The sequence below is a fragment of the Neomonachus schauinslandi genome, chromosome 2, assembly GCF_002201575.2.
Source record: "Neomonachus schauinslandi chromosome 2, ASM220157v2, whole genome shotgun sequence".
Classification (NCBI taxonomy): domain Eukaryota; kingdom Metazoa; phylum Chordata; class Mammalia; order Carnivora; family Phocidae; genus Neomonachus; species Neomonachus schauinslandi.
The window spans coordinates 164,285,194-164,428,414 of record NC_058404.1 but is presented as its reverse complement, the minus strand read 5'-3'; the positions used below and the strand labels follow the sequence as shown (position 1 = coordinate 164,428,414).

General features: G+C 39.9%; 2 protein-coding genes and 1 non-coding gene across 3 annotated transcripts in view; 2 read left to right on the top strand and 1 right to left on the bottom strand.

Moving 5' to 3' along the window:
- Positions 1-22,118: 22,118 nt before the first annotated feature.
- On the top strand, positions 22,119-96,166 carry ATP10D (ATPase phospholipid transporting 10D (putative)). The gene is made up of 22 exons (XM_021701654.1): positions 22,119-22,435; positions 24,723-24,917; positions 34,511-34,715; positions 36,986-37,071; positions 43,924-44,030; positions 44,292-44,423; positions 44,829-44,956; positions 45,077-45,329; positions 55,197-55,435; positions 62,562-62,750; positions 64,977-65,586; positions 66,211-66,317; positions 68,546-68,672; positions 70,288-70,472; positions 75,562-75,862; positions 77,460-77,536; positions 78,466-78,591; positions 81,369-81,569; positions 85,998-86,078; positions 87,695-87,799; positions 91,722-91,909; positions 94,387-96,166. The coding sequence occupies exons 1-22, from the start codon at positions 22,146-22,148 to the stop codon at positions 94,649-94,651; spliced, it is 4,197 nt and encodes a 1,398-aa protein (XP_021557329.1). The 5' UTR covers positions 22,119-22,145; the 3' UTR covers positions 94,652-96,166.
- Positions 56,644-56,720, top strand: TRNAK-CUU. The gene has a single exon. It is a non-coding gene; the product is annotated as a tRNA-Lys (tRNA).
- Positions 96,167-98,911: 2,745 nt separating the features above from the next.
- The window catches only part of CORIN (corin, serine peptidase), a 229,131-nt gene continuing 184,821 nt past the window's right edge, over positions 98,912-143,221 (bottom strand). Inside the window, exons 14-22 of the mRNA XM_021701616.1 lie at positions 140,695-140,808; positions 138,364-138,474; positions 137,343-137,472; positions 117,935-118,051; positions 115,523-115,572; positions 115,195-115,369; positions 101,608-101,879; positions 100,452-100,585; positions 98,912-99,094 (exon numbers count right to left, since the gene is read on the bottom strand). Coding sequence (XP_021557291.1) covers positions 98,912-99,094; positions 100,452-100,585; positions 101,608-101,879; positions 115,195-115,369; positions 115,523-115,572; positions 117,935-118,051; positions 137,343-137,472; positions 138,364-138,474; positions 140,695-140,808 — 1,286 coding nt within the window. The remainder of the gene's footprint in view (positions 99,095-100,451; positions 100,586-101,607; positions 101,880-115,194; positions 115,370-115,522; positions 115,573-117,934; positions 118,052-137,342; positions 137,473-138,363; positions 138,475-140,694; positions 140,809-143,221) is intronic.

The following is a 143,221-nucleotide window of genomic DNA, read 5'->3' as shown; positions in this document are numbered from 1 at the left end:
TGGCAGGGGAATATGCAGAGGGAGAGGGAGAATCTCCAACAGCCTCCTGCTGAGTGTGGAGCCAGAAGTGGGGGGGGGGGAGCTGGATTTCAGAACCCTGAGATCATGACCTGAGCCCAAACCAAGAGTCTGACACTTAACCTACTGAGCCACCCAGGTACTCCAGGAAAATGGAATTTTAATAATTCTTACTCAGAATCCCATATTGTCTTCCTTCTCTCTCAAATTGTAACATTTCATTTAAGCTAACCTAATGCAAAAGAGCGGGTATTGTGGTCCCCAGTGCCCAATTTGTCACACTTTTGCTTGCTTGATTTGGGTCATGGTTCAGATGGATCGGATGGTGGTAGGAACGTGTGGATAGAGTATGTGGTGTTAAGGATGTAGTATTGGTACTGGGCAGAGGACAGAAGGAATAGTGGGGAATCGGAGAGTCGTCCCTGCCAGGTTGTTACCGTGTTGCCCTTGCCAGCCACTGGTGCTGCTCTTGTCACAGGAGTGCACTCAGGTACCTTTGGAAATCTCTAATGATACCACTCCTTGTTCGGTTACCGGTCAACCGTGTTCTGAAGCACATTGCTCCTTTTTTCCAGTCTAGTCTCCCTACCTTTTCTCCCCCATTCCGATGTGTCTTTCAACTTCTTGCAAAGAAATCCTTTAAATGTCCATATCACACCCTCTCAAATATCTTCAGTGATTTCCCATTTCCTTCAAACTAAGTATAAGTTCTTCATCTTAGTAAGAACTTACATGGTCCTAACATAGATTTCCATCTTAATTTCCCCTCACTCCTTATTTTGTACTTGAAGCTCCAGCCATATTGAAGTACTCAGCAGTACTTAAATGAACACAGGGCTTTTCAGCCACCCAGACTTCATTCATAATATTTCCTTTTCTAAAATCTACAAATCTCTCCTCTCAGATTGTAGACATTTCCCAAAGCTCATTTAACATGCTCTCTCTCCCCAGAAGCCTCCCCTCCACTCCCTTTCTGTCTTCCAGCCTCAGGTCATGTCTTCTCATAGGACTTTCTGCTTTCTGAATTTTTATACTGTATGATTACACCAGTGTCATCTTTTTTTGTTGAATTGAGTATGTTGACCTGTTCTGGGCACTTTTATTCTTTTCCAACGTACCTAGCACGGTGCCTAAGAGAAGGTAAAATAAATGAACACTAGAAGGTAAGCTCCTAGGAGACAGAGATTTTTGTCTGTTTTATTCTCTGACTTATTTTTGTTATCTGTAACATTGCCTGGCATATAGTAGAAGCTCAACAAACAATAGTTGAAAGATGAAGTTATTCAGCATATTAGGCACAGTGCATTATTTAATAAACCTCCTTACAAAACTTTGTGAGGTGGGCGCCTGGGTGGCTCAGTTGGTTAAGCGACTGCCTTCGGCTCAGGTCATGATCCTGGAGTCCCGGGATCGAGTCCCGCATCGGGCTCCCTGCTCGGCAGGGAGTCTGCTTCTCCCTCTGACTCTCCTCCCTCTCATGCTCTCTGTCTCTCATTCTCTCTCTCTCAAGTAAATAAATAAAATCTTTAAAAAAAAAAAAAAAAAAAAAACTTTGTGAGGTGGATGATGTTATTTCCATTTTACAGATGTGGAAACTGAGGCTCAGAGGGGCTAAGATCTTATGGTATGTGGCAGACTGTCAATCTGACCACTGATAAAGAAGTTATGTCTACATTATTCTGTCGTCTAGTAAGTGTGCAATAGCATTATGCCTAAAAAACAATGTAAATACCTTAACCAAAACAATGTACATACATTAATGCCTGTCTGTCTTAATTTAAAAATGCTTTATGGCTAAAAAATGCTAACTATTATCTGAGTTTTCAGTGAGTTTTAATCTTTTTGCTGGTGGAGGGTCTTGCCTCAGTGCTGATGGCTGCATCACTTGAACTTTTATCAGTATCACTTGAACTTTTAGAGCTTGTATTTTTTCTACTAGCTGCAGATGTATTTGTTGCTTTTTTTGAAAACAGCTAATTATATCATCACTTCTTATCTGAGATGAATGTGTTTTAAAGGGTGGGTAGCACTGTGTTGATTATTGGAATTGGCCATTTATTATGAATCCATTTTATAATTCCAGTGAGCACCATTAACTTCTTAATACCATTTACAGTTTTCATTTGTCCCTTACTGGTGTTTATATACTATCCCGTGTAAGACCTACAGGCCTCAGGAACAGTTTAAATATATATGTTGAGACAATTTGAATTCGGTCATACCTCATTTTATTGCACTTTGCAGGTAATTGAATTTTTTACAAATTGAAGGTTTGCGGCAACCGTGTCGAACAAATCTATCAGTGCCATTTTTTTAACAGCAGTTGCTCACTTTGTGTCTGTGTGTCACATTGTAGTGATTCTTGCAATATTTCAAGCTTTTTCATTCTTATTACATAATTTCATTCTTATTATATTTGTTATGGTGATTAGTGATCAGTAGTTCCTGGAGATGGAATCTACTCCTGGTAAAGCTATTGTGAAGATTGCTGAAATGACAACAAAGGATTTAGAATATTACCTAAACTTAGTTGTTAGAGCAGTGGCGGGGTTTGAGAGGATTGACTCCAATTTAAAAGAAGTTCTGTAGGTAAAATGTTGTCAAACAGCATCACATGCTACAGAGAAATCGTTTGTGAAAGGAAGAGTCAGTTGATGCAGCAAATGTTGTCTTATTTTAAGAAATGGCCACAGTCACCTTTAACCTTCAGCAACCACCACCCCGATCAGTCAGCAGCCATCAGCACTGAGGCAAGACCCTCCACCAGCAAAAAGATTACAACTCACTGAAAACTCAGATAATAGTTAGAATTTTTTAGCCATAAAGCATTTTTGAATTAAGACAGATAGGCATTAAGGTATGTACATTGTTTTGGTTAAGGTATTTACATTGTTTTTTAGGCATAATGCTATTGCACACTTACTAGACAACAGAATAATGTAGACATAACTTTTATATGCACTAGGAAACTAAAAAATTCATTTGACCTTATTGTAGTCTAGAACCAAATATCTCCAAGGTATGCCTGTAGTTGTCATATGTAATCTATGCTTTCATTACATTAAGTCATGTGCTAAAGTAATTTTTAGCCATTGTAACATAATACTTCTCTATGAAATATAACATTTTAAGTCATCCAACACTTCCCGAAGTGAATCTTCAAATAGTTTTTAGAAATTAATTAAATCCCTCATCTATTCTACTGAAATTCTTTAGTTCAACTAAAGAAATGCCCGTCTTCATCTTGTATCCAGTGATGCCATATACATTTAAAGGAAAATATGACTTAAAGTTTTACTCTGATGTGTTTATTTGATTCATATTTAGAACTCAGGTTAATAATCTGCAAAAAACCTTTGGAAAATATTTGATATAGTCTACTGATTTAACCCCTAGTATTACAAGAATATACCATCTTTCAGCAGTTACATTCTTTCCATTTTAGCTACAAATAACTCCCATTTTTCCCCTCTAATCCCTCATTCTTTTAAGCATGTTATTTTCTTTTGGCTCTAAAAAGAATTTCTGTGGTTACACATCCAGAAAATACTCTATTTCTTGTGTATGAAAGAGTAGTTTCACTAATTATTTGAGCAACAGTAATATATACACTATTGGGATAGAAGTGATTAGTTGCATGAAAATATTTAATGACAATGAATACATGGAGAAAGTATATTTAGAAATTAAAAATAAGTTTTTCCAGAGCAGATTTGAGTTGCCTGCATCGGTGGTTTTCAAAGTCTGGTCCCCATCAGCATCCGTTGAACTTGTTAGAAATACAAATTCTCAGGCCTCCCTGCAGATTTATTGAATTTGAAACTGGTGTGTGTTTGTGTGTGTGTGTGTGTGTGTGTGTGTGTGAGTGTGTGAATTTGAAACTGGTGTGTGTGTGTAGGGCTCAGAGGCTGTGTTTTCACAAACTCCAGGTGATTCCGATCTGTGATAGTTTGAGAACATAAGCTTACGGTAAGATCCTTGATGAGCAGGTCATATTCACTGGGTTTTGGTGGGCGGGTGCCTGGTCTAGTTGAAAAGGCCTCTAAGGAAGACAATTCCATTGGCTCCTGTATGCCATTTCAGATACCTGTGTGTTATTACTGAGCTGGCTTCAAAAGACATAATTAAACTAAACATTTTTGTGTTTCGTAAGGGAAAAAGGAGGACATTTTTTTTCATCCTCAGGGATTTTGTGCCTGGGGAATCAAGTTTTCTTATCAGAGGTCCTTGAGTGCCTTTGTGGAGGTGGCGACTAATATAGATTCCTACTCTGATCATTCAAGTTGTAATTAATTAATTCCATATAAAGTTAGAGTCCCAGGGGTGCCTGGGTGGCTCAGTCGTTAAGCATCTGCCTTCGGCTCAGGTCATGGTCCCAGGGTCCTGGGATCGAGCCCCGCATCGGGCTCCCTGCTCCGCGGGAGGCCTGCTTCTCCCTCTCCCACTCCCCCTGCTTGTGTTCCCTCTCTCACTGTCTCTCTCTCTGTTGAAAAAGAAATAAAATCTTTAAAAAAAAGAAAAAAAAGGGGCGCCTGGGTGGCTCAGTCATTAAGCGTCTGCCTTCGGCTCAGGTCATGATCCCAGGGTCCTGGGATCGAGCCCCGCATCGGGCTCCCTGCTCTGCGGGGAGCCTGCTTCTCCCTCTCCCGCTCCCCCTGCTTGTGTTCCCTCTCTCGCTGTGTCTCTCTCTGTCAAATAAATAAATAAAATCTTAAAAAAAAAAAAATAAAGTTAGAGTCCCAGCATAAAAGTATTTTCACAGTGCGTCTGTATACAACACAGGCTGTGTTCTTTCAGTATGCTTGGGATTTAATCAAGTCCGCTTAAGTCTCTCATTTATTTATTTATTTAAAGATTTTATTTATTTATTTGACAGAGAGATAGACAGAAGAGCACAAGCAGAGGGAGTGGCAGAGGGAGAGGGAGAAGCAGGCTCCCCGCTGAGCAGGGAGCCTGATGTGGGACTCGATCCCAGGACCCTGAGATCATGACCTGAGCCGAAGGCAGACGCTTAACCATCTGAGCCACCCAGGCGCCCCAAGTCTCTCATTTATTGCTGAAATGTTTTGTCAGTTCTCTTTATCCTGTTAGGCCCACATGGTGCTGAACAGTTCATTTCAGAATATTGGAGATAGGTCATGTTATGAAGATACTGGAAATCAGCAGAAAGAACCTTGAAATAGGTCCTTTAGTAAGAATTGAAAACCTGACCTTCAAGTGTTTTTTCCCCACACTGACTTTAATTTTCTAATATATAGAGCAATGAAGGTAATATTTGGAAAGTATAATGACTTGTTTTTAAGATTGAGATTCCTTTTATATCTAGAAATGTATATGCCCTACATAAGTATAATGTGTTTTACTGCAACATTATCTAAACCTTTTGCAGAAAATTTTTATTTTTTTTTACATAATCTCTACACCCAACATGGGGCTTGAACTCATAACCCCGAAATCAAGAGTCAATCAAGAGTCACATGCTCTACCAACTGAGCCAGCCAGGTGCCACCCCCCCCAAATTATATTTTTGCAGAAAATTATTTAAATTCTATTTCACAGCTAATTTTCATAAAGAAGACAATCTCCCGTAGCTACCTGGGCATTTAAGTAAGCTATCTTAAAATTTAACCACCTACATCTATGAGATTTTTAGTAATAATCTTTTGTCCAAAGGAGACCTGAATGCTTGAGGTGGCTTCGCAACATTTTTAATTACATTCAAGCTTTCTTGGCAGGGACACACATATTTGCCTTTATGATGAAGCTTATATATATACTAACTCATGTTTCTGTTTTCTCTGACATGATATCAAGTATTATTAGTATGATACACATGCTGCTTGTGGACTTGGATGTGAATATCTTTTTCAGCATTGAAACAGCATGCTTGTCTTGCATTTTATAAGGTTATTCTTAAAACAAAAACTTAAAGGATTACATCTTTTCCCTGAATCTTAAATGTAGAAGCAATGCACTAACTTCCATGTATGCTTTTCTCTACCATAAGCATTTGGCTTTGTGATTAAACTTGGGCATGTTTGGTGGGATTAGTTTTAGAATAGATTTTCACTGAAATGAAGATCTGTTTTCTAATGATAAAGTAAATTGTATTTTCATAGTAAAAAATATGAACAGGTACAAAAGATATTTAAAAGTTATCTATTAATTACTACCGTAAAATAACCAGTGTTAATGGTTTAAAACTGTTTTATTCCAGATTCATATATATAAATAGTTTATATATTCCATTTGAGTTCATACTGGTATACAGATCTAGATCATGGATTAAAACCTTGTAAACCCCATTTTTAAAAAAGATTTTACTTATTTGAGAGGGAGAGTGAGTGAGAGTACACGAGTGGGGGATTGGGGCAGAGGGAGAGGGAGAAGCAGACTCCCCTGCTGAGCAGGGAGCCCGGTGAGGGACTCCATCCCAGGACCCTGGGATCGTGACCTGAGCCGAAGGCAGACGCTTAACCGACTGAGCCACCCAGGTGCCCCCAAACATTTTTTTTTAATAAAAATTCATTCGAATATTTTTTTAAACAGCTGTATTATATTTCCACTTAGATACACCATAATTTAACAATTTCTCTTTTTCTGGACACATGGATTAGTGCCGTTTCCAGTGCTGAATTGATCATCTTTCTACTCAGTGCCAAGGTGGATGAATATTTTAAGGCGTATTACCTTTTGGCTCCAGAGAAGTGAAGAAGCAGGCTAGATTACGCCAGGACTGTATGAAAGCTTGCTTTCATTGAGCATTATGAATAAAGAAACTCTTTGCTATCTTTAGGACAAAAAATATTAAAAAACAGTAATTTAATTGCTTTTTTTAGGTTACTGGTGAAGTTGGAAATATTCTTTCGTATGGATTTGTAGTTTGTCAGTGTCCGTGTGTTTGTTCATGCTCTTCTCCCAGCTATGTTCTTCTTGTAAATATTTAAACCAGAAATAGTTTCTAATATTGCTTTTATAAGATATCAATGTAAAAAGTAGGCCATTGTGAGTGATAATAGGACTTGTTAGGATGAAAATGACACAGTAGGGTAGTTCCTCCAAATTATCTGTGAAAATTTTAAGGTAGATACAAATGTGAATAAATCTTAGTGATTTTAAATACAGTTTAAGCACGCCATCATACAAAATTTTAGCGAGCATATTCAAATGTCAAAATGAATTTATGACACATTTATAGATAATGTGCAGTTTAGGAATTAATAAAAGCCTACCTATATATGAATGAGTAATAAAATGGAGTGGAGAGAACTGCTGGGTTATTTTATGTGACTGCCACTAACTTGATGTATAATAGTGGGTGAGTCAATGTCTCTGAATCTCAGTTTTCTTGTGTATAAAGTATAGTTGGATATTTAAGGTTTTTTTCCAGCTTTAAAATGATGAATTTTCTATTGAAGTTGCTAAGCCTTATCCTCTTTAAATATTTTTCCTTTACTTTAAATAGTTCTCAGAAAACTTCCTCCTTAAGAGTGCTATAACAATGAAATTCAAATACTTCAGCTGTTTTTAAAAATAGGGTCTATTTGTTTATTTCCCTTTTTTAAATGTTCAATTTTTTAAAGATTTTTATTTATTTATTTGAGAGAGGAAGAGAATGCAGTGGAGAGGGGAGGGGCAGAGGGAGAGAGAATCCCAAGCAGACCACGCTGAGCGCGGAGCCCAACGTGGGACTTGATCCCACCACTCTGAGACTGTGACCTGAGCTGAAACCAAGAGTCAGACACTTAACCGACTGCGCCACCCAGGCACCCCTTTATTTCCCTTTTTATGTCTTCTTGTTGCATCGTCTTGTTAGTGGCCATTTTAGGGTTCCATGTTATAAATCTTTTTTTTTTTTTTTTTTTTAAGAGGGAGTGTGCAAGAGTGTGGGAGAGAGAATCTTAAGCAGGCTCCATGCTCAGCACAGAACCCAATGCAGGGCTCAGTCTCACAACCGTGAGATCATGACCTGAGCCGAAATCAAGAGTTGGACCCTTAACCAACTGAGCCACCCAGGTGCCCCTACATCGTATAAATCTTAATATGAAACTCTAATAACTTTAGCATGTACAATAAAAGATATAGTGAGATATAGTGAGATCATGAAATAACTAAGCTTTTACAATTTGTGGAGCTGGTGCATACAAGATTGTTACAGGTATCCTGTTTTTTTTGCTGTGTATCAGAGGGGTGTTACTTCATATGAATGAAGGCATATTACCTTTTGGCTCCAGAGAAGTGAAGAAGCAGGCTAGATTACACCAGCACTGTATGAAAGCTTGCTTTCATTGAGCATTATGAATAAAGAAACTCTTTGCTATATTTAGTACAAAAAAAAATTAAAAAACAGTAATTTAATTGCTTTTTTTAGGTTACTGGTGAAGTTGGAAATATTCTTTCGTATGGATTCCACAAATACGTATTGAAAGTCTGCTCTGTGCTTGATAACTTTTGAGGCCTAGGTTGTATCAGTAAACAAAAAAGATAGAAAGTCCTCCTCTAATGAAGAGGAGAGCCAACAAGGGCTAAAATACAAACATAATTTTATGATGTTAGAAAGTGAGCAAAAGTTCTTTGGAAAATAAAACTGGGAAGGAGAGCAGGGATTGCTGGGGGGAAGCTGGAGGGAGTAGCCTGAAGGGGGGAGGGGTAGTAGATCAGAGAGGACTTTGGGAGGCAGACGCAGGTGACACTGACAGCTGTTCCCATAGTTAAGATGAGAACCTCTAGAGAGTTTTAAACTGTGAAAAATTCAGGATGTAACTTGGGTTTTAACTGGACTAGGTGGTAGTGGTAGAGGTGATTCCAAGTGGTGAGATTCTGGATATATTTTAAAGGAAGAGCCAAGAGAATTTGCTGACTGACTATATGTTTGTTTTGAGGGAGAGAGCAAGCATGAGCAGGGGGTGGGGGAGCAGAGGGAGAGGAGAGAACCTTAAGCAGACTCCAAGCTGAGCACAGAGCCTGACTCGGGGCTCGATCTCATGACCCGAGATCATGACTTGAGCCGAAATCAAGAGTCAGACGCTTGACTGGCTGAGCCACCCAGGCGCCCACATATGGGTTTTGAGGAAAGGACAGGACCCCGGGATGAATCAGAGGCTTTGTGACTGAGGATCGGGAAGGGTAGAGCGACCATCACCTGATAGGGCTGATCTGTGGCGGAAGCAGGTTTTGGGGGAAGAGCACAGTTCTGTCCATGTTACCATCTAGCGATGGGCTGCCTCATTGGCAGTCAGATACACGAGTCTGGAGTTTTGGGAGGAGGTCTGAGCTGGAGGACAGTTACGTGGGGGAACCTGTAGAAGTTCTGGTTTGATGGCTTTGGTTTTCTCAGTACAGTAGAAACAGGGTCATCAGCAGGAAGAAAGTCAGGAGGGGGAGACAGGGCAAGTGAGAGGAGAAGGTGTGAAATACTTGTCTGTGAAAGTGGAAAGATGATGAGAGTGGAAATGCTGTTTGCAGCCAGCATGTGTGGCCAGTTCCTGATTCATGCTTAGTGATTGAAAGTGACATTGATCAGGGACATTATGTTTCTCCCCAGGTACTTTCCACCTGTAGGTACTACAACAGACTATAATACGGATTTAGATATAACTGATTTGAATACAACTAGGGTAAGAGTTTTGCCAAGAAAGGAGAGCAGAGCTAAGGGGTAGAGAGAATATATACGGAAGTGATAACAGGGTTGACCATAAAATTGAAACTGAATAAAGGGAACTAAGGCCATGCATGAAGGGGGGCAGTGAAGGATCATGGTTTAGTTGCTTACAGGTCCCTGTGGGGTCAGATGGTACTGAAGGTCAGGTTCAAAATGAATCATTTAAAAGCAACTTTTATTTGTGTGTACTGAACCATGTGTCAAATACATGTAAAGAGCTTTCTATTGAATGCATCAAATGAGTATTTTTAAATTAAATACAAATATTTGATTAGTTAACTTTATTTTTTTTAAAGATTTTATTTATTTATTTGAGAGAGTGAGAGCACTAGAGAGAGAGAGAGCAATCACTAGCGTGGGGCAGAGGGAGAAGGAGAAGCAGGCCCCCTGCTGAGCAGAGCCCGACATGGGGCTCAATCCCAGGAGCCTGGGATCATGACCTGGGCCAAAGGCAGACGCCCAACCGACTGAGCCACCCAGGCGCCCCTGATTTGTAACTTTAATTCTTCAAATGAAGTATGTCTTTAGTTCTTTTTGCCTTAAATAACAATTTCACATTTTTTATACTAGTCCTCTTTCTTGTAATCCTTGTGTTCTTTGGTAGGCTGCCAGAGGCTATGTGGCTTCTGCAAGCTTACTGCTCAAGTGTTTGCGTCCTTTGCTAGAGCTCTAATAGCCACAGGGACTCTCATTCCATCGGAGATACTTGGATTAGGCTGGCGTAACCAGCCACTCACCAAGCTGTGTCCCTTGGGTGAGTTTCTCAATCACTCTGAGCCTCAGTGTTTTCAACCCTAAATGGGGATAATAATATGTACTTTGTTGTAAAGATTAAAGTTATCACATATTTATCCCCAACACAGAACTCGGCTTGTCTTTATAAATGGTTGATATTGTTACGATCTTAGGTTTATTGGATGAATATTTTATTAGTGTTGAATAATCAAATCTCAAAAACATGCTATTCTGTCACTTCAATGACATATTTTAGGAGTACTATTGGAATCACCAGTGTCAAAACACAGTATTAAAGATTGTTATCATTAACAGTTTCATATGTGTGTGGTTTTTCAGCTTTAAGAATAGACAGAGACATACTGGGAACTCACCATGAGTTATGGGTGAGCTTTTTTTTAGTACTCAGTAACAGAAATATGCATACAACTACAGGCACCATTTTCCCTGCCTTTTTGCTAGCTTAAACCAGTTGGAAGCCTAAGCATCAGCAAAAGGTAACTCACTGGGATGTGTGGTCCTTTTCAAGGGAAAGCTGAGATACATTGAAGAAGACAGATGGTAAAGCTTTCAGTGTCTGAATGTGTGTATGTATATGTTTTATTCTCACATGAGAGGATTGAAGATGTCTTTATATTTAATGTGTTTGGAAACATTAAGGATGGGTAACTCTTCCCAGTATAAAACCATGCATCTAGGAACCACACTCCTATTTTATACATCTCTCTTCTTTCAAAATAAACATGTTGCATTTGAAAATTCAGATTTGACTCTTCAACTGCAATGCTACCAAACACATCACTCGCTGCTGTGGAGGCTTCCTCCCCTGGGTCTTGGCGAGAGGCTGCTTCTGTGATGTAGAACAGTACCTTTTGTTTCTGTCTCCCCAGCATCAGCCACAGTGTCTGGTTTTCAGGTCATGTTGAATGACCTGGGACTGAGTGAACTTGGTTTAAGCAGTCTTTTCTAAAGATGCATAAGGGTTATGTGCTTGAGTCGAGTTGACCTTTCCCCATTTAGGGCCCTAAGAATGACAAAACTATCACAACGAGTTCTTCGTTAGTGGTAAAAATGAAAGATACTATGAATTGGTTTTTTATATACCTATATAGCACCTCCTCCCATGATAATGATCAGCAATTATGAAAAGTAATTACTTCAGTTCAGTGTTTTGGCTTTTGCATGCATCTAAAATAAAGACTATGTACTTCTACTGGGGATTTAGTTCAAGAAGTTCAATTAATAGAAACTATTAAAGAGCACACAGAACTCCGAGATGACTTTATTTGGCAAATCCGATTCCTCCCACCCACTGGAGAGCACTGAGGATTATGAGACTTTGTTATTCAAAATCTAGTTTTCCCACTAAATAAATTGACCCTTGTCATCACCAAACCCTGTTAAATACATCTATAACTGTTCGTATTTTTCCCGAAGATTATGTGGGGTGATGAAAAGTCTTTCTCCTTTTAGTTCACAAGAGAGTAGTTACTAAAGGAACTATGCCGGTGTGTCCCTTTGGCACCTGATGCAACCAAGAAACCAGCAGAGATATCAAATGATGCATCGTTTTGCCATCGTTATTACCAGTCAGATAAGGAATTGGTCTCCTTGAGGGCAATAAGCCTCTTATAGAGAGTTGGACAAGTAAGTCAGAGATGACCCAGAGTGGAATAAACCCAGATTTTATCAGGGCTCACTCTTGCCTCAGGGAGAGCTACCTGAGACATGTAGGTCAAGGAGATTTTCTTGTCTTGAGTCTACTGTGAAACAGTGCCTATTTTATTCTCGGAAACCTATAGCTATAAAATGACTCTCTCTTTTTTTTTTACTGACCCTGCTAGATAACTTGTCTTTCTTCCAAGGTCTCAAGCATATAACAACTTTGATATTTTGTTAGGGTTTTCTTATCTTGGTTGAGAAGAAGATTGGAAGTCTGTCAAGGCCAAGACCTATTGTTCTCCCTTGCAGAGCTTTTGGAAATGTTGGCTGAAGCTGACCATCATGGTATTAAATCCGTAGACAGAATCCGCCCTGCAGGCCTCGTCCCCAGCCTCTGGGGAATTTTTGTGTAAATTAGACCTTCACAATTTTAGTTAATTCTAGCCTTGGATGAGAGCATCTGCTTGCATGGGCTGTCAAGTCATTGGTAACGGCCTTGGTATATACACTCGGAGGAGATGGGCTTGCCAGTGACAGGAGGGGTACCTAATAAACTGTTCACTCTTAATTTCAGCTGTACATTTTGAAATAAAGTGATTTAGTATAGAGTAGTGGTTCTCAAAGTATGGTTCAGGAACAGCAGCTGCAGCACTACCTGGAACTGTGTTAGACATGCAAATTCTTTTTTTTTTTTTTTTTAAGATTTTATTTATTTGAGAGAGAGCGGGCATGAGCAGTGGGGGAGAGGGAGAAGCAGGATCCCCGCCAAGCAGGGAGAGGACCCCCGGATCATGACCTGAGCCGAAGGCAGGCGCCCAACCGACTGAGCCACCCAGGGGCCCCTAGACTTGCAAATTCTTGAGCCCCCACCCCAGACCTGCGGAATCAGAAAGTCAGGGGTATGGCTCAGGATAGTCTAATGCATGCTGGAGTTTGACAGCTACAAACAGCATCTTGAAATGACTGTACATAAGAATGTTTTTCTCTTTCAGACAAGTGAGCTCATGTGTATATTTCAAGTTATTTGTTGGTTGGTGATGACCTCAGACATTTTTAATACTAACTGGGCCCCAGGGAATTCATTACCCCATATTTACCTTTGGTTATCTGCCTTGCTACAAACTTTTCATTAAGTATTCATTAAGGGAAACAGGGTTTTTGAGAACTGTTTGCTTACAAGTACATTTGTGTTCAAGAAGGAGCATAGTGTGATACGTTATTTTAGGCACACTGTTATTGAAGGATTTTGATTCTTAATATCTTCTAGAAAAAAAATGTACACTAATTAGAAATAATGTAGTTTTAAATGATCTATTTGATTTTAAATTTCCTATAGAAGTAGTATTGTACAGTTAGAAAAGCATGACTTTGGAGTAAAACATTGCATGCCTTGAGTTATAAAACCTTTGACCTTTTGTTTCTTACTCTAAAAAATGGAATCATAAATGACATGGGGAGCATACTTCATTAACAGTAATCATTATAGAAGTGTTATTTATTTATTTATTTATTTATTTATTTATTTATTTATTGAGAGCGTGCGGGAGGTGGAGCAGAGGGAGAGGAAGAGAGCGAGAATATTTAGCAGACTCCATGACCAGTGCAGAGCCTGATGCAGGGCTCAATCTTAGGACCCTGACATCATGACCTGAGCCCAAATCAAGAGTTGGATGCTTAACCGACTGAGCCACCCAGGCGCACCAGTACATATTTCATAAGCAGTACTTTGTTTATATTTCTTTATTTCTGGCCTTAATTGATTTTGTGACTCACATTGATCTCTTGTAGATTTTAGAACTTCATGGGGTTTTTTTTAGCTTGAATGGAATATTGGATCATGTAGCATCATGCAGACTTAATGCTTAGAGCAACATTAGGCTGTTTCGTAGCTATTAATTACAGATTCTTCCTTCAAAAACTTTATTTTTTGAAAATTATCAATATATCTTCATTGTGACAAAGACAAAGAAAGGTTCATTTTTTACTCCCTTTGTATTCTTACCATAACCAATATTCATAGCCTTGTGTAAATTATACTTTTATCCACGTTCTTGCAAATGGATGTGAACATACATCCAGGCAGTTTGTGTTATTGTGTGAAGCAAATCCAGGCCAGGCCAGTTGTGGATTCAACAGTGCAGTAAGAAGTAGAGCCTAAGCCTCTGGAGCTGTGGTCCACTAAGATAGCCCTTGGTTAGTGACCTGTGTACCCTGTGTGCTCATGTGGCCCCTCTTCCAGCCTAAGAATTTGAAAAGGCAGGGGGCTTATGTTCCAGAATCTTGCAAACTGGCAGGTTCCACGTTCCTCACAGCTGACAACACCACTAACTGGTGCTGTCTTCCTGAGGGACTGGGGAGGTGATAAACACACACACCCGCTCATGTGTGTCCTAGATCTTGTGTATACCTTTGCATATTTTGGTAGGTAGTTAAAGTGAAACTTCAGCTGTGCCCAAGTTGTCATTCTCACCATTCTTTGAACCCAGATCAGTCATTTTGGTCTGTACTCATTCATTTTCATAAATGTTTGATCATTCATATTTACATTTCTCTGTCATTTCCTCTTTTTTTCCCCCTAAATATACATAATAGTCATTGGTCCAGGTTAATGGATGAATACATATCATTTTTAATAGTTGTATAATATTCTGTAATGCGGATATGTCACAGTGCAGTCTGCTGTTCCACAGTTGAAGAACTTTCATGATATTGCCAAGATTGTTACTACAGAAACCAAACCAAAAAAATAAATAAATAAACCCGGAACTACAGTATACATTCTTGTACATATACCCATACCTATAGGTAAGATTCCCCGAAATGGAATTGCTGTGTCCATAGTTATATGTATTTTCAGTTTTCATAGATACTGTCAAAATGTTTTTTGGTGGTGGTGGAGGAGATTGGAGCAATTCACTTCCCACTGCCAGAGGGTTGCTTTCCCCCTATCCTCACTAGCACCGACTATGACAAAACTTGACTAAGTGAGAGAGAAGTTACAGTTTTGCCCAGCTAACAATAATAAAAAATATTCTCAATTTTCTTCTAGTAAATTTACTGTAACTTTTCCATTTAAGTTTTCAATCTACCTGGAGATTTATTTTTTGAATTAAACATTTATTAAAATATTTTCAAATAAAAATCTTTATTTTTTTCAATGTGGTGTAAAGTAGTAATGTAGCTTTCTGGTTTTCAAGATGGATAACCATTTATTCCAGAGGTGTTAAGTCACCATTTTCCCACTGATTTGAAATTCCACGTTTGCCAATTAAGTTTCTATTTATACAGGGATCTACCTTTAGGCCCTCTGCATTAGTTTTGTCTTGCCATTGTAACAGCCACAATTTAGTGGCTTAGAACAACCCCCAGTTATGAGTATAGTTCTCTTGATCAGAAGTCCAGGTACAGTGTGACTTGGTTCTTTGCTCAGGTCCTCAAAGGCTGAAGTGAGGATGTTATCCAAACTGAGTTCTTATCTGAAAACTCTGGGGAAGAGAATCCACTTCCCACCTTCCTCAGGTGGTTGGCAGAACTCCGTTCCTTGCAGTGGTAGGACCTACATCTCCATTTCCTTGCTGGCTGTCACTAGAAGGCTGCTCTCAATCCCTAGAGACAACCAGCAGCCTTTCTTTTGCATTGTTTTTAATTTGCTGGATCTTACTATGTTTTGCCATCAATATTTGTAAGTGACATGGGTTTATAATTTGTGGCAATTATAAAAAATTTTACACATTTTTAATGCATATAGATATTTATATGATGGTGATAAAAGATTACTTGCAATGAAACTTTTTTTTTTTTTTTTACTGTGTAATTGCCTTGCTGTGAAGGAGTATTGCAAGTTGGGTGTATACAGCATTTGGCTTATGTTAATCTCATACCCTGTCCTTCTCTCCCAATGTTACCATGTATTAAGAATCTTGACCTTTAGGCTCTGTTGCCATACTGATTAATTTTTAAAATTCTAGGTAAAATGCTAATGTTAGTTAAAGCAAAGTGTCCAGAGTCAGGTGTTTTTTGACACTGCGTATCTGAGTAATGTTGGGCTTTAAGTTTCCATGCTCAGCCCAGGAACATGCAGGCCTTTTCATATAGTTACTCTTTAATGGTATTTTTCCATCACTAACCAGCAGCAAATTTGTTGTAATCCAAATTTTCACAAGTAGTAGTTTACTCTTAAACTAAAAATGAAGTTAGGAATGGAGACTTCAATGAAACCTAGGTATAAACTGTAGGTTTTTTCCTTTTTTAATGAAATACTAAACCTCCCTACCTTTAAGGACAGTAGCTCATTCAGGAGTAAAGTATCTAGATCTGAAAATTCTTTTTGGTTTTAAGTGATGATAATTGAACTCTAAGCATTTGGTTCTTTGTGTGTGTGTGGGTTTTTTGTGTTTTTTTTTAAATGCTGTTAATTCTGAAGGCAGTGTTCCAATCAGTGGCAGAGTATTAGGTCAAATGAAGTGTGGGACCATTTTGTATGTTAGCAGAACCCCATGATAAATCAGCTCTTTATGGAGTGGGCTAAATCTTAGAATTGTGAATGATGATCTTGAAAAATCCTGCAATGCTTCATACTAAGTTGTTCATCAGAGTTTTGTCTACTAGGTTGCTCTGTTTACCCCTGGGAACAATTGACTAGAAGGTATTGCTATCCTCAGGTGGTTGGTTGCCTGGCAGACTCTCCAGTTAAACGGAAAGCAGAGTTGCTAAAGCTGAGTGTGAGTTATATACAGTTTAAGAAATTAAATATAGATAAGTACTTGGATATAGTTGTGAGGGTCAATACTGTGCATACAAATTCTCAATATTTATGAGTAAATACTCTAATTAAGAGAACATTTTCCAGATAATCACCATATTTGTTAACTTTATTTAGCGCGGGAGTATGGTTCACACACTATTCTAAGGGCTTTACATATATTAACTCGCTCAATCCTCACAACCCTTTGATCAAGGTTAGCTGGCAAATGGAGGTGCCAGGAATTGATGTCGGAGTCAGGCTTCAGAGTCTACGCTCTTAATCACTACTGTATTGCTTACTGGTCTTATAAATCCAATAGGAAAGAAAACAGTGGTTTTCTGTAGGAGTCTTTCAGGCTTGGAGAAGCAGATTCCTTCTATTAATAAATGTGGAAGGAATGGAGTCACAAGCTGACTATTTCTGTTTTCTCAAACTTAGATCTTGTTATTCCTTCTTCTAATGGAAGGAAAGCCAGGCTGAATCATGAAAGAGGAAATGGGGTGTTTTGTGTCCTTTCCCCATGCTACCTCTTTTCTATAAAAGTCAGTGATCAACAGTCATTTGTTGACGACCTAACTTTGGCCAAGCATTAGACTCTGGTGGGGAGTTTGGAAAGCAATGAGATGTGTTCCTTGACTTTGAAGAACAAAGCCACCCGCTGAACACTGAAACAAGTGCAGTGACCGAGCCAAGCTCAGGATCATAATGGGAGCGGAGCAGGGAATGCTTTACTGTATCTCCTGTGTGGATCCTCCTCAATTCCCCCCCCCACCCTATGGCCAAGCTACAACAGTCCAAAGGATGAATAGGGGCTGGTGTGGTGAGTAGGTGATAGGATTGATCAGCCTTCCAGAGAGCAGCATTTGCAGAGATGCAGGGTATAAGCTGTGCTTTGCAACCTTCTTGATAAGTCACCTGGGTACTAATTAAATTCCACATTCATGGGCCCCATTCTAGATCCTCTTAATCAGGATCTCCAGGGGAGGGGCCTAGGGAACTGTTATTGAGGGAAGCTTAGAAAATACCAGACAAGTGGAATACAGTTTGTTCATGAACATAGTTGGGGTGAATTTCAGAGAGAATGGTTGAGGATGAGGTCAGCTGGTGTGAAGGTCATTTTATGTCATGTCTGTCTTTTGTGATTGGTCTTCTATTTGTATCCTACTTAATGCTGGTTACTTTCCATGTATCAACAGATATATTCAACTGCGCATTTACTTAGAGTTGGACAACTTTATTTAATTTGAGAAGCAATATATTGAAAGTTTGGACCTCAGCCCAATTTACAGGGTTACCAACCTTGACTTCTGTATGACCTGAGAAATTGCCAAAGAGGAGAGTGGGGGATAGAATGAACACTGTCTTCGGTGTGCCCCATGACTCTTCATGGTGTCTCATTTTTTTCATTAGCAAGCTGAGGTGCAGAGGTTAATTACATAGGTCACATACCTAATAAGTGATACAACTAATATTCGAGCCAGAGTCTATAGAGCAGGAAGAATTTGATTTCTCAAAAAGTGGTGAACGGAGTGCTCATTTACTCAGTTAAAATAGGTGAACTGGAAAATGAAGGGTTAGGTCAGGGGCTATAGTAAAAAGGCTTCTCACATTTGTTACCGTGTGAAAATAAATGCCCAATATTCTGTGGTTGTTTTTTTTTTCTTTTTAAGAGAAACTAAATATCAAAATTTTATGTGAATTTATCTCTTAAAAATCAGTCCTATATTAAAAAAAAAAATTACTACAATGTGTTTGCCAACATCATGATACAAGATACGTCACTGAGTAGAATTTTGCTTAAGGGCCACTGGCTTGTGACCTCTAGGTTAAATACTCTGTAAAGTCTGAGCTTTATTTTTTTTTTTAAGATTTTATTTTTTTTATTTTTTTTATTTGACAGAGAGAGAGAGAGCTAGAGAGGGAACACAAGCAGGGGGAGTGGGAGAGGGAGAAGCAGGCTTCCCGCCGAGCAGGGAGCTCAATGCGGGGCTCGATCCCAGGACCCTGGAATCATGACCTGAGCCGAAGGCAGGCGCTTAATGACTGAGCCACCCAGGCGCCCCTAAAGTCTGAGCTTTAAAATATAATGCTTCATGCTGATTCTTAATGAGGTATGACTGTGATCTGCTTTCCTTTCATATCTTAAATTTTGATGAATATTTATCAGAGAAGGCTCTCTACATATTAATACATTTTTAGCTTTGCTGGGAGTAGATGGAGAAGGATTAAAAGGCTCCTTGCTCCTGGCTGTGGTGGGAAAAGTGTTGCCCTGCCTGAACATTCTAGTTCAGCTGCTGTTTTCCCTGGCCTTTCTACCAGAACAGGAGCTGAAAGTGGATCTGTTCATTTCCTTGTAGGGCTTTCAACACATGTGCAACCACACGCAGTGTCTTTCCAAAGTGTGTATAGCAATGTATTAGTAGACCTTGAAACTAATTCGGTGCATTCAGACACATTTTGAAAATGCTTAACTAGAATGACTAAGTAGATCCTTGGTCATTCCTGCTCAATATAAAATGGTTTAAATTCTAACCTGGAAATCTGAAAGGATTTTTGCCAATTACCTCCACATTTGGTCTTTTTTCTTCAATCCCATGAAAATACTAACAACCTCTCTGTCTTGTGTAGATCAGTCCTTTGGTCCAGTCATCACTTTTCAGGAGAGAATGGCAGTGCTGAGGGGAAGGCATTGGAAGATATGAGCTGCCTGGCCTTGGAGAGAAGGACAGAGAGTCGATGGCTGAAGAGGGCAATAAGCCAGCCCCAATTCTATCCTCACTAAAATTTCTTGGGAATAAGAAAGGGGGGGAAGAGGGAAGACAATATGTGAGTAAGTAGAGCACCTAACAAAAGTTTCAGGACATTGAAGAGGCACAGAGGATGGTGGATGTGGGGATACTTTGGCAAATGAAATGTTCTTCAGTCATAGATTTGTCTCTTTGGAACTGAGTGAGTGGGGAGAGAGAAGGTTCTGGAATAGATCCTTGGAATGAAAAGCTGTTTGTTTTTGTGAACCACCACTAGGGAGGGTGGGGTTATTTGTTAGATACACCATAAATTACCAAAAGTTAATACCTCCCACATGTCATATTTGTTTAATTATTTCTGTTTGCATTCTCAAGAAATTATACTTTGAAATTTAAAAATTTAAGTAGAATCTATATTATTGTTGAGATTGTGGACACCAGAGGGATACACACTCCTATGTCTTACTGAGAATTTAATTGGAAATGAAAACTTAAAGTTTCTAGAAATACTATAAAATTTCAACCCTCTGAAGAACATGAGGTTTGTCTTAGGTCCCCTGATGTGCATGGGGTGAAATGCATGATTTGTTCAGTATTTTTACATTATCTACTGATTCAGTTATAAAGCACTTTCTTACATCCTTATTCTGGGGGAGATTCTGGATATGTTATGAACTACTTTAATAACTCAAACTGTCATTACTAGTTATAGGTTAAGAAGCTATTTTTATACACTGAAGTGAAAACCAGACTTTTCATATTACTTCTTATGTGGGCTTTTAAAAAATTATGTTGAAAAGATAGAATTATTTTGGCCAGTGTTTACTGATTTAGCTCTTTATGAACACATATTTTAGAGTGCAAACTCCAAAGGACAGAGACCTGATATGGATAGAAGTTTGTTTTGTTTTGTTTTGTTTTCTCATTTCCATTATTAATGTAAAACTGATAAGACTGGGTTGCCTGGGTGGCCCAGATGGTTAAGCATCTGCCTTTGGTTCAGGTCATGATCTCCGGGTCCTGGCATCGAGCCCCACAGTGGGCTCCTTGCTCAGTGGGGAGTCTGCTTCTCCCTCTCCCTCTCTCTCCCCACCACTCATGCTCTCTCTCTCTCTGTCAAATGAATAAATAAAATCTTAAAAAAAAACTGATAAGACTGACTTTATGAATATTTTCTCTCAATGGTAATAGAGGTTATCTATGTTGTGGGTTCAATATCCAGACACAGATACACATACTTGGAGGCTATTGTATTCTTCCCATTAAAAGGACTTTCTGCTCTTACTTGTTTTTATTATTTTGCTTTAGATCATATACTTTTTAAAGATATGATGGATTTTTAGATTATTACTTGTAATTCAACTTATTTTCTAAAATACAGTGATAAAGTGATGCTGCGTAACTGTAATCAGTTGGATTGCTTAAGGACCAATGTATAGTAAATAAGTGTGCTAGAAGAATGGATTATTAAAAATATTGACTCACTAGAATTACTAGAATGTAATTGGGCCAGATCTTCAGGTAGGTAATGATCTATGATTTCAGATCCATGAAAGCTGGATACAATTTTAATGTTCTTAGGGGTAAACTATTAATTTCTGATTAATACAACATTTTAGAGAAAATAATCAGTAGACATGTTGTAAACTTTGAATGAAGTTTAGGAAGGAAGCCAGCTTAAATAATTTGCCCAAACTACGTCAGTGTCTCAAACAGTGTTTTTTGTTTTTTAAAGATTTTGTTTGTCAGAGAGAGAGAGCACAAGCAGGGGGAGCTGCAGATAGAGGGAGAAGCAGGCTCCCTGCTGAGCAAGGAGCCCAATGCAGGACTCGATCCCAGGACCCTGGAATCATGACCTGAGCTGAAGGCAGACGCTTAACCTACTGAGCCACCCAGGTGTCCCCTCAAACAACGTTTTATCCCTGGGATTGCATTTATGTATTTACATGCCTATCACCCCACCTAGATCCTGAGTGCTTGGGTTCCATCACTTGATGGGTGAAGGGTTGTACATACAGGGATGGAAAGAATTTGTGGGCATTTTTGTAATCTTCACAGAATGGATTTTATTGACTGCTTATTCTGCATCAGGCTTTATGCTGGATAATTTACATGTTACTCATTAAATCCTTACATAAATTGCCTCACGTGTGTGGCGCTCCCATTTCAAAGATGAGAAAACTAATTATCAGATAAATTAAGAGACTTGTGCACATTAAATCCAGATTATTTGCTTCAGATTATAGGGTGGCCTTTAGGTGCTGTCTCCTGTTGCTTAAATGGTCAGATGGTTGGCTCTTGAGGCAGAAGGTGTATGCTTTATTTAATAAAAAATTTGGCTAAAACGGAGTTCCAAAGACTAGTTTTACTTTCTCCCATTTACTAGTTCCAAAGAGTAGTTTTACTTTATACCCATTGAACCATTGGTCATATATTTATTTGATGTGGAAAAAAATTCTAATTTTACTACCCTTACTATCCTTTAAGACTTTCCAGAGGCTTATAAGGAGTGTTTTAGTGGGTTTTTGTTTGTTTTGCCAGATCACCTGCATATCCTGGATCTCACCACATTTTGGACATGACTGAGTGTCTACAATGGGCCAGGTATCACTGGCAACAGCTGATGGGCAGTAGAAACAGGGACGAGGATGAGAGGTCATACAGCTATTCCTCTCTGCTTGTCTGCGGGGGCAAGTCCTCTCAGCCTCCCAGACTGGCAGGAAAGCACCGGGTGGTTGTTCCCCACCTCTGGCCCTTCAAGGATGAGTATGAAAAGTACTCTGGCACCTACGTGAATAACCGAATACGGACAACAAAGTACACACTTCTAAATTTTGTGCCAAGAAATTTATTTGAACAATTTCACAGGTAAAAGTCTTAACATGTTCTTTGTTATTCTAGTTAACATAAGATTTTTCTTTCTATGACATTATATGTTACCTAAGCTAAGACTTGGGACATTTTCTTTGACGATTCTAGTAGAGTTTGTTGTGAAATGATGAGCCCTTATGTTCACATAGCACTTTACAAGTGGTAAGATGCTTTCTCTTGACCAGAGAAGATATTTTCATATTATAGATTAGGAAACAAAGTTTGTTACACTGGTTTACCCAATGTCGTGCCAGTGATTAGGAGCTGACCCTATAGCCTTGAGTCTTTTCACTCTTGCTTCCATGTTCTTTCCATTAGACCATGCTGAGTTTTAATTTGAGCTTTTTCTTACTTGATGATATGGGGAAATAGAGCTCTTCACTAGGTGAAGCAACGACATATAGTTCAGTTTAATTGTATTTATTGAAGCTCTCCTATGAGTTTAGGCATTGAAGGAAATACATATCTAAATGGTACTCCTTTCCTAATGGAGTTTGCTTTTAGCAAGGGAAACAAGATGTGTATACAATGAAAAGACAGCGGATGTGATGAGTGTTATAAAGTGCTAACAAGTAGGATAGAAGCCTCAGAAGAGAAATAATGGAGCAAGAGAAGAGGAAAGGGCATTTGAACTTAATTATGGAGAGCTGGTGAGATTTTCAAGGCAGAGGTGTCGGCAAAGCACCTTTCAGATGGGGGAAGGAGTATGATATGTAAAAGCAGAAAGGCAGTAGCATACATTGCTTGAGGTCTGGAAAGTAGAGCCCTCTGCCTGGCACAATTAGAAACAAAGCAAAGGCAGAGAGAACATTTAGGGAGATGCTATATATACCCTGGCGAGTGGTAAGACCTGAGCTTAGAAAAATGTGGGAATGGAAAGAAGGATTATTACAGATACTATGGATTAGATGCAGGGAATTAAGTAAAAAGATGGTATGAACATATTGAGCTGAGAATGACCAGGAGGATTAGCAGAAAAAGTAAAGACAGGAATAAAAAAAAACTTGGCTAGATGATTTGGTTTTTATAAATGTTGAGTTTGAGATGCTAATGTGAATATACAGATTCTCAACATTCATTATTCATTCTGCATATATTCATTCTCATTATTCACTGTATATAGGTTCCATATACATTTATTGAATGATGGGTACGTTTAAAATATAGGTGTGAATTTGCTGAATTAATGGCTTTACATGCTATGGGTGATTCTGTCTTTTATGAATTAGAATCTGAAACTTGAACAGAGTTCAGGGTCAGTGCTGTTGGTTTGGATACAGTCCACATGGAAATAATTGAGGCCAAAAAAGTAGCAAAAAAGGTTAAGTAAGAATTTTCAAAATACAAGGAGTTGGGAGGTGCAGAAGGAGAAATGGGGGTAAATTAATTTTGAGAAGTTTAATGGTTAATGAGGAAAATATGTGATAAAAACTTGAGGGGCTATGCAGGATTGAGATTCTATTTCTTTTAAGGAAATGGGCTACTTGAATTTACCTTAGGGGCCAGTGGAGGAGTATTTGAATATATAAAATAAAGAAGTGGAAGAAGTTCCTGAAGAAATGAATCTCTTAAAAGCTGAAATAGAAGGGTTGGTTTCAAGGGGGAAATAAACCTCCCAGGCATCTCTATTTATCTTGAGCCTTGTTTGAATCTAATGTTTGGACATGCAAATTAACTTCTGAAGGCTAGAGAGTTGGGGTTTTGAAAAATTTATTTCTACAATGTGTTAACATTGAATTTCCTCTAAATTTTTTGAGCTTTTATTTTTTATTTATTAAAGATTTTTTTTAAATTTATTTATTTGATAGAGAGACACAGCAAGAGAGGGAACACAAGCAGGGTGAGTGGGAGAGGGAGAAGCAGGCTTCCCACGGAGCAGGGAGCCCAACGCGGGGCTCGATCCCAGGACTCTGGGATCATGACCTGAGCTGAAGGCAAATGCTTAATGATTGAGCCACCCAGGCGCCCCTCTTTTGAGCTTTTAAAAAGAAAGTAGTGTTTTCTGTGATGCTTCTTATGTTTTCACAACTCAAGACTGTCATACACATATTGACTATCATATATTTAATAAAGAATACCTCATTTATTACAGTAAAGCCATGAGCTGGATATCTACAGGAGTGACAGGTTGTTCAGATACGTCAGGTTTGGCTAGTTCTCTGTTCTGTAGCATCGAAAATCGACTAAGGGAAACATAGGAAAATGTCTTGAGATATTTTTGTTCCTTTTGCTTTAGGCTTTTATGTGATTTGTTAACCCTTCCTTGTGTGTGTTTGGATTGCAGGGCTGCCAATTTATATTTCCTGTTTCTAGCTGTCTTGAACTGGGTGCCTTTGGTAGAAGCCTTCCAAAAGGAAATTACAATGCTACCTCTCGTGGTGGTCCTGACAATTATTGCAATAAAAGATGGTTTGGAAGATTACCGCAAATATAAAATTGACAAACAGATCAACAATTTAGTAACTAAAGTTTACAGTAGGTAAGTGTAACAGGAGCTGGGCTAGGGAATATACATGTGTCATTTAGAAACATGCAGAATGTTACTTTCTTCCCCCTTAGATGTGATCAGGACCCTTTTTGGTGATGCTGGTGGTGGTGATGTTTTCAACTAATATTTATTAAGGACCTGTAGTGAATTTAATTCAGGTGTCCTAGCAGAACCAAAATGTATAGATGGTCCTGATTTACGATGGTCTGATTTAGGATTCTTTGACTTTACAGTGTTTCAAAGGCAGTAATCATTCAGTGGAAACCTTACTTCAGAATTTGAATTTTGACCTTTTCCTGGGCTAGCGTATGGTAAGATATTCTCATGATGCTGGGCCGCAGAAGGGAACCTCATTCCGAGTCAGCCCGGTGATCACGAGGGTAAACAATGAATCATTTTGTACCCATAGAACCAGTCTGTTGTTTTCACTTTCAGTACAGTCAGTAATTTACATGAGATTTTCAACACTTTATTATAAAAATAGGTTTTGTGTTAGATGATTTTACCCAAGTGTAGGCTTATGTAAGCATTCTGAGCACGTTTAAGTTAGGGTAGGCTAAGCTATGATGTTCCGTAGGTTAGGTGTATTACATGCATTTCCACCTATAATATTTTCAACTTGCAATAAGATTATTGGAATTTAACCCTTTCATAAGTCAAGAAAGATCTAAATAAGCCATCGTCAATCCAGGAGTTGATAAAGCAAAAGCTTCTATAACTTATGTATAAGTGGAATGGAAAGAATTAAACTTCATAAGAAGGAAAGCTAGCAGATAGTTTTTAATCCTGGATGTTACAATTTGGGATTAAGAAGAGGATGGGATATGAAAAATATGAATGGATATGAAAAACAAGGTGGGATATGAAGAAAAAGATAAGAGCTACCAGTGGAGGAAGGGGATACTGAAAAATGGGGAAGAATGTTCTTTTTTTGTACACAAAGCTAGAAACTTTATAAAACTCACCCCATTGCAGCAACAGAAAGCATTCATAATAGGAGGTCTTTTCTGAAGCATATTTGCTGTCACGGAGACCTGTATCTTCAGTATTTATAAACAGAAAGACTGTGTAGCTAAGAATAGTCTGTAAAGGTGAGTTTGGAACTGTGCTGTATATTGTAAATCTACATTTACAAATTATACCTGTGATCCTAGTATCCAGAGACAACTAATTATAACACTGCCGTATCTTCCTTTAAGTCCTGTGTGCATTGTGTGTATGTTTTACAAAATAAAGATTATACTCCATATATTTTTATTCTAATTGTTTGGCCTAATATTGCACTGCAAACACTTCCCATGTCTTTATGAAAATGAAATTTTCACTTTTCATACTTTTATGAAAATGAAAATTACAAAGTTTGGAATATTAATTGTCTGGTGTTCCCTTTCATGAGAAATGTATCTACTTTTTAAAAAGTCATCATTAGAACAGATGTGTGAAATTCTGAATCTAATATGTTAACTGCTTTACAAACAAGTTTATGATGTCACCTCTCCCCCACCCCCCCATATTGAGATTAGGAAGGCTTGTGGAGTGTTCTGGGGATGCTGAGGATATTGACTTGGCCTGAGGGGGAAACCAGCTCTAGGAGCAGTAATGAGAAATGAAAAGAGAGGGAGTTTGAGGCCTCCTGTGGAGGGACTTCCAACACCAGGCTACTCCTTGAATGGTGTATTAATCAGGGTTGTCCAGAAAAATAGAACCAATAGGAATGAGATTTATTATCAGGAATTGGCTCACATGATAATGGAGGCTATGAAGCCCCAGTACCGGCAAGCAGGAGTCTCGGGAAGGCCAGCAGTGTGGTTTGAAGGCCCGAGAGCCACAGAGCTGATGGTGTAGATTCCCATCCAAGTCTGAAGGCCTGAGAACCACGGATGCTGAGGTCAGGAGATCAGTGTCCCAGCTCAAGCCTCAGGAAGGCAGAGAGTAAATTCAACTTTACTCTGCCTTTTTCTTCTCAAGGGATTGGATGATACCCACCCACACTGGGGAGGACCGTCTCTTCAGTTCAACTTGAAGGCTAATTTCTCCCAGAAACACTTTCACAGACACACACGGAAGTAACGTTTAACCAGCGTCTGGGCATCCCTCGTGAAGCTGACACTTGAAATTAACCATCAGAGATATTTTCCTTCAGTGGTAGAGAATCTGCAGTGTCTCTCCAATCGGACAGGGGCCCCCAAATGTGGGGCGATGATCATTTGGAAGCATACATGGTGTGGGGGCCGTGAAAGAATTCACCTGAGGCAGAACATAGGCGATCGCAGCTTATTGAACACACCACAAGGGAGCCGCAGGCAGGACAGCAGAGGAGACTGTCTGCCATGAGGCAGCGGGTGGGGGCTGTTTTTAAAGGGGGAAGGTGAGGAGGTCTGACGACATAGGGAATGTCTCCCCTTTTTGGTAATCGTACCTGGTTGTAAGTAGCCCATTGCTCAGTTAAGGCTTATGGATATTTTGAGGTGGGTCGCCTGATGGGCCGTCTGTGTTCAGCCAGGGGGGTCACTGTGGGCCCTTTTGCCTGGGTCAAGTTTCCATCACTCAAGCCTGTTATCTAAAAGCAGCCTCTACAGAATCCATCTTTTTTTTTTTTAAGTTTTTATTTAAATTCCAGTTAGTTAACATACAGTGTAATATTAATTTCAGTTGTACAGTATAGTGATTGAACACTTCCATACATCACCCAGTGCTCATCACAAGTGCACTTCTTGATTCCTAACACTGATTTCACCCATCCCCCACCCTTCTCTCTGGTAACCAGCATGTTCTCTAGAGTTAAGAGTCTGTTTCTTGGTTTGCATGTGTGTCTGTCTCTCTTTCTCCCACACCCCCACCCTTTGCTCGTTTCCATCTTTTGAGCAGAGAAGGAATGTGGCGAAAGCTGTGCTTGAGGAATATTGGTCCACTCGAGTCCTGGGAATAGGCTCAACAAAGAGGGTAAATCAGCCTCTGCTAATCAGTCCAGGGCATTACTGGGAGTAGATGGCAAGGTACGGGAAGGGGTTCATAGAAGAGATACTGTGAAGAAGAACCCAATTAAATTTGGTGAGCTTTTGTGATTTTTGAGCTTTGGAGGAAAAAAGTACCACCAATAGAAAGAGGGAGCATTAAATTCACCTCAGGTAGGATGAACTGGAAATGATAGCAAGCAGGCATGCAGTGGAAATGCCCCACGGGCAAATAGGAACATGCTACAGGAGTTCTGGTCAGACGGAAAGGCTATGGTAAGAAATTTTGAAGTCATCAGTCTGTTTAGAGGTGATTTTGAAGTGAGGAGTTTGACTTAAATCCCCAAGGGAGAAAATGTGAAGAGCTAGAAGACTGAGCTTTGAGCCCAGAAGTAGGCAAGCACTTCCTTCAGCCTCTGAGCTGACTTGACAGGTTCCCTTAGACAGATGCTGCCACTCTTTCTTCTGACATCTCAGAGTATTTGATACATTTCTTGGATTGACTTTAGTGTTCTCGTTTAAATTCTAAGTTCCTAAGATTGTAATTCTAAATTGGTCAGACTAGAGATTCTATTCTATTCTAGTTACCAAGTCTGAACAAAAGACATTTAGGTTCAAAAGGCTAGTTTTCTAATAAAAAGTATATTTTGAACAAATTTAAGGCTCTTTTGACTGACCAAGAGTTCAACTAGATGATGTAATTTTTGTTTGTTTACTTTAGGGAGAAAAATAACTCAAAGGCTTATCCTGATAGTAGAATTGTCTTCCATTTTATGTGAGCCACAGAGGAAATGGTTAGGGCAAGCTGCTCACATAAAGTGATACTTAAGCTGAAACCTGAAGGATTCTGAATTCTGTTCATTATTAGAATTCTTCAGTGACTTTCTCAACATCCATTTTAAAGATCCGGAAACAAAACTAACTTTTTTCCCCCTCCTTTGTAGGACGATATGACTTGTACTTAGATAAGGAAAAATTTGGTCTATTTTTTTTCTTATACCCATATCTGATCTAAAGCTAACCAGAAAAACTCATGTATTATGTAGAAAACTAAAAATAATAGGAAAAGCTCATGGTTTTCATTTTAAAGTCATGAGTGTTCTACTAAAATACTGCTATGAATCATTTGATGACATTTATGTCTTATCATATGCCAGGGATAGAGAGATGTTACTGATACAGTCTTACCCTCAAAAAATAGTTGTAGGAAATAGTATTTTAGAATGATTATATGATGAACAAAGTCCAGATTTTGAACAATTTAAAAATTACTCAGCAATACCAAATTTAGCAAATGGGAAGAATGCTTCTTATATGTATTTTTAAATATAGGTTCTTGTCTATAAATGATTGTTGACTTTTAGTGCTACTTTAAAGTTGATAATGTGTGTTTGTTTGCTTTTCTAAGTTCTAAATAAGTTCTAATCCTGATTTTCTCAGTTATTAGCTATATTTAGCTTTGGGCAAATTGCATAAGCTAGCTAAACCCCAGTTCTCTTCATTATGAATATAATAGTAATAAAACAGTAATCAATAGAACCTAGCCCTTTCTAAGTGCTAAGTAAAGGTTAGCCACTGTGATGATTTTTGTAGGTTAGTAGTAACTATTAGCTGGAGTTTGCCACATTATCAAGTTATTTAATCAACATTTGAGAACTCTTTAGGACACTGCATGATTTTATAAATATTAAAATTGCATAGTGGGAGACCTGGTATAATTTTTTTCTCAGGTGTCCTTTTGGACATAGTCCAGATCTATTTTAGATGATTTGCATATAAACTTAAAGATAAGATGCAATTTTCTATTCAATTGTTTAAGGTCTATCCAAGATACCACTTTATGATTTCATTTCATAATAGAATCTGGTAACTTTGTCCTTTTATCTGTTATTTTATGTAATTTGCTTTTGTTTGGTATTACAGAAGAAATAATACCTTTCTCCCCCCAAATTGTTCTTGGAACAAATTATAAGGATATAAAGAAATAAAGGTAGGGGGCGCCTGGGTGGCTCAGTCATTAAGCAACTGCCTTCGGCTCAGATCATGGTCCCAGGGGTCCTGGGATCGAGTCCCACATCGGGCTCCCTGCTCCGCGGAAAGCCTGCTTCTCCCTCTCCCACTCCCCTCTGCTTGTGTTTCCTCTCTCACTGTGTCTCTCTCTGTCAAATAAATAAATAAAATCTTAAAAAAAAATAATAAAGGTAGGTTATAAGACCATGCCTTGTCGATTTAAATAGGCTAACTTAAATTCCTATGAAATGCAAAGACATCACTTTAGAAAACAAATTATTCCTCAACAAAATTAAGGTGAAAGTATGAAGCCATTAGATTGTGCAAGCTTTTGGAAGAAGCGTATTAACATTTCTGTGCAGATAATTTGATTCTTATTTGTAATATGTGGTCTTTCACATGGTGCTTATCTTTGGGCAAGTATCTTGGGAAATAAACACTAATACAGAAATTAAACATTTAAACTTTATTATACCTCAATTAAGTTGGAATGAGCTATTATGGAAAACCTAACTTTCTCAGTATTGCCTTTCAAATAACAGCCATTTATAAGGTTTTAAGTTTTGTTTCAAGGATAACAGAAGTGTGTTGAAAACAAAACTATTAATCACTTAACAAATTTGAGTGCCTTACTGTGTTGTAGGCACTGAGAGATTGAGATTTAAAGGAAAAATAGATTAAAAAAAAAATAGATACAATGCCTTCCCTCCAGGACCCTACATTATTTTCTGATCTTTAAAAATCACTGTACTGATTTTAGGAGTTTCAAAATACTGGCTAATGTTAACATTTTAGGACTATCTCATAAATTCATGAATCTCGTAAATTCATAGAATTTCATGCTTCTTAAAATAAGACTAAATATCAGTGGCCTGGGTAATCAAAAGGTAATCAACCTTTTGTGTGATGTTTTCAAAAGTGATGGTTCTTCAAATTCACTTTCTAATATACAACTAAAACATTTTTTATTTGGTGGTCATCAGGAAGTGACTATTCTAGCTGGAGTTAAAGTCTGCTTCTTGAGAGATGGGCTCTGGAGCTACCAGCCTTGTTTTAAATCCCAGGACCACTTAGGAGCTGTGTGACTTTGAGCAAGTTACTTAATTTGCCAAAACCAGTTTTTCTTATTTATAAAGGCAGGGGGGCAGGGATCATAGTTCATTTATAGGACCAACCACATAAAATTGATACAAAAATTAAATCAGCTGGTGAATATAGAGCATCTGATAAATCTTTGCTGTTGTATGCAATGATTATTCATTATTTGCTTATTATGAGTTTTTTTAGGATTTTATGGGAAAATGCTAAAAAAGTCAAAGAGAAAAATTTGTTCGTAACTCTCATCTTTCTCTCTTTAAATTTGTTGAAGCAAGAAGTAGAAGTTTACATTCTCCACCCTTCCTTCTTACCTCTCCCCTTCCTCCCACTCCAGTGGAATCACAGTTAATAGTCCAGTGTGTCCCAAGGCTTATGTAGCAAAGATGTGTGATCTTGAACTTTTAAAGAAACGAAATGGGTCTAGAAGTTTGCCTGAAGGAGGAATTGTGAGAGCAATGTTCTGTCCAATGAGAGTAGTTCAGAAGCACATATAACCAAGTAGATGCACGAAATTCTAGCTGAACATTCAGCTGTGGGAGAAGAAGGTCCTTTCACTAGCTTTAATTCTTTGTTGGGTAAGGAAATATAGTCTCATTTTGAGTCTACCACAATGAAAAATCTTCAGAGCTAGTTAAATGTGGCAGAGTGAGCATTGTCACTGGCTTGCAGTTGCTTTTACACACGAGCTCTCTCTTGCCCTATGTCTTTGCACCCTGACTGATACACTGTCCCACCTTTCTTCACCTGAGTCACTCTTGGTCATCCATCAAGATTCACCTCCTCCAGGGCTAACCCCAACTATTGGCTCCCATAGTAACCTGGGCATGCATACCTCTCTCTTATGAAAGTACTGTTTGTGTCCCTTTTTCTGATTTCAACCATAACTTGTATAGGGTGGTGACCATTTATTAACCATTTGTGTATTTTTAGCACCTAACGTGTAACTGGCATAAATTAAGGCCCGTAGATGTTTATTGACCTGAACTAGCTAGCTGTTGGGCAAATTAGGTATTTTTTTGAAATCCTGGTGTATACTCCAAATAGGGAAAAATGAAGTTAATTATGAAATTGGCTTCATTTAAATTTTGTTCCAATGTAGAATAAATAAACTTGTCCTTTAGAGGAATCCTACTTCTTATGTTTGAAAGAAGAATAAAATTCCTAACCCTAAGAGTCAAGTCTGTCTTCTCTTCCTATCTTTACAAATTCTTAGCAAATTTTCCTTGTAGCTTTCCTAACAGAAAAAGTAGAGGCCATGAAACATGAATTGTGTACCCCCCATTCCTTCGTGCATCATTCACATTTTCAGCAACTTTCTTCTGACCTTAGATGAAGAGGCAACTCCCTTTACTGTGATAGGAATCCTTTCCTCTATGTTGTTAATCCCATTCCTTGTTTCTTTATAGCTTCCACCAGCATCCCCCACACAGTGCTCTGTCTTCTACCTTGCCTGTTCCATGGACTCCTTTCCTACATCTCATGTTCATGTCCAATTACTCTCATCCTTTGTCCTTTGACTTACCTTTCATTGCAGTGGCTGCTTTTACCCCTTATTTCCTTTCATAGCTAAACATCATGAAATATTCTACTTCTTAAACCTCCAGTCCCTCTCTGGTTCATGGAGGTCTCACTTCCTTATTCATACTCCCAGCAACAATTTCATTCTATCAGCATTTTCCATAGTCAACAGACATCCTAATCACTGAATACCATAGGCTTGGCCCCTTTGCTGCTTCACTAGGATTGCTCCCTTTTTGAAGTTTCCTTCTCTCTGGATTTCTCTGATATTACTTTCTCTGGGGTCTCCTTCCACTTCTTTATTACCTTGAAGTCTCCTTCCCTAAGGAATCTCATGTCCTTACCTGGTGTCACCTGCCCTCTATGTTCCTAGGACTTCCACATTTTTATCTGTACCCATGAGCATAGGATCAGAACCCTCAAATTGCTGCACATCCTCGGTTTCACATCCCACTTCAGATAAAAACTTTCCAATCTGAGTTTATTATCTGCCCTCTCATGCAACCAGTTGATCAAAAAATTTGAGATGTGGTGAAAGGCACCATTCATCATCCCATCATACAAGTTAGAGACTGTAGAGTCATGCTTGGTAACTCCTTTACATGTAGTTCAGTCATAAAATATGGTGTAGTAAGTCCTAAACATGTAGTTAAGTCAAAAAACCCAAATATGTCTTGAATTAATCTTCTATTTATCCCTGTTGCTGCTGCCTTCTGACCATCTTCATTCTTCTCCTGAATTATTTCAATAACTTTACATTGGTTTTTTTGGCCATTCCTACACCAAACTAGCTTGACATCCAAAGTCCATCCGTTACTCTGTCGCAGGGGTTAGTAAACGGAAGTAGTATCCCATCCTCCTTCTTCTGGTGAACCTTGTGACTCCCCATTTTCTATGGAATGAAATCACTACTCCTAGACTTTTAGGACTGAACCTTTGAAATATGACCCATACCTATGTTTTCGGATGTTCTCTCTTACTTTCCTCCACGAAGAGTGAATGGGTGTGCACAAACACTAGGAAAAAGAATGGTAAGGACAAAATCATTGATTTGCCTTTCTCTGTGAACTAACCAACTCTTTAGGTAATCAAGGATTTCCTTTAGTTGGATTCAACCTGGTGCTTTAGATATTTTGGGAAAATAAGCCCTGAAAATGTATTTCTTAGATAGCCCTTTAAGCTAAATATTTCTTGAAATAACGGATATAATTCTGTAGAGCAGAAAGTATACAAGTTTTGCCCTCAGGACTGTCTTACCAGTATTTCTATTAAGTGATAATTAGAGGTGTTAATGAGTAGTATAATAATTTTTGAAATGTTGAGTATTATATTCATTTTATTTCATTTTTTTAAAAAAATTTTAAGATTTCATTTATTCATTTAAGAGAGAGAGACAGAGACAGAGAGAGCACACAAGCAGGGGGAGAGGCAGAGGGAGAGGGAGAAGGAGACTCCCTGCTGAGCCAACCAGGAGCCCGATGCGGGGCTCGATTCGAGGACCGGGAGATCATGACCTGAGCCAAAGGCAGACACCCAACCATATGAGCCACCCAGGCGCCCCTCATTTTATTTTTATTTTACTTCTTTGGTGTTTTCTTTAATTCATCCTATCAGACAGGAAGCGCTGTGAGAGTAGATGTGTCTTGTGCATTTCTGGATCCTTGATACCTGACAACAGAGCAGTACCCAGGGATTGTGTTGTACGTGAATAAACCCAGCAAATGTTCATTTTATTCCAGTTACACCTCAAACAGCATAATAGTTCAAAACCTCAAAGGACAAAGGAGCTGAGAAATATGTTTTATTAGCTCAATAACTCAATTTTCAGGTCAAACAAATTCTGGAATTTAGGTTTTCTCTGGCTTCCCTTTTAACATTTAATGGATTAAAATTCACCCTAAGGCTTTAAACATGCTTTAAATTATACACAAAACTGAAAAAATAAGATTATATATGTTTCTGTCTTCATACTCTCTTTATACTTTTGTTTCCCCCCAATGTTAGGAAAGAGAAAAGATATGTCGACCAGTGCTGGAAAGATGTTGCTGTTGGGGACTTTATTCGCCTTTCCTGTAATGAGGTTATTCCTGCAGACATGGTCTTACTCTTTTCTACTGATCCAGATGGAATCTGTCACATTGAGACTTCTGGTCTTGATGGAGAGAGCAATTTAAAACAGAGGCAGGTGGTTCGAGGATATGCAGAGCAGGTAAATAATGTGTTCTCAGTTGGTGACTTATTAACATTTTCTTTTCAGAAGATTTTCACAGGTACATATAAAGAGATTTTTAAATTCATTTTTACTATTACAAAATAGAATCCCAGAGGACTTAATCCATTTCCAGCTCTCTGTGGAAGTGTTTTATAGATAATAGGATATAATGACTTTGAAGTTCACACATTTTAGTCTGGCAATCCTATATTTTTTGGAACTGAATTAAAGGAAATGGAATTATTTTGCAATTTGGAGAGTTATTTTGCAATGGAAATAATCACCTTCTCTTCCTAGAATCTGTAATTGCATCTATACCCAGACCTTTTGAGATTCGTGTAGCTTCTCTTGGCCACAGAGCTTCTAGACCTTTCTAGACCCTGCTGTGGTGAGGGAAACAAGAACTTTTTTTTTTTTTTTTTTTTAAAGATTTTATTTGACACAGAGAGAGAAAGACAACACAAGCAGGGGGAGTGGGAGAGGGAGAAGCAGGCTTCTGGCGGAGCAGGGAGCCCGATGCGGGGCTCGATCCCAGGACCCTGGGACCATGACCTGAGCCGAAGGCAGACGCTTAACGACTGAGCCACCCAGGCGCCCGGGAAACAAGAACTTTAAAGTTATATTAACATGAGTTTGAATGAATTCCTGCTTTGATATTTAATTACTGTGTGACCTTGGGCAAGTCACTTATTTTATGTATCAGTTCATCTTAAAGTAGAAACAATGATGCCTGCCTCATAGCTTTGCTGTGAGATGCAAATGAAGTAATATATGTAAAAATGTCATGGATAGTGCTTACATATCAGTTTCCTTTCCCTTTCTCTGGAAACACTTGAGATGAAGTATTTTAAAATTGAATGGTCTTTTTAAACTTGCCATTTGCAACGCTGTGAATGGAGGGTATTACGCTAAGCAAAATAAGTCAGTCAGAGAAAGAAAAGTATCATGTGATCTCACTGATATGAGGAATTTGAGAAACAAGAAATAGGATCATAGGGGAAGGGAGGGAAAAATGAAACAAGAGAAACCGGAGAAGGAGACAAACCATAAGAGACTCTTGATCTCAGGAAACAAACTGAGGGTTGCTGGAGTGGAGGGGGGTGGGAGGGATGGGGTGGCTGGGTGATGGACACTGGGGAGGGTATGTACTATGGTGAGCACTGCATATTATGTAAGACTGATGAATCACAGACCTGTACCCCTAAAACAAACAATACATTATATGTTAATAAAAAATTTAAAAAAGCATGCAAGTATCAAAACTAAAATAAATAATGGTCTTTTAAAAACTGAACTGTTAAGTCAGGTTTCCTTCATCTTATACTTGTAAACTAAATGCCCTAATCTTCAATAAATTTCATCATCTGATGTAACAATCGGCCATCTTTCTTTCTCTGGATTTAATTTGGATCCTGTGATTGATATGCCTCTCAGCTTGTCATTGTCACTTTTGTGAGCATTTATATAACTAAGACATTGGTAAAAATCTTATACAATTTGAGATTCTATTAAATACTACTAAGTACCTACTTTAAGGGTGATGGCAGTTGATTAGTCATCACACTTTGGGTTCAGTTAAGGGTCAGTGCTCTGGAATCCCATGACCTAGTTTGCAGTCCTATTTCTAAAGACTGCCTTATGTGGAAACCTATAGCAAATTATTGATCTTCTTTGTGCTTCTCTGTCTTTATCTGTTAATTAGACCTCATTATAACACCTACCTCATGGGGTTTTAAAGAAGAAATTAATATATTTAAAGTACATAGTCGAGATTCTGGTACATCAGAAGAACTCAAAAAATTGATTAACAAATCAAATCATATGATTATATAACTCAGATTTTCCATACATTTGCCATGATATGTTATTGCATTACAAGATATATCAATAGTATTTCTTTTATTAGGCAAACATTCATATAAAAACAAGGAAATGAGATAAAGTTCACATGGCTTATTCTTAGTGAATCTGTGCCTACGTTCTATAAAAACCCTTTGCTTATTTGCTCATTGGTTTCATCAAGCATTCTAAAATTATCATTTAATCCATTAGAGAATTTTGTAAGATGCTGCTGTCCAGCTTATTTTTAAATTTTAAATAAAATGTGTTGGAATTAAATGTATATGTGCTCAGAATGTTCACATAGATGCTTAATGCAAATTAAGTGATATACGTAAAAATGTCATCTTTTTGACATTGAATTCTTCTTATGTTGTGATTTAAAATGTATATATATTTATTTATTTATTTAATTTATTTATTTTTAGGACTCTGAAGTTGACCCAGAGAAATTCTCCAGTAAGATAGAATGTGAAAGTCCAAACAATGACCTCAACAGATTCCGAGGCTATCTGTGAGTGATACATGACTTACCTTCGTTGGTGTGAGTGGAATTGTTTATTGCAGTTATATTTAACTCAATAAAATATATGTGTCCATATATCCAAGTTAAATCACCAAAGGCCATGTGTTTAGCCGTCTATTAATTTAGCTTTATTTTAATCATTTAAATATTTACTTATGTATGATTTAAAAACAACAACAAAAGCTTGTTCTCAAAATAATTATAAAGTCTCTGTCAGTAGCGTAAGAATGTTTTCCACGAGCTCCATAGTAAGCCCAAGACATGATGTTTGGAAGGAGGTGTCTGGAAAGAACTGGCAACCGAGGTGACAGGATAGGATAGTGTCTTCCTGCAGAATTAGAGTATCAGGTGGATATTTCTGGTTGGCAAAAGTTAGCCAAGGGTTTGGTACATGTGTAAGAAAAAGTATGGGAAGTCACAACAGTGTTCATTTTGGAGACTTCTCGTGGTATATATGTCCCTTTTGTAAGGGTAGCTAGAATTTGAGGTCTTACCTAATTTCAGGTCTGGCGTTGGCCACTTTAGTGCTTTATGCCTTGAACCAAGTTATTTATTCTTTTTCATCTTCAGTTTCCTGATTTTTAAGAGGAGATAATTAGACCTACTTCATAGTGGTGATCTGAAGAGAAAATGGTAGAGAAAATTTCCAACTCCAGAGTTATCCTGATACCAAAGCATACAAAGACATATAAGGAAAGATCAGTATTCTGCATGAACACAGATGTAAAAATTCTACACAAAATTATAGCAAGTCAAATCCAACAATGTGTAAAAAGGATAATACATCATGACCCAGTGAGACCTATCTCAAAAATTCAGGGTTGGTTTAATATTAGAAAAAAATCACATGATGTAATTCACCATATTAACAAGCCGTAATTAACAAATTGTAAAAGAAAAACCAAGTGATCATCTCATAGATGCAAAGCATTTGACAAAATCTAACTCCTGTTCTTGCAAACTGGAAATAGAAAGGAACTCTCTCAACCTGATAAAAGGTATCTATGAAGAACCTGCATTTAGAATCATTCTTAATAATGCAAGACTAAATGCTTTTAAATGTTTTTTCCCCTAAGATCAGGAACAAGACATGGTTATTCACTTTTACCACTTTTATTCAAGATTGTGCTGCAGGTTCTAGCTAGTGCAGTCAGGCAAGAAAAGGAAATAAAAGCTATCAATAAGAAAGAAGTAAAACTGTCTTTTATTTGTAGATGGTTTGATGTTCTTTGTGGAAAATCTGATAAAATTTATAAGAATTTAATAGGTGAGTTTGACAGTGTTGTAGGAAGCGTCAATATACAGAAATCAATTGTATTTCTATATATTAGCAATAAGCAACCAGATACTGAAATTTTTCCAAATACAACTTATAATAGTATCAGAAAAAATTAAATACCTGAGGATAATTCTGACAAAAGATGTGAAACACTTGCACACTCAAAACCATGGAGGGGCGCCTGGGTGGCTCAGTCGTTAAGCGTCTGCCTTCGGCTCAGGTCATGATCCCAAGGTCCTGGGATCGAGCCCCGCATCGGGCTCCCTGCTCGGCCAGGAGCCTGCTTCTCCGTCTCCCACTCCCCCTGCTTGTGTTCCCTCTCTAGCTGTCTCTCTCTCTTTCTCTCTGTCAAATAAATAAATAAAATCTTTAAAAAAAAAAAAAAAACCATGGAACACTGCTGGGAGAAATTTAAGACCTAAATAGTTGGAGAGAGATATGTTGTTCATGGGTTGAAAGACACAATATTCTTAGGATGTCAGTTTGTCTCCAAATTGATCTGTGGATTCAGTGTAATCCCAATCAAAATTCCAGCATGGTTTGGGTTTTTGTTTTTGTTTTTTTTGGTCTTTTTCTAAAAGAAATCGACAAGTTTATTCTAAAAATTTATATGGGGTTGCAAAGGACCCATATTAACTTAAAACAACTTTGAAAAAGAACAGAGTGGGAGGGCTAACACCACCTGATTTCAAGACTTCTTGTAAAGGTACAATAATCGAGTTAGTGTCGTTTTGGCATAAAGACAGACCAGTAGGTCAGAAGAGATTGAAAGATTATAGAGTCCAGAAATTGATCCACACATTCACAGTCAGCTGGTTTTTGTTATCCATAAATGTGCCTTTGACAAAGGTACACAAGCAATTTAGTAAAGAAAGATTACGGTTTTCAACAAATGATGCTATAACAATTGGATGTCCAAATTCTAAAAAATAAACGTCAAGCCATACCTCTCACTGTGTAAAAAACTTAACCAAAAATGGAGCCTATGATTAAATGTAAACATAAGATTAGAAACTCCTTACACATAGAGGAAACATAAGGGAAATCTTTGATACCTTAGGTTAGGCAAAGATTTCTTGGATACAGCACCCAAAGCACAATCCATAAAAGGCCAAAAATAGAAAAAAGAACTTCATCAAAATTAAAACCATTTTCTCTTCAACAACACAGTTAAGTGAATGAGAAGATAAGTCACAGACTGGAGGAAAATATTCGCAATGCATGTATCGGACGTAGGACTTGTGTTCAGAATACATAAAGACATCTCAAAACTGAGCAATAAGAAAACAAACAGTATGGTTTTTTAAATGGTAAAAAAGTTTGAACAGACACTTCACCAAAAAAAAGACACTTCATATGTAGATGACAAATAGCTATGGGAAAAGATACACATTAAAACCACAGAGCTACGACTGCTAAAAAAGACCCATGAATAGAAGTGCTGGTGAGAATGTAGAGGAACCCAAGCACTCAGATACCACCTGTGGGGATATATAAAGTACAGTCGCTTTAAACAATTTGGAAGTTTCTTGTAAAGTTAAACATATGTCGGGGCGCCTGGGTGGCTCAGTTGGTTAAGCGACTGCCTTCGGCTCAGGTCATGATCCTGGAGTCCCGGGATCGAGTCCCGCATCGGGCTCCCTGCTCAGCGGGGAGTCTGCTTCTCCCTCTGACCCTCCCCCCTCTCATGTACTCGCTCTCTCTCATTCTCTCTCTCTCAAATAAATAAAATCTTAAAAAAAAAAAAAGTTAAACATATGTCCACTGTATGATCTGGCTATCCCACTCCTAGGTAGTTACCTAAGAGAAAATAAAACATTTCTTCATACAAAAACCTGCACACAAATATTCATAGCAGCTTTATTTGTGAGACTCCAGAACTGGAAACAACCCAAATGTCCATCAGCAGGTGAATGGATAACCAAATTGGATATCCATACTATGTAATACTACTCAGCAAAAAGGAATTCACTGGTGATACATGCAAGAACATGGATGCATCTCAGAATATCACGCTGAGTGAAAGAAGCCAGGTGGAAAAGAATATATACTATATGATTTGATTTATATAATTTCTTGAAAACAAAAGCTAATTTATAGTGATGGAAAGCAGATTAATGAGTGCCTTAACCAAATTTCTGAAACCGGAGTCCTGGTCTACCTTGTCATCCTCTGTCTTCATCCACACTGGACATGATTTTTTTCTTAACGGACACACTGGAGACATCTTTTGCTGCTGTGGGTACTCAGTCTTGCCCTAGAGCCCTTACCTAGCTCTAGGGCCCCACTAACCTCCTGATTCTCCTAATTATCACTTGCCTCCAGATTCCGTGATGCCATGTTTGCCTGCTCTTTGTTTTTTTCCATTCGAGATGGGCTCCCCTGATGTCTGTCTGCTTCGAGTGTGGTGCCTTACTTTCTGATTAGCCTGGTCTGACCACTGGAATTGCCTTCCTCTTGGAATCCACATCCAAAAGATGCTCTCAGCTTCCTCTCACTCCCTGAGATTCTGTCTTCCTCAGTGATTGGACTTCTCTGGGTCTGCTCTGTTAATGCCTCTGTTGAGAACTGGCTTCAGCAACTTGCAGGGAAGCATTGAATGAGTCAGCTCAGGTAGATACAGTGATTTTTTTTTTTTTTTTTTTAGATACAGTGATTTTATGTGGAGTTATTTTTATCCACGAAACTAGCTCCTTATCCCTTTCCTGCTTTGTGGTCTGTTTTCTAAAATCAACAAAAATTGAGGGACGCCTGGGTGGCTCAGTCAGTTAAGCTTCTGCCTTCAGCTCAGGTCATCATCCCAGGGTCCTGGGATCGAGTCCCGCATCGGGCTCCTTGCTCAGCAGGGAGCCTGCTTCTCCCTCTGCCTGCCACTCCCACTGCTTGTGCTCCCTTTCTGTCTCTCTCTCTTACAAATAAAATCTTAAAAAAAAAAATCAAAAATTGAGATGGTCAAGCTCACTTTCTACATGGTGATTTCTCTGGTCTTACTCTCAGGTAGAACTGACGTTCTCCCTATTTGTGCCCACAGTGCATGCTGAATATCAGATTTCTATCATAATATCTATAATAATTTTATTACACTTACATATTTCTCTATCAATTACCTCCCCTTAGACCACAGGAGCCACGACTGTGTGTGTTTTTCCATTCCCAGCATCTGAGCAGGACTGCTGGGCAGTGGCAGATGTTACCTAGCTTCTTCAATGGATAAGAGCTCTATGTGGACAGTCAGTGCTTCATATAGAGTCCAAAGGTCCCATGTCATAAGTGCCAAATATATACCTGTCAAGTGCAGGACCTGTTTAATGTTTGGGCAGACGCAGTAAGGATAGGAGTTAGGCTTTGATCTAATGATAGTAACCTAGAGTGATGTAATCGTGAAAAATAAGGATCCCAGGGGGAAAAAAAATCTATAATCTTACTGAGGAACTTTGGAAATGCTTGTGTATATTAAATCTGTTCCTATAAAGGTTCTAGGGATAATGAATGCTATACTGATGAGCATTGTGTGGTGTTTGCCTGGGAATACTACATGGAAATGTGAATGTTGGGACTTAAATTCTTCATCTATAAAACCAGGAAGTAGAATTAAATTAAACCCAAGGACACTGCTGACCCTGACTATGACTCCATGGTTGTCTCTTTGTACATAAAACCACGTATATGAAGGAATGTAAACATACATCTATTAGTATAAGGTGTTTACAAATATAGAAATGAAGGAGCAATTCGATTTTTTTTGTCCTTTAAGGTATGAAACCTTCTTTGAAGAGTTATTTTTCCAGATAGCAAGGATGCCAGATATAGGGACAATTTTCCTATATGTAAGAAAAAAGAAACAACTTACTGACCGAAGTATATTGCTTAGAAAACAGTCTAATTTTAATGCTGAAATGAAGTGGGCATTTTCAAAATAGATGAAATACATTACTTTTTGCTTATTTAAAAAAATTTCCAGTTATTTTTCTCTGTATTTTCGCCACTATCATAACTTAAGTAATTACTTTGATAATTTTTAAATTGTTTATTGCAGAACATTTCAAGCATGCAAAAGCAGAAAGAAAAATATAATGAGCACTCATGGGCTAATTTTGCCAACTTTGTTTTTTTTTTAAAGATTTTATTTATTTATTTGAGAGAGAGAGAATGAGAGAGAGCACATGAGAGGGGGGAGGGTCAGAGGGAGAAGCAGACTCCCCACCGAGCAGGGAGCCCGATGCGGGACTCGATCCAGGGACTCCAGGATCATGACCTGAGCCGAAGGCAGTCGCCTAACCAACTGAGCCACCCAGGCGCCCTTGCCCACTTTGTTTTAATTATTTTCCTATTTCTTCCCCATTAGCATTTCAGTGTAAACTACTTCACTGTGAACACATAGCAGCAAAGGACCAGAGCCGTAACATTATCACACCTAACTAAATTAAGAACAATTTCTTGATATCATTTAATACCTAGTTTTTGTTCAGATTTGTCCAGTTATCTCAAAAAATTTTTTGTAGTCAGTACAGCCTAACCAGGATCAGAATAAGGTCTGCCCATTTCATTTAGTTGACATGTCTCTAAATTTTCCCTCCCAAGAAATTAGGTCATTTAGCTGGTAGAATTTACCCCTTTCTAGACTGAGCTGATTGCCTTCTTCCTGAGTTGAGACCTCCCTGCTTCTCCCTGTGCCCCCCTGCCATCCATTTGTTGAATAAGCCAGGTCATTTCGGCTGCGGTTTGTACTGCACTTAGATTTGGCCCACTGCATCCTTGGGGTCGTGGTGAACACTGTTTTTTTTTTCCTGGCCCTCTGACTTCCTGTAAACTGTCCAGGGGCACCTTCGAATCTGATGAAAGAAATAGTTTCTCTTTCTACCAAGATAGACGTAGATATCCACACATACGTACACGCAGGAAATATTGCATACAGTTTCAGAGGCTTCACAGATCTCTTGATGCCGCAGACCCCAGGTTGATTTGCGGTTACAGAGGCTTGATTAGGATCCTGTGGAGACATGTGCTTCTATTCCATACCATCTGGAGGCCCATGATGTCCCTTGTCCCATCAGTAGTTCTGTTAAGATTGGTGTTCTCAGCCTTATCCTTTCGTTATAAAATTCCTCATCAGTGTGTCACCTAATGATTTTAGCAGCCACAGGTTACCATTGCCTAGAACAATCCTTGATTCCATTTGGGTTGGAAGGAGTAACTTCCTAATTCTATCAAGAACTTTTCCCTTGTCTGTTACTAAGTTACCCTGAAATACAGTTTGTACGAGAGTAACATTTCCTTATTTGGAATATTTTTGAGTTTTTGTGGTGCTAGAAGTTGACAAACAGTGAATAGTAGAAAACAATGGTAGTTGAAACTTGTTGCATCTTTCTCTGCGCCAAAGCAAAATAACAAAAGCAAATGGCCCAGAGATTTGAAACCTTTCTTCTGAACCACTCGAATTAATACTCCCAGCCAAGAAAACTCAAAATCCGTGATTTTTATTTTTACATCCTCATTTTTGCTATTTATTTTCCCCCCACTTTTGCTAAGTAAAAATGAATCTCTGTGCTGTTTTCTTATAGAGAACATCCCAACAAAGAACACGTGGGTCTCAGTAAAGAAAATTTATTACTTAGAGGATGCACCATTAGAAACACAGAGGCTGTTGTGGGCATTGTGGTTTATGCAGGTCAGTGACACTTCTCATTTTCACTGTTGTCTCCTCTGTGTTTTTCTTCAAGTTAACATTTTCCATTTATACAAAATGCAGTTTACAAAAGCAGAAAGGAAATTTTGTCTTGATAAACTTAATCCTTGGTCTCTGTTTTTCTAAATGGATCACAAAAGCAAACTAAATTAGCAAAATATATTATGCAACTTCTCTTTGTATCTGTCACAGAGTTGCTCTCTGGCTTTAATTTGCACATTTTCTGACATGTTACCTGTGTAGGCCATGAAACCAAAGCAATGCTGAACAACAGTGGTCCAAGGTATAAGCGCAGCAAATTAGAAAGAAGAGCAAATACAGATGTCCTCTGGTGTGTCCTACTTTTGGTTGTGATGTGTTTAACTGGTGCATTGGGTAGGTAAAATATGATTTTTTTATACTGACATCTTTTCAGCAAGATCTCTATTTAAAAGTATTTAATTTTTGAAATATTTACGAATATTTGACTTCTGCAAAGGAGATTATTTGCCAATAATTTTTTCCATCAGATCTTTATCTTTCTCATTCTGTGATCTGAAAGGCATTAATGTTGATTATATCCAGCTACATGTGGCCACAGTAGGAAAGGGACCTGGGAAGAGATTTAAAGAGAGACTGAGACAGGAGAATGTGGAGCCTTTTTGCATTTCAGTTTGTTTTCAAAAATAAACAATTGGTGTTCAACCAAAATAAATACTTTTATTCCTCTTTAGGAATGAAGTTCTATATTTACATAATACATATGTAGCATCCTTTTCATGTCTGTGTGTTTTTTGAAAGGTCATGGAATCTGGTTGAGTAGATATGAAAACATAATGTTTTTTAATATCCCTGAGCCTGATGGACATGTCATATCACCAGTGTTGGCAGGATTCTATATGTTTTGGACCATGATCATTTTGTTACAGGTAATTTCTGTTGAGCTCATCATAGAATTTTAAGATCTTTGTTACTTACCCAAGTATATTTGGTTTCTCAAACTTTCTTTTCGCTCTCTAACATTTTTTAAATTACTTGGTTCCTCTTAGGTCTTGATTCCCATTTCTCTCTACGTTTCCATTGAAATTGTGAAGCTCGGACAGATATATTTTATACAAAGTGATGTGGATTTCTACAATGAGAAGATGGATTCCACTGTTCAGTGCCGAGCCCTGAACATCACCGAAGATCTTGGACAGATTCAGTACCTCTTTTCTGATAAGACAGGAACTCTCACTGAGAATAAGATGGTTTTCCGAAGATGTAGTGTGGCAGGGTTTGATTACTGCCATGAAGAAAATGGTGAGTGTTGGGTTTCTATGAAAACCAACCCTAAGATTGGTCTTTTTTGGCACCCAGTTAAAGGTCTGATAATTCTAGCATACAGGTGCTATATTTAAGCATTAGGTACTTAACTCATCAAAAGAGGCATTAAGCGTCATTGTTGTTCTTCCAAAAGTTAGTAGGTCAAGGTCAGGGAGTCTACTGCCATAGTTTCTTTAAAAGGAAAGTAAATTACTACTAGTAGTAGAAGGTTGGAGATGAGGTACAGTGAGAATACAGTATTATAGATAGTTGTGAGAATCTAATGAAACTATGACCATCTCCCTAAGAAATATTTTGAATCTAATGAATCTAATGAAACTATGGACCATCTCCCTAAGAAATATTTTGAAAATAATTCCAAAGGGAGGGGCTACAGCCCCCCCTTAACCCATCACATCATCGTTTAGCCCATAGATACCATCAATTCTTGGTTAAGAACACCTAGAAATATGATGAGCTAAACATCTGAGGCTAAGGAAGTAAATATACAAATTGCAAGTTTTCTTTAAAGAATTGAACTACATTAATTTTGTTATTTACAAAAGTAATGTATACTCCTATGAAAATGTTTCTGAGAAGTATCCATAACTAATTAAAAACCTTACTCTCTAGAGGTTAACCACCATTAACAATTTGATGAATATATAACTCTCCATATTCTTTTATATGTGAACATATATATTTGCACATTTTCCCTTTTATAAGTTAGAACATGTTATAATTTTTTTTTTTTTTGCAGTTTTCTTCTTTTATTCAACAATATCTCATGGACTTTTTTTCTGAGTCAGCTCATAACATTAAGTGCATAGTATTGCATTGTATGTGGTCAAGCTTACTTTGCTATTGTAACAATACTTGCAATGAACTTACTCAGTTATCACTTACTCATTCAACATAAATTTTGTGAGCCCCTAATATGTGGCAAAAGTCCCTTGATCTCATGTAGCTTTTAGAGTCTGAGGCAAGGAGACAGAAAGATTATGATATGTAAAAGAAAATTCATCATGTAATATGCATTTTTGTACATACGTGTTTGTACATATTTTTATAAGATACATTTCTAGAAGTGGTATTATTGGCTCCAGAGGTATGCACATATAAAATTTTTATAGATCCTACAAAATTTATATCTAAAATATTGTGCTAATTTACATTCCCACCACCCAGAAAAACAATACCCATTTTTCACACCAGCCATAATGGGATGAAGTTATTCTTTTTAATCTCTGTGATATTTGTAGACTCAGCACTTCATTGTCTTAATTTGTCTCTGATGAGCAGTGAGATGCTTAACTTTTTATATGTTTATTGGCTTTTTGAATTTCCTTGGTAAAGTGATCATTTCCTTTTCCTATTTTACAAATGAGCTTCTCTTCGTCATCTGTAGGAAGATTTTATCTATTAAGGCAGGACTGGCGTTCAGCTCGCTGTTCAGTCTAGGTTGTCTGTGGCCACTGTCCATTTTCATTTGTGCACTTGTATTGAACTAAATGTTAAATAATTTGACGCTGTGATACTATCCTTCTGTATGTGACGAGTATTTTCCTGGTTCATCATTTATCACTGTATTAGTTTTCTATTGTCACATAACAAATTACGACAGATTTAGTGGCTTTAAACAACACAGATATACCATATCATAGCTTTTGTGGGGCTAGAGCCTGGGTGTGGGATGGCGACATCCTCCCTTAGGGTCTGTCACCAAGCTGAAATGTAGGTGTCAGATGGGACTGTGGTCTTATCCGAGGCTCAGGGTCCTCTTCATAGTTCCCTTGTCTTTGGCAGAATTCAGAGGCTTAAGGTTGTAGGACTGAAGTCCCTGCTGTCTTGCTAGCTGTCAGTCTGGGACCGTTCTGAGCTTCTCGAGGTGGCCCACCGTTTCTTACCACATGGCCTCTCCATAGCCTCACAGTTTGCTTCTTCAAGGCCAGCAGTTTGAATTTCTCTGACCTCAAGGAAAGTACTGTGACCCTTCTTTTTACCTGATGAGGTCAGATCTACCTAGGATAGTCTTCTTTTAGATTAATTCAGATTGAGCTGGTTAGCTGCTTGATTACATCTGCAAAATCCTTCCACATTTCCATATAACATAATTTAATCACAGAAGTGAAACCCCATTGTACCCAGAAGGTGTATACATCAGGGGGACCGGAAATTTGGGGGCCATCTTAGAATTCTGTCTAGCACGGTCTCTTAGGGTGTTTCTACTTGTCAGAATTTTTATATGTTTATTAAATCTTGTCAGTTGTTATGAATATTAATAAGATTGTGAATATTATAATTTCTGTCAGAAGTGTTAAACCCAGGCCAGAATTTTAAAAAATATAACTGTATTTTCTCCTAGGCACACATACATACATACATACATATGTATATATTTTTAAAGATTTTATTCATTGGGGGGGAGCACTTGCACATGAGTGGGGGGAGGGGCAGAGGGAGAGGAAGAATTTTTTTTTTAAGATTTTATTTATTTATTTGTCAGAGAGAGCACAAACGGGGAGCGGCAGGCAGAGCAGGCAGAGGGAGAAGCAGGCTCCCTGCTGAGCAAGGAGCCCACTGTGGGACTCGATCCCAGGACCCTGGGATCATGACCTGAGCCGAAGGCAGATGTTTAAGCGACTAAGCCACCCAGGTGCCCCTCCTAGGCACATATATTTTTTAAACCAGGTTTTGTTGTTACCTGTGAACGTTAGGGATAAAATGTTGAATATTTATCACATAATCACTATATAAATATAAAAAATAGCTAGTCATATTGGATATGATACTCTGCATTATTTTGTCTTCTTTTTTTTTTTTTTTAAAGGTTTTATTTATTTATTTGACAGAGAGAGACACAGTGAGAGCAGGAACACGAGCAGGGGGAGCGGGAGAGGGAGAAGCAGGCTCCCCGCAGAGCAGGGAGCCCGATGCGGGGCTCGATCCCAGGACCCTGGGATCATGACCTGAGCTGACGGCAGACGCTTAACGACTGAGCCACCAGGTGCCCCTATTTTGTCTTCTTTATTGTATTTTTGTTACAAAGCAATATTCTAGAAAATTTCAGATAAGCTAAAAGAGGAAAATTTAAAAGCCATCAATAACACCCACCAAACAGAATGGACCACTGTTAACATTTTTGTACATTTCTTTTGAGCCTTTTTTTGGACACATTAATATATATATATATTATTTATTTATTTATTTATTTATTTTTAAAGATTTTATTTATTTGAGAGAATGAGAGGGAGAGAGAGAGAGAGAGAGCATGAGAGGTGGGAGGGTGAGAGGGCAGAGCAGGGAGCCCAATGCGGGCCTCGGTCCTGGGACTCCGGGATCACGACCTGAGCTGAAGGCAGTCACTTAACCAACTGAGCCACCCAGGCGCCCTGTTTTGTTTTGTTTTTTTAAATGGCATTATGGTGTGCTTTTGTTTTTACAACCATTTTTCTTAAGATTTCATCATGATCACCTTTCTGGTCTCTCCTTATTCTTCTAGAGGCTAGGCTAGATTGCACTATAATAATTGCCAAAATTTATGTAAATAATCCACCTCACTGTAGCTGAACTTTCACACCCATTTGTGAGATTAGTGTCTTCCAAGATATTTGACTATGGATCCCTATTTTCAAGAAGTATCTTATAGTAGTAATGTTTCACAAAATGTACGATGGAAAGCACTACATTGTTTTTTGTATTTGTAGCATTTAAGAAGGCTAGTAACAGCCCTTTCCCACCCCAGTCCCTGAGCCTGCACACTGGGCTCAGCAAGTGCTTCTGCGCTGTAGCCCCTTAGGCAGAGAAGGTACCAAGTGACTGAAAATCTTGTGCTAACCTGACTGAACTGCTTGTGGACCGTGGGTGTTGCACTATTTCTAGAAGGTGCCAACTTGGCCTTTGAGCAGATCTCTGCCATAGATACATCCGGAGCTCCTGGTCTCTTTTCTGTTATGGTTTAAAAACAAGGACATGTACATACACACTCTGATCGATGAAGGAGGGAATAGTAGGGGCTTCTTATCTCCAGAATTTAACCCTGAGACATATTACGTTCACTGAAATGAAAACTAGGTAACCCTTCAGGATTTGGGGGCAAAAGCTTTGCCTAGGAGGTCTTTCCATAAAGAACATTGCTGCTAGGAAATAGCCCCATGCACGAGTGCATTTGAATTAAACACATTTGACAACACCATTTGATGTTTTTAAAACCTTGCAACATAGGGGCATTTGGCTGGCTCAGCTGTAAGAGTGTGTGGCTCTTGATTTCAAGGTCGTGAATTTGAGCCCCACGTTTGGTGTAGAGATTATTTAAATAAATAAACTTAAAAAAAAAATAAAACCTTGCAACTTAGAAATTTGGTCCATGGACTCAGCAGCATCAGCAGCACCCGGGTGTGTATTAAAAATGCAGAATCTCCAGCCCCTCTTTAAAGCTTCAATTAGAATCTTCATTTAACAATATTCCCAGGTGATTTGTGTGCATATTAAAATTTTAGAAGACATTTCTTTAAAAGATTACTGAAAGAGGATGTCTTTTTTAATAATCTTATTAGTGTAGAATATTATTAGATTTACAGAAAAGTTACAGTGATGCTCTTGAGGGTTCCATTTTGCCCCTCTATCCAGTTTCCTTTGTCGTTAACATCTTACACTAGTCGTATAATACATTTGTCATAAGTAATGAACTAATAGTGATATGTCATTATTAACTGAAATCCATACTTTATTCAGATTTCTTCAGTTTTTACCTTTTTCTATCTGAGGATCCCATCCAGGAGACCATGTGACAGTCATCATTTAGACGCCTTTAGATCTGACAGCTTCTCAGGCTTTCTGTTTTTTGGTTGACCCTAGTTCTGAAGGGCACTATTTAGGGATTTGTAGAATGTTTCTCAATTTGAGTTTGTCTAGAGAGTGCCTTTATGATGCACAGTTTGTGAATGTGATACAGTGGTTAGCATGTTGTAGTTTCCAAGAACAAGGATTTTGGAATCAGGCCTCCTGAGTCTGATTCCCATCTTTACTGCCTCCAAGCTATGTGACTCTGGGCTAGTTATCTAATTTCTCTGGGCCTCAATAAAAGCGCTCAGTAATAGTATCTACTGTTATTCATGAAAATTCATGAAGAGCCACTTGGAGTATGGCACAGAATAAGTTCTTTATAAGTAAGAGCTGCTATTGTTGTTGTAATTACAGTTCTCAAAATAAGAAATAGATTTATCTTGTGGGGAGCTCATGATCCAGTGTGGAAGACAGACATGGAAATGTAAAAATATCTTAGTGTCGTAAGATTAAAGTCTGGTGTTCTTGTTGCATGTTGTTTTGATTTTCAGGCAGTCAGTTTGGGAGGTGAATTTAGCATTGATCAAGGTTTGGGGCCTAGAAGGATATTGGGCAAGAAATTTTTGGAATGCTGGAAATGCACAGGGAATTAGTTTAGAAGAAAAGATTTGTGTATCAAGGATATGTGGATGATACAGTTGGACGAAGCTTAGCTGGGCATGCTGTTTATAAGCAGGTGAAAGTTGGGATGCTGGAAATGTTTGGGGGATTAGTTCATAGCAAAATGTTTGGCGGATATGGGGATGGTACAGCTGGGAGAAATCCATGAGTATGCTGTGCTGTCCATCTTTGGTTTTGGCCCTTTGGGGAGCACATTGAAAAGTATGATAAACTTTTTGTTCCATAGACTCTTGCTCACTTTTTCCAGATATCAAATAAATATAAGTAATGGGCCATGAACAGTTATTAGATATTCGAAGGGGGAGTTGGAAGAGAAGATTAGGGATTATCTAAGAGGGAGAAATAAAGTTTTTTGACCTAGTATCTAACCCAATACCTACCTTGAGACAAAGGAAAGACTACATACTTTGTATTTTCTCCTTTGAGTTGGAACGCAAGAATTCCTGTCCCACTCTGAGGCATTCATGGAACTAATTAGAACCAGCGTTAAGAGACATATGAAAAGTCTTCACGAGCATTTGGGTAGATTTTGTTTATCAGTATGGTAATATGCTTTTCCTTCCGTACCCAGTTTTTGACAAATTTTCAGAGTCTACAAGTATACTCCAGTAGCTTTGTTTTCGGAATCAAATTGTAACTTTACTGGTCTATTTCCTTCTCATAGTTTTTTACAAAATGATTAAAGATTACCCCATGTGTTCTTGATTCCACTCTTCCAGTGCTATTTATTGAACAAGTTTGTCCTGTCCTAAGGACAGGACATTATAGTAATTACACAGTTGCCTGATGACTGATTTCCCTAATGATGGCTAGGAGAAATTCCTGAACTATAGCCTTTATGTTTCTGTAGGTTTTGTAATACTGTAATTGTTTATTTTAAAAATGGTATCACATCACCAGTAAATTTCCTTAGCTGTTCAAGGACTTACCAGCCTCAGCACTATTGACATTTTGGGGCGGATTATTCTTTGTCGTGGGGGCTGTCGTGTGCATTCTAAGATGTTTAGACGCCTCCTTGGGCTGTGCCCACTGAATGCGAGTAGCGCTCCTCCCCCAGTTGTGACAACTAAAGTGTGTACAGGCATTGTCAAATGTTTGCTGGGGCACAAATTCACCCCTTCTTGAGAATCTCTGAACTAACCTATCATATACAGATGACTGCTGAGGAGATAGAAGTAGTGGGTACATGTACTGGCTTTGGAGTCAGGAAGACCTAAATTCATTTCCCAGCTCTAACCCCAGCTAGCTATTTAACCATGTCAAAATACCATGTCTGTGGTCAAAGATCTGTCTGGATCTTAGCCTCTCAGCTACAAAGTGGAGCAGTGATAGTTCCTATCTGGTAGCATTATGTTTAAGATGAAAAGGGGAGATGTAGATGTTTATAAAAGGACCTAGACAGATGCTTGATGAAAAGGAGGTCCTCAGTAAATGTTAAGTCCCTACCCCGCAACTTTCCCTTGATGCTAGTGATATTTCATTCATGTGTCTCTTCATTCATTCATTATTCATTTAATAAATATTTAAACTGAAAGCATGGACTCACTGAAATTGAGCAGGTGATACTGATGTAAACTGATGAGGAATAATACAGATTAATGTATGTGGCTATATTTAGAAACAATGTAGCATGAGGGCTCCGAGCACTGGCTGTAGAGCTTATAGAACTGGATATAAGACTGATGAATACTACTTTTGTGAGATGGGGAAAATTAGCTTGATTTCTTTATTACTAAAATGGAAGTATTAATAGTATCTGCCTCAGAGGGGTTGTTCTGGTTATTAAAAGAGACACATGCCTGGTACATAGTAACACTCAGTACATAGAAGCTTCAAAGGCCCAGCGAGTGGGGGTCAGTATAGTTCCAGAGGTCACCATTGAGGAGCTGGCCTTTAAAGATGTTGAGGATTTACCTAAGTAGAGAAGAGAATGGATATTCTGAGCAAGAGCACAGGTGAGAATGGAGAACTTGAGTACGTTTGGTACTCCATAAGCGGATGGGTTTTTGAAGCTGAGAGGCCATACAGGGAGGGAAGTGCTCTGTATTATTTAGGCAGAGAATATAAAGAAACTTGCAGAACCGGAAAGAATCTTGAAGTCTTAAATCTAAATTGTTCACTCCACCAATAAGAAAACAGAGGCCCAAGAAAGAGTAAGTGATTTTCTAGAAGGCACTGAGTCTTTGAAAGAGGTGGTTCTAGAGCTCAGAATCACCACATTGCCTCTTAGCCTCTCCTTGTCCTTAAAAAGTACAGGTAAAGACTATTAAACAGGATATGCAAATATTCTTTATTTTATAAATTAACTTGCCAAAAGCCATACTCTATATTTAGAAGCTGGAGTTGGCCCAAATACTGACAGCTAGCAATTCAACAAGTAAATATTTACTGATTGTCTACTCTGTATTCCAGACACTGGATATCACGATAAACAAGACAGACAAGGACCCTGCTCTCAAAGAGCTTCTATTGGAGAAAACAGTTGCAAATAAATTAATTCTTAAATCAAGAAAAAAAATAATGAAAAGCGCTTTTCAGAGAATTAAAATGGGTTGATATGATATAGAATGATCGGAAGGCACTTCGGATTGGGTAGGGGGGCAAGGCCTCTCTAACGTTTAGAGCTTAGATCTGAATAACATAATCTTGAAGTTCAGGTGCAAAAACCTACCAGTTAGAGGCAGCAGCTAGTAGAGAGGCCCTCAGAGTGAAATGAGCTTGGCAATTTTCAAAGTAAGGAAAGAAGGCCAGTGAGGCTGGACTTTGGAGCAAGTGTGGAAGAAGAAGGGGCAAGAATGTTAGAGAAGTCAGCAGAGGTCAGATCATTTTGAGTTATGTAAGCCAACATAAAGAAAGTTTTGTGCAGGAGTAATCTGCTCTGCTTTATGTTTTAGGAAGATCCCTCTAGCTACTGGTTGAGGAATGGAGTGCAGAGGGGCAAGGAGACCAGTTAAGAGGCTATTTGCACTGGTCCAGTTGAGAGATGAGGGTGGCTTGGACTAAGGTAATGAAGATGGAGAGAGTTTGAGATATTTGAGATATATTTTGGATAAATAATAGATAGCTTTTGGTGATGCTTTGAATACGAGGGCTGGGGAAGACCAGAATAATCAAGGAGACTCCTAGAGTTTTAGCATAAGTAGCTAGATAAATAGTTAGGTACCATCTACAAAGATGGGGAAGGCCAGAGGAAGAATAAGTTGGAGGGAGAAGTGAGGAAGAGTTCTATTTTGGCCATATCAAATTTAAGGTATCTATTATCTATTTAGTCAACAAATATTTATTATTAGCCACTGCTTTGGCCTCTGGGAATATCATATTAACAAAATAGACAAAACTCTGCCTTTTTGGAGTTTATATTCCACTGGATGTTTCAAAAAATAAATACAAGATCTATAGTGTGTAGATGGTGGTAAATGCTGAAGTAGGATTTGTAATAGTGTGGTTAAATCTGGCAAGTTTTTGCTATCAAGGGTTGTGATAAGAGACTTGAGAAAGGTAAGGGAGTGAGCTCTGCAGATACCTGCTTGAAGAGCCCACTAGACATCCAACTGGAAGTATCAAGCGGAGAGTTAGATGTATATAGGAGTCTGGATTCCAATTAGAAATTGGAGTTGAGGTTACAGGTTTGGAAGTCAAGCACGTATGAAATGATATTTCAAATATAGGACCAGGTGTCATCACCAAGGAAGAATATATAGGTGGAGAAGGGAGAGAATTCCTGTAGCAACCCCGTATTTGAGGGCTGAAGAGAAGACAGCAGGAGAAACTAAGAAGGAACAGCCATTAAAGTAGGAGGAAAAACAGGTATGCGTGGTGTCGGAGAAACCAAAAGAGCCATTCAAGAAGAGAATGGTCACCTCTGTTGGATGTTGCTAAGAGTGCAGATAAGATATGGACAGATGCACTAATTGGGTTTGGTAATGTGGAGCTCATGGGTGACCTTGCCAGGAGTAATGTCGGTGGGCAGACAGGGACAGAAAGCCATGAGATTGGTTGAGGAGAGATCGGTGTCGGCATAAAGAGGAGAATTGTAAGGGTGAAGTCCTTGAGAAAGCCAGAGGGGTGGGAGGCAGATCACAAATGGAGAGAGCTTGGCATTTGAAACTTTATCAGTAGTAGTAGTAGTAGTAGTAGTAGTAGTAAAAACAGAGTTTGGATACAGATGTGGATAGGTTGGTAGATTTGATGGTGGGATAAGAAGGGAGTTGCTTTCTAATTGCTTCTACTTTTCTCAGTGAGGTAAGTTCATTAAGGGAATCTGGGGAGGGGAGTTTGGAGGGCAGATTTGAAAAGGGAGGAGATGATGTGTAATAGCTGTTGAAGTAAATGCCTGACATATTTAACCTGCAAATGGTTCTTCTCAGGTAATGACCCAGTGTGATTTTTCTCTCTCAGCCAAGAGGTTAGAGTCCTACCAGGAAGCTGTCTCTGAAGATGAAGATTCCACAGACACTCCCAGCGACTCCCTCAGCAATACGGCAAAACCGAGGGCCCCCAGCTGCAGGACGGTTCATAATGGGCCCTTGGGAAGTAAATCCTCGAATCATCTTGCTGGGAACTGTTTAGCTCTGGGAAGTGGAGAAGGAGCCAGTGAAGTGCCCCGCTCCAGACAGGCTGCTTTCAGTAGCCCCATTGTAAGTGTGAATGCGTGACTTGAATTTTGCATATCCGTCATGAATAATGAAAGAACATCCTCGTAATTATGACAAAGCCGAACACAGCTGTCTTTTCTACCTGAGAAGAGACTACGTAATTGCAGTTTAGTGTAATTGCCACACATCATTAGAAATATAAGCAAACAATATCACGACTTCCTAATTTGTGGGATGATTCAGTGTTGAGAGATAGTATATCATTTCTGAAAAAGCATGGTATTTCTGATCAGGGCCAATCATGGCTGAGCCTGAAGAAGGCTGCCGGGGTTTAAGGACCAAGGCTCACTCTCAGAGCCAGCAAAGCTTAACGGGGTTATCTCTGACAGGGAAGGATGTCTGAATCACAGGCAAATTCAAGTACCCTCCAAGGCCTTTTTATCTTCCTGCGTTCCTCCCCCACATCCCACCACACCTGTGTCTTCTTCTTCCCCTTTCCCAGTCCTCAGAATGACGTTTTCTGGTATTTCCATTTTAAAGCTCAGCTGGATGTTGCTTGATTCCCAGAGGGAAGTTTTGGAAACTGTTTAGTCACGCCCACTGACGAACCCATTTTGCTGCAGGAAACTATAGAGGGCCATGCGGAAGATAGGAAAGAGGAACGATACTTCCATGGAAGAGTTAGAGGTCACAAGTTCTGTCGTACTTAAAATTGCTTCTGTAAAAATCCAGCTGCCTTTTCTGCCTTCCACAATTCATTAATACTTGCGTTTTACCAAGATGAGGATTCCCCAGTCATGAGACCAGTAACTGGTTGATGTCTAAAATAGGTGGCCTAACAAGAACGAATCCACTGTGGGGAATCTTTTGTGTTTCTGCATTGAATTTATTGTATGGTTTTCATAGTAGAGATGTGATCTGAGTAGACCGCAGTGGTCTCACTTGTCCCGGAAAGGCCTTAAGGGGACTCTCCTGGTTCTTTTCAAAGTTGCCAATGACAATTGCAGCAACGAGGGCGATCATTTCAGTGCAACTCATTTAGTTAATTTCTGTGGCATTAAAGATACAAAACCTGTCATATTGTGTCTTTGCCATAGGTCAGACTGTTCCAAACATCTAGACTTGCTTTGGCAGCACATATATCAAACATCTAGACTTAATTTTTCTCCAACTTCTGAAAGACAAATAGGGAAAGAATGCATACAGCCTCTTCTGTGCACTCTCTTTAAGGCTCTATCAGAAAAAGGGGCGCCTGGCTGGCTCAGTTGGTAGAGCGCGTGACTCTTGATCTCGTTGGGGGTTGTGGGTTCGAGCCCCATGTTGGGCGTAGAGATTACTTGAAAATAAAATCTTTTAAAAAAGGCTATATCAGAAATAGATATCTATTTTTTTCTCTTTTTACCTATTCCTCTACTGATCTTTTACATTTTTCACCCACGGGAAGTTGCCACCTGTTGACTCATGCTTACTTGGAAGTAGTAGGGCATTGGCAACCCAGTGGGGCTATGCCACACCCACCCTTCAGTTTCCTGATTTAGTCTCATTGTCTTCTTAGAAAAAATGATATTTCTGATCCTTTATCTGTACCATTTCCCACCTAAAATTTATTCTCCCTACTGGCAACCTACCTCTGTCTACCAAACCTGATGAAATACTTATTTCTTATAAAACTACTTTAAATATTCTTCCTCCTTTTTTTTTTTATCATACATGTTTTTTTTTTTTTTGAGACAGAGAGAAAGAGCCTGCATGCAAGCGGTGGGAGGGGTCGGGGGGTGGAGAGCAAGAGGGAAAGAATCCTAAGCAGACTCTGCAGAGCCTGACTCGGGGCTTGATGTCACAACCCTGAGATCACGACCTGAGCTGAAACCAAGAGTCAGTTGCTTAACTGACCGAGCCACCCAGGCGCCCCTAGATATTCTTCCTTCTGAAGACTTCTCAGACTCTTCTCAGTTTCTGAGCTCTGTCTACACATTCCCTCCCTTCCTTGGCTCCCATTACACAGGCCTTATTTCTCTCTCTGACATACACCGTTAACTCCTTGAGAGCAAGAACTTATATTTTGACTACTCAACATCTAGCTCAGTGACTTGTGTGTCCATTCTCGAGAAGTAGGTTTTTGTTTTTGTTTTTAAGATTTTATTTATTCATTAGAGAGAGAGAGAGCACAAGCAGGGGGAGAGGCAGAGGGAGAGGGAGCAGCAGACTCCCCACTGAGCAGGGAGCCCGATGAGGGGCCCGATCCCAGGGTCCTGGGACCTGAGCTGAAAGCAGATGCTTCACTGAGCCACGCAGGTGCCCCTCGAGAAGTAGTTTTGAGGGTTGTTCAGTGAAGCTGCTTACCAGGCTCAGTCTCCCCACTCAGTCCATTTTGTTTTTACTTGCCCTATACTTCAAGGCCATGTGTCAGTCTGATTGCATAGACGCACTGGGGTGGTTGTTTGGTTTTGGGTTTTCAGAACCACACCATTATATATAGGATAAAGAGGTAGGTGTTCCTTGAAATATGAGATCATCTCACTCTTGCTCTAGACAAGTTGAATTTACCCTTTTTGGAGACTTATGATTATTTTGAGAAAGCTTTAGATTCTTTGTCCTAAAAAATTAGCATCTGTAAAAATTTTGCGTACAATTGCAGAAGCCTGTCCGTGGAGCCCAGGTTAAGAATACCAGCTTAAGAGTACACTGAGAGCCGTGATGTCTAGAAATGGAAGATTGCAAGATGGCACCTTGGATGGGGAGGCAAGTTGAGAGCCAGGGAGTAAGGATCCTTGGCAGGCTGCTGGCAAAAATATGCCAACCTTTGGTAATTAAATGTCATTGAGGCCCCTGAGTCCTGGGTTCATTTTACCCATTTGAAATAGAAACCTTTTCTTTGTAAGCCAGTGTTTTTGTGCTTCTCTCATCCTCTCTCTGCTTTCATTCAATGAGAGTACTGTTCATTCTACCTGGGTGGCTATTCTCTGAGATCTCTATATGGTTCTCCTTTCTGTCATTGAGGTCTTAGCTTAGATGTCACCTCCTCAGTAAACCTTCCTTACCACCTAATCCCAAGTTCTTTCCACCCTCATCCCCACCCTGTCTCTCTCTGTCTCAGTCTAGAAGCATCTTATTTGTTCACAGGTTAGTGTTTGTATCTGATGTCTCCTCTCATTAGAATGTGAGCTCCCTGCAAGCCAGGATCCTATCTGTCCTATGCACCCCTCTTTCCTTGAGGAGTGCCTGACACTACCGATCGACAAAAAATATTGGTGGCATGAATGAATGAATGGCTTAGTGAAAAACGGCAAAATACTAGACACTGGGATATAAAATGAATATGACATGTCCCTGTCCTTCAGTTTTGTTCTAGGTAGAGGAGACAGACATATAAATACATACATATAATCCTATGTTATAGATGCAGTAATAGTGGGTTAATCCAGAGTAGAGTAAGGGCACAAAGAAGGGAGTGATCAACTCTCAAGGGGTGAGGAGAAAAGAGGTAAAACTTGAGTTAGGATTAAACTAATGAGTAGGGGTTTGCAGAGCAGAAAAAGAAGGAAGAGCATGTGGGGCAGACAATGTATGGCACAGGCAAGGGCTCAGAAACAAGGGGCTGTGGGTGAACGTGCTGTGGGGGAGGAAGGTCCGTGTGTGGTCGTGGGTGCTCGTCTTTTTCCTTCAGGTCTGTGGTGGTCAGGAATCTGAGGGAGCCAGAAGAACGCTTGTGTGCGTCCATACTTCAGCCGAAGTTGTCGAGGTGGGCCAGTGAGCCCCTAAAACTGGACTAGGATGGCAGTGGGAAATTAAATAAGAGCCGTGGCTACTGGTGGAACTGGGGGAGGAATGGGGAGCCGTTTTAAGACCACCCTAAAGCTTCAACCAGCACTATTAGAGGGCAAAGAGGGGTCTTGGCCAGCGTTTGCTTGTTGAATTTGGATACAAATAGAGGGAGAAAAAAGAGAAAGCAACCTGAACATGAAACCTGCAACCTGGTAGGAAGGCATAATATGAATCCTGAAAATCTAAAATTTTAAAATAGATGTTACATAGGATTCAGACAAAGATGCTGGAGTCCCACCATGAAACCAGATAAGGCTTTGTTTAATTGTAGGAAGCTATCCACATTGTGCTTTATATTCTTTAATTAGGAGGATGACTTTTCTCTTCATTAAAAAAAAAAAGTCTCTTTGAGGCCAAGTGGGAGGGGTTTATGTATGTTTTCTGAAGAGTGACATCTTTTTATTCTGTTTCTCCAGCGCCTACTTGTACAATATAAAATCAGCAAGTGTTTGGTAGTTGTGTACAATAAACTTTTATTCTTCTCCATGTGCTAGGTATTGTGTTAGGGATCCAAAGATCAATATAAGATGGTCCTTCCTTTAAAGGAACTTACAACTCTATGAAGGACACGCTCGTGGAATCATTTAGAGCCGGGTGGTACGGGCCTGGCTCCGGGTGAGAGGAGTTCCAAGAAGGCAGAAGCTGTCTGTCACAGAAAAAAGAGCAAAAACCAATTTTGTAAGACAGGGTCTCAGTGAGGAAGATTTGGGTCTTAGGAAAGGTCCCTGTAGATGCAGTCATAGAGATCAGAATTGCATGTGATAACTCTGTACCTTCTCTTCAGCTCAGCAACTAAATATCTTAGTTACTAGGGATTAACTTATTTGGAGAGACCAACTTCAGGGAAAGAATGCTCCACGCAGGCAGCTGCAGTGTGATAGGGATCTTTCCTCAAATCTCAGGGGCTCTTCTTTCATATATTGTGTTACAGTTGTCTTGTGTGGTCCTGAGTTTCTGGATTTTTCTCCCAATTAAGAGGACTTTCTGTAGACACAGTTTTGCTGACCAGAGCCCCAGCTTTGGTGGGCTCTAGTATCGCTTCTCTTCTCATGCTCATGGCCCAGGTTCTCGGTTCATGCAGTCAGCACATGCCCTGACTGGCATGTGAGACTGACTTTATGTCAATAGTGTTTACCACAAAGGTGGAAGGTAGAAGCCTTTCATTGGTCTTAGATTGATTTGGGGATGCAGTAGAATCCTTACGTCCTGAAGCCAGTTACTAGTGCAGAGATCGTTGATACAGTGAAATCACTAAACGCTTATAAGGTCTCTAACGCAATCCCAAATGTGTTCCAGAGAACAGACATGTCTAAAAAATTTAATTTGGGAAGCCTGCACATACCTTTTCTTGAAGAGTCCCAATACCCATCAAAGTCTCTGAGAAGAGCTGCAATAAAGAAACCTGTTTAATTTAAACATTTCTTAGAGTTCCATTCTGAAATAAGTTGGGTTTTTGTTTTGTTTTATTTGGCTTACTGTATATTAGCGTTCTGACACAGATGTCTCTGGAAACATTTTCCAACCCATGGAATCTCACAAGCCCTAGATGACACTATAATCAGAGACCTTGATAAATACCATGTAACGAGTTTCCCAAGCATCCCTTGGCTGACTAAGCACTGAGTAAGAAAGAAGTCTCTCAGACTTGACCACGCTCTTCTGTTCCCTCTGGCAAGGAGGTCATTGAGGAAAAGATTGTTCTCTGAAGAACTGAGGGCGCAGGCACCGGCTCAGAGTTACTGTGTACGTGAGATTCATGAGGAAATGTGGCTGACTCATTAGAGAACAGCCATCAGGTTATTGGTGCCTATGAACTCCACCAAACTGCAATAAAATTCAAATTTTGCTAAGTCAAATATCACAGGACAATAGGTATTGATGTATTTAGATAGAAATTTAAGAATGCTTTGTGACAAGGGACACCTGGGTGGCTCAGTCGGTTAAGCATCTGCCTTCGACTCAGGTCATGATCTCAGGGTCCCGGGATCGAGCCCCGTATCGGGCTTCCTGCTCAGCATGGAGCCTGCTTCTCCCTCTCCCTCCACCCTCCCCCCACTCATGCGCACTCTCTGTCTTTCTCTCTCTCTCAAATAAATAAAATCTTAAAAAAAAAAGAATGTGACAGCAGATAGTTTGTACCCATTGTGAGTCTGGTAACCTGCCTGGAGGTTCCTGTTGTGGGTATCTCATTCTCATCACTTTATACACCCGCCTTGTGATATAGGTGTTATTTTTATTATTGCTCCGAAGAGCAATAATGGGTCTAGGACCTGAACCCAAGCCCACGTGATTTTCAGCCCATGCTCTTATTAAGCCTATGGCTAGTTCTCACCAAACTCCTACGCATAAAATACAAGCCATGGTCTTTTGAGTCTAGTATCACATGTCTCACATCTCCATATTTTACTCCTGCCTCTAAATTACCTCTCCTGGCTTTCCTGCAGTCAGTATGCTTTGCCAGCCAACTACATCCACATCTCCTCTAGAATACAGTGACACTTTTGTGAAAATCTGATTTGCCGCAGATAGTCCCTCTTTTGATTCATCTGAAAAATTTCTAAAGCATTGTCTACATGTTACTGGATTATAAACAGATTTCTACTACAACATTCTTTTGTTAAAACCAGTACTCCTCAGTAGGCGTGAGAAGCACTGTGTTAAACAAAATGGATTTTTTTTTTCAATAGCAGAACTTCGGAGAGCTAATTTGTACTCAGGATCTTTAAGAGGAGGGCACAGGATACAGTTGCCAAATATATTTGATGATCAGAAATCTCTTGGAGGAACCCTCATTAATGTCTTGTAGTATATTATTAGGTAATGATCTTTAAATGTGTTCACCTGCTCATACTAATGTTTATTTCAGAGAGGTTCTTTTGTTTGTTTCTGCTTTTGTTTTTATAATAGTAGTGATTCGAACCATAAGATATTTTGTTAAAATAACATGGTATGAATAATGTCCTGACTTAGAGAGTTGGTACTCCTCAGTTGTTGGATGAATCATCACTTGCTGTTAGATGCTCTGGCAACTGTGTATTTCAAAATAAGAAAACCCATCAACTAGATTTTGGTGGAAGGCATTGTTCCTGTCTCTCGCTGAGTTTAATAATCAAGATACTTTCCATCAGTATTATGCATTCTGGATTTTTCCCTTATTTTTTTTGGTCTGTTTTCCTATTCTCACTTCCCTTGGCACCATATATATTAAGTCTTTTTTAGAAGAATAACGTTTACTATCTCCTGGTTCATAGATTCTGCTTATAAAAGCTACTTCTCATGTCAATTTAAAGCTCTCATTGTAAGATACTTATTGTAATAACACTTTGTCTTATTGGGTTTTCAGGAAACAGATGTGGTGCCAGACACCAGGCTTTTGGACAAGTTTAGTCAGATTACACCTCAGCTTTTTACCGCACTAGATGAGACTACCCCAGATCCACCACTGGAGACCTTGTACATCATAGACTTCTTTATTGCATTGGCAATTTGCAACACAGTAGTGGTTTCTGCTCCTAACCAACCACGACAAAAGGTAAGGTCTCTAATGCAAACAAGGATTATTTTCCAGAAAAGAACTTTGGGTTTAAATGCACGTATACTGGCCTTGTTATGTAGATAATACTACTAAATGATAATAACAGTAGCAGCTAATATATATCACTTAATCTGTGCTCTGCACATACGATATTCTAAGTGATTTACTGATATTAACATGTTATCTTCCCAGCAACCCCATAAGTTAGGTAATATTACTCCACTATTCCCCATTTTATAATTGAGGTTAAGTAACTTTCCTGGGGTCACAGGGCCAATTTGTGGGGTAAGTGAGATTTGAACCCATGAAGTATGGCTCAGTGCTGTTCTACTGTTTTGCCTCTAGGAGGATAGCTGATGAGAACAGCTCTAGTAGAATGTGGCTGTGTTCATTTTGCCTAGTTTTCCTTCCCAAATTGAAGCTTCTGAGACTTCCCGCCTCATATGCATTATGTCAAGCAAAATGTAAAGTATTGGGTTCATTATCATGTCTAATGACAATGTACCATTTTCATGTACCAGTTGGGGTAGTTCTAACTCAATTTAAAATCCAATACATTTATAAGGTACCAGGATGCTGCAGTTCCCACAAAAGCTAGATTTAAAAAGTCTATTTGTAGTTTAGAATTTATGGAAAAATTCATTTTCAATTAAAAAGAAAAACTTGTTTTAGAGACCGGTGATTGACCACATGCTGTGCTGGCCTCCTTGTGTATAATAACTTTCTCCCCTTTTGCACATATCCACTTAAAATTCAATTTGTGGCACAACCCAATTAAATTTTAATTTTCCATCAGATCATTTTCTTTTGGCAACTTCAGAGGTGGTCAACTTTAACATAAAAATAACTTATTTCCAATTAAGCTTTTATTTGATCAGAAAACTGTGTTTTTATAAGACTTTCAGCTAGAGAGTTGCTCTTTGGAATGTGATCATGTAATTAGAGAATAAATCACTGGATGTTCTTTTTTCTCCTCATGTAACAATTTTTCTCATAATCTGTTTCCAAAGTAGGCACTTCTTAGTGTTTTTTGTTTGAAAAATATTGTTGCCTTATCCCCAAAGACTATAATACCCTGTGGTCTGAAAGAAGGTCTCTGCTGGTATAAGAACCTAAAAGTTTGATGATATTTTGAGGTAATGACAGAGACTGAATAATAAGGAGTTAATCAGAACCTACAGAGTATGAAACCTCATCTGTGATTGTTTCTCTTCATTTCTGAGTTCTGATACGTGTGAAAATTGACCAACATGTGTTTCTCCAACTGTCAGAAGATTAATCATTTTTAGGAAAAAACTTTTTAATATCTTGGGTATTTCTGAATGAGAAAATTTTAGGATCTAATTAATTGGCCTTCATAATATTAAATTCTACATTTAATCACTGTTAAAATTAAGAGCTAGCAAAAAAATCAGGCTAAAAATTACAAAAAATTCTGCAATAGAAATTCTCATTCATTGTGATTTTCTGCTGATAAGCTGATAATTTCTGCTGATAACTCTTCTGTAAGTGACTTTGTTTACCGGCCTTTTTAAAACAACAGAAAAGTCGTCGTCACAACCTTTTATAGAATCTTGAAAATAAAAGAGGAGAAAAGCCCATTTTAATCTTTTGACTTACTTTCTTTCCAGGGTTTTAAAATGTGTATTATTACTCATTTGTTTCTTATATTGCCTCACACAATTTTTAAAATTTTTAAATTGTTTACACAATTTTTATATTTTTATAGCTTTTCCAATTTCACCCCATAGATTTTGTACATTTTATTTTTAAAATATTGTATAACATTTCAAGAAGATATTTCTGTTTTGCTATTTTTGAATACTTATTTTGCTTACAATTTTTAAATTGCTATTGCTAGGATGTACATACTAAAGATTATGGATTATCTATATTTTAAGTTATTCATTAGGAAACACTGCTGTAATATGCCCACTAATAGCAATATTAGCATTTTATATCTTTTGCTGTCATTTGTCAGATCTCTTTCTGAATGGCTGTAGAAATTTACAGTGCCATCAACATTAGCGCATATTTTTCGTTATGGTCATTTTTATTTTTGCTAATATTTTCGGGGGGGCAGTTTTAAGTATGAAGCGGGCTCCTAGCTATTTAAGGAGTGGTAACTCTTTTCTTATCTAAGTTTTTCCTGGTTTGACTTCAACATTGTTGTCAACCGCTTTTGGCTGCATTATTGAGACCCTCCCAAATCATCTCTCCTAGATTGGACTCTCATCACTGAGTGGAATGCCTATAAAGTCCTTGGAAGAGATTAAAAACCTCTTCCAGAGATGGTCTGTCCGAAGATCAAGTTCGCCATCTCTCGCCAGTGGGAAAGAGCCCTCTCCTGGGGTCCCAAATGCCTTTGTGAGCAGACTCTCCCTCTTCAGTCGAATGAAACTGGCTTCGCCTGTGGAGGAAGAGGCCCCCCACACAAGCGAGAGCCCCCAGGGCTCTAGTAACTCTTCTTGCCCTACAGAAACTGAGCAACAGAACAGGGATCCGGGCCTCCCAGAGGGCGAGGTAGCACCCTCCCCCGGGCAGCCGTCGGCCTCCACCCTGTGTTATGAGGCCGAGAGCCCCGATGAAGCGGCCTTGGTGTATGCCGCCAGGGCCTACCAATGCACTTTACGGTCCCGGACACCAGAGCAGGTCGTGGTGGACTTCGGTGCTCTGGGGCCATTAACGTTTCAGCTCCTGCACATCCTGCCCTTCGACTCAGTAAGAAAAAGAATGTCTGTTGTCGTTCGGCACCCCCTTTCCAACCAAGTCGTGGTGTATACGAAGGGTGCTGATTCGGCCATCATGGAGTTGCTCTCAGTGGCTTCCCCAGGTGAGTTCATACTGGGGGGGGAGGGGGGGAGTATATTCAGGGCTCAGAAATTCAAAGGCCACTCTCGATGGGCTTTATAAAGAGAAACACGTGGATGTTTGGGGATCAGCTGCACTTGGTAAAGTGGGGGAAGCTGCCTAGGATTTGGTGAGAAAGCATGTAAGTTTTGGCGCTACACAGACCTGGGTGCAGATCTGGCCTCTGCCATTAGTGATGTCTTGGTAAAGTTACCTACGCATTCTGTGTTCAACAAATGGGGAGTGTCGCACCCTTTTTCTAGGTTCCTCGGAGGTTTAATGGCGTACTGTATGCAGTATACATAGAGCCTTTGCCCAAATGGCGAGTGTTCAGTGAGTGGCAGCTAGCATATTACAGTTCTTGTTACTGTTGTTACTGACGGTGTGGGGATGGTGTTCATAATTAAGTTCTTGGTACTTTTCCTCTCCCCAGGAAGAAAGAAACAAGGGAAAGATTTATTCACAGGGTCCCTTTTATAAATGTACATTTGGGATTCAGAACTACAAGGTCTTTTGTTTGTTGTGGGATAAACTGTATCATTGTTTGCAAAAACATGTCTGTAATTGGGCAGACTGGTGGGAATACTTGTTTTGTTAATTATTTCAGATGGAGCAAGTCTGGAGAAACAGCAGATGATAATAAGGGAGAAAACCCAGAAACACTTGGATGACTATGCCAGACGGGGCCTGCGCACTTTATGTATAGCGAAGAAGGTGAGGCTGCTTAGTTAGGCCCATCGTCTTCATTCTTTCGCTTGTGTAGCCCTCACTTCTTCGGGTCAAGCATGTATCAAACCCTAATCTGCACAGTTGGGAAAGCTCTTGGGTCGTGGGCTCTCTACTCACAGCGTCTGTCTTCCATATATATTGATTGGTTGGAGTTTGTTCTCAGTGTTTTGCCAGAAGAATATCTAAAAGTTCTGTTCTCCGAGTTCTCACCTGTTTCAGTGTATTGTGAGTGCTTTTGTATGTTAACTGCAGTTTGGCTGGAAATAAAAATCCCTGGACCTACTTTCTTTTCCCTCAGTACTTCGTAAATATCATTCCTGCATTAAATGTTCTTTGGAAAGAATGAGGCCAGAGACTGACCTTAATTTTCCCCTAAAGTTCTAAGTATTTTTTCCTTACATGCCTATAAGTCTTTTCTATAAATCCAATTTTACTAAATGTTATGTCAGTATTTATTATTCCCTTGTTGATAATAATCCTGAGATGTAGTGTATTCTTTCTAAAAAATTTAAGTAATAAGAAAGAAGACAGAGCTCTAAGAAATTGAGGGGTGATATTACCAGAACCTCCCCTGGGGACATGGGAGAAACAGACATGGAGCACTTTAAAGTGAATTGGTCAAGTTTTTATGCCAGTAGGATGTGGTTTGGGTATTGACCAAGTCAAGCTTCTCAGCCCCAATGAGGCTATGCAAGCCTTCCTTCATTGATAAGCCAAGACTTCGCCAGCGCTATCCCTGTAATCATGGCTCAACCACATAGCCAACTGAATACCTGGATAGTGCTTTTTCCTTCAGTGAAAGCTCAACTGCCTGTTTTATTTCAGAGTAGATGAGGGGACAGCAGAAAGGGTGGGGGTCTGCTTAGAGTCTAGTATATAGTATAGAGAGTCTAGTAGGGGTTGAGACAAGAGAAGGATGTCTTATGGAGAGAGAAGAGAGTTAGTTGTAAAGGTATAACAGAGACTTTGATGAACACTGAAGAACATGAAACAAAGAACAACCAGCCCATGTAGGGGAAATATTAGAAAAGAACCAAGAAATTCATCTTGCCACCTCTTTCCCTCTTCTCCATATAAACACTCCCCCACCCCACTTTCTCTCCCTCTCTCCCTCTAAACCCTGCAGTTAATTTTTGCTGTGTTAGAAGCCAGAGTATCGATTTCCCTCTGTCATTCTGGGCTCTAGTGAGTATAAAAGACAGGGAAATACATGTAGATCAAAGTATCAATGCATGAGTTGCCATCCATTATGATTTCCAAAATACAAGCCTCCTGGAAGCCTGAATTAGAGACTGTAGCTAGGACCTAAGGCAAACATAGGGATCTCTCATTTCTTACCCAAATTCTAGTTCTTACGAGCTGCCTTGGGGAAACTGGGATCCGTTGCAGACTCTTAGTCAACACTTAGTCAACCAGCTGCGTAGAGAATCAAAATCTGCCTCACACACAGTAGAACGAAGAACGGAATTTCAAGATCAAAGCAAAAGGAGAGAGTTCTACCTTTTCAAGTGAAATGATCCTGCCCCTGATAAAAATGCAGCCCAGTAGATGTCAAATTCTTCCTAAGTCCAGTAACCTTGTGGGTAAGAGTAAGTAAATAGAGAAATTGCTTCACTCCCTCTATTTCATATTGCTTTATGAGAATTGAAACGTAGATTTCTCCCTCTACGGCAACCTAAAGAAAAGGGAAAACGTACCATTGGTTCCTTCTCCAGGAATTCCATTTAATTTCTTTTGGAAGGGTACGTCCTTGCTTCGTTGTATGGCTCCCTCTCTCTTCTCACCTTTACCAATAACTCACCCATAAACTAATCATCAGACGTTATCGGTGGTGCTGCTGGCTACCTAATACCTCAAACTGAGCAATCCTGACACTACTTTCTCAACTGCATCATTAGGATCTTTCTAGATTTAACTACCAAGTGGAGACCTCTTCCAACTGCATACTTCCTGGCTTAATTGAAAAGATTAACCCACTTTCATCATATATGATGCCTAGGATTTCCAAGAGATACTGAGCTAGCGGGTCAATCCATCATCAGTGTTACAGTAGTCTGATCTCAGAAAGCTTGTGACCAGGTGGCATGAGGAATGAACCCGGCATTACCTGGCTTGATATTTTGCTAGTGGTCAGTCAATCCTTGCAGGATCCCACAAGATGATATGGCCTTTCTCATAGCTCTTTTCTCCCCTTTCCCCCCAACCCCCCGTAGGTCATGAGTGACACTGAATATGCAGAGTGGCTGAGGAACCATTTTTTAGCTGAAACCAGCATTGACCACAGGGAAGAATTACTCCTTGAATCTGCCATGAGGTTGGAGAACAAGCTCACTTTACTTGGTAGGTAGACTATGTTGTATCGTCTGAATAGAGAAATTTGGAAAACACTGGATATCTCTAAGTAGGTTATTCACCAGTGGTTCCCACCCCCCAACTTTGATCTAATAGAGCAAATAGTTCTCTCCACCCTGTCCAGTCTGATCTGTACCCAGTTTCCAATTCTTTTCCTTCTGCTTTCCACTGTAGTGAACTCGACTTCATTTATGGTGGGATCAGGATGGTTATCCTTAAGAAGATCATTTAAAACCTGATCACTTAACATAGAATACCAAGTCAAATAAATATCCTGGTTCAAGAGGCTATCCAGTTGAAGTTGATTGCGAGGCATTGGATAAGGTACTTAGTATGTGTGGTCTTTTGAATCTGCACAACAAATCTCTATCTTAGGGGAAATTTAGAGCACAGAGCAGTTCATTGACTCGTTCACAGTCAGATGCTAATAGCTGACAGAGCTAGAAGGAGACTCAGCTCTACCTAGTTCCAGGGCCCACATTCTTTATTCTGTACCTACAGCCAGACCAATGAAATTTGTTTCTCTCTCTTCTCTTACTTCCTGATTGCAGCTAAAGTTTGCACAACGGACACCTCTTGTCTCAAACTGAGCTGTATCCTGAAATCATATGGAACACTTTAAAAAATACTGGTGACTGCATCCTTTCTCAGGGATTCTGATTCAGTCGGTCTGACATGTGGCTGGGGTGTTTGAATATTTAAAAGCCCCCCCAAGGAATTCTAAGAGGCAGCCAGGGTTGAGAACCACTGTCTCAGAATCTGGAGATCTGGACTAACATACCAAAAGAGCAGTCTCTGAGCTCCATTCCTCTGGTTCACAGAAAAAAAATGATCTCACTTAGTGTGAAGCCAGAAGAGTAATGATACCTGATCTATGTCATTTCTCTGTGACAGTGTCTGTAGTATGGGTCCACATTTCCTCATCTGAAATTCCGAACTCAAAAATGCTCTGTGGGTTTAGTGCCGGAACTCATTTGGCTACAAAATCAGGCCTGATTTGTTAAGATTTTATGAGTCTTTATTATCCTGATTAGTATGAACATTTGTAAGTTTTGCTACAGAAGTATTAATATGCTTCATTAGCAGGTATTTCAAAACATAGATGCACTATGTTACCTTTCTAAAATCTGAAAAACTTTTGAATTCCAAAACTTATCTGGCCCCGGTTGGTTTAGAAGACGGACTTACGGACTTGTAATATCTGTTTTCAATGCTCTTTCATAATATAAGCAACATATTGGCAAGGACACTCTTTAAAAGCCTTCCCTTAGCCTTGGGAGCATCACAGAATTATAAAATTATAGAGCAAGGTTACATAAGTGCCTGAAACTACAAGCTCCCCTCAATTTACAGAGAAGAAAGCTAGCTGAAAGGAGAACAAGTAAGTTTAATAAGCTCAGTGATTCCTAAGGCTTCCTTCCCAAAATACGACATTGTATATGATTTTGGTCTGGGTCTTCACACTTCCTTTGAATGCCTGGAAAATACTGGAGCAATGTGTAGCTCAGGATGGGGTTGCCTAACAGAGTTCAACTGCAGCCTAGATGAGCTTCTGCTGTCTTTGATTTCTTGCAAGCCCTGTTGCACTCTGGCTGTCTTGTAGGTGCTACAGGCATTGAAGACCGTCTGCAGGAGGGAGTCCCTGAGTCCATCGAAGCCCTTCAGAAAGCCGGCATCAAGATCTGGATGCTGACAGGGGACAAGCAGGAGACAGCTATCAATGTAGCTTATGCGTGCAAACTACTGGAGCCGGGTGACAAGCTCTTTATCCTCAATACCCAGAGTAAAGTAGGTATAATGAGATCGAATCCGTCTTTTTGCTTTTTCATAGCCAGGGGAGCATTTGTGATTTGATGAAGGTAAGGAGAAAAAAAACCCAATAACCATTAGCTCCTTGATAATTATGTCTTCTATCCAGCAGCCTACCTTGTGCCTTGGAAGGTACCGTAGTTCTTCTAAAGGCTTCACGGTTAAACATTAATTCAAAGGAATTACTGCTAAAGAAAGTTGCCTTTTTATTTTTTTATTTGCTTTTTTTCTTCCCCGCCCCCTCCACATTGGATTTCAAGGTATTTAAGATTTAGCCCATAATGACAAAATGTATCAAGTTCTGGGACAGGAATATACCTCTCTTTCAAATTGAGGGGAAGTGATGATTTCTATCAGAATCAGGTGAACACATTAATATTTTTATGGTTAATTACAAAAATAGACTCTCAGGATAATTATGCCCTCTAGTGGCAATTCTTAGATATAGTGCTGTTGAGAATATCAAGTTTGAAGAACTGTTTTATGGGAAGGGAAAATTTTTTTTTTTTCCCTTCAGAAGGAATTTAAGAGGTTTGGATCCAGCTTATTTTTTTATAATTATCCCTGCCCCACCCCCGTTAATCTCTAGCACAGGTTCTAATCAGTTAAACAGGCATTTTTTTTTTTTAATTTTCCAATATCGTAATATTCTCTGAGATTTGTGCATGTTATTTAATTAGCTTGGAAAACCTTCCTCTCTCCTTTCTCAATAGTCAGACTTAATCAATGACATCCATTCGCTGACAGCAACCTGCCTCTCAGAAATCCTCTGGAGCTTCTCATCTGGATCGCATCTTGGGGCTCTGTCACAGGCTGCCATGTTTGGTTAGCCATGTTTTTAAGGTCAGGCCTCAGCCAATACCTAAGCAGATCGTACATTTTCAGGAAAGAGAATTTTCCTTATTCAACACAGAATGGGTTATCCTTGGCAGTTGGCTGTCGCCCAGAGACCCATAACCACAACCACCAGGCAGCCCCTACAGTACCAGCAGGGCCTGAGCATAAGAAAATTGTCCATTAGTCATTTTGGTCACTAAAACGGCTGTGCACTAAGGTTGGTAAGCCCCTGGCTCGTGTGCTTGGCCTGCCCGTGACCAGGTATGTGACCGTGGGGAGTTTTCTTCTGGGCCTTTTACTTCACCTGTGATGTAAGAGTAATACCTATTTCATAGGGTCATTGTGGGCATGAAATGAGAAAATATAGATTATAAATTAAACATGCAGTGCCTGGCAGACAGAAGGGACTCAATGAACATTAAAAAAGAAAAGTCAATTCTTGATGTTTGATTTTGACATTTTTGTGAGTAGTAAAATCATTAGGATTGTAGAACTTACTTGTAAACCTGTGATTTATAGTTAGAGGCATTTAAAACTTAACAATTCAGGAAATCTTTATGGAGTATCCACTATGGACTGTTCTAAGTGCAAAAAGTAAATTTTTTTTTTTACTATCAAAAGCTATTCCACCTTGTGTGAATTTTCCAGATAACTAAACAGAACACAGTGAACATAATTTAGTGTTATGGTGACTCAAGTCCAAGCATATAAAATGCCAGGCACATAGTAGGGGCTCAGTCACTGTATTCTTTTCTTTTTTTTCCTCCACTCCTTCCTCTCCATCAGGAGATGCTAAGAGTTAACAAAAAGAAAGATCATGGAACCTGCTTTGTCAGTTAGTGAAGAAATTGCTTCTGTGACATTCTAAGTGGGCCACCTGGAAACCAGTAGAATATTTGGTCATTTTTATAATGTAGTACTGCAGCTTTATGAATTTCCATCAGCTCCTGTTCCTAAATTTGCAAGTTGGATTACAGTAAATGTAGCCACTTATAAACTTTACATGGTTTCCATTCTCATAATAGTCTTGGGGTTTTTTTCAGGGCAGGGGGTTAATACAAACCTATCTTGGATTAATTTTTTTTTAAGATTTTACTTATTTGAGATAGAGAAAGAGAGAGCATGGGTGGGGGGAAGGGGCAGAGGGAGAGGCAGAAGCAGGCTCCCCGCTGAGCAGGGAGCCCTATATGGGGCTCGATCCCAGGACCCTGAGATCATGACCTGAGCCGAAGGCAGGTGCTTAACCGACAGAGCCACCCAGGCGCCCCCATATCTTGGATTATTTACTGCCTTGTGATACATAAAGCCCTTTCGGGATCCATCATTTAATTTTTTAAGTTTTATTTTTATGATTTCATTTAAAAATTTCTCCTGAGATAGTAACTCTTTATTTTCATGTTAATTAGAATCTATAACAGACTTTCTCATACAAGATCTTACTTGACAGTTATAAAGGGTAGACAGATCAGATAAAATTATCCTCATTTTTATAGCCTGAAACTCCAAAAGGTTGTGATTTGTCTAAGTATCTCCAGCTGATTACGTGTCAGGTGTACATTTTGTATTGTATTATATATTATGTAATCTGTATTTACCTATCTATAGTTATGTTCAGTATTCATGGGGTTAAATTCTATAAAGTTGTCCTAAACGCTGAATTAGTGAACATGGAACCATTACCCCGGGGGGGATATATAGGTTCCCATAGGCCTTTGGTCACAACATTTTGTTTGTCAACCAGTCAATATATAACTTTATTCCACGTGTGTTTCTGTTTAACAACAAGTTACTCTGTGTGTATAGTTGATTCAGTAACATCGAATTCATGGCCAGCAGCACCATAACTCATGCCTGCATGAAGCTTATCTAACACACATACTTTCTCTGCAAGGCACATCACAACCTTCTTGTACATAGGACCACTAGACAGCACTTCGGCACTGGGCATAGAGGCCATTTAAACCGCAAAATCAACAAAAAGCAGAAACATACAGAAAATGTGTCACCAAACAGTGAAAAGGACACTTATTTACGGTATGGGAGCTGACATATGAAGACAGAGCATCTCCTCATTCAGTGGCAGCTGGAATCCTATCACATGACTCAAATTTTTCTCTCTGTGCATGTCCACAAATGACCACAAAAGCACTACAAATACTGATGATAGCATTCCAGATAAATTTTAGCAAGTAGGTGAATTCACATATATGGAATCTGCAAATAAGGAAATTGAGTATGTGTGTGTATATTTATACATATTTCTATAATGAAAATGTAATTTATAAAACTAAATATATACTCGAAAGGATAAAAACATCTATAATCATTCTAGAATCATAAAACTACAGATAATTTAGGTTTATATTTTGGAGGGCATCCACTCAAGACTATTCTGTGCATTATGAGCCTGCAAAGTCTGTATTTATAGTATTGTATTTTTTCACTTAATGTATACCTTCAATATCATCATGTTGATATGCTGATTTTCAATGACTTCAGGGTGTGTTACCTTCTAAATGTATCATTTTAATGTAACCAAACTCTAGAAGGTTTTTAAAAATAATTTTTGCTGTTACATGTTGAGCCTATGAAGGGCATATTTGATTCGTCTTCACACATTTTTTCCTAGGAGGTTTTTGAGGTGTATAGGATCAGATTTGTTCCTAAGGTACAGGTTGCTGGGTAGCTCCGTTTTAAAAGTTGGACCTCTTGGGTGCCTGGCTGGCTCAGTTGGGTAAGCATCTGCCTTCAGCTCAGGTCAGGATCCCAGGGTCCTGGGATCAAGCCCCATATCAGGCTCCCTGCTCAGTGGGAGCCTGCTTCTCCCTCTCCCCCTCCCCCTGCTTGTGCTCTCTCTCTCTCTCTCTCTCTCTCTCTCGCTATCAGATAAATAAAATCTTTAAAAAAAAAAGTTGGAACTCTTTTTTTTTTTTTAAAGATTTTTTATTTATTTATTTGACAGAGAGAGAGAGAGAGCGAGAGCAGGAACACAAGCAGGGGGAGTGGGAGAGGGAGAAGCAGACTCCCCACCGAGCAGGGAGCCCGATGCAAGGCTTGATCCCAGGACCCTGGGATCATGACCTGAGCCAAAGGCAGACGCTTAATGACTGAGCCACCCAGGTGCCCCTAAAGTTGGAACTCTTGTGTGTAGCTTCTGTAGTTATTAAGTCTTTGTAGTGTCAAGCTATGTATCCATATCTCCTTCTTCCCTATCCATTTGATTTTGTTGTGGGCTGAGAAATGCTTAATTAAACAGCATTTGAAATAAGAGTGAATGACCTCTGAGTGAGGGGTTCTCTTACAAATAAACTTTCAATTTTGTTTGTTTTTTTTCTTTCAGTCTTAATGTCTAAACTTAAATGCAAGACTCCTGGATTTTGTTAGGTTCTGTCCTTGGTGGTCACTTGACACAGTAATTTCTGGATAATTTTATTGTTAGTCTTCTTGAGTAGAATCTGTCCAGTGAGTATTCATTGTCTGATGTGGCTCTCTTTTAGGCATTGTGAAGGCTTCAAAAGTAAATTAAAAATGATCTCTGTAGTATTTCCTGACTATGTGGGGGTGAGGAGAGTAGAGGGAAGCACACAAACCGAACATGACAAGCACCACTGAGAACATCTCAACCAGAATGTAAGCTCCATGAGAGCAGGGATTTTTTTTTTTGTGCTCGTTGACCAATCCCCAGCACCTGGAATGTTTTCTAGTATAAGGTGGTTTCTCAATAAATATTCAGTGAATGAATGAATGAATGAATGTTGTCCAAAAGAAGATAAAGATACTAACTATTGCTTTAAATTCTGTGCCATGCCTACACGAGGAGCTTTGCACATGTTCTCTCCCTCATTCTTCACAATGACATTACCATGTGTAGACATTTGCATTTTTCACGTGAGAAAGTTGAGGCTCAGAGAGGTGATGTAATTTGCCTCAAGTCAAGCATAGTGAGTGGTAGAAAAAGACCAAAGGACTCTTGAGAGTCCCTGTGTGAGAAGGGAAATTGTACAAATAAATTCTACGTTATTTTTTTTGTTGTAGAACCGGGAGTGAGATGTGTTCTGTCCTATTCACTGGTCCCCACATATACACGGAAATCTCTGCAGAAGAGCTGGGAGGTCTTCAGAAGTAGCTAATTACTCACTAGCCTTGACACAGCGGTGGCTAAAGATAAATTTAGCTGGATATGGCCGCCAGGGGAGCCCTGAGCCTAACTGTCTTGGCCTCTTGTTTCAAGGATGCCTGTGAGACGCTGATGAGCACCATTTTGAAAGAACTTCAGGAGAAGAATCCCGCCTCTCCAGAGCGAGCGTCCCTAAGGGAGGGCTTACAGCACACACAGGACTGCGGGCTTCGGGCTGGCCTCATCATCACTGGGAAGGCCCTGCAGTGCACCCTACAGGAGGGGCTGCAGAGGCAGTTCCTGGAGCTGACTGCCTGCTGTCAGGCCGTGGTCTGCTGCCGAGCCACCCCCCTGCAGAAGAGCGAAGTGGTGAAGCTGGTTCGCAGCCATCAGCGGGTGATGACGCTGGCCATCGGTGAGTGGGGAGGGGATCCAGCCGAGGGCTGCTCACTCTCCTGCCCCACCGGGGGATTGATTCTTCTGTCTATCCTTCCTTCCGTATGTCCTACGTCCGTTTACCCTTCTGTCTGTCCTTTTCCACCCCCACATTCCTTCCCCCTTTTCTCCCTTCGTACTCTCTGCCCCCTACTCCCTCCCCCTTTCTCTTCCTCACCTCTTTGACCACCCACTATGAACCATGGGGTAGGGGTGTGACATGGAAAGCAATACGGTAGGGCCTTGGGTTGCATGTCAGAACCCCAGATCAACTAAGTTAAGGAGGGTAAATGTACTGAATCATAGAACTGAAAAGTCTAAGAGTGCCACCTTCAGAAAAGTTAAATTCAGGGGCATGAACAAATCATTTATGCATTCATTCAACAGGTATTTATTGAGTGCCTTCCGTTTACCGGACATTTTGCTAGGCAGTGGAGATAAAAGAGTGTATACAGTGGACAAAATACTTTTTCCTTGAGTTTACATTCAATAGGAGGCATATAATAAAAAATGAAACAAAACAAAAAGGCATAAATATATATCAGGCAGTGACAAGTGCTATTAAAAAAAATAAAAGCAGAGCCAGGGGATGTAGAGCGCTGGGGGGACAGGAGGAGGGCTGCTAACTTCATTGTTTTTCCAAGACCATATCACTGAGAAGGCTGCATGTGGGCAGAGACTTGAAGAGAATGATAAGGGAGCCATGGGAAATCTGAGGGGAGGACATTCCTGGTGAGGACAGGGAAAGTGAAGGCCATGGGCCAAGTTCGGTGTGTTCAAAGCCAAAGCAGATTGAGCAAAGGGAAGACTTTTCTGTAGATTAGTGATGGGCAGGTGGCAGGTGGCCAGATCATGTAGGGGTCCTGGAGGCCATTATAAATTTTTGGCCTTTTTGGGGGGGGGGGGAAGGGAGAGGGAGAGAGAGAATCTCTCTCTTCCTTGAGTTCCCAAGGAAAATCAGGATACTGAAAACAGGTGAATGGTTGGTGGGCAGTTGGGAACAACAAATGTTCATCACCAACAGGAATGTAATACTTCCCCTTAAGAAGCTTCCAGTATGTTGGGGAGACCAAGAACTATATAGCAACCATAATATCATATGATATGTATGATATAGCACTGGAGTCCAAGGAAGAGGCATCTAATCTAAAGGGAATATGAAGGTTTCCCAGAGGAAGTGACATCTGAGCTGAGGTCAAGAGCAATGGAAATCCAGCCCCGAGAGGTGGGGGTGATGAGGCCAGTGTTACAAGGATACAGAAACCACATGTGCGGTGGCTGGAAGGAGTAGAGATATCTGGAAAATTGAAAGTAAAGTTAGTGGCACGGAAAAGGGGGAGATCAGTCCAGATAGGTGCTTAGCGTGAAAGATTTTAAGGCATTATTGAGTTTAGAATTCTTCCTGATGGCAGCGGGATGCGACATGTAATGTCTGTTTCACTAGCTTCCAGGTAACTTGCAGACTTGGGATAAACTTTGAAGGATTTGTTTGCTTGAGTGGTCACTGTTGCTTTGCAGAGTTTGCATCTTTTCTTTACCCTTCATATGCTTCTTGCCTTTTCTTCGGTCTCCTGAAGGTGATGGTGCCAATGATGTTAGCATGATTCAAGTGGCAGACATTGGGATTGGGATCTCAGGTCAAGAAGGCATGCAGGTGAGTGGATTTCGTGCGCCCAAGTACCATGAACTTCACCTGCCCATCCAAGGGCAACATTCCCACGGTGAAATCTCTGTGTAAAGTGAGGCCGGCCGTGGCTAGATCAGGAGTGGGAGACAGGAATTGTGTCTATTGATTATTTACTGTGTGAGTACTGGGGTGTTTTCCTGGGTAATTCTAACTGCGTGCTCGTTCAGTTTAAAATCTGTAGCTCCTCTAGATCCTAATAATATATATATTTAGCCCTGCCGTAACTGTGTGACTTTGGACACCGATGAAAGCTACTAAAGTAGGATTTGAATAAAAGACCTACAGATCTCAAGAGGGAGGGAGGAAGATGGTACTTGAGAATGAGGGAGAGGGGAGGGTCCTATCTGTATGTGTGTGTGTGCACATGTGTGCATATCGGATAGTGTGTTTGGGCACAAAAGTCAGATAAAAGCTTGTCCAAAGACTGCTTTTCATGTATGGAGCAAACGCCGTCAGAGGAAGATCGGACATGGGGCTTGGGGTTTTCAGAGAATTGTAAATTATGACATTCTCTGCAAACCTTGAGAAATTCATGAAGTCATGACTACGGTCCTTTCAATATTCTTCTCATTGAGGAGAAGCGGATGCCAATGGCAGCGCATGGCGTTCTTGCTAAGGGAGCTGCTTTCCAGGAAAGTACATTTGCCAAAATTCCGTCCCGAGTGGGATCCAAAGAGAAGTCTTGTTTCGTGGGACCCTACTGGAAAGCTGACTGTGGCTCTGTGTTCATGAGTTTCTGTTTGTTTGGGTTTGTTTTATTTTGTGTGGGTCTGCACGGACGGTTTAAACAACAGATTGGACCGGTCGCAGCCTGCCGATGGTCAGGCTGCCCGGCTGCGTCTGCGTTAACATGTCCCATGGCTCACGGTGGCGTCCTGTCCCCGTTACCTTTGCAGGCGGTGATGGCCAGCGACTTTGCCATTGCTCAGTTTAAGCATCTCGGCAGGCTCCTGCTTGTCCACGGGCACTGGTGTTACACACGACTCTCCAACATGATTCTCTATTTTTTCTACAAGAACGTGGTACGTAGCTCTGGAGAATTTGTCCCTTCCCCCCTCCTCCCTTTCTTCTCCTGCTTGCGGAAGGGATGGCGAGGAAATGCCCTGAGTGAGGCTGCCTGGCTTACTGATGTTTGGGAAGCTGCCAGGAGCACTCCTGCCACCGTCCTGGAAATAATCTGGGGACGCGCTACGGTTCAGCCACTGACAGCAAATCGCTGGGCTTGTCCCTCTGCTGGCATTTCCTATTCCCTATGCTTTTCCATTCAATTAAGTCCTGTCTGGTTCATTTAAGACCCAGTTTTTGACCTTCCGTGGAAAGGTGGTGGCAAGCAGAATTAGGAAATGTTTAATGCTGTCAGTAGAGAATGAGAAGGTTTGCTTCCATTTTCCAGGAGATAGCAAAAACTATCTGCTGTCCTCAGACTGATGTTCCATGTTGTATATTGAAGACACAGATGCCGCTGAAAACCCAGGATCACGCCTTGGCGTGTAGCTGGCTAACACAAGTGAAGAATTTTCTAGCAAGCCTGTAAAATGGATTTGCGCTTGGTGGCCAGGGAACTTAATTTTGACTATGTCATTCCTGAAGGGGCAGAATTTGATGAGAAGCCCTAGTTTCTAATCTTTGGCATGCCGTTTAAATTTCAGTCTCCTCTTTTATAAGATCATGTGGACCTTAGATTGCTTCACTTAAGTTCCTTCTACCTGGAGTGATTATGTAAAAATGTCATGATTTTTTAGACCAAATTTATTTTTAGCCTTCAAAGTCCATAGGTAGCGTGTTAATAGTAAACATCAATTTATATCACTCTCTTGAAATACCACCTTTGGGGAAAAAAATAACTTCAATAGGTCCTTTTACATATATTCCAGATGTGTAATTTAGATGTGTGTGTGTGTGTGTGTGTGTGTGTGTGTGTGTCAGCAGAACCTTTTTTTTTTGTCCTATCACACAATGAGCTTTTTTAAAATTCCAGGACTTAGTAGTGGTCACTGACTTTTAGGGAGGAGCCTCTTTCCCAAGTGATTTTTTTTTTAATACTTTTTCATTTTTCTTTTTATTTATTTATTTATTTATTTATTTATTTATTTATTTATGTATTTGAGAGAGAGGCAGCGAGAGAGGGAACACAAGCAGAGGGAGTGGGAGAGGGAGAAGCAGGCTTCCCGCGGAGCAGAGAGCCCGATGCGGGGCTCGATCCCAGGACCCTGGGACCATGACCCTAGCCAAAGGCAGTCGCTTAACCAACTGAGCCACCCAGGCGCCCCTGTACTTTTGTATTTTTCTACCTGCCCCTCTTGTGGTGCAGCCCACCCCCTCCCCTTTCCTTTTAAGCCCAGATTAAACCCAGAGGGTAAGGAACATTAATATTAGGAAGAGAGGTGTCATATGCTCTTGGAGAGTGGGGCAGTGTGTATGAGTAGGCACTCCATCACCAGGGAATAAGGACCCTCTGGTCTTCTGCTGTGTAACCCTCAGTGGCCATTCACACTGATACTCCCCTGACTTACTTCTGCCTCTTACTAACCTAGCAAGACAGTGAATGTTTTGTAAACTATGGAGAAGAACGCCAGTATCAGAAGCCATCAGGTAACTTACCTTTCTGAGACTGGTTCTTGGATCTTAGAAAACTTTTGAGATACTGATGAAGACTATGAATTCATTCCCCAAAACACATGTACCCCAAATTGATACATTTCCAGGGGCAGGGCACAGTGTGTGTCCATCGACCCTAGATTTAAGAAACTCTGTCCTAAGGATTGTGGCTCCTATCCTAAAGTATTCTAGTGCATCTAGAATGCCAACAATAACATCTTCGTATTTGTAAGGCACTTTACAGGTCATGAGCACCTTCTAAGTGGATCCTGATACTAAGCTCTGGGGTGGTATAATTCTCATTTTCCAGATGAGGAAATCAAAATTCGGAAAGGTTAGGAAAATGGCCTAAAGTGGAAAAAAGCAGCAGGAAGTGTCTTCAGGCCCTGAGTATGACTGCTAAATTCAAGGGCGGTGCAAGTGAACTCTGGATCTCTAATCTCACAAATCTAAGGCCAGCGTCCTTTCCTGGGGCCTGCCTTGCTTGAGGGCACAGAGCTTTAGCTCTCATGGGCCAGTTCATCTGCGACTAAATACTGGAGGAAACACTGTAGGATGCACATTTCCAGCCTCCAGGGTGACCACCTGTGCGGGTTTGCCTGGGACTGTCCCGGTGCTAGCAGGGAGAGTCCTTGTCCTGGGAATGTCCTCCGTCCCGGACTCACTGGGATGGTTGGCTACCCGGCTGGCACCACTAAAAAGTAATTTTGAACCTAGAAAGCAGGAAGATGAGTATCTGTTGTGTGCTTGCTACATACCAGGCCCGGGGCTAGGATCTCTCCATGTAGAAGCGGTGTCTCAGTCTGAATACTGGCTCTGTTACTTACTAGCCAGATGACTTTGGGCAAGTTCCTTAGCCTCTCTGTGCCTCAGCTTCCTCATCTGTAAAATGGGGCCACAGTAACTCCCAAGTTGTTAGGAGGGTTGAACAAATTATTTGTAAAGCTCTTAGAACAGGGCCAGAGCTACACAGTGAGGGGCGTGCGTGTGTGTGTGCACGTATGTGTGTATACGTATGTAGGGTTTTCCTTTAATAAAACACGAATCCCAAAAACACGGCAAGGCAAGTTGTCGTCTTCCATTTGGTGAGGGGGAGAGAGGCTGGGATCACGCAGCTGACAGTGGCAGCGTGTGGCTTGTGCGCTCATGCACACGTGGCTGTTTGTTTCTAAGATGCAAATGTTCCCTCTTGTGTCCCTAGGCCTATGTGAACCTCCTTTTCTGGTACCAGTTCTTTTGTGGATTTTCAGGAACCTCCATGACTGACTACTGGGTGTTGATCTTGTTCAACCTCCTTTTCACTTCCGCTCCTCCTGTCATTTATGGTGTCTTGGAGAAAGATGTGTCTGCAGAGACCCTCATGCAGCTGCCGGAACTTTACAAGGGTGGTCAGAAATCAGAGGTAGGTGCCGAGGCAGAAATGCTTGGACTGAGACGCATCCGCCGTGCAAGCCAGGGCACGTTCCAGTGAGCCCAGCTCCAATAATGTGCTCCGTTCAGGACTGCTTCAAACTCTTGGCATTGTGTGGCTGTTCCAGAACATCTCTGCTAACACGGCAGATACGAAGTTACTTGCTTCTGAGGTGAACAGAGGTACAACTGCGGAAGGTCTTAGGTACTTATCTGAAGAAATCTGGCATTTCCACAGCTCATGATGTCTAGGATTTGCTAGACCTCACTGTGCCATCTCTTGTGTGAACTACTAAACCTCCCGTCTCATTTATCTCCACAGAACTTTTTGAGGGAGAACCTGGTATTGTACCCATTCTAAGATGAAGAATCTGAATTTCAAAGGGGCTCAGTAATTTTTCCAAAAATCTCACAAAATTTTCCAAAAATCTCAAAAATGGGTTATGTTTAGCAGAGGCAGGATATGAATCCTTCTTAGTCTGGTTCTAAAGCCAAAATAAATTTTTCAGGCTCTATTCTGCAGCCTAGTGGCGTGATCTGAATGGCTTCCTGTCCCTAAAGCCAAGCCCTGGCCTCTACTTAATTGATCTTCATGCTACCTGTCTCCCTCTGATGGATCACTGATATCTGTCCCCCCTTCCTAATGTTCTCTCACTGTCCTCATTTTCTCCTACCTAGAGGATTGTGGTTGCTAATTACTTGGGCTAGCTGTCTCACAACTCTTTTCTTTCTTATTTATCTTCTACAAAATTAATAATAATAAAGCACTTATGAACGTTTATGTAACGCCTCCAAACGCCAGGCACTATTCGAAGTGCTTGATATACATAAATCTAATCCTCAAAACGACCCTGCACGTCAGTGCTCTCGTTTCCCACTGTGTAGACGAGGACAGTCAGTCACAGGAAGGTACTTTCAGTAACGAGCCCATGTCACAGAGTTCAGGTGAACTCTGAAGGGCGGTGCAGGTGAACTCTGGATCTCTAGCCCATGCTGTCCACCGTTACGCGGGGCTGCAGAAAGAACACTGGTGCTGTCTTCAGTCCCTGGGTCTCCTCCCGCCTCCGCTGTGCTGTTCCATGGCCAGAAATCCAAAGTGCGCTCACAAGTGCATGGTCAGGATCACAGAGACTGAGGAAGGCCAGGAACCTATAGATGCCTGTAAGTGGGCAAAGCTGAGGTATCCCCAAATTGTAGTCAGATATTCTAGTCTTGAGAGGAAGACTCTGTTAGTCAGGACCCTTTCAGCTGCAAGTGACAGAAACCAGCTCCAACTGGCTTAGTAAAAAAGATCATGTTCTTGTTGACCAGGCCTGGGACATTTATTGTTCCTGAGGACAGAGCTGAATCACATGGACAGGATTGGGAAGAAGGGTTTCCTAGAGAAGTACTGGGCAGGCAAAAATCAGACCTACCATGAGAAATCTGTGTGTTGTGCTTCACTCATAGTTCTAAAGACACTGACCCAGATCAGTTAGAAATAATGGGTTATGTTTAGCCTGAGTTTAAATTCTGGTTCTGTGGTGTGTGACCTTGGTAAATGATTTAACTTGCCTGTTCTTCTGTTTCTTTATGGAGATGATGTGAGGATCAAGTAAGATAAAAGTTCCAGCTATATTAAGCTCTCAGTATTGTTATTTTTACCCCCTCCCCAGAATTAACCAGAAATTTGAGGAAATCCCAAATTTAAAGTGTGTTTATCTTCATCAGTCTAACTTTATTCTGACTTGAACTTCTTTCCAGGCTGGGGAGTAACTTAATGTCTGCAGGCTACCTGCTGCAGCCAACACAGGGAAGTCACACGTTCAACTTTCAGGGAAGAAGAAATTCTCGTAATCCTTTAATATCATCTAGTCCATTTAGATCAAGGAACTAAATGGGGTTTTCCTAGAGGAATCCAGTCTGACTTAAAGTTCAAGGCCAGGTTGCAGGGATGGGTGATTGATATTAATGAAGGTTGTCTTGTAACCCCTGGCCTAAATTCAATTCCAAGTCCATTGGAGAAAGAGAAGTGAGGGGGATCTTCAGAGTTTTTAGAGCTGGGGTTTTAAAAACCCATTTGTACAGACTGATTGGTTCTTACCCTTGGAAGAGTTGAGGTCACTGTTTCCTGTTGTTGAACCCTGTTATCCATCCTTTGCACACGTTGTTCTGTTGAGCCGGCCAGTTTCATAATACATGGTAATAGCAGGCGGATTCCCAGCATGTGGCTCTTAGGAGAAGGTCATGGATTTCACTGAGTTTACCTTCCAGAAGAGTTGTCCTTTCTTTGACCTTGGCCTTCAAACGAATTCTGTTTTATGCTTGGGCCATTTCCTGTCTTCGGCGTCATGAAATATACTCTCTAGGGTTACGGAATGTCTCCCCAGAGGAGATGATCTGAAAGGCTGCAACAGAGGCCTCCCTCCCGAGAAGCAGTCATCTGTTACCCGTCTCTCCTCACCCACACAGCCACCTTTCCTGGCTTTGACGTCGTGTCCACATTTTCCCTTTCAGATTCCAGGAGATCCCATGAGTTCATCTCGCCAGCCTCTCATTTATCTTTTCCTGTCCTTTGCTTCCAGAGTCCCCCGACTCACAGGACTGTGGAGTAATTATGCTTTTACCTTTTTTGCTCTAGGGTTTTTTGAGCAGCTTCCATTCTTCCAGTAGCTTGAAGTTACATTTTAGCTTATCCCCAAATTGTTCGCTCTTGTCTAGTAGCATTTTGGTTGCCCCTTTGATTCTACCACGTTCTCTTCTGTCATTTGACTGTGCTTCTGCTTAGATTTTTATGAACCTTTGGATGAAGAAAGATAGGTAGAACATCCCATCATTTTTAAGGAGGAAACAGTAAAAAAAGATACAGGGAAAAGGAACAGTAACAGTAACAATATTAGAAACAACAAATCCTCATTGCTTTGATTTTCCAGAGGATGAAGAGGTTTTTTTTTTTAAAGAATAGATTTTAAAATTCTAAGTATAGTGTATTGAAGAATAGAAGAACGGATGTGGAGAATTTGTGTATTTACAAAACTTTGTTATTTAGAAGACAGTTGCTTATTTCCAAGGAAATGCCATCCTTTTCACATTTGGAAGGAAATAAGACTGAGAACATGTTAAGAAAAGAGAAGACTAGCTCAGGGATATAATACATGTGTTGCCATTTTTGTCCATGGCATATATCACTAATAAACCAAAACACTCGGTTGTTCCTCCGGGGTCTGGACGCAGCCTCAGAATCCTTCTGCACACACATCAACATTCAACCAGAGATGGCTCTTGTTTGAAAACCTGTTTTCCATCACTTGATTAGTGTCTCTACTTGAACTTTCTCTTTTTTTCTGTACGCTTTTGGTTAGAAGCAGTTCAGCATGTGAAAAGTTATATAGGAATAGTTTATTAATCCAACAAATACTTACTGAGTACTTGTTATGTACCAGGTACTGTTTTAATCACTTGCATAAAAAAATCAAAGCCCCACTGTATGAAGTTTGCATTCTGTTGAGAGAACCAGAAAATCATTAGGTAAACAAATTAAACTATTTCCGATGGTGATGAGAGATTTCTAAGGATGCCATGGTAGTAAGTGATGGGGTGGGCATAACTTTTAGACTGGTCTGGGAGTGCCTCAGTGAGGAGATGATATTGAGCTAGGATGTGAATAATGAAGAGCGGGTCATGTGGGAGGTCACGTGGGAGGTCCAGAGAATCCTGGCAGAGAAAAGAGCACAGGAGAAGCCCCAGGGAAAGAATGGGTCTGGCAAGTTTGAAGAATAGAAGGTGCCCGTGGTAGGATCATAGTGGATGAGGATAAGAATGGGAGGGTGGGACCCTGGAGAGCAGGGGCTCCAGTGGGCACACCCTCCAGGACATTACAGGCCGTGGGAAGGAACTTAAGTTGTATTGGAAATGCAGCGGAGCGGCATTGGAGGGGGTCAGTTTGATTAATTAGGGAGGTGGCATGACCTGATTTATAGCTTTTAAGAACCTTCTGACCGCTGTGGAAGATTGGATTAGGGATAGGAGAAGAAGCAAAGAAGCCAGTTAGGTGGTTATTCAGTCATTCATAAAGAGAGTTGGTGGTGAAGGAGAATGGAAACAGAAGTAGATGGATTTGGAGAAGTTTTTGAAATGGCACTTTCTGATCAATAGGAAATGGAAAATCAGTACTACTATCCCTATTTCAAGTAGATTCCAGGTTGATCCAATGATAGAAGCGACATGAGTTGAAGAGAGTTCCTCCGTGGACTTTTTCACCTATTATTCAACTTCACACCATATTCTTCTACCACTATTTACAAATCCCACCTATTTTGTGAGTAAGAAAATAAAGGAATATAATCTTCTCGGAGAAGCAAAAACAATTATTGGCTTGTGTTGTTCCTTGACATTGCTTTGACTCTTATTAATCCCTCCACAATATCTATTTCATTTTCAGGCATACCTACCCCTTACCTTCTGGATCACCTTGTTGGATGCCTTTTATCAAAGCCTGGTCTGCTTCTTTGTGCCTTACTATGTGAGTCCTTATTCACTCAAAGTGTGTGTTATTAATGAATCAGTGATGCTTCTTTGTTGCTCTTTTCAGCATATGGAATGGATATATTAGGGTATCTTGCTCATATAATCAAGTTGATCATTAACTGACTAAATTGTAAAGTCCTACCCCAAATATGTTAGACAATGGATTAAATTTGGAGAGAAGTACATAGCTGACTCCTCATGAGTCTCCTTTTTAGCCCTGTGCTGCTTGATAGATTTTGTAAATGACCTGGATAAAATTGAGAGTCCAGGCATATAATGAGATGAGTCAAAATCAGAGAGGCAAAGTCAGAATATGGAATCAATTATTAGTGAGTGCTGGGTTAAATCTACTAGGATGATATTCATAGTATTAAATTTAAGTTCTTATAAATAGTCTCTCCAAAATAAAAAACCTGTTTTATAGGTGAAGAATAGAAGAAATGTGACTAAACAAAACATGTATAAAAATGAATTTTAAAATTCAGGCCAATCCCAAGCACAAAGCATGATATAACTGCCCACCCATATATACCCCTACCCAGAAGAAAACACTGGTTTGATCATGGATTGGTGTTAACAAAAGCACAGTATTGAAAAAAAAATTGATAAACTCTAAGTTAACAACCTCAGTTCTTTAGTTCTTTATTTAAACAAAATGACTTGAATTTGCCAGCTAGAGTATTCTGGGTATACTGCATTTCAAGAGGGATACAGATAAGGCAATCTGAAGGTAAGCAGAAGAGAGCAAGTAGAATTGTGAAAGGTCAGAAAATTGTGTCCTTGGAAGAAAACTTTAAGGGTTTGAGGACATATACATAGGAGAGGAGGGGATATTTACTTAGCAGAGATCATACACTCAGGATAGCCTTTTTTTTTGAGAGAGTGAATGAGCACATGCACAAGCATAGGGAGAGGGAGAGAGAATCCCAAGCAGACTGTGCTGAGTGCAGAGCTCAGCGCAGGACTCGATCTTAGGACCCCGAGATCACGACTTGAGCCTAAAGAAGTGAGTCAGATGCTCAACCAACTGAGCATCCCGGCGCCCCTCGGGTAGCCTGAATAGCTACCTCAAAGTTTTGCAGCTCTATTAAATGGGACATATTTGGTATTTTTCTGTACCTCAAAGAGCCAGAAGTGTAAGTAAAAGGTTCCAGGAAGGGGCTCCTGGGTGGCTCAGTTAAGCAACTGCCTTCGGCTCAGGTCATGATCCCAGGGTCGTGGGATCGAGCCCTGCATCGGGCTCCCTGCTCAGCAGGAAGCCTGCTTCTCCCTCTCCCACTCCCCCTGCTTGTGTTCCCTCTCTCACTGTCTCTCTGTGTTAAATAAATAAGTAAGTAAGTAAGTAAGTAAAGTAAGTACGTAAGTAAGGTTCCAGGAAGATGAATTATGGCTCAGGATAAAGAGGCATTCCAACTGAAAAGTTCAAAGATTAGATGGCCCAAGAGTCAGTCTCTCTTTCGGAAATGTTCAAGTTTATCCTACATGACCCTTTATGAGCAACACTGAAGAAGGGACTCCATCCTCAGTTGAGCTATAAAATAAAGGGATGGTACTCAAACCACCAAGTGTGACAACTCTCCAAGATCACCACCTGTTGTCCTCTCTTTGTAGACCTACCAGGGCTCAGACATTGACATCTTTGCATTTGGAAACCCCCTGAACACAGCTGCTCTGTTCATCATTATCCTCCACCTGGTGATTGAAAGCAAGAGTTTGGTGAGTGGTTTTCCTGCCTTGGAAGTAGCCTGAAACTGCTTGGGGGAAATGTCTTCTATTAGCAGTGATTGTGCTAAAGCTTTAATGCCTAGAAAACACATGGTAACGAGAAGAGTAAGGATGCCAAATAAGAAAGGTGATTTCATGGATGCTCTTGTTGATTGTTGAGTGCCGTTGTGTTGAGGTTGATGTATAGCCAGGGAAAGTAGAAAATACCTACCTGGTCCCCTTGGTGGTATCCATGGCGAGTCAAGCTGAAGAAACAATTACATTTCAATGACCAACATTCTTCAAGATCATGCTCATGCCTTTCAGCTCAACTAAAGAGAGGTGTCGTGCCATGATCCTGGTATACTGACTATAGTAAGTGATGATTTTATCACAGTAAAATGTCTCATGTTACAAAAATTATATTTTCTTCCCTCCAGAATTTTTACCATTCATTTAAATCTAGGTCTTTTTTTATCTTAGTTGCTGACTTAATGATAGTTAATTCTCGTCATCAAAATGATTGTACGGTAGCTCTCTGCCGCAAAGCTAATGTGTAGGATTCAGATAGTGAGAGCTTTGTTGTAAACCTTCCTTTGCCGATGAAGAACATTCCACCCATCTCTGGAGAATAAACCACTTCCGTGATTATTTATGCCCGTCACTCTTTTCCGATGGCATTGTCTTTGCTATAGCCTAAGCCACTTCCAGGACTAATGCTACGTCTCCTTAGACCTCCCACCCGCCTCTCCTCTTGACTCCTCCAGCCATCCTCTACAAAACAATCAGAATCATCCTTTTGAAACACAAATCATGTCTTGTTGCTGTCCTTTGGGTAAAACCCTTCAGTCATTTCCCGCTGCACTTGGAGTAAAATTGAAAAGCCCTGAGATGGCCTAAAGGACGTCATGCAGTGATTCCTCTACTTTTCTCTCTGATCACATTTCCACTTACTCAGGGGCTGGAGCCACATTGTCCTTCTTTTAGCAGTTCAGATACTGTGAGCTCGTTACCACATCAGGTCCTTAGCATTTGCCATCTCTTCTGAGGGGAGTATTCTTACTCTTCCCTTGGTTCCTTGCACTTTCCCTAGCTTGCATATTATTTTCAGTCTTAGCAAAAATGCTGCTTCCTCCAAGAGCCCTTCCCTAATCATCCGTTTTTTCATACCATCCTCTTGTTTTTCCTCATTGCTCCAATAATAATTTCTTATTATTCATCGTTATGTGACTATGTGATTCATGTTTATCTTCTGCATTAGACTATAATCTCTGTGACAGGCAGGGATCCTGTTTATTTTCTTGACTACCATATACCAGAATCTAGGACTGGACTGACACACAGTAGGTACTCAAAAATGTTTGGCTGGATAAACAAATGATTAAATGACTAACCAGTGTTTGGGGTATGTTTACCATCCTGAGTGCATTTTAAACAGAAATAGCTGCATGAGGTTATAGTTTAAATGTTACGTGCAGGGGCGCCTGGGTGGCTCAGTCGTTAAGCGTCTGCCTTCGGCTCAGGTCCTGATCCCAGGGTCCTGGGATCAAGCCCCGCATCGGGCTCCCTGCTTGGCGGGACGCCTGCTGCTCCCTCTCCCACTCCCCCTGCTTGTGTTGTGTCTCTCTCTGTCAAATAAATAAATAATCTTTAAAAAAAATTAAAAATAAATAAATGTTATGTGCAGTTATAAAATTATTTATAATTTTTTCTAAATGATTTATAATCATTTCTAAAGAATATTGTTGGCATCACTTGCTTATAACCTGCTATAATCAAACTGTACAAACCTAAATAGGTGTAGTAAAAGGTTAAAATCTGAAAATACCAGGAGAGTAAAGGGAACTCTAGAACTAAAATATTTGGCATTGTTTTAATAGCTATTTGATTTCATTTTTAAACAATTTTGTAGGCACTTTTGGTTCCTCCCTAAGGAATTGTCATCAGTTCTGACATTTAGTAGCATTCCAAAGGGTCTTGGGTTCACTGGTTATGAGCAACAGCAACCTGAGCAAATAGAAAAGTTATTAAAGATGTGTTGAAGAACCACCGTCAAACCAAACCAAACGGTCCTGAGGAACCAGAGTGGCTCCGGACTTCCGGGGAACACACTAATGGGCAGGCTTGCCCTGCTGTGCTCTGACTTGGTTGCAGCCCTTTTCTTTCTGCTCCTGCCTCATTGTGCCCCAGGTTTCATCCCAGGGGACAGAATTCTGTCTCCTTAGCTTCAGTGCTAGGCTTTGGCTAGGGGAGGGACACTGCGCCGGGTATCCGCACTGACCGCACCAGGAAGCGGGAGCGCGAAAGCCAGGTGCCCAGGAAAACAGTGTCTGTTATATAAAGGACACATCATTAAACTGCTTTTCTCATGCCCGGGGAGGCTGGAGCTCACAGCCTCCGAAGGTCCCTTGTCAGTAGGAGTCAGCCATTCTGAGGATGTGAGGCAGCTTCCCTTCACGCTCCGGCTCCTCATGTCATCAGTACCTCCCATCTCCCTGTCTGCTTTCCCCCTTTGCCTCTTGACTGTAACTGTATCACTTTATGGAAATGCATCAGCTCCATCAAGTTCCTGTCTCACTTGCCAAAAGCACATCTTAAGGGGAAAAAAAAAATCAAGCAGTAGGATTCAATGAGAAGAAAAGACATTTGAGAAAGAAAGAAAAAATTAAAAATCCTTGTTTTACAGGCGTGATGATCATCAGGAGTTAGCCCACATTTTCTGAGCAGTTTGTACATTTTACCAAAAAAAAAACGAGCAGTCTTTGTGACGCTTGTGAAGAGACCTACTGAGGGGAAATACTTTGCAAGGGGAAGAGGAAGAGGGAGAAAATTGGATCTCGTTTGAAAATTCTAGCCTTAGAAAATAATAAAGGCAGTGCTACCCCCCAAAAGAATAACATACTCCACTCGGGTATCCACTACGATTTTAGGTGCTACTCTCCCCTGCGCAAAGAGCACTGAACACCACATCATGTGAAGGTGATGCTCCTTCATGGCTCGGATTATGTGAGTTTCCCTCTGTAACAAAGATCAGACTCAGCACTCTCATGACAGGTAATGGTGATACGACATTTAAGGCAGTGATCTGCTTTTCCTTCTAAATGAAGTTACTTAAATAGTAAGCCAGTTTCAGAAAAATACCAAGAAAAATTTCGAGCTATACATAGATACAACGGTGGCTAGGTGAAGGGGTGAGACACGAAGATTTGTTTCTTGCTTGTGCAAAGTTAGCTAAGGTGCCAGATAGCTCTAGAGGAGTTGTCCTCTGAGGGGGCAGCTCAGTGCCCTAGGCAGTGTCTTGTAGCTTTACCATCTGGAATTATCCTCAAGGAGGAACTCCTTGGTCATCATGGAAAGAAAGGAGGCAGCATGGAAAATTGCACACCAGCTCTTCTGTGCTTCTAACCTGAACATTTTTTCATGTCCCTTCCATTCACATTTCATTGGTCAAAGCAGGATGCATGGCCGTGCTTAATTTCAAGGGCGCGAGGAAATGCAGTCCTTCCAGATGCTTACAATGGAATGAAATTAGAATATCGGTGAGCAACAGTAATGTCTACCAGCCATGAGAATGGGTAACGTTTGAGGATTGCAGTATTACCTTAATGAAGAAGCAGGCCGATTAGTGACTGTATTAAAAAAAAAAAAAAAAGAATCCAAACACTTCATGGTGCATTGAACAATATAAAATAGAAAAGTCATCAAAATTAACCTTTTGGCATTTGACTCCGTTTTACAAAATTGAAACAGTGGTATGAGCTCTCCATGAAGTGTGCTCTTATCTCTTCAGCATTTTGTGTTTTGTATTCACTAAGGTTTGTGACACCATTCGTTCATTGCTTAGACACGTTGTCTCTTCAACAGAGCAGAGTTCATAGGGATGCAAAACCCTGTGGGTAAGTGTTCATTTCCCCCCGCCTTCCTTGTCTTGCAGACCTGGATCCACATGCTGGTCATTGCGGGTAGCATCTTGTCTTATTTTTTCTTTGCCTTGGTTTTTGGAGCCATGTGTGTCACTTGCAATCCGCCGTCCAACCCCTACTGGATTATGCAGGAGCACATATTGGACCCCGTGTTCTACCTGGTTTGCGTCCTCACGACGTGCATCGCTCTTCTGCCCAGGTATGGGGTTTTATCCGCAAGAGAGGAAGTGAGATCAGAGGCTTAGAAGGCTTCAGGCAACTGCTCAGAATGATGGCGGACCATCCCCTTTACCAGTGGAGAAGTCAGTCTGTGTCCTAGTGAAAACATAGGTTTTAACTCTTTGACCAGAGAGCAAAAATGGTTTAAGCAACCTGGAAGAGAGCTTTCTCTCTCGTGGAAAATTCTCATCGGGTTGCCATTCCCCAAAGATAGGGCAGCTTCACCCACAGGGTTATCTGAGGATCCTTTCCTCTGGCTTTTTGTTCCACCAACTCCCAAGGGTGCTGCCCTCAGCTGCATGATTGGAGATGACTCACCGCCAGCACCCCCACATGCCTGTCTGTGGGAGGGAGGAGGAGAGAAAACGGAGCGCGAGCGGCTTTCCTGTCGCGGGTTTTTTCGCTTTGTCTTTGTAATGGCGTGACCCAGAAGTTGCACATCATTGCTCATATCCCTTTAACTAGGTCCTCAGTATGTCGAGTCAGAGTGGCGAAAATCTGAGGGTTTCTAAAAGGAAAAATGGGTGAATGTGGACTGAGAGACAAGTAGTGGTCTCTGTACAGCCCGTCAGCACTGAAAACGTCCCTCCTGTATCTGAGTTCAGTTGTCTTTCCCATTTTAGTTTAACTTGAATTTCTAATATTGTACAGGATGGGGATGGCTAAGAAGTATGTGTGCATTTTTAACCTATAGCTCTCTCTCTCTCTTTATATTTTTTATAAAGTGTGTCTGTTTAGCTGGAAACACTGTGCCACATAGTTGTTCTACCTTTTTAAAACAGGACATGAGAGTCAAAATGGTGATTTTAGGTTATTCTCTAACAGAGTTGACGAAGTGGCTCACAGGCCAAATGTGGCCCGCTGCCTGTTTTTAAAAGCACGTGAAGTTTTATTGGAATACAGACACACTCATTCCTGTATTCTCTCTGGCTGAGTTTGCACCACAGCAGTAGAGCTGAATAGTCCCAACAGAGACAATCTGGCTCGCAAAGCCTGAAATACTACTATCTGGCCCCCCAGGAAGAAAGTTTGCCACCCCCAGTGTTCTAACAAGTGCTGAAAAATGTGAAGGTGGCTTTGAAACTGGGTAGTGGGCAGGGACTGGAAGACTGTAAAGTACATGATAGAAAAATACTAGACGGGGGCACCTGTTGGTTAAGCGACTGCCTTCGGCTCAGGTCATGATCCTGGAGTCCCTGGATCGAGTCCCACATCGGGCTCCCTGCTCGGCAGGGAGTCTGCTTCTCCCTCTGACCCTCCTCCCTCTCATGCTCTCTGTCTCTCATTCTCTCTGTCTCAAATAAATAAATAAAATCTTTAAAAAAAAAAAAAAAAAGAAAAATACTAGACGTCTCCAAGAGAACGTAGATGATCGTGGACATTGCCGTTCCTGCTGGTGGGGATTCAGAGGGAAGTGAGAAGCAGCACAGGTGGAGAAAATCATATCATCTGAGAAAATGCACATGCGGCCTTGAACAGAATGCTGCTGGAAATGTGGATGTTACAGGCACGGCTGGTGAGGGGTCCGAAAGAAAGGAGGAACGTGTCGCTAGAAATTTGAGGAAGGGGGATCTTGGCACTACAGCGGCAGAAAACTTAGCCAAAGTGGGTTTTCCCGTTATGTGGAAAGCAGAATTTGTGAACTATGACCTTGGCTATTCAGTGTTGAAGGTCTGGCCCGGTCTCTTCTTGCTGCTTAGAGTAAAATGTGAGAGAAAAGAGATTGAGGGAAGGCCTATTAAACCCAGAGAAATTAGATTTGGGGAATTCTCTGCCTATCCAGATTTCCAAAGTTGTGAAAATGAAGAGATTGGCTTTTGGGACCACGCTCTAGAGAGAAGGCCAGCAGTGTGGCTGGACAACCAAAGGCTGAGGAGATCAGGTCTGTGACATGGGTCCATTCAGCCCCCTCAGCGGCCACCGGGAAGGAAGGTGGCATGATGTCGGAAGGCTCTGTGGAGGACCCTCGTCTGAGGGCGTGAAGCCCCACGACACGCGTGGGAGACCCACGAGGTTGATGAGAATGCCGTGCCCGCGTCCGTGCTGCCCGCTGGGGCCGGAAGGGACGGTGTGCAGTAATGTGTCACACTGGTCCTCGAAAACTAACAGCTGGCGTTGTTTGAACACGCACTGTGTGCTGCTGTCTGCTTTGCGTGTATTATCTCATTTCATCTAAGAAACATTAAGCCTCTGACGTAGCACTATGGGGACCTCTACTTTAAAGGTTTTATTCTGTATTTATTTGACAGGCACTCCCTGTTTCCTCAGCACTTTGCAAACACTAACTTATTTAGTAGTGCTGTTGTCTCCATCTTACAGCGTGCTTCTCTTTCCCCTTTACCCCAAGGAGGCCAAGGGGCCCCCAGACCCTTTTACTTTTTCCAGTTGGTGAGTATTTTTGGTGTCCCGAGCCGCGTTTGCGGTGACTCTAATTCTGTGCTGCCTTTCGGAACCTAGGTTTACATACCGGGCTCTTCAGGGATCCCTGTTCCCGTCTCCAGTTCAGAGGGCTCAGCACCTGGACAGACTGACTGCGGAGGAGAGGACAGACGCTCTCAAGAAGTGGCGAGGGGCCGGAACGGCGGGCCCGGCGCCGTGGAGGTATGCTGAGCGCCCGGCTGCCGAGTCCGAGAGAAGAGGCCCGTCCGGCCCGCCTACCGCCTTGACAGTGGCGTCAGCACCGTCTCGTGCTGTCGAGCAGGGGAGCTCGTCTGGTCCGTGAAACCACTTTGGACTCAGACTTCTCGGAAACCAAGGCCTCAGGGACGGCGAGGCCCTCCGAGGGTTAAAAAAAAGAAAGAAAGAAAAGAAAAAGAAGCAGGGTATCCTCCTTGGAGCGGCAAGTCTCCCTTCAAATCTGGAAGAGGGACTTTGAAGAGGCCCCTCTAGCAAGCAGGAATGAGGTGGATTTTTCCCGAAGGGACACGAAGATTCTTCTGTGCCCGGAAAAGCTGATGTGATGACCTTTCTTGTGTGTTTGTAGATACATTTGGAGGAGAGGTTGCAGTTTGACCTGAACTGAGTTTCAGGAGGTGAAATATTTCATCCCGAATCAAATGCTTTTATGAAACTTTTTGGATTTTGTAAAAGCATTTTAATTGTCCTAGACGTACAGACATTCCTAAGGGATTCATTTGAGATGTATTTATTTTACTGGGAGATCTCAGATTCCAGGGAAATGCTTTCAGCGAGCAGACTCCAATCTGAATTTTCTTTAATGAAAAAAAAAGTAGTTTTTAGATCAGTTAGAACGCAGGATAGATTGCCACATGAAAAAAAAAATGTTATAAATGGTTAATTTCCAAAGAAAAAATTCCAAAGAACCTTTTAAATGACAGTGTACCTAAAATAGGGTAATAACTGTACTGTTGAAAATGTGGTTAGTGATTATTAATAGCTTTTCATTTCCTCCAGGAAGATGCCTTTGGTCGTCTGACTGCCGATGTAAGGCATCCGTCTCTGCTCATTTCAATGTTCTCTTGAGGCGGAGCCTTCAGGGGGAAGGGGCAGACCGGTGCCAGGGTTCGGTAGGAATATGTTCCTCTCTCTGCTTTTGGGCCAGAGAAGACCTTTTATGAGGTCTGCCTCTGTGCAGATGTCAGCTGGGAAACATAGGCCGTAGGTAGGACAGACCCAGTCGGCTCAGTCTGTAGCCTGCTTGGCAATCTCCTGTGTTCTAAAACTTGCAATAGCCTGATCAAGATGAAACAATCAATTTGAAAACAATCTGCAAGGTCTCTGGTGTTGTAGCCTTTAAAAATGAGATATTATGCATTGAGACTAATACAGGTGGTTCTCAGCAGGATTCCGTGAGGTTCTTAGAAAAATTTGTTTTTAAATACATTTTAGGAATGTCGATAGCAAGTTAGTTGCTTGTTGCAAATCATGTGTGTTGGCTTTAGTTGGAACAAAGAGACTAGTTTACCAACTAAGCCCAGATGTTACAAGATCATCTATTTTTGTTGAGTTCTTTTAAAATTCAGTATCTATTCATCTGAAAATTGCCAGCCACTAACCACCCAGAATCTCCTTCCTGAAATCTCCATGCTGATGTTCTATGTGTGTATCAAGATCTTATGACTATTAATCTGTTATCCTCAGGGCTTCATCTTCTCCTGCTGCCTCTTTGTCCTGGTCTGACATTTTTTTTGTAACTGTCTGATATTACTGCAAATAGTCTTTTATAGAGACTGATTTCTAGAACTTTCAAAATCCCACATGGCTATTGGAGGTTGTTTTCTGCTTTCTTTAATGATTTTTAAAAATAAACTGTTTAATAAATCATGTGTACAAAAACCTGTCATCACTCCTGTACGTGTCACTGAACCCAACAGTAATTGGTACCAGAGTTTAGAAGGAAAATCCCAGAGCCTACCTTTTCCCAGAATATTGTAATGGCCTTTTTGTATATGGAAAAATCAGTAATGTCCTATCATCTGTCATCCTCATAGCAGCTGGTATTCATTGCCTGAATATAAATAAAGGGTTAGAATCTAAAGGTAAGAAGAATAAGCCAAGAGGACTGAGGAAAAAAGTCAGTCTCCCAGATGTCAAGCATCCGTGCATAAAAGCAGAAGAAAGTCTTGAGTGTTCATGTTACGAGTCCACAAACTCTTATCCACAACTCCAAAATCCCGAGAACTCTGAAACTGAAAAATTTTTCATAAATTAGGCACAAATTCAATGTCCGGAACAGATGTAAGGCAATTTCTTTAATTATTCAGGTATTTTGCTATAAAAATGTATTTTATTACTGGGTGCTAAATTGTATTTTTTAAATTCTGAAAAATTCTGGATTCTGAAACATAACTGGCCCTTGGGCAAAAGAGATTTGGGATCTGTATCAAGCCTTTAAAGGGTCTCATTTACAAGTAAATAACTTTACGCAGAGTTAACCCAAACTGATAGGATCTATTGCATGTTGGTATTCAGTGTATTTTACCAAATTTCGGGGGACCAAGCATTGTATCATTGCTCCTGGTAGCCAGGAAAAATTAATAGTTTATATTTTGTGGTATAATTTTACCCCAAAAGATTTGTGAAAGAATTATTATATCAGGCTCCCAAAATATACTCTAGACATGAAAGATTCCTTGCACTCTTACCAGTTTAAAGTTTTCTTTGGACTCCTAAGGGACTTGAAACTATTAGGAACCTCTCATTTTAGAGAGCCATCCATCACCTAAAATAAAAGAGCACGTTCCTGTGACAGACACATGACAGGTAAATTCGGATTGGTCGGTGGCTGGGGGCCAACTGTAAAGTGGGAGGCATGGTTTTCTGGGACTTGCTATTTCCATGTTCCATGTCCATTTAAAAAAAAAAAAAAAAGGTTGTACCATTTTATTTGTATTAAGGGTTATTTAGAATAAGTACAGTAGGTACACTTGCCTGAACATAAGTTGAGCAAGGCTAACAGTTATTACATGAAGTATGTACCTACCACTATAACAGTCCTCACCATAATTCCATTGTTGGATTTCACATTCTCAGTAGGTTTACACAAACTCGGGAACAGGAGATGAATAACATGGAATGTGTCAAGGCAACGTTTTGATTCTGAAATATGCAGAAATATTTTCTGTGCGCACACAGAAAAAAGTACAAAAACCCAGGTATAAAATTGCAGGTAAGTCTCTGCAGGGGCGGGGGATGCCGAGGCAGTCTGGGGTGCTGGTGAAGGTTAGTGGGGAATCTTCCTTGTTCCGAAGGCATTTGGATGTTGCAAAATGGATGCCTAACTAAATTACTTTTAGTGTGAAAATTTGCATTTTGAAGATTTTTAGTGGGGAAAAAAATACTTTTAACCGCTAGTTACTTCAGAAATTGATGTGCATAAAGTGGCCTAGTGCTTAAAAGCATTTTTAAAATTTTTGTTTTAATTATCAAGGGGAGGCAATGGCAACATCAGATACTAAACACGTTTCAAGGAAAATTACAAAATGTTTTACTCCACGCAAACTTGAACTATGCTTTGAGAGGCATTTCTGTGATTTTATCATTATGGGCGAACACAGGAAAGTTGGAAAATACTGAATTGGAGGTCGGGTGCAATTTAATTTTTGTTTTCAAAAATTGAATCTCTCCAGGCTAAAGCAAGTCTCCTTTGACAGTTTAATCTCCATTCATTGTCACATAGGCACAACAAAATGTTTCCCACGAATATTACTCTAGCTGTTGAGGTCTCAGTCAGCCAGCTGATACACACTGAACAAATCCCAGCTAGAGGGAAGGTTCTATGGAGACTTTTCTATAAGGTTACATCCTTGATTTAAGTTCAGAACGTGCAGTCTTACACTGTTAAATGCTATTGTTGATGTCTAAAGAGCTTTGTGTTCAATATGTCTTGCCATTTCAGCTACCTAAATGGATGCCACTTGTCTCTTACCTCTGACTATCTTTCATAGGTTTTCAGAATTATGCAGACTTGAGTAACAGTAAATAATTTAAGCAGGTAAACTGTCTTGGCTCTTAATAAATCAAAAGCAAGTCTCCAGTATTAATATTGAAATTTGCCATTCTGCTATTGTGCTTGAGAAACAAAAGCTGGCAAAGAGCCTGGATCTCAATAATAAAAATAGTAACTACGTTTATTGATGCTCCTCTAAACACTTTCCCACAAATGGCCTCTCTGTGACTGGGATAAAGAGAATTCTCTAGAACCTGTTACCCTAGCACCTGCCTTATTCCAGAGCTGATACTTTTGTGCTATGGTCAAGATTAGGCCTGGCAAAAGAACAAAATCTGCTTTGTTTTTTGTTGTTGTTGTTTTTAAAGACTGTCATTAAACTTGAAGTAAGAGAAAACTAAAATTGAAAAAACTGAATAAAATGAGACCAAAACAAACATGAAAATTTGAGGTGCACCGCTGAGCATCCCTGTCCATGAAAAGTGCTTCTGGACGGCTCTCTGCGGGGAGCTCTCCACAGTTGACAGGGCCATTTTCTTTGTAGCTGGCAAAAGTCTCTCATCATCTTTGGAATTAGTTTAGGAGAAAGGTATGGATGTATATTTGTCTTTCAATCCATTCGACGAAGTATGACACATTGCTATAAACTCCGGGCCCCAGGACTTTGGAAAAACAGACAGAGCCCCACGACGTTAAACCAAATAATGTCCACTGTCCTCCAGGCCGCTCGCAAACAAGTGGCCCACCGCTGTCACCCTGTAATGAACAGGAGTGGACATTAGTCACTGGTGGCATCTGTGTTATCCTGGGGGTACAGTGAAGCCAAACCCAGCTTAGCCAACTTCTTGGAAAGTTTAAACAAGGCTTTCATTGCCAACCAGAGGGAGCACGCTTTCCACCACACCGATGGAACTTCCAAATGCACATTTTAGACCCTGATATTTAAAAGAACGGGGGTACCTTGGGAAAGGACTACGTTCCTATTTCCCTGAAATCAGACTTCTCAGCCATTTCCTGTGCTTATCAAAATAGGTCATAATTTTTTAATTTAGTGTATCAGAACGAATTCTCTCGTAACTGTTCTCATTCTTAAACTTTGAGCCATTTTATAAATGTTGAAAGTACCCAAAATGGAACATGCAAAGATTTTTTTTTTCTCCACTCAAACAGTACTTCAGAAAAATACTCCAGAATAACTCTCTATTTTCAAGATTCTTGCTTTGTGAATGATTCTTTAGTAAAAGACACTGGCAACTTGCTGCATTTCCTAACAGTTCTTAGGACTGTTTCAGTTAGTGTATGTGAATGGAAAATAGCACATCAGAATTATTTACAGTAAGGTGACTGCAGCCTCTGTTCTATCTCATTTGTATGGAGATTTTCATTCTTGACATTTCAGCTTAAGTGTTGCAATTCTTGCCCCCACATATGATTAGCAGTGAGACACTATGGCTTTATAAACATCAGTATTGGCTACATCTGAAAAGATCAGAGATTAGGTGTATTCTGTATGGCCTCTGAACACAAAGAGAGGGATCGATACCATAGGAAATAAAGAAGTAAGTATGTGAATTCATGGTGGGAACTCGCACATACTCCTGCCCCGTAAGGACGTCAAACTTGGAATTATATAGATAGATGGTCTTGCCCCCCTGATCATGTTGGAGAAAAATAGTAACTACGTTTATTGATGCTCCTCTAAACACTTTCCCTTGGATTAGCTCATTTAATCCTCATGAGATCCCTATGAGTTGCTAAATACTGTCCATTTTGGAGGTGGCGAGACTGAGGCACAGGTGTGTGCCACGTTCGTAGGCAGAGCTCGTGTTCGACCCACACAGTCTGGCACCACGACTCCAGACAGCGGCTTTCCTTCCTGGCTCCCCAGGCAGGAGACGCGAAAGCTGAAGGCAACCAGAGCGAAGGTCATGGAGAGGAGAAGGGGATCACTTGGGTACCGGAGAAAGTACATATTGTGAATAATTTAACATCGGTTAGTAAGCAATCTCCGAAAAATATTCCCAAAGGGCCGCACGGGAATAATAGTGAGTATACAGGGCCCCAGCGCGGCTGACGCGGCACTGGCTGTCCTCGGTACGCGGCGAGAATTTACCATGCACGAGTCGACGGTGCCGGACTCATAGCCGGCGCACACCATCCGCGCCGTGATGGTCTTCATGTCGAAGTAGGACCGGCACTGCTCCAGGGGAATGATGCGGACCTCTCCCTCTTGCAGCTTAAAAGGCACTGGGGTTTTTAAAAAAAGAAGAAGAAACCAAATATCTAAGAGGGCAGAATGACTCAAAAATGAGGCCAGCCGTATATGAAATGATATCTGTATACCCAGGGAAGCATATTCTTTACTTAAAATGCCATTTCAAAGACAAGGCTTGGGGCGCCTGGGTGGCTCAGTCGTTAAGCGTCTGCCTTCCGCTCAGGTCATGATCCCAGGGTCCTGGGATCAAGTCCCACATCGGGCTCCCTGCTCAGCGGGAAGCCTGCTTCTCCCTCTCCCACTCCCCCTGCTTGTGTTCCTGCTCTCGCTATCTCTCTGTGTCAAATAAATAAAATCTTAAAAAAAAAAAAAAAAGACAAGGCTTGTTTGGCGTCAGAATTTTCAATCAGAAGTGTTGACCGCGATCATCTAGTCCAACTCCTTTATTTTATTAATGAGAAACTGGATCAGTAACTTGATTAGGTAACTCGCCTCGTGCTTCTTCCCTCTTAATACGTGCTTCAACAAGAACAACGGCTACTTCGAGGAAAAGAAAAGTAATCAAGCCTGAGCATTGCCCCAGACGGAGGGTTAGACCAGCATGCCCGGACTTTCAGGCTGTGTTATAGATGTTGACAAGACCAAATCATAACACACGGTGCGTGCAGCTTGACTGCGGGACTGGAACAGCCTAGCCGCTCGAGAGAGGCTCCGAGGGGCTCTGCCTGCAGGTGCGCATCGCTGGTAGAGAAGGTCTGAAGCAGGATGACGGACAGACCTTCCCTTGCAGGGCGGCTCCACAACATGGGGAATGAGGGGCTCACCCGAAGGGAGAATCCAAGGTGTGGAGAAGGAGTTTTGAGGCTGCCGCAGGGTGGCAGGTGGGGGTACTGCGTGTGTGAGAGGAGCGTGACACACACCCCTACTCCTTGCCCTTTGTGGCTACACTTCCGGAAGTGAAACCGGGAAACTGTTACCCAAGCCTGGGAGGTAACACAGTGGTTTTCAGGTACAAACGGAAGGCAAGTGCTCCCTCCCGAGGCTCCTCACTTACTTTTGTTGCCCATGTGCCCCCAGCCTGTGATATAGCAGTACGTGTCGGGTTGCAAGGCCTGCTCTGAGCTGGGCAAGCAGACCGGCCGGACGTAGCTGGTTTCGTTGACGTCTTCGCTCAGCTCCACGATGCTGATGTCGTAGTCGACCACCGCTCGGCTATAGCGCGGGTGCGGGATGATGGTCCTCACGAGGCGCGTCTGCAGGAACGGTGACGGGTGGTCTAGGTTGTTGATGCCAAACACCACTTTCCAGACGGCAGCGTTCTCTCTCCTCAAAGAACAAATTCAAGAGCTGTTGGCGTCTTAAACTCTAAGTTAAATTTTGAAATTTACAAGTAACTTTTAAAATATTTACTTAAAGAATGGCTCTTCCCACGCCCAACGTATTTATGTAAGAGGCATTTCTAAAATGGCCTGAGCAATTCGTAAATAGGTATTCTTGTGGAAAGCGAAGCTCATGCTTCTAGAATGGGGCTATTCTGGTAAATAAAACTTGTTTCGGTTTGAAAGGCAGGCAGGGGGGTTACTTGCTTCATTGAGTGGGAAAAATAATAAAGACATGAAGAAGAGAAGGGAAATTCTGGCACATGGAGAGTCCTGAAAGTTAACTGAGTGAAGTGTTTTTAGGTGGATTGACTAGAATAATCCGAGCAAGTGCTCAAAAACAATGCAGTCTGAGACTGACCACTGGAAGTCATGGGTCACCTTTTTAAGCCTTCGGCTTGAAATTTTCAAAAGGTTCCCCTGAAAACTCGCCATTTCTCTGAGGCACTTGCTCCTTCTTGGAGGAATGTCTTAGCCTTGACTTTTTATTCTCCTTTCTTTTCATATATTTTTAAAGATTTTATTTATTTATTTGTCAGAGAGCGCACACACAAGCAGGGGAAGTGGCAGGCAGAGGGAGAAGCAGACTCCCCACTGAGCAGGAAGCCCGATGTGGGGCTCGAGCCCAGGACCCTCGATCCCAGGACCCTGGGACCATGACCTGAGCCGAAGGCAGACGCTTAACCAACCGAGCCACCAGGTGCCCCTCCTTTCTTCTCCTTTTTCCTCCGGTCTCCTCTTCTTCTCTGCTCTCAAGTCTATGTCCAAGTGACCCAGGGCTCTACTGTCAGTCTTCTTATTCCATACTCATCCCCTTAAAGATTTCATCCAGACCAGGGGTTTTAAATGCCGCCAAATCCTGGTAACTCCCAAACGTGCATCTCCACCCTCCCCACTGGGCTGCAAACTTAAATACCCAATTATCCATTCAACAAACTCATTTATATGTTTAATGATAGCTAAGATTTTTTTAGTGCTTCCCACATCTTTGACTATGTTCTAAGCATTCAGGATTCATTTTACAGATATTTAGTACTTACAACCATGTGACAGAGTTGAATCATCTCTTTCTCTTATCCCAACATCATCTTCATCAGCAGGTCTTCACCACTCCACTTTCAAATATACCCTGAATCTTGTTGTTTCTCTCTCTTCCACAATCTATCTTAATATAAACCACTGTCATGTAGTTGGATGACTGCAGTGGCTTCCCAGCTGGTGGCCCTTCTTCTACTCTTAGCACCCCGAGCCCATATTCCTCACGGCAGCAGAGTAATCTTTTTAAAAACAAAATTAGATTGAATCCATCTCCTCATAATTCTCCAGGGACTTTGAATCACTCTTGAGATACACTGTAGACTCCTCATGGCCTCTGAGATGACCTGCTCCATTCCAACCCCAAGGACTTTCTATTTTTGGATATGCTGAGGACATCCCCAATCCAGAGGCTCTTTCCTTTCTGTTCTCTCAGCTCCCATATGGTTCCCACCTTAACTCCTTCTCTTCTTTGAGGTCTCAGCTCAAACACCACCTCCTCACAGCTTGCCCTCCTTGGCCACCCAGTCTAGGCTTTTTTCTTGTCCCCATCACTCTCTACTCTTGACCCTGCTTTGATGTTCATCTCATTGATATCAATGACATTGGTACATCTGTTTGTCTATTCTCTGCCTTGCACCCAGAATGTAAGTTCCGTGAGACCAGGGCCTTGGTTGGTCTTGTTCACTGCTGCATTCACGGGCCTAGGGATGCAGTGGGTTCTCAACAAGTATTCGTTTAATGGTGGCTCAATGCATGTTGTTTCAAAACATGTACTAATGGCCAAATCCAGCCACCTAGGCAAGGTCTGTTCTCCATCAGTCCCTCCACCTTCTCTTCCATTCCCAGTCCCAGTCCACTCTGGAGGACCAGAGTGGGCTAGGAGCAAAGGAGTGGACGTGTAGAGGACTGCAGTGCTGGTGGGGCTTTCCTAGTGGACGTCACCATATAACGGTGGTAGCGTTAAGTGAGCCATGCCACCACTGTCCCCACTTGGGAGCTTGCCCAACTAGAGTAGGTTGATTTGTCCCACTAAACAGTTGTTTTTCAACCCAGGCTGAAGCTTTTAAATACCGATCTTCTGGGCATCACCCCCTGTCAATTGAAAGTTTTGGGCTGCGGCCTGGGAATCCATATTTTTAGGAGTTCCCTAGAGAGTCTCAGACAAAAACTCACCTATATTCCTTCTTTCCTTGGCATGCTTTTCTTCATTGTGTTCTCATGCATGGCAAAGATTCAAAAGGCTGAGATTTCAGGAGAGTTAGGAAAGAAGTGGCCAAGGTCAGTGTTCAACCTGTTTATGGCATTGCTGGATTCTTGGAGTACACAACTGAAAGACTGCTCTACATGGTCCATGCATTCTATCGTTTTGCCAATGTAAAAAATAATAATTTTAGGACTATATGAACAGGAATTGATGTCATCTTTGAATGTAGATATAAATATAGATATTATCTATAGACATATAGATACATATAGATAGGCATAGATTTATAGCAACTCCTCCATGCCAAACATTGTGCAGGGATTACAACAATCAAGAAAGACATGATTCCCATCCACCCAAACTTTAGAATTGAGTGAAGATGAACAATTAAGAAACAATCATAGTAAAACGCAGGAAGTGCAATCTCATGAGCATTACAAGATAATATTACAGAAGAATTATTTTTCATTAAATAAGCCATCATTCAAAGAACATGTCTTTTCTTTCTTCTTTCTTTCTCTCTCTCTTCCTTCCTTTCTTTCTTTCTTTTCTTTTCTTTTCCTTTCTTTTCTTTTCTTTTCTTTTCTTTCCTTTTCTTTTCTTTCTTTCTTCTTTCTTTCTTTCTTTCTTTCTTTCTTTCTTTCTTTCTTTCTTTCTTTCTTTCTTTCTTTCTTTCTTTCTTTCTTTCTTTCTTTCTTTCTTCCCTCTCTCTCCCTTTTCTCTTTCCCTCCCTTCCTTCTTTCTCTCCCCTACTCCCCTTCACCTTTGCTTCCTCCTTTTTCTCCCTTCCACTTCCTCCCTTTCTTCCCTCCTTCCCTTGTTACTTCCATTTTTTCATCTACAGAAGTAAGTGCATGACCATTTGAGAAATTCAATATTCACTTGAGATTCTATTAAAGGCATCTGAAATCAAGCAACAATTTATTTCAATTTCTGCCTATTTAATAGCTTCTTGACCTGGATTCAGAACTACTAAATTTTGCTTCTAACAAATATTCATCCACTTGCTTAAATCACAAGCAATGTTTCAAACAGTTGAACACAGCAAATTATTTGTAACAAGATGAAATAACAAATTTCAGACTTAATTACTAGATTGTGCTTAATCTAATTCTAACAGTGAAAAATAAAACTGCTAAATGTTAACTTGTATCTAGTAGTTTATTGCTACACAAGCTACTGTCCCTTTGGCATTAACATCTGCCAAAAACAAACCAACCAAAAGAGTACACAGGAAATTCACATAATTTTTGTAATCAGTGAGGATATTGTTCTTTTTCCTTTTTATGAATATGATGGAAAAAATAAAGTCTCTTTTAACGTCTTTTTTTCCAAGTCTGGCAAAAACCAGGAAAAACCACAACCTGTTATTTGAAATGGGCATATAAAGTGAGGGAACTGTGTATCAATGGTATACGGGCATAGTAAACACATGCTGGAAAGAATGAGTCAGAAATAACGGCAGAGACAGCCCCGTATTGGTGGAAGCAAAAAGAGGAAAGAAAATTTAGAGCTACGTGAATGCCACACGAGTCTAATCTCAGTTCATATTACCCCCCATGGAGAAATACATAGGAACAAGCTATGTTCATATGGGCTTTCCAATGAAGAGTTTGAGCGACAAAGAAAAAAAGCCAAGTATACCCACTGAAAGTCTTCAGCATAAGGGGTACTTTTTCAAACTGAGCTGTCAGACCTCAAAACAGCAGCACAGAGAAATGGCACATCCTTAAAGAAGTTTCTGCAGAGACCCCTCATGTTCTGGGAGGGACGAAGCAGGCAGAGAGGAAGTCCAGTGAAAATCCACCAATCACAGTGAAAATGGCCGAGGAAGACGTTAAGAGACCTTTTTCTCCTTTCATTCTAGCTCCAGGTGGCATTTCCTTGTCTGAAATTCACATTTACAGTCTAATTTGCTTCATGCCTATATTACTACTTTAATAATGGATACACTTTACAAAGAACATTGAGATAATATGATTTCAATGTAGAATTCTTCAACCATCAGCTCTAGAGAGAAAGCCCAGCTACATATACATCTTAGATGACATGCAGGAAAACTTATACAAAATTAAAGGCACACCATCCTTGGCCATAAGAACTGGTCAATTTGGTTTACGTATGCCAGCCTGAACCCCAGTTTAGACACAAAAATGCCACATTTTTATTTATTTTAGCTAGCCAGGTTTAGAGATGTTCTATCTTCATCTTTTCTTAAGAGCATAAAATTTCCCTTTCTTTCATCCTTTCTGGTTTTGCTTTAATATATTTAACATCATTTTAAGAAAAAAAATTAATATTTATAATTAATACCTGTGATAGAAACCACCCTATTTTACAAGTCTTACTCCAGAAATAGCACAGCTAAGTAGTGATTTGGAGGTAGTTGAAGGTGACCAAATTTGCACTAAGAAATATCACATAATGGCATCATTGCTGTTCTACAAATCTCACGACCCACTTGCTTTTACTTATTTATTTATTTATTTATTTATTTATTTATTTATTTAATACATAGAGCATGAGCAGGGGGAGCAGCAGGCAAAGGGAGAGGGAGAAGCGACTCCCCGCTGAGCAGGGAGCCCTATGCGGGGCTCAACCCCGGGACCCTGGGATCATGACTTGAGCTGAAGGCAGACGCTTAACTGACTGAGCCACCCAGGCATCCCAAAATGAGGGATTTTAAACTTATTTTAAATATACTACTGGATTTCCCAACCCTCTTACTTTTAATATTGTGTTCTGCCCTTGGTATTCGTAAAGGATTCTCTTCAACACACCCGGGGAACAGACTTTAGAATGGGGTGATCACAGAGTGAATATGTGAAGGGACCAGATGGAAGTCATAGCAGAGTGTGTCAAATCACAGGCTCTGCCCATCTGGAGGGTCATCCACTTCTCCAATCCTGCTTATTGCTGTCATGTTGGAATGCCAGGTAGGACCTGACCTTTTGAATGTTCAAGGGAAGCTAGAGTTCTGGATTCCTTTTAAGGTATCCACAGTTTTAAATGTTGCCCCCCCCCCCAAAAAAAGGCAATACAATAAGCAAAATAAATCAGCAGTCTGGATTTACAGTAGTATAAGAGCTCTACTTCATAGCTTTCCTAGTATTTCTATACACATTATTTCAAGTGGTCTTGCCAACTGTGAGATGTAACAAGAATTCTTATTCCATTTCATAGAAGAGAAAGCAGTGACTCACAGCAGATGAATGACTCATCTAAAGTCACAGAGGTAGTAAATGATGGTAACAGAATGCTGGTCCCTTAAACCCCTAGACCACACCTTTTCTACTAAACTTCTCTGGAACAAAAAGAAAGGTCCACAGGCATCTACATCGGAAAAGGGTACTGGCCACAGAAAAGCATGTCACACAGTGGACTCACTGGTGAGTGACAGGATGGCAGATAGCAGGAAGAGATCTCTTTCCTGAACATATCTCCCAGACATGATGGGGAGCTAGCCACCAGTGATGAAATTACAGAAAGTGAACAATCCTGTTATCCCAGGATCCAAAAAAGCAAGAGAAGAGGATAGTCACATACATATCCTAGAAATTCAAGTATCAGATTTCAGAACGTTTGGGGAAAAAAAAGGCAGACATGATATTGTATCCAGGGACTCTTCAAGTACAGATCAAGAGAGATGAAAGAAATAAAATGCCAAATTCTGATGCTACCATCACAAGTGACTGCAATAAGAAAATGAAGAATCAGCTAAAGAGTAAATGAGACTGCATCAGGATCCCAGAGCTTCACAACTGGGAACTTTATCACAAAAGAGAGGCATGAAAGTGTAGCAATTACTGGAAATTCTTAATCATAGACTGAACAGGGATTTGTTTAAAAAGGAGAAATGTAGGAAACATAAAAATGGCTTCTCTGCAAAATAATGTGCAAGGACAAGGAAAGGGGAAAATTTCTGTCTGTGGCAAATAATATTAGCAAAGAACTAAGACAAAACAGAACTGTTTGGAGTTTCCTTTGCTTCCAATTTCTCTATTCAAAGAGGATGTTCTTCAGACAATATGCATAAGATTCATCTTCCATTTGATAAAACATACAGGTGCTTAGTACATGACAATGTTGACCTGATGTGTGGTCTAAGATTTGGGAGGACTCAGTCAGACACCATTGACATTCAGTAGATGAATTAACATTTCTAGTTCCAGACAAATTATAGTCCTAACTACTAAAAGAACTGCACGTATGATTACTAAGAAACATCTAGAAGGACCTGATTAGTCAGTGAGCAAATATTTATTGAGTGGCTGCTATATATGCCATGCTAAAAGAAATGAAAACACAAGGGTGAGGAAGACAGTTCATGCCCTCACAGAGCTTTTATTCTACTGCACTAAGGAATATATAAAGAAATAAGATCATCCTGGGCACTTAGAAGTGACAAAATAGGGTTATATGATAGATGACTGAGAGGGGCGATTTCACTGTAGCCAAGATGGTTAGGGAAGGTCTTTGACAAAGTCGTACTTAAATAGACTTTAATGACCAGAAGGAGGTAGTTTTGTGACTCTAACTGTAAAAGCAGCAAATTCAAATGTCCTGAGGTAAAAATGAGCTTGGAGGATCTCAGGCACACAAGAAAGGCTAGATGTCTGCAGCCCAGTGAACCATGGGAGAGTAGAGGGTGATGCAGTCCAAGAGCTAGGACTAGATCTTGAAAGGCCATGATGAGAAGATTTTATTCTTGTTACAGTGGGAAGGGTTTAAGGCAGGGGGAGTGACATGGTCTGATTTACATTTTAGAAAGATAACTATCTCACTGTGTGGATAATAGACAATAAGGGGACAAGCGAGCAGTCAAAAAGACCAGATAGGAAACTGTTTTAACAGTTGTTATGGATTGATTATGTTTCCCCCACCCGCAATTCATATGTTGAAGTCCTAACCCCTGGTACATCAGAATATGATCTTTTTGGAGATAAGGTCTTTACAAAGGTAATCGAGTTAAAATGAGGTCATTAGGATGGGCCCTAAGATGGCTGGTGTCGTTATAAAAAGGGGAAATTTGGAGATAGGGATGCACACCAAGAGAACACTATGTGAAGATGAAGGCAGAGATTTGTGTGATGCTTCTACAAACCAAGGAATGCCGGAGATTGCCAGCAACCACCAGAATCTAGGTGAGAGGCATTCTCTCATAGCCTTCAGAAGGAACCAACCCTTCCCACACCTTGATCTTGGACTTCTAGCTTCCAAAACTGTAAGATAATAAAATTCTGTTGTTCAAGCCACCCAGTTTATGGTATTTTGTTATGGCAGCCCTAGGAAACCAATATAATAGTGAAGACCTGGTATGATGATGGCTTAGACTAGCATTATAGCATGAAGATGGTGAGAGGTGGTTGGGTTAGAGATAATTTGGAAATTATCTACAGAAATTATCACTGAGTAAATGTGAGAGGAATTAAGGATGATTCCTAGGTTTGATGAACCAATGGATAATGATTTTTACTGAGATGGGGAAAGCTTGTGAGGCACACAATTATTTAATCAGTGGGAGAGGGTAAGGAACCAAGTTTGCTTTGGCAATTAAAGTAGGATGTTTATTACACATTCAAATGGACATCTCATCTAAGCAGTTAAATATACATGTTTAAAGTCGGTGGGTAAGGGTGGTGATTGGGAAAAATCTGGGCTGGAGATATAAGTTTGGAAGTCATGAATAAATGTATGATATTCATATTTCAAATATATCCATAATGATATTCATATCAATACTTGATATTCATATTTCAAATATGTACATGTATTTGCAACCATATTATTAGATGACTGTAGACAGATAAGAAAGCCAAGAATTGGGTCCTTGTCTTACCTCAGGATGCTATAACAAATTACCATAGACTGAGTGACTAGAATAACATACACTTATGCATTAAAGCATTCAGTGGCCTAAAAAAGGAAGAGATGGGAAAAGAGAAAGAAATGGGTAGGTTGGTGAAATAAGAGGAAAACAAGACTATTTTAGTTTTTCTAAGATAAAGTGAAGAAAGTATTTCAAGAAAGATGTAGTGATGAAATACTAGAGAGGGTTTCAATAAACTGGAAACTGAAAAGTCACCATTGGATATGGCAAGATGGAAGTCATCAAAGACTTGGCCATATCTGTGCTATACCTGTGATGACTTTGATGAGAGCTCAACCAAAATCGGTTGAGGAGAAGATGGGAAGTGGAAAAGGGGGGCCAATGACTGCGTGAAAGTCTGTCAGGAGTTTTAGTGTGAATTCCAGCCAGAACGAGCAATAGTTGATGAGAGATGGAAAATCAAGAGAAGGGGACTTAAGTTAGTGATATCAAGGCATGTTTGTTGAAGAGAATGATCCAGCAAAAAGGAGAAATTAATGATGCAAAATAGAAATGATTTTAAAAATGAAGTCTTTAAAAAGATGGAGGATATGATTATCTTAAATGGAAACAGAGACACATCTTCCACCCTAAGTCAAGGGAAAGAAGGGGATATGGCCACATTTACAGGTAATTTGTTGAGATTAAGGGTAAGACAAGGTGAAATACATGATGGTGTCTCTTTTCTCCATGAAGTATGAGGTGAGACCAATGGAGGATGAGAGGATTTGGGGAGAGAGGAGATGTCAGATAGTTGTCTCTAAGGGTAGAAAAGTGACTCTGCTGTGGAGGTATATTGGAAGTGTCCTATATTGTTAGACGCTCATTCGAGATTCACGATCATACATTTTATGTGCGCTGTTAGCTGTCAGGGTGTGTGATATTCTTCAGCAATTGTTAGCTGTTCAGGTGCAGATGCAGAGGACACGGTAGGTAGTTGCATGACTAGAAGAAACACATAAGTCACTACAAAGCTTAAAAGGGGAGGAGTTCCCAGTTTCTGTGAGCCCCAGAAACTATGAGGTTTGGCGCATATTTTAAGCCAACTTCTGGCCACATGCTAAACCCAGATATTTTCCACTGGAGAGAGGAGGATGAGAGAGAATATCTCCATAGGAGGCAGCGCAGTGGCAAGCGTGGAGTCAGGTCATTGTCACCAAGGACTTTTTAAAACCACATTTGCTTACTGTCCAGTGCTGCTGGAAAATAGCACCCCAGGGGAGGTATGGATCCAAAATGGAGAATTTCTGCTTTAGCGGACACTATTACTGACGGGAATGGATCAAATCGCTTAAGTTGATAGAACGGAAAAACACATTGTGAATTACCAGCACAGTTCATAAGCACCTAGAGATAAAGAGGGAATCATGAGGACACATCATGATTTAACTTTTAATAAAAAACAGACTAAGCCTCTCACTTCCTTTTCTGAGTGCACTAACAGACTGCTAGACCAGGACAGCTGGGCAAGCACAGTGATTTTGTTTTGTGGAGAATGAGAGAGGGAGCTGTCCAGAAGAACTGATGTGATGAGCTTGGAGCACAAGGTTAACTGAGAAGAGAAGGAGCACGAGGAGATGTGGGACTGAAATCACTGGGGGACACATGCAGACCAGCAACTGCAGTCCTGTTGGAGAGAAGAGCTGATTGGGAGAAATCACGGCGTGGGTGACATGGCGGGGTTAAGGGTTATGTTCATATAGGGAGGTGATCATTTTTCACGTGCATTTCCTGGAGAGGAATTAGATGCTTCTGACAATGACTACTTGTGGGCCAGCCTAGGAAGTTCAGCCTTAAGACTTTCAGAGGCGGAAGAAGGCAGAAAATTGCTTGTTAAATTACCCCTGAAAGCCAGTCTTTCTTTCTCACAAGTGTTAAAGTTGAGTTGTGATTAGGGCATATGGGACTTGATCTGATCAGCTTAGTATTTCATATGTTTTTAATTTTCATTTGGGATTTTTAAATACTTCTCCATAAAAGAGCAAAACAAACTTGTCCTTTTTTTTTTTTTTTAAACCAATATAATTAAAAGAGACAAGCTTGAGAAGACCTACAGATGGGTCACGCTGGGCCTTGCCAAAGTATGGAATCACAATATGAAGTGAATCCCATTAATTGCAGCAGTTGATGGCTTCAGCAGAGAATAAGGCTTACAATTAGAAGTTCTCAAAGCTTGCAGGCCACTGGAGAGATTGTAACATGGAATCCATTATTAGCACACATTCAAGCAAAGGCTTATTTGATGTTGGGCAATTTCTAGCTTTTTATGGACAGGCCAGGTCCCTCTCGACAGTCCTGTTTAGTTAGTGTTCCATGAAATTTCACCAAGACCTTTGATATAATATCCATTTCCTTAATTGTAAACACATATTTCTTCTCTACTGCAAGGTTTCTTGTTAACTTTACAGAGCTATCAGTGAAAGAGGAAGCTTGGATACCACATACGGAAATGACAGAAGTGGCTTGACACATAAAGAATATTATTCCCTTAAAGAACTGCTGGATTTATTTAGGTAATCCTAAATTAGGTGTTTTGATGAATGCACTCTTGATCGTGTCATCTCTGCTTATCACGGAGTTATCAATCAGAACTGGAAAAGACATCTGGAAACATCTGGCCCCTTCCAAAGCAATAACACTGTCATGTATTTCCCGACACACTACACAGACTCTCCCAATCATTTTTGATCTTTACACATTAAAACTTCTCAAGAGGAGGTTCTGGTTTAATTTTTTATATTTTATTTTCCCAAAAAGAACAATCAACTGGATATACACATTTCCATTTTATAATCACTTATTGCATTATATTCTAATTACTTGTTTAAATGTCTGCCTCCTTACTAGGTTAGCACTCCAAGGAAGGAAACATGTATTCATCTCTGGAACCCCCATGGAGAGCTAAGTATACATGCTGGGACTCCAGCCTATAGAAACAAGAGGACAAGGAGGTGAGTAGCTTTGTTTGAGAAGATGTATTGCAGTATTATTAAGATGGCAGCAAATTGGAACTAACCTGAATGTCCATTATCTGGGGAGTAATATAAAAAGTTATGGTAAATGTAGATAAGGGAATATCATTTAATTTTGAAAAAGAGCTAGAGCTACATCCATTGACCTAGAGGGAGGTCCATAATATATTGTTGTATGAGAAAAACAACTTAACAAACAGAAGCACAGATTGTGATTCCAAGTTGTAAAAGCAAACAGTAGCACCCTGTGAAAAATGTGTTTATAGGTGAGAAAGAACATTGGCTAGGCTGTAACAGGGGTTACTGTGATGATGATGAGAAAGTAGAGTATGGAAGAAGATAAAAATACTGCCAGCAAAGTGCAAAAGTACTCATGCCGTAATGCAAAGGGGAAAGGTAGAATGCGTATTTTTGGCAGTAATTTTTTAAAAGAAAAGCTGACCTTTACTGAGAGTTCACTGATCAGCGTCAGGCATGGTTCCCGAGGCTTTGCACAAGACTATTTTACTTACTGCCCGCACCAACCCTGTGCAGTAGGGACTGTTATTTCCCTCATGTCACAAGTGAAGAAACTGTGGGCCAGAGAAGTTAATGAATTGACCCGTGGTGACACAGTAAGTGGCAAAGCTAAAAATAAAACAATAGGCAAAAAAAAAAAAAAGAAAGAAATTGCATTTTTTTTCTAGAACTTAACCTGATCAAATGAAAACAATTTAGTTAGGTGATAGAACTATGAATTATTTCGTTTTGAATTTTTGCTATTATTTAATATTTAATTTTACTTTAAATAAAGTAAAATTATTTTTAAAAAATAGGGAGAAAAAGTGGTATGGTGGTTTTTAAAACCTGTCCTCAAATCCTCCTCCTACTGAGAGTAGAGTTCTTTGTTTCTTTGCTTTGGATCTGGGTGGGGCTTGTGAGGGCTCTGACCAATCACACAGAAGAGGCACCATGTATGTCTTTGGAGGCTAGGTCTCCCTTTTGGAGAAGCTGGTTCTGGGGGGTGCCAGCCACCAGGATGTACTAAGGCCCCAGCCAACAGGCAGCACTGACTGCCTGACTTCCGATGGTTCCAGCCCTCAGCCTTAGAATCTTCCAGCTGAGGCCCCAGACATGGCTGATCAGAGACAAACTGCACCAGCTATGTCATGTCCAAATGTCTGACCCCCAGAATCTTGTGTGAACATACTAAATGTTTGGGATTTTTTTTGTGTGTTTGTTATTGTAACTGTTGGGCTTGGGGTTCTTTTGCTCCTAAAATACACAACAGAGGGTTGGAACGGGAGAGGACCTTCTACAGTGATGGTTGTCAATTTAGGGTAGATTTGCCCTTTGTCTTATTTTTCTGCTCCCTTTAGGCATATTGTAAATGATTAATTTTATATGCCAATGTGGCTGTGCCATGGCGCCCAAATATTTGGTCAAACATTATTCTAGATGCTTCTGTGAAGGTGTTTTTTGGGCTAGATTAACATTTAAATTGGTGGATTTTGAATAAAGCAGATTACCCTCCATAATATGATTATCCTCATCCCATATATTGGAGACCTGAAGAGAACAAAGACTAACCTCTCCTGAGCAAGAAGAAATTCTGCCAGCACATTGCCTTTGGACTCCAACTGCAACTCTCCCTGAGTCTCCAGGCTGCTGATCTACACCATTAGATTTTGGACTCAGCAGCCACCCCCACAATCATGTGAGACCATTTCTTAAAATAAATTCAGCCCTCCTCTCTCATTGGTCTCTCATTCTCTGGAGAACCCTTATACACATATTGTGGTACCTTTAACTCTCCTTCTCAAAGTCCTCACTAGTCCCTCCACTATCCTCACCTTCCTGTAGTATACATCAATCCTCTTTGTTGAACCTCAGGTGTATTCGATGTATTTAAGAGGGCTAGCAAAGAGACTAATGCTAGCTGGACAGTCAACCTCCTAAACTTCTTCCTCTTCCTCCCTCTTTAGGGAAAAATTCATAAGCAATATACATCCATTTCCAATAAATGATTAGCACCTACATAGGATGACAACATCAAGAGTAAAAAAACTTAAGCAGATGAAGTAGATCAACTGTGGCTTTCGCACTGAAGTGGCTTCACAGAATGACATACGCCACTAACAATGCCCAAGGGACAAAATGATCAAAGCCAGGCAAAGCCAAAGGACAAAGTGCAGCTTACCCCTCGAAGCAGTGGGCAACTGTCAGGACCCACTTCTTGGCAATGAGGACACAGCCACAAATGTGTCCACTGGGTTCACTCTGCAGGGAACACTGCCATGGCCACCTTCCAGGGCGACTCGTCCGACCCCCAAGGATCCTCTTGTTCATTCGGGCAGCAGGGCGACGCCCACAGTCTACCGAGGAGCAGGAAAGACAACGTGTGATTCACCGCTAAACCCAGCGAGATACTTGGGTCTTTGCTGTTAAGTGCAAAGTCCTGTTCTTCCCCTGAGCCAACCCAGTTAAATTAAGATCATATTCCATTGCCACACCACTAATGCTCTCACCTTGTTTAGTACACAGAAGAGAAATCTTACTTCTGCTATGACAAGCCTGCCTAGATTTGGAAACATAAAATGGCATAATGTTAAGTTACATATTTATCACTCACTTCAAACACTTCACCAGTGAAAAGCAAGACATAGGTTCAACCATTCCCAGAGGTCACATTCTTTGAGTAACAGAAATTTGTGCAGAAATTCTTGAGGCAGGGCTGTTGTCAAATATCACCTTGGAAATAAGGGTATATGGAGGACGTGTACCTTTTTTTTTTTTAAGCTTCTTTAATATCATCATAACATAATCTCACATGGGTGGGAAAAGAAACTACTGTTAGCAAAGTTTCCCACATCATCTTGGCTGTGGCACCACCCAGAATATTGACTCAAACCATGATTTTCAAAGTAGGCAGAGGAAGGCAAGGGAACTGGGCTACTTCTTAGAATCTTTGGTGAGGAAGGAGCATGTCAGATTTTTATGTGGATGTCCAAAAGAAGTTGCAAATAGTTTGAGAGAAATAAAGTATCACTTCAAAAAGTTAGAGAACAGATAAAGGAATTAAATTTTTTAGACTGGAAAAAAATTTTGACGAGACCTGTGATATTAAAATGTGGATCTATGATTGGCTGACAGGAAGAAGGGGGGTTAAATTTATTCCAGTATCTCTAGGTGGTGGGATCAGAACCAGTCAGTAGAACTTAACAGGAAGTAAGTTCAGGAAAGAAAGACCTTTCTAAAAATCATAGTTAACCTTTAAAGGTGAGAACATGGGCCATGTTTTAACATCTATCAATGTGGCTGCACAAGAGAACTCACTTTAGGGTACATTAAATTTCAATCACGAAGTTCTCTTCCAACCATGAAGCATTTATTCATAGTATAAATTAAAAAACAAAAGACACTTTGGGACTGTCAAAAATACTGTGATGTGCTTAGAATCATAGATTTCTCAGAAAAAAAAAATCCCTAAATATGTCATGTCCACTTTCCTTTTTGAGGATTTATTGTGCTTTCATTTCTTGTTAAATCTGCATGGGGGCATGCATAATTATTTGTATCAATAAATTATATAATACAGAAAAACATTCCTGCTTTTTGCCTTCCCACAACCTAAAGTCCTGTCTCCTCCTTACTCTCTATCTTGTTATCCTTAATTTCTTTGTAGTATTTCCAAATATCTGAAATTCCTTTTGTTTACTGGCTTATAGTCTCTCTGTCCACCTATATAGCATATTCTTTGGAATGAGGGCCCTTGTTCCCCTCACTCACTCCTACATCTCCTCACAACCTGGCACTGAACCTGCCAGAGAAGAGATACTCAATAATCAGTTGTTAATTAGTTAGATCCCAAAATCACAACTTGTAGAAATAGGAAAAAACAGCAAAGACTATCTGTAATAAAAATAAAATAAATTTTATTTTATAGGAAATTGTGGTTATATAAGATCACAAATCTAGTTAGTAAGCCAGAAGTAGAACCAGTTCTACCAACTCCCAATTTACAATTGAATGTATGTATGTATGTACATATGTGTGTATGTATTAAACCTGAAGGGGCTTTTCTGTCATTTGCAATTCGGGGGGAAAAATCACTCTGTTGAAAGATTCAGGTCATTGTTTTGAAGGAAGTCCTTCAGAAATTTGGCTGCAGAGTTCGGTCTATGGGGAAATTTTCAAGACATTCTAAAGAGAAATGGCCTACCTTTCGATTTCTTTGAAATTCTTAAGTGGTTTCTCTAGCACTTATTAAAAGCTTTGGAGTCAGATTAACTTGGTTTGAGTTGAGAGGCCACTGTGGGCTGTGAGTTTTGATCAAGTTATTTAAATATTCTGTAGCTATGACCCTATAATGTAATAGCCACTAAATAAGTGTTAATTCCTTCGATTTCCTCCATATCCCCATATCCCCAGCCATAGACAAGGGAGACAGCCTTGTTCAAGATGGCATGATTTTTTAGGGAAAAATTTCAGAAGTATTCTTTCAAGGCTACTTGATTATAATTTCATTTTGTGTCAATTTTTTTCCTCAGACTGTCCAAGTTTGATCAGTTCTCATTACTTCAATTCCCTGTTAACTAGTTATATGTAGAATCTGTACAAACTGCAGATATGAGAATTTACTTTGAATAGGATATGAAAAAAACTCCAAAATTAGAACCTAAGTTCCTCTTCCTTCCCCATGATAGTTGCTGTAATCATCATTAAAGAAACATGTAATTAGCAAGCGAAAAAATAATCTATGTCTAGAAAGAAGAGATAAGGCCAAACAGTGTTGAAATATAAAGGCCAATCACCATTCTATGGATATTCTTTATTGACGTGATAAATTTGGATTATCTTAAATTAGAAGGAGAAGGTCCCTGATGATAGACTCTTGCTCCATAATCCACTCTACACAGCTCTTGTGCAAGCGGTCTTACCCTTTTACCAACAGTTCATGCAAAGTAGTCCCGTTGAGGCTCTCCCAGCTGGAGTGTAATGTCAACCACAGCTGGTCTTGCTCCTGTTCCTGTACCAATTCGGTCACAGATGGTTCTCTAATATAAGGACAAGTAACAATGATATATTCAAAGCACAATGATCTTTGACCAGACAGTATCATTCCTTAGCACTCACTGTCTTTCAAAAAGAAGCATTACATTATGTCAATATTTCAAGAGGGGGATTTGTATTAGAAATTTGGCATGGAATATGATCAGCAAGAGAGGATCTAAAGCAATAAAGATCCAAATGTTATAGCAATTTTATTTTATTTTTTTTAAAGATTTTATTTATTTATTTGAGAGAGAGAGAATGAGAGACAGAGAGCACGAGAAGGAAGAGGGCAGAGGGAGAAGCAGACCCCCTGCTGAGCAGGGAGCCCGATGCGGGACTCGATCCTGGGACTCCAGGATCATGACCTGAGCCGAAGGCAGTCGCTTAACCAACTGAGCCACCCAGGCGCCCTGTTATAGCAATTTTAATCATTCTCTCCACTGACACACATTTGAACTTTGTGAGGTATTAGAATTCTAATGTATATGATGTAAAAGTTCCAATACCTAAAAAACAAGAGCAACTTTGGGCAGGGATCACAAAAAGTAAAAGAATTTATCTGCCCAGGATTTTTTTTCCCTCCTCTTTTCTTACCCAATGTAATCCTGCAGTGCAGCAATACCTTAAAATAAATAAAATAAAATAAAGTAAATAAAGTAAAAAATAAAGAAGTAAGTAAAGTAAATTGATGGCCACTTAGTGTCTATTTGGGCAGTATAAAATTATAATGATGTTTTTCAACATACTGCAAAATCCTCGAGAACTAAAAATTAGGAAAAACTCTGGAAAATAAAGATGGGAGTTAACATTATTTTGCTCTTTACCTATATTCTTACTCAACTTCTACCAATACTTTTCTGTGAATGTCTCATTCATTCAAATAAATACGGTTACCCTGTATCCAAGATTTAAAACCTTAGGTTTCAAAAGTATTCAGGTTTTGTGTAAAATATTCTATTCTAAATGAAATAATTGGTTCTTTTAGGCAATCCATATTTGCAGAAAACTGTTGGGACTTTCATCACCTAATGCCCAAGGGTAGAAAATGTGGAGGAATTAATTTAGATAGGAAGGAAGAGGGCTGCCTCCGGACCTGGAAGGAAAGTGGTACTTTGCTGAAGTTGGAGGGGGGTAGAGAATTCAAATCAGATAGCCTCTATCTTTCTTTTCAAGTAAAAGGTGAGCACCTTTGATGAAAGTTGGGGGTGACAGGGGTGCATGATGATGAGAAAAGTGACACATATAATACGGATTTGTTCCCTGGTGGAAATGTTTGGAGAAACACATCAAAGTTAAGTGAGAAAATGAATGTAAGGAAGGAAAATAAAATAAAATAAAAACAGAGAGGGAGGTAAACCATAGGAGACTCTTAACTCTAGGAAACAAAGAGGGTTGCTGGAGGGGAGGTGTGTGGGAGGATGGGGTAACTGGGTGATGGGCATTAAGGAGGGCACTTGATGGAATGAGTACTGGATGTTATATGCAACTGATGAATCACTAAATTCCTCCTCTGAAACTAATAATACACTATATGTCAACTAAATTGAACTTAAATTAAAAAAATTTTTAAAAAGACATCACATAGAATTTCCTAAGAGAAATACATATTATTCATGTATTCAATTATATGCTTATAATCTAGATTTTACCGTCTTGTCAATGAGTGCAAATACCTGTTTATGACACCCGTCCCCGCAACCCAAAAAAAAGATAAGTGAGAAGAATGGCAACAGCACTCAGGGTTCAAATGAACCTGGAAATCCTGAAGTTTTAGTAGCATCAAGTTTGCAGGCTTCGCGACTTTCTTTTCCAATAACGGGATGCCATATTTCAAAAAAAGGGGGGGAGGGCACAGGAAGGGAAGCAGAGTTAGACTCATTGGCATTGAAAGAAAAATGAACATTTCAGCTGATTATTTAAAAACTATTGTAATGTCATAATAGAAAGCAAAAGGAACAAAACCTTCCCCAAATCCTGTTACTTATAAAAGAGGAAAACCCTCTAAAGAGAACACTTGATGGTAGAGTAAGAGCCAAAGAAAAAAACAAAGCAAAGCCCTTAATAATGAGTGGATTCTAATCATTTGATTTTAAAACAGAGAGCATGAACCCTGACCACACTTTAAGAAGAGTTCCACAAGACTGAAATTTATTTAGGAACTTGAATGAACGGTGGGATGATTGAAGACTTCACAAAACCTACTGCAAAATGAGGAGTTTTGTTTTCCTTGACCAAAATGAGAGTCTGGCTTTCTGTCAATCTCACAAGTTCTGTATGTGGAGGCATAGGCAAGAGGCAAACAATTAAAAGTCAGACAGAGGTCACAAACACCACTGACGGTGTTTCTCCTGCTACCTGCATCCTGAGAATTCCTTTCTGCAGTCGATCAACTTGAGGGCCTCCTAAATCCAGGCATATGACTGGCCATAAGCCAAAGGAAGATAAGCTTCAGATTTGTTGTTTAATTAAGTCATTCTTTAGGCAGGTATTTATAGGGCAAAAGGGACTCGCACAAGGAGGGCTATTCAGCATAGGATTTGCACAATGGTGGATTGAAAAATCATGGCAAAGGACAGTTCAGTCTTTCAACACGCAAGGCACCTTCAGTTGCCCTGAAAAAGGTCTCCACAGAGCATTGCACCTGGGATGTTTCTGCATTTCATTCATTAACCTCCAACAAGAAAGGCAATTTAGTCTGAATCTCTCAGTTATATCAAGTGGAAAATACAAGAAATTCATCATCAAGAAGAGGGGGATGTCATTATAAAAATTAGTTTTCCATGAAATTCTTAAGCCCTAGAATGCTTCTCATGCACAAAAATAAATATTTTAGCACCAGAAATACCATGCTATGGCTTATTAAAAAAATATCAGTGAATCCATATGGTTCTATTTCTGCCATCATACAGAATCTGAGCATCTGTGTGATTTCATTTTTTTATTTTTTTAAAATAATTTTTAAGGTTATAAAAGTAATACTTATACATGGAAAAAATAAAATTATACAATGAAAAAATATTCTTCCCATCCCAGATGTGTAGAAATGACCACTGAAAATAGCATTTGAGAGTATCCTTGCCAAGCTCTAGCTGTAATTCACGTACACCTACTCATATTTTTTAGTCTATACACATTGTTCTGTGTTGTACTGATATATTTTTATTTAGTGATTTATCTTGGAAGTCTTTCCCTAATAATAGTTGACATTTCTCAACTGCACTGAAAGACAAACTCATTTTATCTTATTTAATCCTCTCAACAATGTTGGAAAGTAGGCATTATTAGTCCCTATTTTGGAGATGAAAAAATTGAGGCAAAGAGAGAATAAGTAACTTGCCCAAGGTCACACAGTATGTAAACGGTCAGTGGTCTGAGGCCAGAGTACCACTCCTAACACTTTGAACACCACACGGTCCCCCTTCATTAACAGCACATGCCCTGTTCCTTTTATAGCTGCCGAGTGTTACTATTACATGGCCGTACATACATTTACTTAGCCAACCCACTACTGATGTGCATGTAGGTTATTTCTAATTTTCATTATAACAAAAAAGCAGCAGTTAACACTCCTAACTATTCACCTTTGCCTCCATGCACAAGTTCCTAGAAATAAAAATAATTTCCTAGAAATAAAAGTATCAAATCAAAATTTAAATTTTTGATTAATAGTCTGAATTTTCCTTGAAAGGCTAATGCCAATTTACATATCATCAAGAATGTATGTGTATGTGCTTTTTAATTTTTATAACTATCTATATAATGTAAATCGTGCTATGAAAAAGTATCTGGAACTTAGCTGTTCAAATTTTGACAATTGGTAATGCATTTGACTTATCTTTTTCCATATTTTATCAAATTAAAGAAATCCTGTTGGGCAGAGACCAAAAGAGCAAAAAAACATCTTAGCAGTGATTAGGCATTAAAGTCCCTGTATCCTAAGAACATGTGTGTAGGGGCGCCTGGGTGGCTCAGTTGGTTAAGCGACTGCCTTCGGCTCAGCTCATGATCCCAGGGTCCTGGGATCGAGTCCCACATCGGACTCCCGGCTCAGCGGGAAGCCTGCTTCTCCCTCTCCCCCTGCTTGTGTTCCTGCTCTCGCTGTCTCTGTCTCTGTCAAATAAATAAATAAAATCTTTAAAAAAAAAAAAAAAAAGAACATGTGTGTAGGCGTGATGTGATGAGCAGTGGATGTTATACACTTGAACTCTACATCTGAAACTAATGATGTATATATGTTGTCTAGTTGAATTTTAATTAGTTAATTAATTTTAAAAAAGACAAGCCCAACTGGGGGAAAAAAGGTGTGTGCAGGGAATATAGTCAGAACTAAATGCTTCTGTAGTAGCAATGAAATCATATACAGAGAAGGAAATTAAGGAACAATCTAATCCAGTGCCCTCATTTGACAGCCTGAGAAAACTGAGACACAGATACAGACCCATCCCAAACATACGTGGGGCCAAACATTTGTGAGTAGGGTACAAATGGAGGCCCACATACCATATGTCTACATATTTAGACGTTATAAATCAAGTTAACAAGTTGTTAACGTATTCTAATCTTCCCATCTTGACAAACATATCTTTTAGGCTCAAATATAGGATTTTGGACTCCTTGGAACAGTGGTTTTCAAACTTTGGCATTCATCAGAATCACCTGAAGGGCCTGTTACAACAAAGCTTGTGGGCCCCATCCCCAGATTCCCTGATTCACGAAGTCTGAGATAGGGCCTCGAAAGCAATCTTTCTAACATGATCCCAGGTGATGCTGCTGCTGGTCTGGGACTACACTCTGAAAACATTGCTATAGATCGTGGACCAGGCTCCAGGGGGGCATAACTCCTTGGCGGACAGACTCCTTGCCCCATGGGGTGAGGCATGGCTAGGGAGGAAGGCCAGAGTGGTCCCTCTAAATCTGGGTTTCTCATCCTTGGCACTACTGACATTTTATACCAGATAATTATTTACTGTGTGGGGCTATCTTGTGCTCTGGAGGATGTTTAGCATCATCCTCGACCTCTACCTACTAGATGCTATAGTACCCACCCCACCACTTCTGGACTGGTAATTAAATAGGTCTTAGGGACATTTCCAAATGCCTCCTAAAGGGCAAAGCTAAGCCTGGTGGAGAACCACTCTTCTAAATCATGGAGCCCAGGGCAAGGCCCCTCTGCTCTGGGTCTAAAGGCAATACTACACAGAACAGCAAAAGGATTTCCAAATTTGCTTCTTGAGTTGGGCAGCCATAAGACATATATAAAAAATGTTTAATTCTTCCTCTGTCCTGGAAATGAGAAGATAGAACTTATCCAGAATTCTAAAACATCCTGATATTCTGAAAGGAAAGATATATTTCAAGGCTTTGGTGAGCAACCAGCTCTCTAGACAGCTTGACCTATCCTTTTCCTACTCTCAAGGCACTCGGTATTTAATAATAGGATACTTAACACTTGTGTTATCATCCTGTTGGGGTTGCTGACCTAAAAATGAAGGTCAGCACAAATGCCCAGAAACCAAGGGCTTCTTGACTTCTGGGGGCAAGAGAACAGGGTAGGAATTACCTAGAAATGTTACACATTTCAGGGGAAGGACAAAGTCTGTTCTATTACGGGTATTGTTGGGGAAAAATAATCTGAGTTTTCAACCTCAGTATTAGCAGTTGGTCTTGAAATATAAATGCCTAGTGTAGTAGACAAGATACACTATTCGCTATTCTAAATATCCCGTTCAGAATTTGGAACATTTCCACTAAACATTTAGCTATCTGGATTCAGAAATATTTTCTTGAATCCTGTCATATTATTATCTCTGTTTGGTTCTTATAGACATGTGACTATTAAAAGCTAGTTAAATTATTTTGTCAAGTAGAAGGATGACCTGGAAATTTTGACAAAAGGGCACAGTAGGTTTCAAACAAAACATGAATGAATACTACTATCGAATCATTTGCCTGGTTAGATAGCTCAGCTTATGCTTTATACAGAAAAACTCTCACCAATAGAAATGTTTAAAGGAAAACATAAAGTCTGAGTTAATTTTTCCAGTAAACCTAGTGTTGTTGTTTTTTTTAAGATTTTATTTGTTTGTCAGAGAGAGAGAGCACAAGCAGGGGGAGCGGCAGGCAGACGGAGAAGTAGGCTCCCTGCTGAGCAAGGAGCCCAACGCGGGACTTGATCCCAGGACCTGGGATCATGACCTGAGTTGAAGACAGACGCTTAACCAATTGAGCCACCTAGGTGTCCCGTAAACCTAATGTTTTTAAAAATATTTTTATTGAAATCCTGAGAACATAAAATTTTATTCATTTGTCTATCTCAGAGGTAGATTATAAGAACGGTATTAGGCAATGATCTATAGGTATAAGTGACAAAAACTATCTCAAAGCAAAGAGGGGAAGTTATTAAATCAAATCACAGTATTGATATTTCATAAAATTAAAAAAATCAATGACACTAGATGTTTAATCCATATTGATCTAAAATTATAAAATTATAACATGAAGTAAAATATAAATTTACAAAAGATAACTATTAAATATACACTATCATTCTAGTATAAATTAGAAAATAAAATTAATAAAAATAAAGTAGTATTTAAAATAAACATCTCATTAAAAGTGAAAAAATTAACCAATCATAAAAATTTTAAATTAAAATGTCATTTGATCATTTTTAAAATTCAACCTCATAAAGCAAACTGAGTAAATGGTGTCAAGTTGTAAGTATACTTTTAAGCAAAAGTGTCTACCTCTTTCAGAATCTACATTAGTCCAACTATTTCCTTTGGGCTATTTTATGTTCAAAAAATTCCATTGCTTTTTTGATAACTTGTAGAAAACCTTTTAGAATAATCTTTTTTATTATTTTTAAGAAAATATTTTATTGACTCAACATCTTATTGACAGCAACTTGAGTTTAGTTTCAAAGAAAGTGTTTTTTGTTTCCTGTTTGTCTTCACCTTCAGTTGATTTATATAAAAGTAGAGATTTCCAGTTTCAACTACAATATGCCATTTTTTATTCCACTAGTTCAGAAAGACGGTGAACCAGAGTAGAATTAATTTTCTAACAGGAATCTTGCTTTGTCAATTGTGCATTTCTTCCTCTTCTTGAGAACTATAGAAGTATAGAAAATATACCTTTATTCAATTAAGACAGACTATGACTCTTGATATAAGATAAAATAATTCAAACTTTAGGGATTACAAAAAATATATATATATTTTGTATATGTATATTTTGTGTGTATATATATATATATACACACACACACTTCATGTATATATTCAGTTAATAGTTTTACACAAACAAAAGAAATTCAGGATTTTAGTACCTAAAATAGCACTGGAATATCTGAGTATCAAAAGCTAGAAATGTAATCAATCACTAAATGAATGTGGATGGTCCTCAGGATGGCTGGTGCCAGGGAAACAAGTGTCCTCAGGACCCTCCATCTCTCATTTCCACTTCTGTGAGAGGGAGCAGGAGGTGATGGGAGGGTGGCTTTATCGCCTTCAACTGACTTTTCCACAAACCAGGGGACAGACTACTTGCTCTTCTAAACTCAAATCCATTCATCTTTGTGACCAAAAAGGAAAGAAGTCTTCTCTCCCAGCTCCACCTAAAACAAATCTTGTTGAGGGACTTCTAGTACGTAAAATCCAATCACTGTGACCTGGAAGTGAAGTCCTTTGATTGGTTCAGTTTGGGTTAGGTACCTGCCCCTCAACCAGTCACTGAGACCAAGAAGAGTGGGTCATGTACAAAGATGGCCGCTCCCATTAGGATCCCAAGGATAGAATGGGGAGTGAAGCAAGTCCCTAAAAGGAAGGGATACAGGGAAGCAACATAATAGATGTCTGCTACAAGTGACCTTGAAATTTTTTAGTTAAAAAGATTATTGTGGGGGCGCCTGGGTGGCTCAGTCGTTAGGCGTCTGCCTTCTGCTCAGGTCATGATCCCAGAGTCCTGGGATCGAGCCCCGCGTCGGGCTCCCTGCTCTGCGGGAAGCCTGCCTCTCCTTCTCCTGCTCCCCCTGCTTGTGTTCCCTCTCTCGCTGTATCTCTGTCAAATAAATAAATAAAATCTTAAAAAAAAAAAAAAAGATTATTGTGCCTCAGAATCAAGATTCTACATGTTCCTTTGTTAGTTTTTGGAAGATGTAAGAAGGGTAAAAGATTGGATAGAAATTAGATTTGACTTTTGTTTCCCTTGCCTCCAGTGACATGTCTAGTAAGCAGTTGCTATGGCCGAGACCAAGAGATTGTTACCTGTGTTCTTGTCTAGGATTTTGATGGTTTCCTGTCTCACATTTAGGTCTTTCATCCATTTTGAATTTATTTTTGTGTATGGTATAAGAAAGGTGACAGGAATGGCCAGCAATCCCTGTACAAACAGGTGAAAGATTACTCCAAACTTTGCTGTGAAAGAGAGGAGAAGGCAAGGGGGTCAACGCTCAGAGACGAAGACACTTTGCCCTTCTTTGCTCCCAGTTTTATTGGTACTTCAGGATAATCACAAATCCTTATCACTATTCCTCAAGCACATGATGTGTGACAAGGGGTCTTACTGGAACTAGGAGGATCTGTTTACAGGAAAGATACTATATGTTAATCTGTGGGTTCTAAGAGTTCTGCTAAACGTAGACTAAGGGACAATGCATACATCTTAGATCACAGGGCTGCTGTTTGGGCTAAGAAAGCTTCGGGGAAGGCAATTCCCCACTGCATTCCTACAGCAGAGTGATCACGCAGGCCTCGGCATTCCAAAGGCCTACACCCTTCTCTGAAACCATCCCTTGCCCCTAACAGCCTCCGTGTTACATTTTAGCAAGCCGGGTATTATGGCTTATTTCATGCTCTACATTAACCCCAACAGAAAGGGGTCCAGTTTCATGCTTCTGCATGTTGCTGTCCAGTTTTCCCAACACCATTTGTTGAAGAGACTGTCTTTTTTCCATTGGCTATTCTTTCCTGCTTTGTCAAAGATTAGTTGACCATACAGTTGTGTGTCCATTTCTGGGTTTTCTATTCTGGTCCATTGATCTATGTGTCTGGTTTTCTGCCAGTACCATACTGTTTTGATTACTACAGTTTTGTAATATAGCTTGAAGTCTGGAATCATTTTGCTTTTCTTTTTCAGGATTGCTTTGGCTATTCAGGGTCTTTTGTGGTTCCATACAAATTTTAGGCAAGGGAAACAGAAGCAACTATTGGGACCTCATCAAGATAAAAAGCTTCTGCACAGAGAAGGAAACAATCAACAAAACAAAAAGGCAGCCTACAGAATGGGAGAAGATAATTGCAAATGACATATCTGATAAAGGGTTAGTATCCAAAATATATAAAGAACGTCTCAAACTCAACAGCCAAAAAACAAATAATCCAGTTAAGAAATGGGCAGGAGACATGAATAGATATTTTTCCAAAAAAGACATCCAGATGGCTAACAGACACATGAAAAGATGCTCAGCATCACTCATTATCAGGGAAATAAAAATCAAAACCACGATGTGATACCACCTCACACCTGTCAGAATGGCTAAAATGAACAACAGAAGAAACAATAGATATCGGTGAGTATGTGGAGAAAGGGGAACCCTCTTATACTGTTGGTGGGAATGCAAACTGGTGCAGCCACTCTGGAAGACAGTATGGAGGTTCCTCAAAAGGTTAAAAATAGAACTACCCTATGAGCCAGCAATTGCACTACTAAGTATTTACCCAAAGGATACAAAAATACTTATTTGAAGGAGCACATGCACCCTGATGTTTATAGCAGCATTATCAATAGTAGCCAAACTATGGAAAGAGCCAAAGTGTCCATTGACTGATGAATGGATAAAGAAGATGTGATATATATATATCACATACAATGGAATACTACTCAGCCATCAAAAAGAATGCAATCTTGCCATTTACAACAATGTAGATGGAGCTAGAGTGTACTATGCTAAGCCAAATAAGTTAGTCAGAGAAAGACAAATACCATATGATTTCACTCATATGTGGAATTTAAGAAACAAAACAGATGAATATATGGGAAGAGGGAAACAAGAGAGAGAGAGGGAAACAAACCGTAGGGGACTCCTAAGGACAGAGAACAAACTGAGGGTTGACAGAGAGCAGTGGGTGGGGAATGGGCTAAATGGGTGATGGGTATTAAGGAGGGCATTTGTGATGAGCACTGGGTATTATATATAAGTGATGAATCACTAAATTCTACTCCTGAAACCAGTATTACACTATATATTAACTAACTAGAATTTAAATAAAAATGTGAAGAAAAGAAATTAGATTTGACTTATGTTTATAAAAGAAACACTGGGTTAATCAGTGAGTGTTGAAGCTGATATTGCTATAAAGTGAGTTGGATCTCAGAAGGAACATTACCCTGGAAGAATTTAAACAAATGATGCAGACAGATGCACAAGGGCTAAAACTTATGACTATGGGCTTAATAAGGTAGAACCGAAAAGGAGACAACACAATAGTGTTGTATTAGGTGGAGTCCCTTCCTCAAGGAGCTATTATTTTAGTGAGAGGAACAAATTAAACGTGTTAAAAATAATTCCTGATGCTGTGCTTTGAAGAAAACAAAATAAACAGAGACTTGGTGAGGGTGAAAGCTGCTTCATTTAGGGTTGCCAAGGACCTTTTTAAGTTGTTGATGTATAAGCTGAGACATGAACGATGAGATGGAGGTGATCATCTGAAAGTCTACAGATCAACATTCCAAGCAGAAGGCAGTGAGGGCAAAGCCCCTGAGCTGGAAATGAGTTTGCAGTTTGAACGTCAGTAATAAGGTCGGTGTGTCTAAAGTTCAGCAGATAAGTGGAGAATGCTAGGAAAGAGAGGAGGCAGGGGCCAGTGTCTTACAGGCCAGAGTAAGAAACTGGATTTTGATCCCAAACTATATAAATAATAAGAAAAGACCAATGGGTCTGCCATGCAGATAATGTCATGGCTGACCAGCGGTCCTGCCTTGGAGGTAAAAGCAAGCCAAATCTCAGTAGGTTTGAAAGACAATATGCAAAAGATATCAGATCTAAAGTTAGTCATCACCAGGAGTCTCCCGGTATAAGTTCCAAAATGAGTAAGCTGCCATATAAGGACTCCTAACAGAAATAACACAGGCCTCTTTGGTCAATTCCTGATGGATCGTTCAAGTTGTATATCACGTTCTTAACTTCCTAGGACTCACTACTCATATTCATGTCCAATGGCAATGCTATAATCATTACGATGACTGGGGAATCCAAGGCCCTCAGAGATATTATGGAGATTGATTCTTCCCATTCTAGAATCTTCTTGCTCACATCAGCCCCAATATTTTTGGCTAAAAGCTCAGTCTTGAGAGTACTTCTGGAGAACCATCTTTGATTTGAAAAATCAGGATACAAATCTATTTTTCAATGATAAACTTTTTTACCACAAAATGGAATGTAAGAGAGTAGAAAACCAATCTGATTAATTCAGGATCCCACACAGTTCCATTCTAGTTAATAATAGTGAATTTCTCTACACCACCAAGAGGTTTCCTTTTAATTCCATAAAATATTCATTAACTCAACTGACACAGTTTGAGATTCAGTTTGCTAACAAATATCCAAATTCTTGGCAGAGTCTGCTAATAGTGATCACATGGAAATGCTTTCAGGACAACTGATAGACTTACCTTGCTTTGTTTATTAAAGCCTCATACCCAGTGGTCTCATGGAAGAACTTAAAAAACACTTTTACTTCCTTTAGGATATAGCACTTTTTCAGGAAAATTCTTCTTCTTCTTCACCCCAGAATAGCACGTTCCAGGGACCTGTACAGCCACATACCGGACTCTGTGATTTTCTTCTCACCCAGGCACTCAACCAGCAGCTTCTTGGAATCATGTAGGATTTAATTCCCTGTGCCCAAGCTACATGTCTGCTAGAAAAACTGTGAAGCCTCTGTGTGAAAGAAAATAACACTCTATGGATTTGTTTCAGCTAACTGCTACTTAGAATATGCCAAGAATCTAGTTATTACTATAAGTGATTTTTCAAAAAGTGAAAAACATTTCTCTTGTTCGCCTGCATGATGACTTTTCCCCACTGCTGCACCTCCTCACTACTGTCTACTTAAAAAGCGTCTGCCTTCGGCTCAGGTCATGATCCCAGGGTCCTGGGATTGAGTCCCACGTCGGGCTCCCTGCTCAGTGTGGAGTCCGCTTCTCTCTCCACCCCTCCCCCCTGCTCCTGCTCTCTCTCTGTCTCTCTTGCTCTCTCAGATAAATAAATAAAATCTTTTTAAAAAATGCCACAATGATAAGATCATTAGGTGATATGGTATTAAGACTTGCCACAAAAATCTCATGTAAAGCAATACTAAAAGGGATTTATGTGTAAGAAGCTGGTTGGCCACATCAATCAGGTCATGTTTACTGAATAACTGGGTGCCACAAGGGACCTACTCGTCATACCCAAGAGGCCCTTTGCCTTTGCTTGGACTTGCATCCTGGCACCATATTTTTCCGTGACCTAGCAAAGTTTCTTGATCTATGCCTCAATTTCCACATACGTAAAGTAGAAATAACAACACTGCATCTATTACAGGATTATAAGGTGGACAAATTGAGTTAATACATATCAAGGACTCAGAGCAGCCTGGCACACAATTAAGATTAGCCAGTACTATTTTGTATAACCTTTCTGGGAAATAAAGAAGAAAAAAATAAAAATAAAAATGATATATGGCACTGTAGACTTAAGAGGGGAATTGTGTAATACCAATTTTTATGTACCACAAGAAGTGCAGAGGGAAAAAACATCATGCAGATGAGAAAGTCTTCACAGAAGTCATGGGGCTTGAGTGAGGCCTGAGGATTTGGACAGGAAATGTATGGACATTTATGGACAAAAGAGGCAGAAGCAGGAAGGAATGTGCCCATGGAACATGAATAAAGGGTAAGCCCGTCTTGAAAGAGAAGGAACATATTAAAGGGACATGAAGATAAAGAAAGATAAACTAGTTTATGGTGAGCTCACTAATTGGGTAAAATAGTCCAAACTTATTTGATTAAAAAAGATAGGTGGAATGAAAGAAGACTTTTGACAGAAATGATTTATTTTTGCCTTAGTTTATTCAGGCTTCTGAGAAATTACCATAGACTGGGTAGCTCATAGCCAACAGAAATTTATTTCCCACAATTCTGGAGGTTGAGAAATCCAAGATCAAGGTCTTGGCAGATTTGGTGTCTGGTAAAAGCCCACTTCCTTGTTTATAGATGTCCATCTTCTTGCTATGTCATCACATGGTAGAAGGGTTGAGGGAGCTCTCTGCGGTCTCTTTTACAAGGACACTAAACCCATTCATGGGGGCTCCACACTCATGGCCTAATCACTTCCCAAAGGCCCCACCTCCTAATAGCCTCACATTTGAGATTAGGAATTAACATATGAATTTGGAGGGACAAAAACATTCAATAGGAATTGAACATCATGTTCCTACAATGGCAGGTCTCTGTTAATAATTTATCCATGGGATACTGAGTGCTTCCAGGGAAATGGAGCCACCAAACATCTTCTAACCCTACTTCCCCCACATTTCTTTGCTCATATCTGCTTCCCTGCTCACATTTCTTTGCTTCTCTTTGCGATAAAATCCCTTCAAAAAGTTCTATGCTATCTTTTATTTCTCTCTTTTCACTATCTCTTATGCTTTTGCCCCTCTCACTCCACTAAAACTGCTCATGTCAATGACATACACATTGCTGAAACCAACAGTCAGTTTTCAGACCTCATTTTACTTGACTTCTCAGCAGCTTTTGATATATATGACCATTGTCTTGCCTTGATACACTTTCTTCCCTTGGTTTCCAGAATATCACATCCTCCTACCTTGTGGGTTGTCCTCTCTCATCTCCTTTGGCTTTAGTACTTCTCTTCTTCCACCCTCTTAACATTAGGGCTCGGCCCCTGGTCTTCTTATCTTTTCTGTCTAAACTTGCTCTCTTGGTTATGTCACCAGTCCCATAAATCTATATCATCTGTATCCAGGTGACTTTCAAATATCTAGCTCCAGCTCAAACCTCACTAATAAAGTCCAGACTTAAGCCTTATAAGCATATCAATTTGGATGTCTAATAGACATCCCAAATTTAACATGTCCAAAACAGAACTGATCTTTCTTCCCACACCTGCTTCATCTACAGTATTCCCCATGTTAGTTTATGACAGTACCATCTTTCCAGTTGCTCAATCCAAAAACCTTTCAGTCATTCTTGACTCTTCTCTTTCTTGACGCTTCTCAATCCCCAATTAACATCCAATCTGTCAGGAAGTCCTATTGGCTCTACTTTTAAAATATATTCCGGATCAAATCACTTTCACCATGTTCTCTGCTACCATTCTGATCTGAGTCACCAAAATGTCTCACCTGGATTATTCGATGGCCTCCTAACTAGTATTCCTGCTCCTACCCTTGCCTTCCTATAGCATATTCTCAATAACAACCAGAACGATCTCTTTTAGTCAGATAATGACTATAATAAAAAATGAATAATAATAAGTGTTGACAAGGATATGGAGAAATTGGAACCTTCATGCATTGCTGGTGTAGCCCTTTTGGAAAACAGTTTGGCAGTACCTCAAAAAAATTAAAAATTTGACCTAGTAATTCTAGTCCTAAGAATATACCCAAGAGAAACTGAAAACATATTTTCACAAAAAAACTTTACATGAATGTTCTTAGCAACATTTTCATAAGAGCCAACAAATGGAAACAACTCAACTATCCATTAATTGATAAATGGATAATCGAAGTGTGGATATACCTACACAATGGGATATTATTCAGCCATAAACAGGAATGAAGCATTGATATATACTAAAACATGGATGAACCTTGAAAACGTTATGCTAAGTGAAAGAAACCAGACAAAAAGGGTATATAGTTATACAATCCTGTTTTTATGAAATGTGTATAATGGGTAAGTCCCTAGAAACGGAAAGTAAATTAGTGTTTGTCAGGGGTTTGGGGAGGATAAACGGGAGGGATTGCGAAGAGGGATGGGGTTTCTTTTCCAAGTTGAAAATGTTAAGGAATTAGACAGTAGTAATGACTGCACAACATTGTGAATATATTAAAAACAACTGAATTGTACACTTTTATTTTTTTATTTTTATTTTTTTTAAAGATTTTTATTTATTTATTTGAGAGAGAGAGAATGAGAGACAGAGAGCACGAGAGGGAAGAGGGTCAGAGGGAGAGGCAGACTCCCCGCCGAGCAGGGAGCCCGATGCGGGACTCGATCCAGGGACTCCAGGATCATGACCTGAGCCGAAGGCAGTCGCTCAACCGACTGAGCCACCCAGGCGCCCCTGAATTGTACACTTTTAAAGAGTGAATTTTATGCTATGTGAATTACATTGCAATAAAAAAAAAAAAGGCCATAAGATTTTGAGCTTCTTTTCTATGGTTTACATGCACAGGACCAGCCACCTGGGCTAGATTTACTAGTACAGAGGATTAGTCTGTCTTAGAGCTTCATGGAAGTCCATCAATAAGTAAACCATCCCTACATGACAAATGAAATCTGAAGTTAGAAGCTTTTTCCTGGGAGTACACTTTAGGGAAAAAAAAAAAATCCAACGTAAATTCTTCCATCAGGGACTCTTAGGTAATATAATTTGAGGCTATCTGTGGTTTTGCCCAAGACAAAGAAACATTCTTTGGAAGATGTTGCTTCTATTGATCAACTCTAAAAGATTAGGGCATAAAATCAAATTGCAACTAACCCCATTAAGGAATTTTTGTCAAAATAGAATAGCCTATTTCCAGATGATCCAGTTTTATATAGAGATAAAGTTTATGAAGCCAAGAGACATAAAGAATCACATTCCCTTAGACCAACTTCCTCAAATACCAGATGTCTCAACTGAGCATTTGGCAAGTATTAGAGGGCAGTCTAAATTCTGATTTGTATTGTTGATTAAATAAATGTCCATATGTTTTTAATACTGGACATATAGGTAGCAAAGTCAATATACTGTCATGAGAACTTAGGGGTTGATTTATATCCTTGTCTAATCAAATAGTTATCATACTTCCAGGCTGGGGTAAACTCAAAATATCTGCAGATGGGGGTAAAAAGTTTTTTAGATTCAGCAAAGAACCCTCAATCTTCCCATTTGGGCAAGCACTTAGTTGAGAGCTGAGCATTTGTGCTGTTAGACCTGGAAGGCATAATTTGGGTCTGAACAACTCCAAGGGCAGGTGTTTTTTAATTGACTGCCCCTATCAGGAAAGCATTTCAATAGAAGCCCTGCAAAACACGTAATTCAGTGTAGACCTGCATTTTTGATGAACTAGCTCCAAAATGGGCCCTCCCCCCATTTAGAGTTAAAGTATATTAGTTTTGGACACTACAGTACAATGCTTTTCTCTATAAATGTTTACTGAATTAATAAATGAATGACTTAATAAATGTATATTATACTATCACGATAATATTAGAGCTGAATATTTTTCTTATATACTTTTAATTGGTAGGTCATGTGCTATGCCCTACATAAACCATTGACAAAAAGTCTGGAAGTTTTTTCCAACTTTATGTTCTAGGTTGTTTCCTCATGTGTTTCTAGGTTGTTCCTCAGGTGTTTCTATAATGTTTCACTACATTATAAGCTCTTGGATGACGTTATTTACCTTTGCATCCTCCACACAATGCCTACTCCAGGTCAAGACCCATCAGCAGATACTTAAAAAACCAACAGGAAAGAGATACTGAATAGAACTAGTTGGGCTTGTGTTTTAAACTTCAAGTTTCTGATGTGGAGTATGTTTGAAGGTACAAAGGCAGGCACTCCACTCCAGAAGCTAAAGGGGGACAGCTATTCCCTTTACCCTCCCTCTGGCAGCTGGAGTGTAGGTCAATGACAAGTCATGGCCAGACAGACTCTTCTGTAAGGACTTTGAATCTGGAGGAAATGACTCAAGGTACAGGGTTACTTAGAGTTTGAGGCGTCAGTGGCAGAATTGTGAAATTGCAGCACAGCAGCTGATCTCCAGGGACAGTGGTAACAGAGCAGATTCCTACTGCAGGAATTAATGGCCTCATCTTGCCCCTTGTCTTGGTTCCTGCCCCAGCCTGGCTCTCCGGACTTCTGTCAATTCATGAGCCACCCAAGTAAACTGAAGAGTAAACTTGAAGGCAACCAAAAAGTACAAAAATACTAAGATTACCCTTCCTACTCATTTCCTTGGAAGACATATCACTACTTACACATTAACTCAGTCAAATAATGATTATGGTTTTCCAGCCACACTGCTCTCTCAGATTTTCCTAGCCTTTCTGTGAAATAAAGTTATCTTTAAAAAATATCTGGGGGGGCCTGGGTGGTTCAGTCATTAAGCGCTTGCCTTCGGCTCAGGTCATGATCCCGGGGTCCTGGGATCGAGCCCCACATCGGGCTCCCCACTCAGTGGGAAGCCTGCTTCTCCCTCTCCCACTCCCCTGCTTGTGTTCCCTCTCTCGTTGTCTCTCTCTCTGTCAAATAAATGAATAAAATCTTTTAAAAATAATAATAATAAATTAAAAAATCTAAATGTCCTTTTAGATTTTAAATGTCTAATATATTAAAATAACATTTTCCCACTATTGTAAGGAAATGGAGCAAATAGAGTAAGAATCTTTCTAAAAATCCAATACACATAGAATAGCCAAAGCTGGAAACCATACAAGTGTCCATGATTGGATGAACAGATTTAAAAATGTGGTGTATCCATGCAATGGAATCTTTTTCAGCCATAAACAGGAGCTGATCCATAGTTGCATGAAAACATTGTGCTAAGTGAAAGAAGCCAGATAATGGAGATGGTTGCACAGCTCTGTGTATATACTAAATGCCATGGAATTTGCACTTTAAAATGGTTAAGATGCTGAGTTTTTCTGTTATGTATATTTCATTACAATAAAAAATGTAAATCCAATACGCGAAAAAAAAATCAAAGTAATATCAAGGAGAACATTTAAAATAAGATCCCTTCCCTCCTATTTGCAGTAGAACAGGGTGACTTGTCAAAAGAATTTTTCTGCTGGCAAAATCTTTGTGGTTGCAACTTTCCCTCAGAACTCTCAGTAGAATTTTCAATCATTATGTAATTAAGTTTTCATAATAAGAAATAACCTGTGTCTTGGTGAGAGGAAAATAAAGCTCATTCAAAAGACTTTTCATTTATCTCTCATCATAATCACATCCATTTCATTTAGACACCATAAGGATGTTGTGAAAATGAAGTATAATTTAATGGATCTTGGTAAATATCATTTTTCCACTCTGTCAAAGTTGAAAGCTCTTTTCTTACAGATTAGCATCAGTTACTCAACTTTCCAAAGATGTAGGACTTTAAATGGGAAAAATGGGCTGAAGATACTGGGATTTAGGACATTTTTCAAACGGGGAGAAGAAAAATGTGCTGCTAGTTGCTATCCCAGAATTGGATCACTCATTATTGTAAAATTATTTCAAGTTTGTCCAGTGGAATCCTGGGAAATGACATTTACTCAATTTTTTTTACTCTAGAATTTTAAAACTCCTTTATCTTTGATTCCTATCATTTTCACATTTCCCCCCCAAATCTCACATACATCAGTAGTTGAAAAGAAAAAAAATATGTGAATACACACACTCACATATACATCTAAGACCCTCAATTATTGCTTTTCATCCCCAATAGAACTGAAAAAGAAAACCCCACAAAATAGCAAGTATCCAACTTTCAAAGTATCGATTTCAGTCTGTTTGTATCAAAGCCAGAGTCAGTGTCTTTTCATTCTACTAAGGAGCAAAAATGGTCAACTATTTCCTGATTAACATTTCCTGAATTACTTAGGGTAAACTGAAATACCATCAACTTTAAGTCCTATTTCTCAACTTATTAAAAAATGTGTGTTGCTTAAAAAGGAATTTTCAATAACCTCTTGGGAGAAAAATCTCAAGATTTCCCCATCCAAGTTGCTAGGAAGAAACCATCTTCGTGCTTTTACAAATCCCAAAAGCATTTCCTTTCAGAAGTACTTAAAATACAATTACTTCCATTTACTTGTAGCGGGAGGCTTTATCAAAGGAGGTTTTCACCCAGTCTCTTCAAAGCAGGTGCCTGTAATTAAATGTGGTCCTCTCACCTGATTCATTTCCCATGCTTTGAAGGGCTCTACTGGAGAGCACTAACTCACTCTGCATTCAGAAGGAAGATATTATTGCCAACTTCCGCGAAGCCCTCTGAGAAATTCATCAGTGCTACAAACTACTGACCTTACCCTAAACCCATCTGCTTGCAGGCCAGCTGACTTAACGTCTCCTGCCAGCCATCCGCACACACGTGGTGTTCTATGGCAGATCTGTGAGCCGTCAGGAACGAAGAGGAGCTCACATTTTTAGAGAGGGTCACTGAGGAGAACAACAAAAAAAAAGGAAAATCCTAATTAGAAACATTTCTCCTCAGGAAACCAAATGCTAACTCTACATGCTTTCACTTCACTTGCATACATTTGTTTTTATTTATTTTAATTAAGAATCATTTGGTGAATGCTTGCCCTCTGCAAAGCACTGCTCTCAGTGTGGTGGAAGACTGAAAAAATGAAATAGAAATAGAAAATAGAATTAATCAAACTCAAGTTTACAAATTGTAACACTGGAGGTCTGGTGGGAGGTACTTTTAAGTCTTGTCCATGTGAGGAACTAGATAAATAGTCGTCTCATTTGGATCTGGTGCAAGACTACAGGGAAGATGGAAGATCCACTTTAATACCCTATTCTAGGAGGTGTCGATGATATAAGAATGACAGAATATTGGTAATTGTTGAAGCTGGGTGATAAAAAAGAATTTAAAAATTGTATTCTAGTAGTCACATGGTCATAACAATTTGAACCCAAATGTTTTTACATATCACATAGACATTTCAAACAGCAAGATAATTTAGGGGGAGATGTTCTGTGAGTTGGAAACAACATATATGAATCACTACTGCCAGGTTTTGTTTTTTTTTTTTTACACCAGTGTAATAAAAACTTTTATTCCAAATGTAATTTACATAAGGCTTATAATTGACTCCATAACATTTTACACACATTTAAGCCTTGGCGTGTGTTTTTTTCTTTCTTCTTTTTTTTTAAATTTAATTTTATTATGTTATGTTAATCTACCACCAGCTTTTATCATCACTAAACAAAACAGGTGAAACTGGTCAGTAAACTCTGTGAAGTCATCTAGGCTTTATCAAGCTTCAATGGCTGACAGGTGTTAGAGCATGCAGCCGATGGCGGAAACACGCAGCTCACCACAGTCCCACTCGTCAGAACTGTCCAAGCAGTCGGCTTCCCCATCACACCAGCGCTCACGGGACACACACTCATGGTTTGCACATTCGAGTTCATCATCCTGGCAAAATGCTAGCACCGGGAACAAGAAGCAAGAAGATGGAAACATTTCAGAAACGAGTGTGAGTCTCACTAAGATGCACATTATCATCTGTCCCAGGAGCGTGTAAGGTAGGAAAGCTGTGGTCACTGGGGCCTCCGAACAGGTATCAAGACAGAATAACAGAACTGGTAAAAACTCATACCACAGATGCCAATCCAGTCAAATAGCAAGCATTTAAACAATGCTACCATCTCCAAGTGACTGCATTGTCTAGTTCTAACACTAGGCTTGAAAAAGTGGTACCCAGAGCAGCAGAAATTCCAGGAATTGAGAGAATGGGATTGAAGTCTGGAGTGGCCTGAGCCAAGCACTGGGGCTGAGCAGAATGAAGAAACCACAGGATGGAAACAAGCTCTGTCCACATATATGGATAATGTTTATTCCTTAAAAATCTCTACTGGGGTGCCTGGGTGGCTCAGTCGGTTGGGCGGCTGCCTTCGGCTCAGGTCATGATCGTGGGGTCTTGGGATCAAGCCCCACATCTGGCTCCCTGCTCGGCGGAGAGCCTGCTTCTCCCTCTCCCTCTGCCTGCCACTCTGCCTGCTTGTGTTCTCTCTCTCTCTGTCAAATAAATAAATAAAATCTTTAATAAAATAAAATAAAATAAAAAATTAAAATCTCTACTATCAGAGCGCCTGGGTGGCTCAGTTGGTTAAGCATCTAACTCCTGATTTCAGCTCAATCATAATCTAGGGTTCGTGAGATTGAGCCCTGTGTCTGGCTCCATTCTCAGCGGGGAGTCGGCTTAAAATTCTCTTCCTCTCTCTTCTCCTTCTGCCCCTTACCCGCTTGTTCTCTCTCTCTCAAATAAATAAATCTTTAAAAAAAAAAAAAAGAAAAAAGAAATTATAGCGACACTCTTTAATTGCCTACCTAACATCCATCTCCTTTCTTTCTCCTTTTTTAAGGGGACCTGATTTTGTTCAGGTCCCCACAGTCCCAGAAGACCCCGATTAGTGTCATTCAGACAAAGCATTTTCTAACCACAACTATTTTTCTTTTCTGGGTAAAGTTATTAGTCCAACAGTAAACATGTGACCCAAGATCAGAGTTTTGGCCTACCATTTCATGGGTTGTGCCTTCCAAGATAGTTCCCACCCAAACCCTGTTGGCCAGATCATGCATCCTAGCCTGGGACAGGGGCAGCCTGAAGGAAACAGCATCTTTTCTCATTGGTTCTCCCTAAGGGGTGCTTCTTTTTGTGATCGAGCTATTTATGTGGTTATCTTTTCTAATCCATACAAAGATCCCTGAAGGCTAGCCAGAACCTTGCTCAAACCTGGCCAATCTGAGTGAATCCTTAAGTGATAGTCCAGACATGAGGGCGAGATCATCACTCCCTCCCACTGGATATGATCAAGGAAGCATAGCACCGCAGGTGCTCTTGGCAGCCATCTTTTGACCCTCGTAGAACCAGCGTGAAGTCAAGCTGAACTAAAAGAATCACAGAAGAGGTGCTGAACTCCCACATCTAGCTTCAAGAATCCATCCTCCACTTGACTTTTAAATATGATAATACAAGACATATCTGATACATATGGTAATAAAATATAATAAATGTTTTCACTGGTTAAGTCAGTCTGAGTTGGGCTTTCTGTTACTAAAAGATAAAATATCTTGATAGATAATTTTTGGGGGGGTTCTAAAAGTGGTGGTCATTCATTTAGAAAATGTAGGAAAGACAGAAAAGCACAAAAATTTAACAATCCCACCACCCAGAGATAATCATTGTAAACTGTTTCTTGTGACCTTCTGATCTTTTTCTATGCATGGTTATATGTACTTTAAAAACTTAGGACAATAGCGCACATAATATTTTATATTTTGTTTCATTCAACTAATGACACTTAATGAACCCAGGAGGAATTATTCTTTTAATTTGATTTTTAACGTTTGTATATTATTTAATTTTATGGTTGTATTTTATGTCCCCTCATTTTGGATATTTGGGGTGTTTTAATTTTTGCATGTGATAAATAATGCTAGAATAATATCACCATGCATGTAATTTACATACATTTGGTTATGTCCTTGCATGTATTTTTGTAAGTGGAGTTTCGGTCAAAAGATCTGAACATACTACAAGCTTTTGATACATATTTCCGAATTTCTAGTTTATATTCAAAATGAGCCCTAATCCATGTTTAACATAAACAAAGTTGTGTTGAGCAATGCAGGTAGGCACTTACAACAGTTCTTCTCATCCATGCCATCAGGACAGTCTGGGAACCCATCACAGATGACTGTATGCTTCAAACATTGTTTATTGGATGGACATTCCCAAAGATCTCTCTCTTTACAGCCTAGAGACAGAAGAAAAGGTTATTTGCAATAGACATAGACATCAAAATAATGATGAATTTGATCAAGCAATGTACAAAAATTATAGCACAAAGGCATGATTTCTTTCTTCCTAAAAAGTCTTGACTTCTGTATACTATGAAAAAGGTAATTTTGAGAGTAGAAATACTCAATAATCTCCATACTGCCATATAAATAGGACAGCTCTCCTAAGAGAAGATCAAGTGACATATGGGAAATGGGGAAAAAATGAAAAAGTAACTATACATTAATGCTCATTTTTAGCTGTTCCTTTTGCTTTCTGAGTCAATTTGCTAACATATAAGACTCATCTATAAAATGATGTTATGCTTTTAAGTAAATATGCCAAAACCTAGTGATTTAAATGCATATTACCTTAAAATGTAATTTCAGTCAACAAATGGAAAGGCCATCTGTGTGTTTACTAAGAGGTGTCTCCTCTGCCAAATACCTACAAAACTAAGAGCCAGGTATAAAAGCTGTCACTTCAGTAACATAGTCTAAGAGATCTAAGGAGATCAACTTCATCAATTAATATGAGAAATGAACGTAATTTGCACGAGATCAGGACTATAAGCTTGAACTGTAATTTGCCTATGAAATAGCAAGAACTTGCAATGAACTGAAAAATGCCATTTGAATCAAATGCAGTGCATTTCACACATCTGCTAAAACATGCCAAGAGTCTAATGTGTTCTCGTCACTCCAGTGGGATCCATGGTCCTTACCAGGCTGCGAGGTGCATGAAGAAGAGTCCCCATGGCATTCATCTTTGGGTTCCTTTCCCCTCCCCTCATGCTACAACAGCGGCTAGCACTCGACAGGCCTTCAACACACGTGGATTTTAAATGGAACTTCCTTTCATGTAAGGAACCAAAAGTCTCTTCCCTTCCCGGGAAAGTATCATTCAGTTTAAGGTGAGTGAAGTGCAAAGCAGTGATCAAATAAGGTATTTCTTTAAAAATGCTATTTCCTATTTGACCTACTACAAATAATTCAGAGAAATTTTGTATATGATTGACTCATGTTTCTTGGAACCCGTTATAAGAAAAAATCTGCTTTTTTCAAAATTCTCATTGAAAATTGTTATCAAGCGCGCCTGAGTGGCTCAGTCGTTAAGCGTCTGCCTTCGGCTCAGGTCGTGATCCCGGGGTCCAGGGATCAAGCCCCGCATTGGGCTCCCTGCTCAGCGGGAAGCCTGCTTCTCCCTCTCCTACTCCCCCTGCTTGTGTTCCCTCTCTCGCTGTGTCTCTCTCTGTCAAATAAATAAATAAAATCTTTTAAAAAAATTAAAAAAAGAAAAGAGTTATCAAAATAGGTCACTAGAAATTTTTATTATGAGCTAAAATTAGATTGAAAGTGTTTCACCATTCAAAAATATAGGAAATAAACAGTGAGAGTGTTTCACTAGCTGTACATCTGGAATGGTCTTAGGCCCAGAGATATCTATTCCAGGAACTCATGGGAATATTATCTGGAGTCTCATCTAGCAGCAGATACAGACATCAGTTAACAGTCTTGTCACAAACCATACCACTTGTTAGTAAAGAATGAGAGAAAACAACATGAGTCTTTCTGATTATTCACGTGCTACCCTTCCTAAACTCTGGAGAACTTGGACCTTTGGAATGAGCTGATGAAAAACCATAAAAGTAGATTTTCTGGGACATAAGTAAGACCTGCATCCTCAGTAATAATAATAATAGTAAGATAATATTCACTATCCACTATGTATCCACATTATAAATTAGTTTTAATTCTTATAATAATACCACAATGTCAGTATTATGATCAGTATTTTATAAGTGAGGAAACTGAGATTTAGAGAAAATAAATAAATGTTTCCAAATCACAGCCTTATAGAGAAAGATCCAGTTGGGGTCCAGGTGCAAGTCCTTAGCTGCAGTCCTCTGTAAAATGAGAATGAACCATGTGCCTGAGGGGTAGAAAGCAAGGGAAGGACAGCATTAGAGTCAGATACCTGAATTTGAATCCTAGCTCTGATTTCACTAGCTGTGCAACCTTGGATAGTTACTTAACTTCTCTGAACCTCAGTTTCCATAGCTCTAAAATAGTAATAATAATGCTTGCTACATAGGGTTGCCCTACAGATTAAATGAGTCCTCTACAAGCATTAACTTACCCTCCTGGATCTTCTCTTTTCTAATAAAAATTCATGTGTCCTAATACCTCTTCTGTGGAGTTAGGGTGAACATAAATGAAGTAAGATGAAGAGGTCAAGACATTAGTCACATGGAAGGTAGCATTATTATTATGTGAAGGAATAAATAAACTGTCCCTTTAAAGTGACATCTTTGGTGTAATTCTGTTTTAAATGTATGCTTTAAAATGAAAAGAGTATGACTCCACTAAAAATTAAAGACAGGTATGAAG

Bases quoted from the DNA above. Each gene is read 5' to 3' on its own strand.
- ATP10D (XM_021701654.1), top strand. From the start codon at position 22,146: ATGACTGAGTGTCTACAATGGGCCAGGTATCACTGGCAACAGCTGATG. The intron at 44,424-44,828 runs GTAGGTAAAATA...GTTTTTTGAAAG, and splicing joins GTGTTTAACTGGTGCATTGG to GTCATGGAATCTGGTTGAGT. The intron at 70,473-75,561 runs GTAGGTATAATG...TCTTGTTTCAAG, and splicing joins TCCTCAATACCCAGAGTAAA to GATGCCTGTGAGACGCTGAT.